The following is a 144,179-nucleotide window of genomic DNA, read 5'->3' as shown; positions in this document are numbered from 1 at the left end:
ACCAGGGGCGGACTGACACCTCACAGGGCCCTCGGGCAGTGGGTGATCAAGGGCCCGCCCTCCTGGTCCTGGTACAAGGTTTTCTGGCTCCCTGCTATTCTTCTCCCCCTTCTTTCTGGTGCTTTTACACATAATTGTGTAGGCTGCCCAGCACACAGAATGGATGTGTGAGAGCCTCACATCCCTGACTCCCACATCCCTGAGTGCCCCCCAAAATGGCCAGATTTACTTTTAAGGGGTTAATCCAACCAAAACCAGTGTTTTAATAAACACTGTTTTTAGATGGAGTAACCCTTGCTGGCGTGCCTCCCCAGCAATTAAAATAAAGCAAATTTAATTACACACTTCTACTAATTTTGCTTAGAACATCACAAGCAGCATCCCCCACATGTACAACATTACAACTAGCCACATGTGTTTGGAGTCTACTTGTGGGGTTGCATGTGTGGGGATGTGGCTAGTGATGTTGTGTTCTTGTATGTCAAAGTGTTGTGTTAGATTAATCCTTTATCTTGTTTTACCTATTGTACAGCGCTGCAGAATATGTTGGCGCTTTATAAGAGATTGTAAAAGTTGTGTGTGTGAAGGTTGTGTGCAGTATTGCAATGGTGGGTATGCTGTTTGTGATGTGTATGTGAAGGGAGGCTGCATGTAATTCTGTATGTGTGGGGATGCTGCTTGTGGTGTGTCTGTACAGTGAGGCTCCTTGTGGGTTTTTGCGTGTGTGAATGGGGCTATTTGCAGTGCATTATGTGAGTAGAGAGGGCTGGCTGTGTTGCAGTGTGTGTGGGATAGAATCTGTAGTAGGCATCTGGTGGTTACTGGGGCTGTAGTGTGTGCGTGTTTGGATAATAGAGGCTCTACTGTGTATAAGTTGGATAGTGGCTGTAGTGTGTGTGTGTGTGTGTAGGGGGATAAATGCTGAAATAGGTGCAGGGAGGCACAGGGGCTGTGGTGGGCACTGTGAGGCGCGTGAACTGAGGTGGGCGCAGGGAGGCACGGGGACTGAAGTGGGGGTGGGGCTGGACAGAGTATGAGGTGGGACATAGATGTTGTGGTGAGCTCAGGAAGGGACATACGGGCTGTGGTGGGTACTGAAAGGGATAGGAGCTATGGTAGTTGGAGGTGGCATAAGGGATGTGGTGGGAGCATAGGGGCTTGGGTGGAAACATGGATAGGTAGATCCTGGGGTGAGTGTTGGGAGGAATGGTGGCTGAGGTGAGCGCAGGGGGGCTGAGGTGGGTGCAGGAGCAGCTGTGGTGGATGCAGACAGGGCTGAGGTGGGTGCAGGGGAAGCTGTGGTTGGTGCAGGGAGACAGGAGGCTAAGGTGGGTAAAGGGAGAGCTGAGGTGGGTGCAGGGGGAGATGTGGTGTGTGCAGAAGGAGCTGTGGTGGGTGCGGATAGACAAGGGGCTGTTGTGGGCACAGGATGGGACATAGAGGCTGTAGTGGGCACAGGGAGGGACATAGTGGCTGTGGTGGGTACTGGAATGCATAGGAGCTATGGTAGGTGGAGGTGGCATAGGGGCTGTGGTTGGTGCATAGGGGATTAGGTGGGTACAGGGATAGGTAGATCCTGGGGTAAGTGTAAGGAGGAATGGTGGCTGAGGTAGGTGCAGGGGAACTGGGGCAGGTGCAGGGGGAGCTGTGGTTAGTACAGGGGGGCTGAGGTGGGTGCAGGTGGAGCTGTGTTTAGTACAGGGGGGCGAGGTGGGTATAGGGAGAAAGGGGGCTGAGGTGGGTGCAAGGGGAGATGTGGTGTGTGGAGGAGGAGCTTAGGTGGGTATTGGGGGCTAAGTTGGGTACTGGGGGCTGAGGTGGGTACAGGGGGGCTGAGGTGGGAGCAGAGGTGGGTACTGGGGGCTGAGGTGGGAGCAGAAGTGGGTACTAGGGGCTAAGGTGGGTAAAGGAGCTTGAGGTGGGTAATGAGGGGTAGAGGTGGGAGCAGAGATGGGTACTGAGGTGGGTACAGGGGGGCTGAGGTGGGAGCAGAGCTGGGTACTGGGGGCTGAGGTGGGAGCAGAAGTGGGTACTAGGGGCTAAGGTGGGTAAAGGAGCTTGAGGTGGGTAATGAGGGGTAGAGGTGGGAGCAGAGATGGGTACTGAGGTGGGTACAGGGGGGCTGAGGTGGGAGCAGAAGTGGGTACTGGGGGCTGAGGTGGGAGCAGAAGTGGGTACTGGGGGCTGAGGTGGGAGCAGAAGTGGGTACTGGGGGCTGAGGTGGGTAAAGGAGGTTGAGGTGGGTAATGTGGGGTAGAGGTGGGAGCAGAGATGGGTACTGGAGGCTGAGGTGGGTACAGGGGGCTGAGCTAGGAGCAGGGGGGCTGTGGTGGGTACAGAGGGGCTGAGGTGGGAGCAGAGGTGGGTACAGGGGGGCTGAGGTGGGAGCAGAGGTGGGTACAGGGGGGCTGAGGTGGGAGCAGAGGTGGGTACTGGGGGGCTGAGGTGGGTACTGGGGGATGATGTGGGTACTGGGGGCTGAGGTTGGTACAGGGGGGCTGAGGTGGGAGCAGAGGTGGGTACTGGGAGCTAAGGTGGGTACAGGGGTGCTGAGGTGGGTAGAGGGGTGCAGAGGTGGGTAGAGGGGTGCAGAGGTGGGTAGAGGGGGGCTGAGGTGGGTAGAGGGGGGGCTGAGGTGGGTACAGGGGGGGCTGAGGTGGGTACAGGGGGGCTGAGGTGGGTACAGGGGGGCTGAGGTGGATACAGGGCGGCTGAGGTGGATACAGGGCGGCTGAGGTGGGAGCAGAGGTGGGTACTGGGGGCTAAGGTGTGTACAGGGGTGCTGATGTGGGTAGAGGGGTGCTGATGTGGGTAGAGGGGTGCTGATGTGGGTACTGGGGGGGCTGATGTGGGTACTGGGGGGGCTGACGTGGGTACTGGGGGGCTGATGTGGGTACGGGGGGGCTGAGGTGGGTACTGGGGGGGCTGAGGTGGGTACTGGGGGGGCTGAGGTGGGTACTGGGGGGGCTGAGGTGGGTACAGGGGGCTGAGGTGGGAGCAGAGGTGGGTACTGGGGGCTGAGGTGGGTACAGGGGTGCTGAGGTGGGTACAGGGGTGCTGAGGTGGGTACTGGGGGGCTGATGTGGGTACTGGGGGGCTGATGTGGGTACTGGGGGGGCTGATGTGGGTACTGGGGGGGTTTAATGTTGGTACGGGGGGGGCTGATTTGGGTACTGGGGGGGCTGATTTGGGTACTGGCGGGGGCTGATTTTGGTTACTGGGGGGGCTGATTTGGGTACTTGGGGGGCTGATTTGGGTACTGGGGGGCTGAGGTGGGTACTGGGGGGCTGAGGTGGGTACTGGGGGGCTGAGGTGGGTACAAGGGGCTGAGGTGGGTGCAGAGGTGGGTACTGGGGGCTGAGGTGGGTACAGGGGTGCTGAGGTGGGTACTGGGGGGGGCTGATGTGGGTACTGGGGGGGCTGATGTGGGTAGGGGGGGCTGATTTGGGTACTGGCGGGGGCTGATTTTGGTTACTGGGGGGGCTGATTTGGGTACTTGGGGGGCTGATTTGGGTACTTGGGGGGCTGATTTGGGTACTTGGGGGGCTGATTTGGGTACAGGGGGGCTGATTTGGGTACAGGGGGGGCTGATTTGGGTACTAGGGGGGCTGATTTGGGTACTGGGAGGGGCTGATTTGGGTACTGGGGGGGCTGATTTGGGTACGGGGGGGCTGATTTGGGTACTAGGGGGGCTGATTTGGGTACTGGGAGGGGCTGATTTGGGTACTGGGGGGGCTGATGTGGGTACTGGGGGGGCTGATTTGGGTACAGGGGGGCTGATTTGGGTACTGGGGGGGCTGAGGTGGGTACAGGGGGGCTGAGGTGGGTACAGGGGGGCTGAGGTGGGTACAGGGGGGCTGAGGTGGGTACAGGGGGGCTGAGGTGGATACAGGGCGGCTGAGGTGGGAGCAGAGGTGGGTAGAGGGGTGCTGATGTGGGTAGAGGGGTGCTGATGTGGGTAGAGGGGTGCTGATGTGGGTACTGGGGGGGCTGATGTGGGTACGGGGGGGCTGAGGTGGGTACTGGGGGGGCTGAGGTGGGTACTGGGGGGGCTGAGGTGGGTACAGGGGGCTGAGGTGGGAGCAGAGGTGGGTACTGGGGGCTGAGGTGGGTACAGGGGTGCTGAGGTGGGTACTGGGGGGCTGATGTGGGTACTGGGGGGCTGATGTGGGTACTGGGGGGCTGATGTGGGTACTGGGGGGGCTGATGTGGGTACTGGGGGGGTTTGATGTTGGTACGGGGGGGCTGATTTGGGTACTGGGGGGGCTGATTTGGGTACTGGCGGGGGCTGATTTTGGTTACTGGGGGGGCTGATTTGGGTACTTGGGGGGCTGATTTGGGTACTGGGGGGCTGAGGTGGGTACTGGGGGGCTGAGGTGGGTACTGGGGGGCTGAGGTGGGTACTGGGGGGCTGAGGTGGGTACAGAGGTGGGTACTGGGGGCTGAGGTGGGTACAGGGGTGCTGAGGTGGGTACTGGGGGGGGCTGATGTGGGTACTGGGGGGGCTGATGTGGGTGGGGGGGCTGATGTGGGTGGGGGGGCTGATGTGGGTGGGGGGGCTGATGTGGGTAGGGGGGGCTGATTTGGGTACTGGCGGGGGCTGATTTTGGTTACTGGGGGGGCTGATTTGGGTACTTGGGGGGCTGATTTGGGTACTTGGGGGGCTGATTTGGGTACTGGGGGCTGATTTGGGTACTGGGGGCTGATTTGGGTACAGGGGGGGCTGATTTGGGTACAGGGGGGGCTGATTTGGGTACTGGGAGGGGCTGATTTGGGTACTGGGGGGGCTGATTTGGGTACTAGGGGGGCTGATTTGGGTACTGGGAGGGGCTGATTTGGGTACTGGGGGGGCTGATGTGGGTACTGGGGGGGCTGATTTGGGTACAGGGGGGCTGATTTGGGTACTGGGGGGGCTGATATGGGTACTGGGGGGCTGATATGGGTACTGGGGGGCTGATGTGGGTACAGGGGGGCTGAGGTGGGAGCAGAGGTGGGTACAGGGGGGCTGAGGTGGGAGCAGAGGTGGGTACAGGGGGGCTGAGGTGGGAGCAGAGGTGGGTACTGGGGGGCTGAGGTGGGTACTGGGGGATGATGTGGGTACTGGGGGCTGAGGTGGGTACAGGGGGGCTGAGGTGGGAGCAGAGGTGGGTACTGGGAGCTAAGGTGGGTACAGGGGTGCTGAGGTGGGTAGAGGGGTGCAGAGGTGGGTAGAGGGGTGCAGAGGTGGGTAGAGGGTGCAGAGGTGGGTACAGGGGGGGCTGAGGTGGGTACAGGGGTGCACAGGTGGGTACAGGGGGGCAGAGGTGGATACAGGGCGGCTGAGGTGGGTACTGGGGGCTAAGGTGGGTAGAGGGGTGCTGATGTGGGTACTGGTGGGGTTGATGTGGGTACTGGGGGGGTTGATGTGGGTACTCGGGGGGCTGATGTGGGTACTGGGGGGGCTGATGTGGGTACTGGGGGGGCTGATTTGGGTACTGGCGGGGGCTGATTTGGGTACTGGCGGGGGCTGATTTGGGTACTGGCGGGGGCTGATTTTGGTTACTGGGGGGGGCTGATTTGGGTACTTGGGGGGCTGATTTGGGTACAGGGGGGCTGATTTGGGTACAGGGGGGCTGAGGTGGGTACTGGGGGGCTGAGGTGGGAGCAGAGGTGGGTACTGGGGGCTGAGGTGGGTACTGGGGGGGCTGATGTGGGTACTGGGGGGGCTGATGTGGGTACTGGGGGGGGGCTGATGTGGGTACAGGGGGGCTGATGTGGGTACAGGGGGGCTGATGTGGGTACTGGGGGGGGTTTGATGTTGGTACTGGGGGGGGCTGATTTGGGTACTTGGGGGGCTGATTTGGGTACAGGGGGGCTGATTTGGGTACAGGGGGGCTGATTTGGGTACAGGGGGGGCTGATTTGGGTACTAGGGGGGCTGATTTGGGTACTGGGAGGGGCTGATTTGGGTACTGGGGAGGCTGATTTGGGTACGGGGGGGCTGATTTGGGTACTAGGGGGGCTGATTTGGGTACTAGGGGGGCTGATTTGGGTACTGGGAGGGGCTGATTTGGGTACTGGGGGGGCTGATTTGGGTACTAGGGGGGCTGATTTGGGTACTGGGAGGGGCTGATTTGGGTACTGGGGGGGCTGATTTGGGTACTGGGGGGGCTGATATGGGTACTGGGGGGCTGATATGGGTACTGGGGGGGCTGATGTGGGTACTGGGGGGGCTGATTTGGGTACTGGGAGGGGCTGATGTGGGTACTGGGGGGGCTGATGTGGGTACTGGGAGGGCTGATTTGGGTACTGGGGGGGGGCTGATGTGGGTACTGGGGGGGGCTGATGTGGGTACTGGGGGGGGCTGATGTGGGTACTGGGGGGGGCTGATTTGGGTACTGGGGGGGCTGATTTGGGTACTGGGGGGGCCGATGTGGATACTGGGGGGGCCGATGTGGATACTGGGGGGGGCTGATTTGGGTACTGGGAGGGGCTGATTTGGGTACTGGGAGGGGCTGATTTGGGTACTGGGGGGGTTGATGTGGGTACTGGGGGGGGCTGATTTGGGTACTGGGGGGGGCTGATTTGGGTACTGGGGGGGGATGACGTGGGTACTGGGGGGGGGGCTGATGTGGGTACAGGGAGACAGGGGGGTGCTGAGCTGAATTAAAATTAGAAGAAGCTTACCTGTGCTGTCTGCCCGGCTGCTGCAGCTCCATATCTTCCGGCTGCTCTTCAGGCAGGGCAGGAAGTGATGTCACTTCCTAGCCCCGCCTCTTCCTCCTCACACAGCACCGCATGGCTGGAGACCTGGCAGAAAGAAGTGAATACTCACTGCCAGGTCTCCCTGAGAGAGGGGAAACAGGTGAGGGGGGAAGAGGGTTAACTACAGAGTGATATGCTGCAGGGGTCCTCCATGTGATTAGGAGAATCCACACAGAGATCTGTGAGTTTCATGCGCAAAATAGGTCATTTGTTTGTACTTACTCCTAAGGCCAAAAGTTGCCAGACCTCTTTTGCTTACGCCGACTGTTTCTCTAGAATTTCCTAGTGTCGGGATAATGTATGACCCAACACGCAAAATTACGTAAAACCAAAAATAAAAGTAAAACTAAATAAATGTATTACCGGGACTTAGAATGGTCAGACCTAACGTAAAAGAGATCCGAGCCGAGGTCAGGAATACAGAAAGAGACACGAAAGAAAATACAAGTCAAAAGGTCAAGGATACAAGAAACAGGGATAGTCAAAAGCAAGACAAAGTCAAAATACCAAAAGAATTACAATAAGAATGCGCTCTCTGACAACCAACAAGTTGAAGCCACGACAGGGATAAAAAGCAGTTTTAAGTTTAAATAACCCTTAAAAGACTAGGCTTGGTTAGAATGAAACCCAAAACGTGCATATGACGCAATTAAGCACGCATGTTCGCACCATTTTTAATATGGTTAGAGGCGCAGCTATAAGACAGCGTGGGAATACAGTGGCCAGCGTCCTTTAGAACGCCACACTGGTCGAGGGCTGCAGCACAGGTGATTCAGGCGGCGGTCCGCCATGAGTCAGGTAAGTACCTTTCAATATTTACAGCCTGACTGCACCAATCGGGTGCGGTAATGTGACTGCGCCTGCCGGAGCCATGACACCTAGCAGTTCAGTAAGAACAATCAGATCTGTTGGGTGAGCTCTGTAACATGCAGAAGCCAGCCTGCGAGCTGGTATGGTAAATATCAGAGATATCTCTAAACTGATTACAAAGCGTAACTGAATTCAACAGAAACGCGGATACATGACTCCTAGTAAAACAAACTGCATTACTCGTTACTCGGTGCTGGTGGAAGAATAAAAAAAACAGAACACCCCCAGCAATACACCATGCTAACATACTCAGAACAGACCCTGAATCTGGAAAATCCAGGGGAAATCTCCCTGAAAATCTGCCCTTTAATTGTAATCCTGATATTTAGTAGCAATTCAGGGACTAATCTGGGACATTGCACCAAGTGTACTCATTCATTATAGAGGCAATCGGTGTTGACAAATTAGAGGACAAACTGTTCAAATGGCATACAAAGCAGAGCATTCTGACATTTATCCAATTGGGATAATTTGCTAAATTGTTTTCAAACTGATAAAGTTGGAGACACATTTGAAGATTTTTGTTCAATTGCTTTTTGCAGGGAAAACCGCTATATCTTCTCTCTGGCTGTTAAAACAAATGTGGGGAAGGAGAAGATCATAGAGCGAACTGTCCTCTTAGGTAAAGACAGTCCACTTGCCACCTTTACCAGCAAAAAACTTTACCAGCCACCACTTGAAAACTTTACCAGCCACCACTTAAAGCCATGTAAGTCACTGATATGGCCGTGTCTGTTTTATGGAGAAGTGTGTATAAAGTGTTTCTTTATATTGTATCACATCTTTTGTTCTCTCTGTCCATACCTGTGGGTAGTATTATTATTTCTATTTCTCATGTCAATTGTATTGCTATCTACCTCCATCCCCTACAATATTTCTGTATAATTGATGACTATTGCACCCTTTATCCCCAACTCTTACTTTGTTAAATTCTTGGGTTTTTTTAATGTTAGTTTGTGCACTCAAAGCCTTGTTAATTTATGATATTCACTATTTATGACTTTAACCATTTCCTCATATCTTTAAATCTCAAATCTTTCTCATATGCTGTTTCCTTGATTTGTTTTTAGCACCTTAATGCTTGCTTACCCACAATATCTGTCCTATCTAACCCCAGATTTTATCTTCCAGCCTGGGCCCCATACAGCGTTTAAAAAAGCTACTCACAGGAATCACAAATACCATATCCTGCGGGAAAAGCCATAAGCAGAGAGGTAGCATTTCTGGAAAAATTGGATTTCAGCATTCCCATTAGTCCACCCTTAACCTCAGCAGCCCCCAAACTCCTTTCTATTACCTCTTCCCTTGGGCTATCACATTGGGCTAATACTTCCATTGTAGCTGGCCATACCATCGACCTTATTTTTCCTAATGCATGCATGCTATCTAAGCTCCATAACACTCCATTTCCTCTCTCAGTTCACCACTTCTCATCATTTGTTCTTGAGAGCACCCTCACCCAACACCCCTCAACTCAGAAGGAACTTAAACTCTATTGACCTCGGCTGATGTCAGTTCTGAGCTCTAATCCATCCCCACCTTCTTATGTCCCTCTCTGGCTATCTCCTTTTATAATGCTACCATCACCTCTGCACTGGACGCTGCAGCCCCTCTCCAAACATGCACCTCAATGAAGATGCACCTCCAACTGTGGCACACTAAGTTTAAATGCTACCTGCAGAGATCCTCCCGTTCAGCTGAACGCTGCTGGAGGAAGTCCCACGCATTGTCAGACTTTCTCCATTATGAATTAATCTCGCATTCATACAGCCCTCACTCTTACTAAACAATGATTATTTTTTTTATCCTTAGTGCATTATCTAACTGATGCAAAAAAGACAAGAACATGTACACCTTGCAATGTCCCTTTAAACTACAATTTCCATAGTGATGTTTTTTTTCTTCAGTTCCTCATATGGCCACAGGGGGCACATGCAGTCAATTTAATGGTTTTACCATCGATTCTACATTTGTGCTTCCTCCTTTCAGTTCTAGCATAGATCTGTCCAAGCTATGCATTTAAATGTTGGTGGAGAGGGGGCTACAATGTGACTGTATTGTTTGTCTGTACCCCATGCGGTTGGTATGGTTGTGAATTCATTTTATTTACAGATTGCCAACATGTTTTGTAGAGCTGTACAACGGGTTATCGAAGAGATCCTAGCACAGTACAGTTCAGCTTTAGAACAGTTTGTGTTTCTCTGGTTGACCTAAAATTATAAACTTATAATTTTCCATAAATCCAGTTTAGTTCATAATTGTTTATGCATTTGCTATAACACTTGAAATGTTTGTAAAAATATGTTTATACAAAAAGGGTAAATTTTGCATCTATTTATTCTTACATCTTAGCACTTTGTACTGTACGGAGTAAGATGGAGGAAAAAATGGAGAGTAAAAGTGAACTAAAATTATGCACTTCTTTTTTTAAATGAAGTCTGCAAAAAAAAATGATTTAACCATTTGATTACATATTTAGTTAGACTTTGTTTTTGCACTGGGACTTTTGTCTACTTGTACAAGTGACATGCAGATGCTAAGGGCCAAACCTTGAGGGACAAATTTGTCTGGGCAAATTTTATATCACTCAACTAAAACAAACAAAACTCTTATGGAAACACTAGAATCACTAGAATCACTACAGCTTAAAGGGACACTGTAGGCACCCAGACCACTTCAGCTCATTGAAGTAGTCTGGGTGCTGTGTCCCTTTTGCACTTAGTGCTGCAATGCAAAACATTGCCTTTCCAGAGAAACTGTAATATTTACATTACAGCTCTAAGTCTGCCCTCAGTGGCTGCCTCAGTGGCAGAGTCTGACCCTGCTCCGAGGGACATCGGCGTTGGATTCCGGATAACTGACTGAAGGGGTTTTAATCCCTTCAGCACCACAAGACGGGGGACGTAAGGGAGGGGCATACTGTAAGGACCTATAGTGCCAGGAAACTATAGGATCCTTTTAACGTAATTGTTTGGTTTCTATAGCATGTCCCTGCAGGCTTTTTATGTAAATGCTGCCTTTTCAGAGAATTGATTCAATGCCTCTCTATGTGGAAATGCTGACTGGCGCAGCGCGGAGTCTTGTCTCACATGCAATAGCCTCCCAATGCATTCCTATGGGAAGGCATTGGATTGGCTGAGATAATCAAAACTGATCATCCCAGCCATGGAGGCAAAGCCAACCGCGGCACGCAGTGAGAGAGAAAAGTTAAAGAACCACTATAGTGCCAGGAAAACAAACTCATTTTCCTGTCACTATAGGGTCTTTAGGTCGCCCCCCACCCTCAGGGCCTCACTCTCGCCGGGCTGAAGGGGTTAAACTCTTACCTTTCTCCACTGCCGGGCTCCCTCGGTGCTGTGAACTCCTCCCTCTTCCGACGTCAGCGCCAAATGCGCATGCGCGGCAAGAGCATTCAATCAGTCCATCGGAAAGCATGTGCACGCATTCAATCAGTCCATTTCTCAATGCTTTCCTATGGACGTCAGTGTCTGATAACTGTGATTTTCACAGTGAGAAGTGCGGAAGCGCCTCTAGCGGCTGTCAATGAGACAGCCACTAGAGGCTGAATTAACCCTCAGTGAAACATAGCAGTTTCTCTGAAACTGCTATGTTTTCAGCTGCAGGGAAAAACTAGAGGGACCTGGCACCCAGACCACTTCATTGAGCTGAAGTGGTCTGGGTGCCTATAGTGGTCCTTTAAGTAAACAGCTACTCCAGGACTATAGTTTTAGGAATACAGCTGTCAGTGAAGCCTGTCTGAGGTTTGGTAGTATCTTAACCACTAGGGATAGGTGTTTACAGTGTGGGGTACAGCAGTGTACCCCCGTGTCATTATAATCAACTCTATAAAGAGGCTGCAGTATCTTGACTGCTACAATATTATAGCATTACTATAATGATGTCAACAAGTTATTCACTAAACCGTGAATTTTTGAAAATTGGCAAAATTAAAATTTTCAAATTTCAAACATAACTAAAAATCGGCAAAGTGTAGAATTTTTAGAATTTTAAGTTTCCTGATCAATTCTCAGCTTAGTGTAGTCTAATGAATAACCCTCTTAATATTAAACATATCTCCATTATTTCTAGATTATGAACAAAACTAAAAAAAAAAATTTGTATTGCTTCCTGTCTACGTAGTCTTGTGTTTACGCAATAATATTAACAAGCAGTCAGTCTTCCCCTGCCAAATCAAAATTAAACAGCTTGCTCATATATAATCACGATAATTTTATTTACTGCCCCTGGGATCTCCAATGCCATCACATGTAACTCTTCCCTTCCTGGAACTGAGATCAGAATAGTTATCTACCGCACTTTGAACAGACACAGTTCTGGTATGAAAATGGTTAAGGATCTACGTAAAATGGCCCTTAATGAAAAGGTTACGCTGAAGCTAATGATTGTGATTTTGTGTTGCGGGGTTCTTTAATCACAGGAAGTATTACACGTTCACATCTGTGCCTTGGCAGCTATAATTTAAAAATAAATATGGGTGTTCAATACCAAGGGGGGAGTTTGATCACTATTACGATATTGAAATTAAGAAAAATGTTTGCTAAATGCTACAGTGTATTATTTTGATAAGACATAATTTTGTTTATTTGACATGATCAGCTGTCATGGGACAAGCCTTTTCTGTAGAATAGAAATCTTGTAGTGACACGGAGTCTGCCCTAGAGGTATGAACGCAATTTGATTTAGTTTTCATTTGACCTCAGCCTTGCCATACTGTACAGCAATTCATTCCTAGCAGAGAGCATAGCATTTATAGTGCTATAAAGAGGTCCCCTATGGCAGTCATATTATTGAATATAACAATGAGCCCTTACCCAGCGGCCTGCGCTGCCACTTGTGTTTAACTCCGGCGGTACGCATGTGGGAGATGTCTCTTTGGCTCACATGTCTCGAAGACGCCAGATTCCTTGCAACGCTCGGGGGGCTGAATAACATAGTAATCCATTACTCCGAGTAGTCTCCATTACTTGAAAATATGCCAAATTATTCCTATGACTAGAAACTGTCCTTCAGCTTCGTGACCAGAGGCAAATCAGTCTTAATGGCCGAGGAATCAGGCCATCTGTACGCACGTCTATATATAATAACACTGGAAAAATGATTTCCAGAGACACTTCCCCGCAGGGCAGTCACATTGTAGCAAGTCACATGGATTTCCACAGAACCACACCTTGCAAGGAAAAATGTCTTGCTGACCAGATACAAAGCAATAGCATGACCGATTTCATCCCAAGCAAATGCTGTATACATTAAACAGTGACGTGAGCTGGGCACTCATCAAGGCATCAAGAGTATCTTCGAAACATTTGGGGTGTCTCTACATTCACAATTTAGGGCCCATGTCTGGCTGTCTCAGGTGTTTTTTCCAATGTCCTGTTTATGGAGACACCAAAAAAAACATGTATGAAGTACAGCTCACGTTGATTGCTAAACATGCCAATAGTGATATCAGGTTTCTCTGCTCGCGCACAAGAGTTTCACAAGTGCTATGCACAAGGTCATCCTAGTTGGCCAACTTGCTGGACAGCCAGTCACCATGGCGCACACTTATGTCAAAACCACACACGTCTTTACAGTTGTAAACTGATGCCAATCGCATCACTGGTGCATTACCACTCCACTCCCATCACATTCACTACCCTCCTGTCCAAGCTACATACCAGCCAATGTTTTAACAGGTGAGATAAAATAATAATATATCATTTTTTAAGTTCACACTCACTCAGCCTCGGTGTTGATAAAGCTCTAGCTTCTTTTTTTATTTTTATTAAATTCGCAATTAATATAATATTTGAGAAAATTTCCATCTTGGGTGTTTGGCCAAAAAGTTGCAGTTCTTTTGTTAACTAACCACAATACATGTCAGGGGTCCGCGGGCGGCTAGTAGGGGAGGCTGCTCGCAGCTCGCAGCACTCACCCTCAGTCCATCGCCGCCCGCGGTCTCCCCTCCTCCTACCTGTCGGCGAGCGGCGTCTCCTCTCCGCCGCTCGCATCCGTCACGCCTCCCAGCGGCAGCATGTATAACGCTGCACGCTGGAAGGTCGTTGATTTATGCAAACGCCGGGGTCACGTGAGTGACCCGGCGTTAAAGCAACAGTACCACAATCACAGTGGGAGGCTTAGATATCTCCCACGTGTGATTGTTAATTCTGATTGGAAGTTATCCAATCAGAATTTAACCTAGGGTATTTATACTCACCTTTCCTGTTCCTCCCTGCCCTGTTGTGGTCTTTGCTGTATAGTATTGATTCTGAACTTGTGATTTCTGGTTACGTACTCTCTGGCTTGTTAATCTGACTTTGTGACTTTCTCCTACCCTTTGACCTCGGCTTGTTTATCGTTATCCTGTTTTCTGGTTCCCCTGACTCGGCTTGTCTCCTGACTATTCTGTGTGTGCTTAGCCCGGCCACTCTAAGGTCCGGTACGGCACCTTTTCTGTGTGTGTGTGTGTCTGTTAGCGTGTTGGGTTCCCGGAATCGTGACAATACAGAGTACAGTGAATTAACCCATGAAAGGGACACTCCAGACCCCCAAAGCAGTTCAGCTTGCTAATGCGCTTTATAGGTGAAGAACAGGCCCGGACTGCCCGATGGGCAGCGATAGCCATGGATCGAGGCCGACTGGGGACATCAGAGGATCTCCCCTGCCGGCACATGCAGAGCCTGCACTATACAAGCGCTGGCCCTGCTGTGTGCCATGAGGGCCGGTCGGGAGATTAAAGATCTCCCTCAAAGGCCCTCTGGCACATTACCGCGACCGTCGGGTAAGGAGGGAGAAAGGGAAGGAGACCCGGGAGCTCTAACCAGCATCTTCGCCATGTTCAACGCTCTGATCTTGAGAGAGTGAATTCTTACCCCAGGAGCTGCAGGCTAGAGTTCACTCACCACTAGGACCACCAGGGCTTCAAAAGCAATGTCACACCTCTAGGCAAAGGTCAGAAAGAAGTGCGGATTAAAGTATATTTTTTTTATTAAAAAAATGCATATATTTCTATATATCTGCTTTAATCTGCCCCTGCACAATACCCCACACACACACTGCGCCCTATACACGCACTGTGCCCCCACACACACATTGCACCCTACACACACAGTGCACCCCACGCACTCACTGTGCCCCTATACGCACACTGTGCCCCCGCGCACACCAAACCCCTCACACACACTGCCCCTCCCCCACACACACTGTGCCCTTCACACACACATTGCACCCTCTTACACACTGTACCCCTACACACATTACATTCCAGACACACAAACACAAGAATCCCTACTCACACATACACAAACTAGAACCCCTAGACAGCTAAACTCAAGAGGCAGCAATTGCCCAGAGCACCGGCCTTGCACAGACTTCTCAATGAGTTGCAATGGGAACTCTGTGATTGGATAGTCAAAGAAAGTCTTGGCGGGGTTAGGAGGGGAGGGCTTGTAAAGGTTGCAGACAAGAGATCTGCAATATTTGCAAGTTGTTTTTAGATACAATCCCCCAACAGAAAAAAATGCATAATTAAATACATGTATGCTTTCACTGTGGGTATATCTACAAAATAGTGATTATTTTTTTTTATTTTGACAGTGGAGTGTCCCAAACAGACCCGGACTGGCCATCAGGCATACCGGGCAAATGCCCGGTGGGCTGCGATGGCCGTGGCCCGAGGCCGGCAGGGGAGATCACAGGATCTCCCCAGCTGGCCCATGCAGAGCCAACGCTATCAGTGTGCCGGCCCTGCTGTGTGCCTTCATGGGCCGGTGGGGAGATAAAAGATCTCCCTCACCGGCCCAGAGGCACTGATGTGCAGCTGGAGGGAGACAGGAGAGGGCCCGGGGAGCTCTAGCCAGCAGCTCCGCCAGGTTCCTCTCGCTGGATTCTGAGCGTTGCAGCGGTTACCTTGACAACGCTCAGATCTCGCGAGAGTGAACTCTAGCCCTGAAGGCTAGAGTTCACTCACCACTGGACCACCAGGAAAGGCAACATGGCTCCCCACTCCATGGCAGCACGGCTCCCCCTCCCTCCCAGCCTAAAGGTAAGAAGGGAGGGGGGGGGGAGGGAATATAACGTTTTAGTTTTTTTAATAAAGTTAAAAAAAATACATATATTTAAATAGACATTCACTCACAGTACACTCAGACACTCCTAGCACCCCCCTTGGCCTAGCACCCCCCTTGGCCTTTTTCGAATGCTAGAGCTCTTCAGCGGGGCTCTGCGTATTGAACTAACATGCTCACTTTGAGAGGGGGCGTGCTTGTCATTAGTCATGACTAAACACACCCTCTCTGGCTACCCCCCTTCTCAGGCGGGCCGCTGTGATTAAAAAATGCCCAGTCCAGCCCTGCTCCCAACAGTCCAGGAACAGTGGCAATTTTGGGGTCCTTTCCCCAAAGAGAACAAGACAGGATGTCAGCCAGACAGCCAGTCAGACTGACATACCTTCTTTAGGTGCCTCGTCCCCTTTGTGGGCAAGACCCAGAAAGAATAAACCCCAAATTCTTTATGAGGGCACACTCATGCTCATTACACAGGGTATGTAAATAAAATGTTAATTAATTGGGTTAAAATGTGGTTTATTTGTTAATGTAATGTTGATTTTTAAACAACATATGATGCAGAGTGCTTAGAGGGTAAAATATTCAATTTAGATGTATCCTGATTTTTTTTTACATAATTAATTTCCATACCAAGTGTTTTTTAACTCGAAGGTCTGCCCCATTTTCTGTCTGTTGAGAATAGGATTTTTATAGCTATTTATAAAAACATCTAAGCCTTTCGGTACAGCTCAACACCCAATCAAGATTGCAAAAATGCATTTGCTTATTCATTAGCAATCTAGAATTTGTCCTTTATTATAGGACTGTTACACAAAAGAATATACCGTACTTATTGCAGGAGTCTGTACTTAGTAAAATTAGGCTTTTTTTTTTTTTTTTTTTTGGACATGGTTTAAAACATTAGCGCCTTAAAATAACTTTGTCAATTTGAAGGTTTTGTTTTTGAATTCATTTTTTTTGTCCCTCTTTTTTTTGTTTTATGTTTCTGAACTTTTTCGAACTTTTCTTTTTAGTTATACATGAGAAAAAGTAAGGACTGATTTTTCTTATGGTGAGCGTGATCTTTGGCAAATTTTTGGCGACAGGCGGAGCCTAAAGTGGCGCTGTAGGCACTTTGCCTGCTTTATCTCATTAAACTAGTTATGGTCTATGGAGTCCCCTGTTACCGTCATTTCATCCAGCATTAAACAGTTTTTAATGTTTTAAAGCCAAATGAGAGTCCCCAGCATACTTTCTGTACTGCTTTGGCTATGAGGAAGTATTAGCAGTCACCAAATCTGTGGCCAAGAGATGCAGGCCTACACACCAGCCTGGGGCGAGAAGGACCCCCTCACGAGTACCTGTGCAGCAGCAGCGTCCCGCGGACCACCAGTGGGTGCCGACCGTCCCCCATCAGAAGGCATTGGATAAAAGAGACACTATCTCAAGCCCACAGAGCTCTCATCATTATATTATTGAGCAGCTATTTCAGCCAGGTCATTAAGACAACTAGAATTCTACAGCTTCGGGAGCAGAATGTTTTATCACCGTTGTATCAATGTTTTATTACTGTTTTCTCACTGCAGCTCCAGACTACAGTGACCTATATGCCCAAGGGTAGCCTGCTCAGACCCATTATACAAAAGTGTGTAGTGTACAGCAGGGTATTAGGCTACTCATGCAAGCATGATAGATTCTTGTTTATAATGAAAAATTGTGCACGTTGCCAATGTTACCCAATTGTAAAGCATGATATTACATCAGAGGATTGCCGTTGTGGTACCTCAGGTCTGCCTGTTTTATCCCTATCCACTGCAAAAATACAAATACATTTAAAAAAAAATTATAATAATAAATCCCTACCACAACCCCAATAAAATAAATCCCTACCTAACCCCTCACCCTAAAATAGGGAGGGGGGAGCAGTAAACGAACAACCTGTAAATGAAAAAAAAAATACTTACCATTGGATGGTTTATTTTTTCAGCCTTCAAAATAAAAAAAAAATACCAGATTGCAAACATTTTTTTACAAAATTAAAAACCGCTGAGAAAAAAAATCCCAACAGTGGAGGTCATTTAAGGCCCCCCACCCGCCACTCATGAGTGTGGGCTGAGTAGAAGATCGTAGATCCCCCCCACTTTTGTAATTTAAGGGCCCCCACCTGTCACCCATGGACGGTATCATGAGTAGGGGCATTCGGGAGATTTTAATCCCGCCCTATTGCAAATATCGGGGTCATATTAACCCCCATAAAATGACAGGGGCACAGGGGGATTAGGAAGTGGCGGGGAGCACTGTTCCCTGAGGCTTCTATTTTCACATATTACAAGAAGCCGGTAGCTCCCTCCTTGTAATAAACTAAAACAAACAAACGTATACTGAAATTCTGTTTTCATTCCTTCATGTGAATTTCTATTCATTCATTTGTCTTTCTGACGAATGAACAAATAGCTAAAAATCCCGTCCGACTTTTGGACAGTAGCGAATGCCCAAGTGTTTAACTAGGCATGAGTGGGAATTTCACAGCATTATCTGGTGTGGGCAGATGACGTGTCCCGCAGGGCCTTCATCTGCCCAAAGATGGCGGCGCCCAGGACCAGGTATGTTTTTGCACATTGCGCAAGATAAGCAGGTAAGGAGGAGAACTTCAGGCAAGTCCCCCCTGACTACTGCAAATATGCAAAGACCCTAGAAGCTGAAAGAGATGAAAAAATGCAGTTTGTGAGAATTCCATTTATGCCTGATGTATACACTGTATACCTAAACACAGAATCTTTGTGAGTTTAATATCTTAAGCGTTAGCCATTACAAAAGAAAAAAAAATGGTTTTAAGTAAGCAATTGGAATTTATTCCAAACAATGGAACAGACACAGGAACTAACAGTGCAGCAAAGGTAAACAGAGTTCAGATTCCCTGCATTTAAGTAATTTTTTTTTTTTTTTGTGCACAACTGAGATGAGTTGTTCCTCTCTTGAAACACCAGCTTTATTAAGAGGGCAAACCATGTACAAATCTCAGGAAAAGCTCCAAAGCCTACTGTCCATTGTGTAATACATACAGTAAACACCAAAGAAAAAGGTACCTGCGCTCTCTCCTAAGTCCATATGCATATTTAAACAAATGGAGGTCATTTAGTTACTCCAATGCTCATTGGAGGGAATGCTTGTCTGCCAAAGTCAAGGCAGACCCCCTCAGGTGGGTTCCTACACTGACCTTTCACCTAGCTTCCGTGAGCTTCTGGCAAAGATATCTCTAATGAGACAGAGAGGGGTATTTTTTACAGGGCCGGCGCGTCCATAAGGCAGCACAGGCGGCCGCCTTAGGGCGCACCGGCCCTGGGGGCGCCAGATTTCAGTGACCGGCAGGAGGGAAGCGCTCCCTCCTGCCAGGTCACCTTCTGGACCCCCGGCAGACGGCAGCGTTCTAATGAGAGGCGGCGAGGGAGCTCTAACCTGTCTGCTCTGCTCCCTCGCGCGCCGTTTGCTGATTCTGCGGGAGCCGGAATATGACGTCATATTCCGGCTCCCGGCATCAGTAGATAGCCCGCGAGGGAGCAGAGCAGACAGGTTAGAGCTCCCTCGCCGCCTCTCATTAGAACGCTGCCGCCCGCCGCACTGAAGCCCCACTGGACCCCAGGGACAGATCCACGCCAGCTCTCCAGGTAGGGAGGCTGGGTGGATATTATTAATAATTTGTGTGTGTCTGAAAGTGTATGTGTGAGTGTTTGTCTGTGAGTGTGTGTCTGTGTATGTGTTTGTGAGTGTTTGTGTCTGTGTATGTGTTTGTCTGTGAGTGTGTGTATGTGTGAGTGTGTCTGTGTGTGTATGTGTTTGACTGTGTATGTGTTTGTCTGTGAGTGTGTGTGTCTGTGTTTGTCTGAGTGTGTGTATGTGTTTGTCTGTGAGTGTGTGTATGTGTTTGTGTTTGTCTGTGAGTGTGTGTCTGTGTATGTGTTTGTCTGTGAGTGTGTGAGTCTGTGTTTGTCTGTGAGTGTGAGTGTGTGTATGTGTGAGTGTGTGTATGTGTGAGTGTGTGTATGTGTTTGTCTGTGAGTGTGTGTCTGTGTGTGTGTGTGTGTGTGTGTATGTGTTTGTCTGTGAGTGTGTGTCTGTAAGTGTGTGTGTTTATGCATTTGTGAGTGAGTGGTTGTGTGTCTGTGAATGATTGTATGAATGTGTGTGTCTGTCAGTGTATGAGTGTGTTTTGTCAGTGTGAGTGTGTCTATCAGTGTGTGTTTGTGAGTGTCTGTCAAATCAGTGAGAGTATGTTTGCGATTGAGTGTGTGTCTGTCAATGAATGAGTCTGTGTCAGATCAGTGAGTCTGTGTCTGTCAGTGACGTCTGTGTGTTTGTCATTGGGTGTGTGTGGCTGTTAGTGTGTATACACCACTGAGTGTAGCGTGGCGGAGCGCAGTACAGGAGCTTCTGTTTCCTGTACCCGGCCAGACTGACAGGAAGTGCTCACTGAGAGAGCACTTCCTGTCAGTCCAGCCAGGTACAGAAAACTGAATCTCCTGTAGAGGATCTGCTCCGCAACGCTACAAGACAGGTAGGAGGCACACCAGGAAGGGGAGTGTGACCGCTAAGAGGGTGGGGGGTGCACCAAGGGACAGAGAGGGGAGGGGAGAGAAACACCAAGGGACAGGGAAAAGAGGGTGGGGGGGAGAGGAACACTAAGGGACAGGGAAGAGGGAGGTGCTGGTTAGGAGGCACATAGGTGAAGATGTTAATTTTAGAGGGGGGGGGGGGGTGGAAAAATGCATCTTCGCCTATGTACCCAAAAATCCTTGCACCGGCCCTGATTTTTTATATACATTTTCTAAATGACCTCCATTTGTTTAAATATACATAGGGATTTAGGAGAGAGCGCAGGTAACTTTTTCTTTGTTTTTTACTGTATGTATTGGGGCTGATGTGTACTTTGGTCGTTGCTGCCACCCAGGAGTGATGGGAGTGAGCGCAAGACTTGTTTCTTTTGTATTTGTGTAATACATAGCTATCAAACCAGCAATGTTTTAGTGGTGGGAGTATACCGGTAGAAACAAATAAATATTAGTCTATCCAATAGCACCTGATGTGCGGTTACAGAGATTAGTATATTTTTTCTTAAAAGTTTCTTAAATGTACACATCTTTAAAGGAACACTATAGTGTCAGGAATACAAAAGTGTATTCCTGACACTATTGTGGGTAAAAATAAATTTTAGGTGTACAGCCCCCCTTCATTCCCTTTAAAAAGATATAAAACTCATCTTTATTCCAGCGCCGTGCAGGTCCCAATGCGTCTGGTCACGCCCTCCTCACTTTGCCTGCTTGGCTGAGTTCATCAAAATTGACAATCTCAACCAATCCAGTGCTTTCCCACAGGATAACACTGGAAGGATAGCGCACATGTCCAGCAAAACGCAGTGCTGCGCCAATCTGATGCTCTCTCTGAGACCATCTGTCACTAATCAGATAGCTTTACTACACTTTTTTGCTTCTCCATATATATGGTGATATATTATGCCACTGCAGTCTCTCTCTGTTCAATTCTTGGGCATTTAGGTGTTAAATCACTTTTGTTTGTACAGGCTGCATAAACAAAGTGATATAACTCCTAAATGGCAGAAAATTTAGCAATGAGACTGCCAGAGCATGTTATATACACCAAAACTACTTCATTAAGTTGAAGTGGTTTAGGTGCTTATAGTATCCCTTCAAATTATTTACTTTAGTAGCACTGCTTTCCATTGTGCAGTGGAGCCCCATCTGACGAGTCTAATGAAAGTGTTTATATTATATTGTAATTTTTTTGAATGAGTCACTGAACCAATTCTGTAAATAAAGAAAATAATAAGTTACCGAGCTAATGCCAGGCAAGTACAATGGGTCCCTGCCCCAAAAGGTCAAGGACCAGTTAGGGCACCATAACAACTTCATGGAAGTTAAGTTGTTATAGTGCCAGGAGATCCCTGGTGCTGGCTCACCTTTAGGGGTAAACTTTTCTCGAACAGTTTAACCCCAAAGTCTGTGTTCCAGCACCGGATCACTCTGCCCCTGTACTTGCCCAAATGCTGGAAAGAAGGAGACTCGATCAGCATCTCCACTAATTGGCTGAGAAATGGTCTTAATTTCCATGAAATTGATATGGTGCCCAGAGTATTCCTTTAAGACCTGATTTCCTTGTAGGTAAAATGACATTCTGGCATTGGCTGTAGCACAAGAAATGTTATGTAAAGCAAGCAGATATTGTGTCCTATTGTACATGCCCAGTCATTAAATGGTACAGCCAGTATCCTCTTAAAATTAGATACATTTTTACCACAAAATTGATAATGTTTTTCTTATGAAAATGGAAAATGGAGTCTGTTCCTTTAAATGGTGATTTGATTGATTTTTGCATATATGTATATATTTTTGTATTTTTGATTATTATTTTGATTAATTATTTATGTTGTGTTGCCTAACTATTATATATTTGTTCTTTTAAAGATGTTCTATCTATAAGATATTTTTTTTTTTATACATACATACATATAGACTCTTGTTATTTTGTTGATTGTATTTGATGATTTTTCCTAGTTTAAGGTGTTTCCCCTTTACGTGCCTTAAATACTTCCTTATTCTGGGGTATTTAAACCAGGTCTTTTTGGCAGCTATCCAGTCTTGATAAAGTCCTGTGGGCGGGACGAAACGCGTAGACGCTGCTGCACTTTATTGCCGGACCCGCTGTTTTTTTGCTGCCTATTTTGTTTCTGCTTTTATTTTTATTTTATTTATTTATTATTTTTTGTGAGTGAGAGTTCTCTATGGTATCTCACTTCTGACCCCTGGAAAGTGTGGACTTTCGTTTATATTGACTGCTGCTTCATCCATCCTTACCGCGGTCTTTTTTGAAGACACCGACCCCGGTCTAAGTTTACAGCTCACTTATATCCTATCAGCTGTACCTGTGGGCGGTGTGCTTTTACTACACCGCGGTCTTTTTTGAAGATTCCGACCGCGGTGTATTATTCCATCTGCATCTGACGGATCCCCCTTTGGAGTGGGTTAGAGGTCCGCTGTTTAGAACTTCCACTCACCTATATATTTTTTACTTTTTTTTTTTTTTTTTTTTTGAGTGCTGATTTCCATACATATATACCTCGGTGGGGGGCCCACACCGAGGCAAGGTACAATATTCTTTTATTTATATTTTATCTTTTATTTTTATTTATTTTGTGTTGTCTTTTTTGCTACATATATTGTGTTACTTTTTAGGCAGCTATTAGACATTTCACTTTATACCATGTATCAATAATATATTTCATTTGTCTATTTTTGAGAACAGCGGGGTTATGTTTTTATTTTTGGCTTGATTCATTTCATTTATATTAATTTGATATAAGTTTTACCTCAATAAATATATTATATATTTTCTAGAGTATCTATTTTGAGCGCACATACTTATTTTTGACTTTTGAGCTAACACTCATTTCTAGATGCTTGTGTGCGTATGTAGCTGCCAGTTTTAACATTTGTTATCCATTACACCTTGTATCTATTTTCTTATTATGAAAAAGGAACCACTTTTCCCTCTGGTTAGGAAGCATTATGTTCCTTCCCCTTTAGAACACAATCTGTTGAACTTTGCCCTGTCTCAGATGAAATGTTTAACTACACAATGGGAGCTTTAACCTCTTTGTGACTGAGTCTTTTCTGAAATTCTGTGTATTCGAGACTGAGACCTTTTCAAACTTCTACTTGTTTGGTCCACAGTAATTTGATACCTTCTCTTTAAGTACACCCATAGATATTAATCATATTATATATCTTTTTTGTAAAGGACAGATACATTTTCTCCTGATACCCTTAATGTATAAATAGCACAACAACATAAAATATTGCAAAATGAAAAAAAAAAAAAAAACATCCATTTATTGGCCCTGGTTGTTAAAAGGCCTCCTATTTCCAGGATTTCAATTATTTATTTAAAGTTTAAGGGCAAATTTTAAAAAGAGTGAATAATGGTTTAACCCCTTAAGGACCAAACTTCTGGAATAAAAGGGAATCATGACGTGTCACACATGTCATGTGTCCTTAAGGGGTAAAAAAGGTAAAAATTTAAATTCTCTCTGCTGAGACTACAACATTACTAGCAGTTACATAATCCAATACTGCCAATAAGTATGTTTTTTTTAGAAAGAAGACATTCTAGGGTATTTAACTATAAGCATGTTGCCTCTTTTTTATTTAAAGGGACACTATAAGCACTCAGACCACTTCAGCTCATTGAAGTGGTCTAGGTGCAGTGTCTCAGGCCCCTTAAACCTGCAATTGTAATTCTTGCAGTTTTTGATAAACTGCAATAATTACCTTGCAGTGTCAACTCCCCTTCTATGGCTGTCTTCCAGACAGTCACTAGAGGGACATCAGAGTGGTTAGGCTGGACATCTTCATGCTTTGCATTAAGGTCATCCAGCTTCACCCAAACCCCCATAGGAAAGCATTGGGAAGTCCTAAATCGATCACCGTGCATGTGCAAGCGCCGTCCCCCCACCGGCTGACATCTTCGGAGGAGCGGAGGTAGAGCCTATACCTAGTGCTGAGGGACATCGGCACTGGAATCAGGTAAGTGAAAACACTTACACTGACAAGTAAGTTACACTTCACTCGGTGTAACACTCTGGGAGTGTTTGTTACTTGTTTACTGGCACAGTTAGAGCCTGCCGCTGTTTCCCAGTGAGCATGTTATGCGCCAACACTGCATTCTACACAAAAAAATCTCCTTTGGTTGATATTGCTTTTTTTAAGGATAGCCTAAAATATTTCTGTTTGAGGGCCATGAACAGGGCTGCAGGGAGAATCTGCTCTGTGTTACAAATACATGGCTGCAGAAGAGACATGTTTGCTTATGAGAAGAAAATGTTTATAAGATTCCATTACGTGCAAAACTGTATCTATTTACTCCAGGTTATGTTATCAAGCAAGAAGCAGAGTCGCAGGCTGGATCGAGAACTTTAAAACTTGACATTTTTAACTTTTCTTTGGCAAAATCTGACTATACAATGTGACTATACTATACAAAATCTGACTATACAATGTGATGGCATAAATATAAAGCTACTAATGTGAAGAAAACGGCATTAATATATGTAATGATTTAACCCCTTAAGGACTGAGCCAAATGTACACGTTGTGAACAAAACAAAACGTAAACAAAACCTGGCATTAGCGCTATGTGTCTGTCCAACCGTAATTCACCTCTTTCATATTAAATGCACCCCCCCTTATTATATATCATTGTATTCAGGGGAAACAGGGCTTTCATTTAATATCAAATATTTAGCTATGAAACATAATTTAATATGAAAAAAATTGCCGAAAATAAGAAATTTTGTCATTTTTTAGTTCTACATGACATTTTAACTGTCAATGTCATAATACTGTTTGCTTTTACTGCAATGAAATACACATATTTGTATTCAGCAAAGTCTCACGTGTAAAACAGTACCCCCTATGTACAGGTTTTATGGTGTTTTGGGAAGTTACAGGGTCAAATATAGCACGTTACATTTGAAATTGAAATTCGCCAGATTGGTTACGTTGCCTTTGAGACTGTAGTAGCCCAGGAAATAAATTTACACCCATAATGGCATACCATTTGCAATAGTAGACAACCCAAGGTATTGCAAATGGGGTATGTCCAGTCTTTTTTAGTAGCCATTTGGTCACAAACACTGGCCAAAGTTAGCGTTGGTATTTGTTTGTGTGTGAAAAATGCAAAAAACACCAATTTTGGCCAGTGTTTGTGACTAAGTGGCTACTAAAAAAGACTGGAGATACCCCGTTTGCAATACCTTGGGTTGTCTACTATTACAAATAGTATGCCATCATAGGGGTAATTTTCATTCTTGGGTTACCATAGGGTATCAAAGGCAACGTAACCAATCTGGCAAATTTTAATGTCTTATATTTGACGCTGTAACTTTTGAAAACACCATAAAACCTGTACATGAGGGCTACTGTTGTACTCAGGAGACTTCGCTGAACACAAATATTTGTGTTCAAAACAGTAAAAAGTATTGCAGCAATATCGTCCATGCAAGTGCTGTTTGTGCGTGATAAATGCAAAAAACTTCACTTTTACTGGCGATATCATTGTTGTAATACATTTTACTGTTTTGAAACACTAATATTTGTGTTCAGCGAAGTCTCCCGAGTAGAACAGTACCCCCCATGTACAGGTTTTATGGTGTCTTGGAAAGTTATAGAGTTAAATATAGTGCTAGCAAATTAAATTCCCTTTACTTTCGGCATGGGTTGTCAGGCAGGTCCCGCTAATTGTAATTAATTAAGATACCTAATTATGTAAAAATATTACATAAATATATGTATGTGTATATATATGTATATGTATATGTATATATATATATATATATATATAATTTTTTTAAATATTTTTATTTATATATAGGTATATATATATAGTGATATATACGTATGTATTTATGTATATAGATATATATATTATTTTGTTCTACGTGTATTTTTATATAATATATATATCACTATCACAATACAGTTAGAATGAAATAACACACATCTATATATTTTGTAATTATTTATTTTTAATTATTTTTTTAATTTTATTTTTTAACGTATTTACATATTTTTTTATTATATATAAATATATATATAACAATAAGTATATATATATATTTAATCAGTATCAGTCTATGTGTAATTTGATATTAATATATATATATATATATATATTAATAGTAAAATACACCTAGACAGTGTATGTGTGTGTGTGTGTGTGTGTGTGTGTGTGTATATATATATACTTAGATCATATACATATAATATATATATATATATATATATATATATGATCTAAGTATATTATCTATTTATTTTTACACTTATTAATTTAATTTTGATTTATTTCCAGCCAGCAGGGGGACTACCTGTCGTTACAGTTAGTCTCCCTGCTGGCAATGCCTGAGCCAGCTAATCCGGCCATGTGATTGTGAGGTCCTCGCAAGGACCTCACTCTCACATAGCCCGGGGGGGCCTGAAGGAGGATCGCCGGCGACCGGGTAAGTAACAAAAGACCGGAGGGCATACTATTACGCCCGGCGGCGTTTAGAGCCGCTTAAAATAGGGCGTAATAGTACGCCCTCCGGTCTTAAAGGGTTAAATGAAATATAAAATATCCTCCACATCAAAAAGACACTATAGGCACCTTAATGAAGAAGTCTGTGTGCCATGCCATAACAACATTGTTTTCTTTGTAAGGTTAACCAGCTGCTAATCGCCACAAAAAGCGCTCCTTCAAAATAATGTAGTAAAACGGTTCTAGCTTTCCAATTATTTCCTATGGGAAAGCACTAGATTGGCTGATATAATTGATCTCAATGATCTCAGCCAAAGAGGTGGGACCAGCCGCAGACACAGCAGCGTGGTGTGGGATAAAGGTAAGTTAACTCTCGAGGGGATATCTTTTTAACCATCATGGGTAGAAGGGGTGACTAGGGCACTATAGCTGGGGGGATCACAAGAGACATAGAGGGGCTGAGGAAGGGGTCAAAGTAAAAGTCAGTGTCTGAGATAGGGTAAAGAGACACAGAAAGGCTGGGTAAGGGCAAAATAGATAGGCAGGGGCTGGGGGAAGAGGCAAAAGAGACATATAAGGGGGGGGGGGGGAGACACCCAGAGAGGCTGAGGGGACACAAAGAGGCGAAAGGGAGAAAGAGACACACGAAAGGTGCTGTGGTGAGAAAGATACACAGATGGGTTGGGGTGTTCTGGACCAAACCAAGTGTTTGTTTGTTTGAATATCTGCCCCTGTCCAGATTGTGTAAAATAAGATGCGTGCACGTGGAAGTAAATCACACTGAGACACAAGTTTCAGGTTAATGAAACAGGGCTGCTGCTCGAAACTTTGCGGCATTAACTTTGTCCGCAAATAAATTGTGGTAGCACCTGGGTGTGCACACCTATACTGGATGCGCAGGACTCTTGTTTGTTTTTTGGTTGTATATACACAGGGCCTAGGGCGCAACTTAGCAGGGGGCGCCGGATCCCTGTGCCCTGTGTCGCTCCTCATGCTGCGCAGCCTTACAGGGACAGGGAGAGGGGGCCAAGGGAGAGCACTAAGGGACAGAAGGGGAGAACATGGAGGGACAGAAGGGAAGGGGAAATCAATAATTGACCGGAGGGGAGAGCACTATGAATTTTTTTAAAAAAAAATAAAGAGCTGCTCCCCTCTCAGTCCCTATCCTACCCCACAAACCCTCTCTTTTACACTACACACATACACAATGCATCCCCCCCCCCACACACACACAGAAACATACAATGCATTCCTACTCACACACAGACACACCCGAAACACACAATGCATCCCTTACGTTCACACAAACACTCATTCTCTTACACACAGAAACTACATTACATACACAGAAACAAACCTTGCACCCCTTACACACACACACACACACAAAGAAACATACAATGCATTCCTTATTCGCAAACACACACTGCATCCCCTATAAACACACTACATCCCTTACACAAATTGCACACATAAAACATCCCCAACTCATGGATGGGCCATGTAGGTGGATTTATGGGTGGGCATTGTAGGCATACTCACGGTCAAGCCCTGGGGGCCCAGACCTTGAGCTGTGTAAGGGGCCCTAAAAAATGGAGCTGCTTCCTGTTCGTTAATTGTTGTGAGCACTGTTAAAAACAGTCTCCAGAGAGCCTCTTCTACACCAGACCTGTGGAGCCAGACTGAGCCCATCATCAGCCTCTTGTCCTCATCTGGTGGTAAGTAGGCAATCCAATATATTATTAGTGGCACTAATCTCTAATTTACCTCACATTAAATGGATACTATAGTCACCAGAAGCACTACAGCATAATGTAGTGGTTCTGGTGTCTATAGCCTGTACCTGTAGGCTTTTTAATGTAAACACACTGTCTTTTCAGATAAAAGACACTTTGTGAAGACTGGTGTTGGCCCATATGGCAGAGCATATGGGCGGAGCATTGTGATGTCACATGGTGGGCAGGACATATGGGGGGGGGGGCGGCAAAAATGTTTTTGCCTAGGGCGGCAAAAATACTTGCACCGGCCCTGTATATACACTGTTGGGACTTCAGTGTGGTGTATCTGCAGCACAGGTCTAATTTTTTCTTAATTTAGATTTTGCTCTAACAACCATTTTGAGTAAATATTGAATACAGGTATACATAGTAAAAAGACATTTTACCTAAGTGTTAGTTTCTATCCATAACAGGGGGAGGGGACAAAGAGAGACAAAGAGTCTGGGGAAGGGGCGAAATGCATCTTTGTCTGTGTAGCCCAACAATATGGAGCTCCTAGAAAAGAGGGACATATGGATTTCGGCCTAAATAAAGACTGTCCCTGAGTCCCTCCTAAATAGCGACAGTTAAGAGTTATGTATTCTGGGATTATTGTGAACTGTATATCTATATATATATTTCATAAAACATATTCATGTTCTATATTACATTTTAGTTGCACAAATTGTTGAGATAGTAAGTCACACTGAGGCCTATGGAGGATCCCACGAGATGTCCATAGATCACACTTCATTTGCGACGGTTGCTAGGGTTGTACATAAGTTGATGGCGGAACTCAACTGTGACAAACTCCCCTTTTTTTTTTTTTTTTTTTTTTTTTTTTGTCAATCTTTCTTTTATTAAAGGCATGTAATACGGGGTACAGAAGAGAAATTGGAGGAAACGTTTGAGTGAATTACAGTATAGGGTTGATACATACATACACAAAATTAAATTACATTTCCAGAGTTGCAATGCCTCATTTTTTAAAATTTTTTGTTTTGTCGTTAAACTTTCGTAGATAACACAAGTTATGGACCATAAGATCCTGTTGGTAACTTGCTAAATAATGATAATCCGCCATCTGGTGACACATGGGTAGGTAGCAAGCTAACAAATTAAAGTAACATAAGAGACAAAAAACGAATAAAATATTAGGCAAACATGTTAGTTCAAGTAAGATTAAATGGGAACAGGCGATCTGTCCACATGCCTACGGAGTGCTGCAGAGGAATAAAAAGCATAAACGTACATTATAAAGTATTCCTACTGGGTCTGGGTGAAGAGCCTAGTTTTTGTTTTAACTTGATAATAACTAAGAGTAAACAGGCTATGGGACATCTGCCACTTGGTGGCATGGTTAGGTGTGCTGCCCTGTTAGTTATGATAGTTTCGTGTCTCGCTGTGTTAAGTACGTGTGCTACGTTAAGTCCTGCTGCTATGTGGACGCTAGTGGTGTGTTGCAAAATGATTAAGCAAGGGCCATGCTGGCTGACTATTTGAGGGTGAGCCTTAGGAATGAGACTATCTGGTAATGTGTATGTTTGACATATGATTTAGGAAATAGACATACCAGCTGACTGAGTGCTATACAAGTTTCACGAACGTCCGGTTACTAAGAAGGACGTGTGTCGCTTTTATGCTAGGGCTAGTTAGGGCATTGTGGAGACGGTATGTGAAATAAAGCTATTCCTTGCATCCCTAATGCTCTGCTCTGTATCCGCAGAGCTACCTTCTGCACCTTCAAAGCAGAACTGTGTGTAAAGAGTATACTTGAGAACACAGAAGCAAAAAGTTATGCAGGTGAGGCTGTGCAGGGTTCCGAACTAGGAACGAGTAACGCAGTTGGTTAGCTTAACAAGCATGGCATGAGAGGAACCTTCAGGTGTGAGCAGAGACAGGCATGCCCATATAGCACCATTCAAGTTATACATGCTGCCTAAAACAATGTAAGTCGGGGCCAATTTACAGGTTGGTGTAAGTTGCCTAAACCAAGTAGCTATGTGCGTCCCGCCGTTATATAATTACAGTCGGACTGAGCATTACAGGTCAGGGCTGGCCTGAGAAAATAGACAAGAATGGGTCACAAAATGAAAGTGTGTACTGTCGGTATTTTAGCTTGCTTAGTGAATTAGTGTTAGATACTACATGTTGTTAGGTCGTGTCTACATAACGCACAGAACGCTTAGCTAGCCTAAGAGCGGATCTAGACAGTTAATACAGAAGTATAAACGTTAAACCAAGAGACTAAAACCGGCTGAGTGGTCCTAGTGCCGTCTACAGGTGATAGCTGGTGTCTCTAGCTAGCCTGAGTCCGGCTAGGTAGCATGCTGAGTGGGCCAGAAGACTGACGCACATAAAATTAGCGATTGCCTGCTCAGGGTGTGTAGGAGCGTATCCTGCCAGGTTCAGGGCACCCATCCCAGGGGGCCCAGGGCATCCGTAACTAGGCTGACTTTCTCAAGTGATTGGTGGTGTTGCTTAGGTGAATTGTCAGGGCAGTCAATTAATGGTATAAGGTGTAGTGTATTAGCCAATAGATGTCTTAGCGTGGGTGTAACTGGAAGTCAAACGGAAAGCGTGACTTACTGTGTGTAGGGTGATTTTAACGCAAAGCATAGAAATAAGCTTGCTTTGCGCCATGTGGTAAACTATGTTATCGCATCTGCTCTAGTGCCGGATTGGCCGAATTCCCCCAATGCATGTCAGTGTCACAGAAGGCGCTCGAAACAAAACAAAAACACAACAAAACAAAACTTAACTTATGTAGCTGAACAACTCTCTCGCATGGCAGCGTTTTGGGGTCTGGCTATTGCTTGACCAGTAATAACTGAGGATACCTGAAAACATGTCCTTAACATTAGCAGTCCTAATAAAAGTCCAACTCAGAGACGATGTCCCAGGGTTGCGCGTTTAGATAGTGCGGCCAGAACATCGGTGGGTAGCGTAAGTCCCTGCGAGTGCACCCCGCCGTCGGCCGATGCCTTCCTCGGTGGTCTAGTATGCCAATTTGATGTCGGGACGTCGTTGCAGGCGAACGTTGTCAGGAGCAGGAGCAGTCGATCTGTGTGCATAGTGCGCTTCCGAGTTGTCGCTGTCAGGGGATAAGGGAAAACTGTTTGTGGAGTTGGAGTTCACTGGTTTTCGGGTAAGCTGCGTTGTTCCGTGGAGGCCGATGCCCACATAAAAAAAAAGGTGTTGCTTGTAGGTCGGTGGACAGAGGATCAGGTCTCCGCAACTGGATATTGGACAAGTGGTGCGTCCGAGAGTGTTGAGCTCTGGAAGGTAGTTCACTGTTCTATGCAGGCGAGTGGGATAGCCCATGCCTCTCCATTCAAGTGGTGATCGAGGCGTAGGCGTCTGGTGTATTATTTCTCGGCACAAATGCGGGGATTCGTGCCGGGTCCCAGCTGCGGTTTGGGGAGGTAGGCTCTTGGGAACTCACCTGGGTATGTGTAACCTGTGGTAGGCCCAGGGTTTGTAGGAGGTTGGCTGCTTCTTGAGCATCGTGGATTTGGTGTGTTTTGTCCCCTTGTTGAACGAGGAGTGTTTGGGAGGGTCGCCAGCGGTACCTTATATTATTGCGTTGAAGCAAGGTTGTGAAGGGACGGAGTGACCTGCGCCATGCCAGTGTTGCCCCGGACAGGTCGGCGTAGAATGTCAGGCTCATGCCTTCAAACTGTAGTGGGGTCTTGCCTCGGAGTGTGGCGAGGATCGCCGTTTTGTCCTTCCTGTTTCGGAAGGTGAGGATGGTATCTTTGGTGGCTGTGGCCGGGGCCCCGGAAGGTTTGGGGACTCTGAAAAAGTCCGTGGGAGTGATGGGTTTGGCCTGGCTGGCGGGTTGTATGGCCGTCAGCATTTTTTTCAAAGTTTGAGGTAACTCCGTCTCTGGCAGGTCATCAGGGACCCCTCTGACCTTTAGATTACAGCTCCTTCTGCTATCCTCTTGGGCAGCAAAGCGCCTTTCATATGATAAGTTTTGGCGTTGTAGGTCTTGTACGGCCATCTGGAGGGAGGATATATGCTGCTGGTGATCTTGGGAGGAGGCCTCCAGTGTTGTTATGCGGCCTGTCAGGCCCTGCAGCTCTCCCCTCAGTGCGGTGACGTCCGTGAGGATATTCCTCTGTAGGTCGGCTAGCAGTGCCTTCAGTACGCCGGTAGTAACTAGGTCAGCATCTTTGTCCGCTGTGGGTTTATTAGGTTTCGCCGGCTGTTTAGGGGCTGGTGGTGGGAGGAAATCCTCCTCTGCGCCTTCAGAGTAGTCGTCTGAGTAGAAATCCGAGCAGCCTCCGTGGAGGGCCGCCATATTGGATTCTCCCGTGTTGCGTGCTTGCCGCCACATGTCTCCTATCGTCAGCCCTGGAGCAGGTTTGTCCGCCCCTAGTTTTTTATTTTTTCGTCCCATGAGGACAGGATAGTTCCCCTGGTTGTGTGGTTGTCTTTAGGAGTGAAATATTCCGTTTTTAGAGGGTTTTTTCTCGATTGTCGATCGGAGCTTCTGCAGTGTGCGTCCGTTCGTTTCAGCGGTTAGGCTCCGCCCCAAAATATTTTTTTTTTTTAGCGTTCAGGTTTTCTTTCCTTATTCCTCTTGTATCTTTATGATACTTCCCACTCCCCCTTGCCTTTTTAAAAAAAAATATATATATATATATATATATTTATTATCTTCTTTTCTGGCTGTTGTATCTCAATATCCCAGTGCTGCCATTTTGTTCTCGTCCCTCCATGATTGCCTGCCGATTGCCCTTCTGTTGTGGCATTCTTTTCACTGGAAGATTGTCCAAACTCCCCTTTTTACATGAGTTTGCTACGAGCTGCTGGAGGAGCCTGCTTGCCAGCCTCCTGCCCACAGACTATGGATCCTGTGAAATTGCAGGATAAAACTTACCAGGAAAGGTTAAAGGATCTTAACATGTATAGCTTGGAGGAAAGACGAGACGTGGGGATATGATAGAAACATTTAAATACATAAAGGGAATCAACACAGTAAAGGAGGAGACCATATTTAAAAGAAGAAACTACCACAACAAGAGGACATAGTCTTAAATTAGAGGGACAAAGGTTTAAAAAGAAGTTTTACTTTACTAAGAGGGTAGTGGATGCATGGAATAGCCTTCCAGCTGAAGTGGTAGAGGTTAACACAGTAAAGGAGTTTAAGCATGCGTGGGATAGGCATAAGGCTATCCTAACTATAAGATAAGGCCAGGGACTAATGAAAGTATTCAGAAAATTGGGCAGACTAGATGGGCCGAATGGTTCTTATCTGCCATCACATTCTATGTTTCTATATAAAGTTAAAGTCTCCGTTCGTGCAATTGGGATTATATGGAACAGTTACCGAAACCAGAGACCACCCTGAAGCTTTTTAACACCTATTAACAACTTGGAACGTTTCTCACCGCAGTGTTCTAATTGTTCATCTGGTTGGCCGCAATTCCTATGGACAACCACGAGGTGGTGGCCATCTTGTTCGCATGAACGCAGGCAGCAGTGTTTGGGCATGACTCTAATGAAACTAAAATTAGATACAGAAACTCCCGAACACCACTGGACTTCCATCATTGCCTGCGTTCGGTTCTATACAATTTAGAAGGGCACTGTTTAGGGAAATCATTCGTCTGGATGAGGGGAACAAGCTCCAGGGTAAGACTATTGACTCTGTTCGGTAGTTTGTTCGTTTTCAAACTACCGAACTATACCAACCGCAAGTCCTGATTCTGTGGAACTGTTTTGGGCATGGGACCATGCCTACGGTCAGTGAAATAAATGGACTTCCAGGAAATTCCTGAACCCCTGAACTGATCTTGGTGATTTTTTGATATGTTGGTCACCCAGATCAGGGCTATCAGGGAATGTAACATTTGTGGGGATCTTATGTGTTTGGGGGGTACATTGGGGTTTTTATAAAAATATGTTTATTTTTCTGCCTGGAGATAATTGAGTAATACAGTATCTGACTCAATTATCTCCCAGGCAGAGAGGAGGGATTGTATGTTTGTATATGGGAGTGGCGTGCATTTAAACTCTATTGTCATTGGTTTGTGACTTTGTATCGTAGTTCCCCACAAGGTCCATGTGGGAGTGCCCCTTGCATGGGGACTTGCATAAAAGGTCGGTGTGGCTACCAATAAATCAGTTCCTCTTCACGCTCAACATAGAGCCTCGTCTCATGTGTGGAGGGGACAGCTCTATTCACTCTGGGGATTGCTATACTCATTATACTCCATTGGATTATAATTGCTAGGTCTCATAAGAGCTGTTCCTGCTATACTCTCTGGAGTAGGTGAGGTTCACCCACTGGAAGCTGGATTCTGGTCTTGGGTCCAGGGTGGGTGGAGGACAGCGAGTTCCCAGCCAAGCTGTAACGCTGGACGTGGGGACTACGGTGCTGATGGTGTCTGGTGGAGTGCTTAGAGTCCTCTGTGAGCACTAGGAGCATCAACTGGCGGAGGCCCGTCACATAAACCTTTGTCAAATTTGTCAAAGTGTTCCCTTTTTTGACTTATGGTATATTAAGATTGCTTTGGAAGCGACTTAGTCTCTTAAAGGGACACTGCTCTGCCCAAATACAAAATGAATAAAATCACTGTTTAGTAGATATATCCCAAATTAAAATGTGCATGTATTTAATTATACATTTTTTGATTGGGGGTATACCTAAAAACAGCTTGGAAAAGCTGTAGATCTCTTGTCGGCAGCCTTTGCAAGCCCTCCTCTTCTAACCCCGCCCAGACTTTCTGTGGCTGTCCAATCACAGACTTCCCAATGCAGCTCTATGAGAAGTGTTTGCAAGGGAGGTGCTCTGGGCAATTGCTGCTTCTTGAGTCCAGTGCAAATAAGCCAACAAAACAAGGAACTAACAGATCTGTTGGCAGCTTGAAATCCAAATTTTTAACATAATTTCTATAAAAATGTACACTTTTTTTTTTTTTTAATGACACACTCTTTGCACATAAAACTTTTTAACAGGTTAAAGTTATTTAGGAGTCTGGATAGTCCCTTTAAAGGAGCACTATAGGGTCAGGAACACAAACATGTATTCCTGACCCTTTAGTTTTTTTTTTAAATGTGTATATACCGGAGTTTAGGGTTAAGGGGTCTCCAGATTATGGGGTATGTGCCCTCAAGATGGTGTGGACTGTAACTCCCACGATTCTGTGCCATTATATCAATATTCAATTTTTTCTTTTACCAATTATTGACACACTCCACACACACAGCCATTCACACAATATGTAACATATAAAATATATATCTGTTGAGGTTTCAGGGTGCATAGAATTAGGAGCCTGGATCAACAAATACACACAAAATATCTGTTTCATGCCTCGTCTATCCTCTCTGGCTGGGCGTGCTGGGAGTCGCATGCTTTAAATTACCAAGCTTTCTGGTCGAGCTGGGAGTTGTATGAGGTGTATTACCATGCTTGCTGGCTGGCCGTACTGGGAGTTGTATGAGGTGTATTACCATGCTGGCTGGCTGGCCGTGCTGGGAGTTGTATGAGGTGTATTACCATGCTGGCTGGCTGGCTGTCCTGGGAGTTGTATGAGGTGTATTACCAGGCTGGCTGGCTGGCTGTGCTGGGAGTTGTATGAGGTGTACTACCATGCTGGATGGCTGGCCGTGCTGGGAGTTGTATGAGGTGTATTACCATGTTGGCTGGCTGGCCGGCCGTGCTGGGAGTTGTATGAGGTGAATTACCATGCTGGCTGGCTAGCCGTGCTGGGAGTTGTATGAGGTGTATTACCATGCTGGCTGGCTGGCCGTGCTGGGAGTTGTATGAGGTGTATTACCATGCTGGCTGGTTGTGCTGGGAGTTGTATGAGGTGTAGTACCTGGCTGGCTGGCTGGCCGTGCTGGGAGTTGTATGAGGTGTATTACCATGCTGGCTGGCTGGCTGTGCTGGGAGTTGTATGAGGTGTATTACCATGCTGGCTGGCTGGCCGTGCTGGGAGTTGTATGAGGTGTATTACCATGCTGGCTGGCTGGCCGTGCTGGGAGTTGTATGAGGTGTATTTCCATGCTGGCTGGCTGTGCTGGGAGTTGTATGAGGTGTATTACCATGCTGGCTGGCTGGCTGGCCGTGCTGGGAGTTGTATGAGGTGTATTACCATGCTGGCTGTGCTGGGAGTTGTATGAGGTGTAGTACCATGCTGGCTGGCTGACCGTGCTGGGAGTTGTATGAGGTGTATTACCATGCTGGCTGGCCGCACTGGGAGTTGGATGAGGTGTATTACCATGCTGGCTGGCTGTGCTGGGAGTTGTATGAGGTGTATTACCATGCTGGCTGGCTGGCCGTGCTGGGAGTTGTATGAGGTGTATTACCATGCTGGCTGGCCGTGCTGGGAGTTGTATGAGGTGTAGTACCATGCTGGCTGGCTGGCCGTGCTGGGAGTTGTATGAGGTGTATTACCATGCTGGCTAGCTGGCTGTGCTGGGAGTTGTATGAGGTGTATTACCATGCTGGCTAGCTGGCTGTGCTGGGAGTTGTATGAGGTGTAGTACCATGCTGGCTGGCTGGCCGTGCTGGGAGTTGTTATCCAGCCTTGCTTTGACTTGGAACCCCGCCCCCACAGTGATTGGGCGTGGCCCAGGAGGTGTCTGTTAACGTCACGATTCTTCCCAGCATTCCCAGCGCGCACTGCCTTAGCAACCGCGGAGTGAGACCGAGGCGCGGCCGGGTGAGAGGTCAGTGGAGTGACACCGGCAGCTGGGACTGTGCTGCGGCTCGGACTCACCGGCTACAGGTAGGAACCGGCCTCTGTGACCCCCGAACCCCAACACTGAGCGCCCTCCATATAACCCAGTGTGCCCCCCCCCCTCCATATAACCCAGTGTGCCCCCCTCCATATAACACAGTGTGCCCACCCCTCCATAACACAGTGTGCCCACCCCTCCATAACACAGTGTGCCCCCTCCATATAACACAGTGTGCCCACCCCTCCATATAACACAGTGTGCCCACCCCTCCATAACACAGTGTGCCCCCTCCATATAACAGTGTGCCCACCCCTCCATATAACACAGTGTGCCCACCCCTCCATATAACACAGTGTGCCCACCCCTCCATATAACACAGTGTGCCCCCCTCCATATAACACAGTGTGCCCGCCCCTCCATAAAACAGTGTGCCCACCCCTCCATAAAACAGTGTGCCCACCCCTCCATATAACACAGTGTGCCCACCCCTCCATATAACACAGTGTGCCCCCTCCATATAACACAGTGTGCCCCCTCCATATAACACAGTGTGCCCCCCTCCATATAACAGTGTGCCCCCCTCCATATAACACAGTGTGCCCACCCCTCCATAAAACAGTGTGCCCCCTCCATATAACACAGTGTGCCCCCCTCCATATAACACAGTGTGCCCCCTCCATATAACACAGTGTGCCCCCCTCCATATAACAGTGTGCCCCCCTCCATATAACACAGTGTGCCCACCCCTCCATAAAACAGTGTGCCCCCTCCATATAACACAGTGTGCCCCCCTCCATATAACACAGTGTGCCCCCCTCCATATAACACAGTGTGCCCCCCTCCATATAACCCATTGTGCCCCCCTCCATATAACCCATTGTGCCCCCCTCCATATAACCCAGTGTGCCCCCCCTCCATGTAACCCAGTGTGCCCCCCCCTTCCATGTAACCCAGTGTGCCCCCCCCTCCATGTAACCCAGTGTGCCCCCCCCCTCCATGTAACCCAGGGTGCCCCCCCTCCATGTAACGCAGGGTGCCATCAGTGTGCCCCCTCCATGTAACGCAGGGTGCCATCAGTGTGCCCCCTCCATGTAACACAGGGTGCCATCAGTGTGCCCCCTCCATGTAACGCAGGGTGCCATCAGTGTGCCCCCTCCATGTAACGCAGGGTGCCATCAGTGTGCCCCCTCCATGTAACGCAGGGTACCATCAGTGTGCCCCCTCCATGTAACACAGGGTACCAGTAAGGTGTCCTCCCCAAATAACACAGGTTACCTGTAAGATGTCCTCCCCATATAATACAGGGTACCAGTAAGGTGTCCCCCACATATAATACAGGGTGCCAGCAGAGTTCCCCCTCCATATAACACGGGGTACTGCACCATTTCACAACAGGTGTAGGTTCTCCTAACCCCAATATGATAAATAGGCTGTACCATAAGTACCCCTATCCCTTATGACATTGGGTGACAGCAGTATGCCACCAATCATGTTCATGGTGTACTTCTATTAATATAAATTATGCTTTATATTGGTTTATAAATAAGATCATCTATCCAATAGTGTAGAAGTGGGGCCTTACACCTCTGACACTAAGGACAGGCAATGACAGGCACATTTTGCACTGTTCCATATAGACACTGGGTAGAACTACCACCATCAGCTAACTCTATTCATAAACCATCAGGTCTGTTCACTAAAGTGTGGTTACACTTACTTTACACATGTAGTCATTGTCCAAACGCTGTAAATTTGATTATCTGTCTGCTGACTTCTCATATAGAGACTAGCACTACTGTGCTGTAAATATGGCCTGATAGCTCCCGTATTCTAAAAAGACTAGCACGACTGTGCCATTCTGTTGGAATCCCTCACTGCACACAGTATCTATTTTACAACAAACTGCATTCTAAACAACTGTAATTTTATACAAGTAATACCTAAATGGCAGATGGTTTATGTCTATGTATATAGCCTGGTTTTCCCAGGTTAACCTCAAACCATCTTTTTATTTTTTTTAATAATATCATTTTGTTTCGTTAATACTGCACTGTTTTGATCTATAATCCTGCTATAAGGCATTGGGTAAATATTTTTTTGTATTTGTCCACCTAGTTTATATTCATGTGTTTGTTTAATGCTACTTTTTTCTTTAAGATTGAAAGTTTTGTTTTTGCCCAGTGAATTTTTTTTTGCCAGGTTCCTGCAGAGGAAGGCAGGAACTACAGTCTGTCTGTGTTTGTTTGCTTTACAGTATTTACTTCCTACATCGTGTCTCGCTAGGAACATCAGCCCTTGGATGTGAGGATTTTAACCTTGAATAATCTTGTAGCAGCCTTATCTCTCTAGTTTTGAGAGCATGGCATTTTTTTATTTATCCCCTATTTTTTTGTGAAATCTTTTGCTAAATGCCAAATTTATCAGACTTTACATTTGTAGGCTGTAATGTGTCACTCACAAATAGATAAGATGTATTTATCCAAGCTGCATATTTTGACCGTACCATCTAAACTAAGGGTTATAAGGTGTTCGTCATAAATAAAAAGCTAACTCTTAGTTGGCTACTAGGTTTTATTAAAGTCTCACTTGTGACACTTCTGCTTTAACCCCTTAAGAACAGAGTCAATTGTCCAACTCCTGAACCAAAACAATCTCAAATTAGTTTTGTTTTCACCCTAAGTTACTATAACCATTTTGAGAGGGGGGTCTTCCTGGTGTAATATGTCCTATTAGGCAGTAAGGAGAAGGAACCCCCCCTCTAAATTCGCTGTAAAAAAGAAAGGGTTTTTATTTACCTTAAGTCCAGTGCCAGGTAAAGCTGCCAGCATTGCTTTTCCATGCCCTTTCCTGATGTCACGGTGGCTGCGCACTGTCCATTCACAGACCTATTTGCCAGATCAGAGGGCATGGAACGCTCTGGGCCGATGAGGAGAGGGCCCACAGGGAGGGTGGAAGGGGAGAGCTAGTGGAAGATTTTAACATCTGTTGTCGTTGTGTGGTGGCAACAGATGTAATTTATGCACAGAATTGACATCCAATGTCACATGTGCAAAGGGTGGAATTATTCCCCAGCACAAAATTACTAATATTACTAAGCTGAAACACTGCACATACTGATTCCTACCACCATGACACCTTCATATCACTAAAGTGGTCATGGTGATTGGAATAACACTTTCAGGATTTCTATAGTCACCAGAACCACTATAGCTTAACCCCTTAACGCCGTTACGGCGTGCTATGCCGTCACGGGTTAAGTGGGCTTTAAAGCCGTTATGACGGCATAGCACGCCGTAGCGGCTTGCAGCCCCAAGAGGTAAGATGTACTTACCTCCGCCGCGATCCGCTTCGGGAGGACTGCCTCACAGCCCAGGCAGCCCTCCCACGGCAAATGAGGCCCCCGGGGGCCATGTGATCGCTCTCAAAGAGCGATCACATGGCCCCCTATAGCTGGCTGTGGATCTGCCAGCAGGGGGACTGTTTGAAATATCAGACAGTCCCCCTGCTGGTGGGAAGAATTAAAAAAAAATAAGTCAAGTGTAAAAATAAATTAAATATATTTTTATATATATATAATATGTATATATATTATATATATAATATATATACATATTATATATATGTAACGTCATACAAAGTGTATTTTAATATTAATATAAGTATATATATTAATATTAAAATACACTTAGAATGACGTTACATATATAATATGTATATATATTATATATATAATAGATGTACATATATATATTATATATAAATACGTATAATTAAAATAATAAATAAATAAAATAATAAAATAAATAAATAAAATATTGAAACAAAATTTAATATAAATTATATATGCATATGTAATTTCATTCTAACTGTATTTTGTTATTAATATATATATATATATATATATATATATATCGGTAACAAAATACACTTAGAATGACATTCTATATATATCTATATATATATAAAATACAAATAACCGCAAATATATATATATAGATAAATACATATTACATAAAAGATTACATTAGTATACACGTAGAATTTAAATACCTATAAATGCATATATATTAAAATTCTACATGTATATTTAAATAATCTTTTAACGTAATTATGTGATTTGATTAATTAAAATTTGATTGACATGCCTGACAACACAGGGAGAAAGTGCAGAGAATTTAATTTGCAAGCACTATATTTGACCCTGTAACTCTCCAAGACACCATAAAACCTGTACATAGGGGGTACTGTTTTACTCGGGAGACTTCGCTGAACTCAAATATTCGTGTTTCAAACTGGTAAATTGTATTACAACGATGATATTTTAAGTAAAAGTGACGTTTTTTGCATTTTTTACAAGCGAACTGCACTTTTATGGTCTATATTATTGTTGTAATATGTTTTACTGTTTTAAAACACTAATATTTGTGTTTAGTGAAGTCTCCCGAGAATAACAGTACCCCCCATGTACAGGTTTTATGGTGTTTTGGAAAGTTAGAGAGTCACATATAAGGCTTGCATTTCATTTTTTTCACATTGAAATTTGCCAGATTGGTTATGTTGCCTTTGAGAGCGTACGGTAGCCCAGGAATGAGAATTACCCCCATGATGGCATACCATTTGCAAAAGTAGACAACCCGAGGTATTGCAAGTGGGGTATGTCCAGTCTTTCTTAGTAGCCACTTAGTCACAAACACTGGCCAAATATTCGTTTTTTGCTTTTTTCACACAAAAACAAATATGAACGCTAACTTTGGCCAGTGTTTGTGACTAAGTGGCTACTAAAAAAGACTAAACATACCCCACTTTCAATACCTTGGCTTGTCTACTTTTTCAAATGGTATGCCATTATGGGCGTAATTCTCATTCCTGGGCTACCACACCGTCTCAAAGGTAACATTACCAATCTGGCAAATTTCAATTTGAAAATGTAATGTTCTATATTTGACACTGTAACTTTCCAAAACAACATAAAACCTGTTAATGGGGGGTACTGTTGTACTCGTGAGACATCGCTGATTACAAATATGTGCATTTTTTTTTATGTATTATGACATTCACAGTTAAAATGTCAGACGGAAATGCAAATTTAAAAAAAAATCTTATTTTCTCACATTTTTTTTACTTTTATTCATAATAAATGATGTTCCATATATGAATAGTTAATGATAGATTAAAGCCCTGTTTCTCCTGAACAAAATGATATATAATAAGTGTGGGTGCATATAATTTGAAAGAGGGTAACTACGGGTGAACAGACATTTAGCGCAAATTCTAGTTTTTGTTTACGTTTTGTTTTGATCAGAACGTGCACTATTGACTCCGTCCTGAAGGGGTTAATGAGGTGGTTCTGGTTTCTATAGCCTGTCCGTGCAGGCTTTTAATTGTTAAAAACTGCTTTTCAGAGAAAAGAAGATGCTGATTGGCACAGTGTGACAATAGCTTCCCAATGGCAGAGCATCTGGGGAGATGTAGTAGACAAAACAGTAGACAATGGCTAATTACCACCCTGAGTATGCCCTCAACAGAACAGCCAATAAAGGTCTGAAGAGACGACAGAATTGGCAAACAGAAGAGAGAATAGAGGAAGAGTGAGAACCTAACTAGGTGTGCAGGTGTTACCCACTTTAATGTGAACGTTTTGTCCCTGTTGAGCAAACATCTCCCTCCTGGGATTCCATATATATTATTTTTTAAAGAACAGAAATGTCTTTTAATCTGATGTTCCCAACACTATAGTGTATTAGTCATCATTTAGGTTCTTCTCCCATCCTACAAAGATTAAAAAGTTAATTCACACACCTTTTCTCTGACATTAATATCAGCCAATCAAATGTATTCCCTTGGAAAAGTATTAAAGGAACACTATAGTCCCCTAAATTACTTTAGCTAAATAAAGCAGTTTTAGTGTATAGATCATTCCCCTGCAATTTCACTGCTCAATTCACTGTCATTTAGGAGTTAAATCACTTTGTTTCTGTTTATGCAGCCCTAACCACACCTCCCCTGGCTATGATTGACAGAGCCTGCATGAAAAAAAAAACTGGTTTCACTTTCAAACAGATGTAATTTACCTTAAATAATTGTATCTCCATCTCTAAATTGAACTTTAATCACATACAGGAGGCTCTTGCAGGGTCTAGCAAGCTATTAACATAGCAGGGGATAAGAAAATCTTAATTAAACAGAACTTGAAATAAAGAGAGCCTAAATAGGGCTCTCTTTACAGGAAGTGTTTATGGAAGGCTGTGCAAGTCACATGCAGGGAGGTGTGACTAGGGTTCATAAACAAAGGGATTTAACTCCTAAATGGCAGGATTGAGCAGTGAGGCTGCAGGGGCATGTTCTATACACCAAAACTGCTTCATTAAGCTAAAGTTGTTCAGGTGACTATAGTGTCCCTTTAAGAGGTTATTGCACATGTGCAGCAAAATGCTTCACTGCACCAATCAGATGGTCTATATAAGACCATCTGATTGAAATAAAGTTTTACTCTGCTATTTCTTACAGCCAGTAGAGGCATTTAAACCTTGCCATTCCTGCAGATCTGCCACGTTTTTATTTACCACGTTAAAACTGGTAGGACGTGACAATCCGACCCCTTCATTGAGATTAAGTGGTCTGGGTGCCTATAGAGTTCCTTTTAAATATGAATCCCTGTTAGACCCTGGAGGCCTCCCTATATATGGGGAATTAACGCGGCTGAATGTATTCGCTCACCCGTGATGATTTAAAGAACATACAGATCTACAGTCAGTCTCTGGCCTCTCAATATGGTCCCATCTGATGAAGGGAAGTCCTATATACTGATACCTAGATCTCCCCAGTGCAGCAGAGAATTATCCTTGCTCATATGGGAACTACATGACGTTCCATGCCATCCTAACCCTGTTAACTGTTTTTTAGGCTTGCATTGAACATCTTGATCTTGTCCTTAATGGGCTAAACTCTAGGCATGTGTAAAATGAGATATAAAAGGACTCTGCTTGATATCTGACAGGGTCAAGAAAATGGGGGGCATCCAAATACAAGTTATGGGGGATAGGGAGTTAATACACGTTTTAATAGTTTTTTTTAGTCCAAGTGGCTGAATACAAAAGGGGGGGGCACACAATTTGGCTATATTAAAGATCGGCGATTCTTGCCTTAAAAAATCCCTTTTCATATATCTAGAGGCAAATAAGCTGGTGGTATAGATAATTCCTTTGCTTACATCCTTAAAATTAAGTTACTGGTCAACTTTTATATGTTTTTTTTTTTTTGTTAAGCAGTTTAAATTCCAAAAAGCATTTCTACGAAGTCAGAATTTTCCTATCTATTTAGAATCTGGATTGCGTAATGAGTGACCATTGATTTACCTGTAGTTAATTCAAAAGTAGCTTGGTTTACAAAATTATCCATGTGAATTGCTCATCAAGCCGGGATTACACTGCAGAGAACGTGGCTTTTAAATCCACTATGCACATATTAAACCAATTACCAATTGCTTTAATCAGATGCTTAGCTGTCAAAACATATTCATTTGCTGCAGTTTCCTGCCAAGCTTCACATGAGTGAGAGAAACTATACAACATGAACGGCTGCTCTTCTAGCTAGTGTCACCGAACATCTCGGTATTTACATTTCCTTTTTGGCATCAGATCTGCAAATCTGTTAAAAATTGTGCAGACGTTTTTGATTTTGTAATTCTTTAAAATTAGTTTTGGAATTTTTAAATGACCGTTGTTACGGAGCCATTTTATTTCATCCTAGTTTATAATCATATCATATGTTACAGCAGTATTAAGTTTTTTTTTGTTTTTTTTTTATATATCTAAAAATTCTTCTTGAATATTGGTATATATAGTGCTTGTGTTTTATGTTCTCTTGCTTTCAGTATACAGTGGGATGCCTGGGTCTATTCTGCTGTATTTCAATAGTAGTGATTTTATATTATAAAGATCAATTTTGGGACAGAGTTCTAACAGTGGTACAATCACCATGGAAAGTAAGACAATGTCCCTATGGAATTAGCACTTACAATTCTACAGAGCTACCTTTTTTTTAATAAGCAGGACTCGGTTTATAAATGAGGCCTCTGAACACCAAAACGTATATTGATTATGGTGCCAGGATTCCCCTGGTGCCTTCCCCCTGAATCAATGCATCTCAATGGGGAACATTCAGCACCTCCACGCTGGGAGTGGAGAAGCTAAAACTATGTACTGTGCAGCACTGACCCAGGATGCACTCCATAGGCCATCTGAATGACTGTCACTAGAGGTGTTACTAGGCACCAAGGTAAACCCTGCCTTTTCTCTGAAAAGGCAGGGTTTACATTGAAAAGTGTGCAGGAACAGACTAGACATGAGAACAACTACATTAACCCCTTAAGGACACATGACATGTGTGACAGGTCATGATTCCATTTTATTCCAGAAGTTTGGTCCTTAAGGGGTTAAGCTGTAGTGGTTTTGGTGACTATAGTGTCCCTTTAAGAATTGTATTTTTGACATTGAAAAACCTGGCTCCTAACTTTTTTTGCTGGCTCCTAAATTCCATGGAAATTTGTCAAGCCCTGCTATAGTTTCTTTTTTAAAGGAACAGTGCAAGCACCATAACCACTATAGTGCATTGTAGTACTTATAGTGCCAGAAGTGTTGTGGTGGACCCCAGGTAAGAAATTAAACGATTCTAAAACAGAGTTGTTATGGTGCTTTAAATTACCTTTTTAAGCTGGATTATTATTTTTTAAGATTAGTGTGCTGTTGTAGAATGAGGAGTATAATCGCAACACTTTTAAATTTAAAATGAAACAAAACACTACCCTTCTTCTCCTGAATATTAACATGCACAGACATGATTTTATTTTATTTTTTTTCTCTTCTTTTCTTTAATGATTGCATCACTTTAAAATGACAGTAATTTATCATGGGAAATTTGTCTTTTATTACATTACACTAGTACTGTGTAAACTGACTGTAATACGTAGAAAGAATGCTAGTGAATGTATGTACCCGCTTACTTGGATGCAGTAGGGACAGCGAGCGCTTCCGTTAAAACTTCTTCTTTAAACTTGTCCACAGCAGTCTCAAACCAAGCTTCTGTTCAAACTCACCTGCTCAACAGGAAGGATAGTGTGGAATTCTGTCTGGCTTCTTGGTAGCCAGACAATAATTGGTCTTAATAATTGGCAAAGCATTTCACATCTAAAGCAGCTATATCAAGGAAGCACTGATTTTTTTTCAGGAGTTTTCTAGTTGTTGTCTTGCTGCTTCTTCTCTCTCACATGCCAAAATGTCAAGTCATTTAATTGACTTAAATGAATGGTCACTTGGTGGTATTTGCCAAGGTCTTCCATCGTATCTCATTTCTGCAAAGTTCCTAGTGCCAAGGACAAACATCAGTAGCCAAACAACATTGAAACTTTTAAGTTCCCCACACCCAGTGACAGTACTAATGTAGAGAGGGCCCTGGTACAAGAAATTGTTTTGGGCCCCCCTCTAGTTCAGAGGTGGCCAAAAGGTAGACCCCCATCTATCGTACAACTCCCACGATGCTGTGCCAGCTGATAATCTATTTGCCCATCCTTGATCCTTGCAGGATTTTTTGTAATTTTTTTTTGTGAGCATTGTTTGTGCATTGGTAAATAAGCATGTTTTGTAAGTGTGTGTGTGTGTGTGTGTGTATGTAGAGTTGTAGTTGTATTTACTGTTGCCATTAGAATGCAATGGTGTGCAGGTTTATGTTTGAATGCATGGGTGTGTTTGTTTTTGAATGAATGGGTGCTTGTATATAATTTTGGCATTTTAATACAGGGTGTGTTTGTAATGTTTGCAGGGGTCTGTTTGCATGTACTGTTGGTGTTTGCTGTGATGTATGCAAATACATACATACTCTGCCACATATATATGTACACAGATATACATTTACAGACACAGAAATATAAAAAAACTGACATACACACACACGTGTAATAATTTGTATCTAATGGGATTGTGGATCTGGATCGAGGTCCCCCTCCTTTGGTGATATTTCCTCCCGCGCGGCTGTTCCTGTAGCTGAGAGGAAGTAATCTGAACTCACTTCCTCCCAGCCAGCCATTGTAAAAAGGGTCCGGTCAGGCTGTTAAAGGCCCCTTTTCAGCAATACCTACCGGGTGGCCTGAAGTACATGGGCCACCCGATGGGTCCCCTCAATGTGCGTGCCCCGGTGCAGCTGTCCCAGCAATAATTCTGCCAGTGCCAACACGGTGACTTTTCAGTGACAAAATTGCTGCACTCTTCCTCCAGCACCAGTGAATGTCACGCAGGCATTTTCCCACAGTGGACATTATGAAAGGAAAGTGTGCAGTTCTGACATTATTTTTTTGGCAACTTTATTTGTTAAAGGGCCATTCTGTGTACTACAGCGTCATCATCACAATGAAGTTCTTATGGTTCAAGGAGGCCCTGGGTACTATCTTACTTTAACCCCTTAAGGACCAAGCTTCTGGAATAAAAGGGAATTGTGACATGTCACACATGTCATGTGTCCTTAAGGGTTTTAATCATTAACAAACGGTTTAACTCCAAAGTATGGAACACTGCATCCTATTGCACTGCCTCTCTACTTCCTCTTTAGGTTCAAGGCTTCAACCAGGAAGCCTCAGACTAGGTGCCGCTGATAGCCTGGCAGTGTCAGCTGAGGCTCTCAGCCTATCACTAGCTCCCCATTCTGAAAATTGAGTCGGGGAAAAAAAATGTATATCTTTTTTTTTTTATTTTAACAATAGAAAATGTTTTTACAGCATAACCTTGTACCTTTAACCATACTCCCTCTTTTCACAATGCAAATTTTTATGACCTATATTCCAGGTATGTATTTGGTTCAGCCAATGAGAGATCAGTATATGCTAAGCTGCTGAATTGACTCCAACCCACAGCCAATCACTCAACTCGTTTTATCTGTATAGTGTTTCAGTACCTTACTCTGATTGGTTATGAAGCTAATGTCATCAGCTCGGTTCCTGAGTACATACTCAAAATAAAGAAATTGCTATCAAATGCACTTAAATTATGTTGGTGCCCAGAGTAGGACTGGAGTGTTTTGAAATAATGATGAGAACTGTATTCCTTGCACTATAGTTCCCTCTGGGGTTTTTTGAAAAGCAGGGGAAAATGTGAAACTTGGCCTTTACAGGTGTTTTTGTTTTATATAGGAACTTATGTCTCGTACTCTTGTATAGCACGTGACCATTAGTGGGGACACAGTGTATTTTTTAATGAGGATGTAACAGGCCTAATTAAAAATTTAAACAAAATGTATATTTCGGCAGACGAGATGAAATGTCAATAATAGGTATTTAATGGATCTATTTTTGCATGTTGCTACATATCCTGTTTATACCCTTTCAATGAAGGGCTGTTCTTTTCCCTTTTATTTTTTTTATATATAGTTCCTTTGTTCCTATATATATTTATTTGCCATTGTTCATTGTGGCAAAAGTTCTGTCTCTGAATGCATGCAGCTAAGTAGTCTAGTTGCTTTTTTAACTATTTGAGCACAAGACCCGCAATGACCAAAACCCTCTGCCTGTCAATTATCAAATAAAACATTAGATTTTGCCCCTTCACAGGTTAATCACTCATACCCTTGGGGTTTTTGTTCTATAAAGTCCATGCTCACTTGATAAGACAAATACTGCCTCCCTATGAAAGTAAAACGTTTAGCCGTACTAGAAGGGACGGCTTTACTGACTGTTTTTAACAAACACGTTGTGTTGTATTTTTGTTTTATTGCTCAAAAACTGTTATTTACATCTTGTAGCAAGTTTCGTGCTGTGCTCTCTTTTACTTATTAGAAATGTTTCACTGTTGTCTTACTTGCTGAAATGTATGGAGTCCATAATAATCAAAACTTGCTCTGCTTCCTAAAATGTATGCTGTCTCTCTGCTCTTTTCTCTTTGAGCCTTACATTGTTTGTCTGTCTCTGAATCTCTTTCTCCTAGTGTCTCTGCATCCCCCCCCCCCCCCCCCCGTGTCTCTCTTGTCCTTTCGCTCCTTCATTAAAGTGCAGACTTTTTTAAGTCCTCACAAATTCTCATAGAACGCTAACCCCACCTTGACACCTTGGCTTAGTGAATATCTCTTTGCTGCAGATGTACAACAAAACTACCATAGAATGCCAAACCGATTGAATAAACCAAATGGACTCCGGCCCTCCAGATGTTGCTGAACCACAACTCCCATGATTCTCAGCCTATCTATTTAATTCATAGCATCACGGGCGTTGTAGTTCAGCAACATCTGGAGGGCTGAAGTTTGGGGAAGCCTGCCATAATTGGACAAGATAAATAAACAACCTTTTCTTTTTCCAGTATGAGTTTGTGTCCAGTGTGGCACATTAAAACTTTGAGCTGAGTAGCCTTTATTTTGTGCATCTCTGTAATGTGTGGGGAAAGGGGGGGAGGAGAGGGGGGGGGAGTGTGGAATCATGAATATCCTAGCCCGTGGTGCCTCTTTTTATGTAATAAAAGCAAATATGTTTAAAAAGGAAAATAAATAAATACAAGTAACTGCTATTTTTTTACATTCTGGATTAAGCAAAACTCTCATTTTAAATGTGTCAGATCTGCAGTAACTAGGTTTAGTTGCTTTTGTAAGATTCAAATGTGCTTTTTAAATTGAAAATACAGTGTTGGGATCTGTCTTTTATTTGGACTTGACCGTTAGGATTTTGCAATACAACGCCCTATGGCAAGTAAGATAACTGATGGGTGGGGGGGAGCGGGAGGAGAAACAGGGGATTACACAGGAATTTTACAGAGAAAAATCTGAATACTAACATAGTGATTTGCACAGAATTCAACTCTGGAGAACCACTGCCAACAGCATCAATGTAGGTAAGGGATTGCTTTTAACTCCTATTTGAGTTTTGTTTTTTAATCTATTTGTTGGTTGTTTTTTTTTTTTTTTTTTTTTTTTTTTTTTTTTTCTGGTAACATGCCTGTGGATCAAGGATATTGATCTTTGCATAACCATATTGCTAAATGTAAACTCAGTTTGTTTTTAGTGTGGCAACAAATCGCTCTCCACAGGGTCATTTTTATCCTAAAACAGATGGGAAAGAAGGAATAATCTCTCAGCAATGTCAGTAGCTTTTAATAGAAAACAATGCATACATTTTGGCTAAATCTTGGCTCACGGGCAGGGCCTTCTTTACCTTTTGTATTGGTCTGTGCATATTGTATGTTCTACCCTAATTGTACAGCGATGCAGAATATGTTGACGCTTTATAAATGCCAGTAATAAATACATTTTGCAAATATTAATGGAAACCAGCAAACAAATGGATCCATATTAAAATCACACTTTTTAAACCGTAGCCCTCTTCCTAAGCTTTTACTGTGACACACACTAAGTAAGAGGACAGTGGGATATATGATGTGAACAATTGCTATTCATTTGTGATTAGGCAATCTGTACAATGTTAAGATCGCTAGTGCAGTGAAAGGCAGACTTGGCATCATGGGACTTGTAGTTCGCATTGCTGCCAAGGTGCACAATCAAATTCAGTGTGCATTTCTACCTTTTTTTTTGTATTGTTTCAATATGATTTTGAAACACAGGCTAGAGCAAAAACAAGTTGACAGTTTCTTACGTTTTACTCTGCATTCTTTTTAGGTGTTTTATGTTGGCATTGTCACTGTGCCTGTTGCTCAATGTAGCTTCCCTTACTTTCTTGTATTTTAATTTTATTGGCTTTCATGTTTCCCCCCCTCCCCTCAGTATTAAAATGTTTTATATAACATTAGTGGAACATTCTGAGTGGATAACTTTGCACAGCCAAATCGCTGGCAGATGTTCTTGCAACATTTTAGCTATGAAGGGTTACTCCAAGCATCATAAACACTGCAGAGTGCAGAATGGCTCAGCCCGTTTAGAGCTGCTGAAGCCGGATGCTGATCCTGCTGGCCATTCATTGGCAGAGAGGGTTGGCGGACTGCTAACAGCCAATTAATGCAGATCTGTTCATGGAAATATGCACAGAATTTACATTAATAGAATTTACTGTAATGACTCCACCATGGTGCTGCTGGAGGTAGAGTTACACCTCTGGCAGCGAAGGGGTTAAACTCCATATATGCAGCTTTTCATAGCCAAATATGCATAGTCTCCAGGCACCACAACCACTTCAAAGCACTGACGGTCAAGGTGCTTGGAGTAACCCTCTAACTTTAAGATTGTAGTTTTTACTTTTTACCGACACCATTGGCATAAACTAAAATAGTTACAGCTGCTGTCTAATCTTCTGAGTCCCTTTTGAAGGGCTGTGGATCCATTGTGGGATTGTACATGCAAGCCACAGCGCAAACCCAGATCATAATTTCAGACTAGAAATCCCATGATGTTTGTTACCCAAGCATCATGGGAGTGTTGTTGTTGTTGAAGCTCTTTTTTTTCTCCTTACCTTCTTTTCTTTTATGTTGTGTGGTTAGGGAATAACGTGTCGACTAACCCTGTTCTTAAACAATATTTATGGTGATTGACAGCTCGATGTATAACTTAAGTCTTTAGTTTTAGCTGAAGTGAACAGGTTTCTCTCTTTGCAGAGGGTGATGTGAGTTGTAGTCAGGAGGTTTGCTGGTACCCTGCTACATGTCTGTCAATTCTCAATATTGGATTCTTACAGTGTTTGTATCTGCTGTCCAGCTTACTTCCTGCGCTTAGTTCATTCCAAAAGAGAAATTGACTTTTTTTTCTTCTTCTTCTTCTACATAATTCCCAATTATTGACTTGTAGTGTTTTCTGTGCTCTCCGTAATGCTGATAAGATGTTTCCTGCCATTTCGTTGTCTGATGTTTAATATTAGCCCCTCTCTTGTTCTTTTAGATGTTACAGTGTGTGTTTTGGCTGCAGACTCAATGATCGCTGATTACTTCCTAATCCCATCTGTTAAATTGGTGATTTTTGTTGGTTTTATTTTTGTCATTTCCGTCATTTGTATTTTTAATATGTCTTTCCAGGCTGAAAACATTGTTTTGTAAATGGGTAAGGAATATAATAATCTTACTGTTTGGACTGCATTCTGTGTCAAAATGGAAAGTGTCAAGAAATCTTTAATTTTATTTATTTTTTAATTTTAAATAATTGTCAACTATAAAACCAATAGATCATGTAGGTTTTTTTTTTGGGGGGGGGGGTGTATTTTTTTTTTTTAATATATATTTTTTTTTTAATCAATTCTATCCAATTTATTGCATAGTTACATAGTTACATAGTTAGATAGCTGAAAAGAGACTTGCGTCCATCAAGTTCAGCCTTCCTCACACCTGTTTTTTGCTGTTGATCCAAAAGAAAAGGAAAAAAAAAAAAAAAAAAAAAAAGACAAAAACCCAGTTTGAAGCACAATTTTGCAACAAGCTAGGACAAAAAATTCCTTCTTGACCCCAGAATGGCAGTCAGATTTATCCTTGAATCAAGCAGTTATTACCCTACATTGAAAGATTATATCCTTGAATATTCTGTCTTTGCAAGTATGCATCTAGTAGCTGTTTGAACATCTGTATGGACTCTGATAAAACCACTTCTTCAGGCAGAGAATTCCACATCCTGATTGTTCTTACAGTAAAAAAACCTTTCCTTTGCCTTAGACGAAATCTTCTTTCTTCCAGTCTAAACGCATGGCCTCGTGTCCTATGTAAAGTCCGGTTTGTGAATAGATTTCCACACAATGGTTTGTATTGGCCCCGAATATATTTGTATAATGTTATCATATCCCCTCTCAGGCGACGTTTTTCTAAACTAAATAGGTTTAAATTTGTTAACCTTTCTTCATAGCTGATATGTTCCATTCCTTTTATTAATTTTGTAGCCCGCCTCTGCACTTTTTCTAGTGCCATGATATCCTTCTTTAGAACAGGTGCCCAAAATTGCACAGCATATTCAATATGTGGTCTTACCAGTGATTTATAGAGAGGCAAAATGATATTCTCGTCCCGAGAATGAATGCCCTTTTTCATGCATGACAATACCTTACTGGCCTTGGCCACTGCTGATTGACATTGCACATTGTTGCATAGTTTGTTGTCTATAACAATTCCCAAGTCCTTTTCGTGTGTTGTTATCCCTAATTCGCTTCCATTAAGGGTATACGTTGCTTGTGTATTCTTTACGCCGAAGTGCATAACTTTGCATTTTTCAACATTAAATTTCATCTGCCATTTGAGTGCCCAGTCCCCCAGTCTATCTAAATCCTTCTGCAGCAAAGTAATATCTTGCTCACATTGTATTATTTTACAAAGTTTTGTGTCCTCTGCAAACACTGAAACATGACTTTCAATGCTGTCTTCAAGATCATTTATAAAAATGTTAAATAGAAGGGGTCCCAGAACAGACCCCTGAGGGACACCACTTGCCACCTCTGTCCAGCTTGAAAATTTACCATTAACGACAACTCTTTGTATTCTGTTTTTAAGCCAATGTTCTACCCAAGAACAAGCATTTTCATCGAGACCGATTTCCTTGAGTTTGAACACTAATCTTTTGTGTGGAACTGTATCAAATGCCTTGGCAAAATCCAAATAGATCACATCCACTGCAACACCCTGATCTATACTTCTACTTACTTCTTCGTAGAAAGCAATCAAGTTAGTTTGACATGACCTGTGCTTCATAAAACCGTGCTGATTTTTGCTGATAACCATATTCTTCTCAAGGAATTCTTGAATATTATCCCTTAATAACCTTTCAAATATTTTACCAGCCACAGAAGTTAAGCTCACAGGTCTATAATTTCCAGGCAAGGATTTTGAACCCTTTTTGAATATAGGAACCACATCTGCCTTCCTCCAATCCTCCGGAACACTTCCTGAAAGAAAAGAATCTTGAAAGATTAAAAACAGAGGTTCACTTATTTCTACACTTAGTTCCTTAAGTACACGTGGATGGATACCGTCAGGCCCTGGAGCTTTGTTTATATTAACTTTCTTTAGTTGCTGCAGCACATTGTCTTGAGTTAACCAATTACAATTATTCTGCAAGTTTTTAGTAGCAATCATTTGCACATCTATTGCCATGGGTTCTTCTTTAATATATACGGAGGAGAAATAGTTATTTAGAATTCCTGCCTTTTCTTGGTCTTCATTAACTAACACCCCCGTTTCAGTTTTAAGTGTACCTATACTTTCATTTTTGGGTTTTTTGGAATTTATGTACTTAAAAAATGCTTTGGGGTTGGTTTTGCTCTCTTTAGCTATCATTTTTTCATTTTGAAGTTTAGCAAGTTTAATTGCCTTTTTGCACGCATTATTTGCTTTCTTATATCTTTTATAAGATGCATCTGATTTGTCTGATTTAAATGCTTTAAATGCCCTTTTCTTATTTTTAATCTCTTGTTTTACTTCTCTACTAAGCCACATTGGTTTTAATTTGTTTCTTTTATACTTATTTCCCAATGGTACATACTGAGAAATGTACCTTTCTAATATTTGTTGGAAGATGATCCATTTATCCTCAGTGTTCTTTTCACTAAAGAGTTTATGCCAGTCAATATATTGTAAAGCTTCCCTTATCTTATTGAATGATATAATTGAGAACTATTGGTGGGTGAGAAACTTACATTACATTACATCATATAGATACTTTCTCTCTCTAATGCAAGTACATATTTGCTTTATATTCTTCTGCTGAGTTAAAAGCAGCAGAGGTTCGTTACCTGGTTGGGTGTATTTATGTCTGAAAATAAGTCCCCAATTGCTTGTAAGCTATGCCATAAAATGCTTTTTTATTTTTTCCTTTGGGCTTCATATGAATTTTGCACCCAGCAAAATCAGGATTTAATATCATAAAATGTTGATCGCTACTGGCAGAAATATTTTATGAAACTAATGGTTTGAATGTTATTTTTAAAGGGGTACTATACTCGCCAAAATAACTTTTAGCTTAATGAAGTTTTGGTATATAGATCATGCCCCTGCAGTATCACTGCTTAATTATCTGTCATTTAAGAGTTAAATCACTGTTTATACAGTGCTAGTCCCACCTCCCTGCATGTGACTTACACAGCCTTTCCTAAAGACTTCCTGTAAAGAGAGAGCTGATGTTTAAACTTCCTTTATTGCAAACTCTATTTCAATTAGAATGTCTTATCTCCTGCTCTTTTAATAGCTTGCTAGACCCAGCATGAGCCTCCTGTATGTCATTAAAGTTCAATTCACTGAGCAGGAGATAAAGTTTACAATTAGTTAACATCTGATTGAAAATTTAGCAATTGTGTTAGTATGCAGGCTGTGTCAGTCACAGCCAGGGGAGGTGTATCAAGGGCTGCATGGACAGAAACAAAAGGGGTGAAACTCCTAAACGGGCAAATAATTGAGCAGTGAAACTTCAGAGGCATGATCTATACACAATAACTGCTTAATTAAGCCAACGTTGTTTTGGCGACTATAGTGTCCCTTTGATGTTAAATAGAACATTAATCTATTAGGACAACTTATCACAGTAATCACAATATATTTAGCATACAGATACAAAAGACTGTGTGTATACCCATTAAGTGTGTGTGTTTGTGAGTACACATTACATGTACAAACAGAGTTCTGGCAGCCTCCACCTGCCCTCTGCTCTCTTAAAGACCTTGCTGGTTCCAGCTGGTAAAATGCCAACAGCCTTTGGCATGAATAGTGTATCTGCCTATACCAGCCTGATGGGTCCTGTGTTTACCTAGCGCAGGTCTTTAGTGCTGCGCTGGGAGTTTGAGATGTGGGCTGCTCAGTTTCCCAATTGGCAGACTTATTTCTTGTCCTTCAAGTTGTCTGCAATGCTTGTTCTCATCCAGGTATTATCGGATTACATGCTGTGCACATGATCCCCTATTCAGTACTGAGAGGCATACTTCTCTTGCAAGCTTTCAGCTTCACACATCACATGGGTGCCTTAATGTTTCCTTTCTATCAGGGAACATTTAACCATTTGAGAGCCTAGAATTAAGAACTAGCCTTTATTGCGAGTTGATAATTGTGCCACATTTGTCATGATTATTTACCATTTTGGAAATTCTTAACCATTCGTCATTTTAGAAACGAACAGGGTCATTCACTAAGACAGGAATTGTAGGGAATGGTATAATTCAAGGCAAAATAGCTGATTTGGAAACATTCACCGACACGGCTAGATCGGCTTTAACGTTTTAACTCCTTTATTAATTCCCATTAAATGAATATTAGTAAATACAGATGGATGTAGAGATTAAATAGAGATTTGTTCGAAAGTCCTGGAAACGTATTAAATAAGATTATAAGAGATTTGTACATATGTATTGTCAGTAATGAAAAAACATATGAACCGTCGTCGTCGTATTGTGTGGGAATCATCAAAAGATAAAGCATAATAAAGTCCTTGTAAATGTAAGGCGTCTGGGCAGGAAGAGTCATGTCACACTGACACAAAACTTCCTTGAGAGAAGGAGCACGAAGAAAACCTGTAATAATATAAGTACAGTGCACATAATCAACAGGCATTGTACACCTTACCAAGCAAGATCCCTGACTGTATGATGAAATGTGTTTTCATTTAATTCACAGCACTTTTACAACAATGGCAGACAGCCTAAATCAGTTCTTTCATGGGACATACTACAAACATATAGACACATACTTGGGATTTATTAATGCATCATTCGAGGAAAAATATGAATCACAAAATAACTTTTTAAAGTTCTTAACCCCTTGATGACGAATCTTAATGTGTTTGCTTTTCACTTAAGGACCAAAACAATTTTTGCTCTGTGTTCAGCCGCAATTTCGTCTTTCTAGTTTACTGCACCAAAACATATGAATACATACAGTTTGTTTGTTTTTAAAGGGCAAAAAGGGCTATAGTTTGATGTAACATAAACATATACGGTAATAATACTCATGACTGTTTCAGTTTTTATAATAAGAATTTTCATTGATAAATTTAATGGGCCTAATCTGCATTTTATCTGTTTCACAGTTCAAATTGCCTTAAAAATAACATTTGTAAAAGTAGACACCGCAGAGCATGTCTTATGGTATATTTTGAGCTTTATTATACAGCCATTTGAGCACCAATTTCTTTCAAATTTTGTTATTTGGGGTTGGGGGGGGCATGCACATTGTAATTTAGCGGTTTATTTTGTAATCTTCTTGATGTATGCTACTATAAAAATAATCACTAGATTGTGCTCAGTTATAGAATGCTTTTTTTAATAATGAAAGATTGGTCCATGATGCATTTTGGGGCATTTTAGTAGCCACTACATTTTATTGTCCCTCTAGTCACCCCTAAATTCCTCTAGGCCCCACTTTCACCTTTTTATTTTTTTTAAATTTCTATTCTTGAGCTATGTCCTAGGTGCTGCCATCTTATTGTTTCCAGTTGATGTGTCCCTCATCTGCCCACATTAGCTCACGCTGTGAAATTCCTGCACATGCCCAGTTGCAAACTTGGACATTCGCTTTTGTCTGAAATTCGGGGAGGAATTTCAGCTATTCGTTCATCTGTCAGTCTTCCGAATGAAATTACAAACTGAAAATACCGAATTTCATCACAACATGAATGGGTAAACCGACATTTAGGTACCCTAGTCAACATGGCAGGTTGTGCGGAAATTGCAAATGGCGGCAATGTAAGAAAACACGGATGAGAGCGAGTATTGTGGGGAAACTTTCTTTGACACAGGAAATGGAGCTGACTTAAGCTCCTCCTTGTGTCAAAGTCTAGCGTAGGAAGAATACATAAGACAAAGTAGTACTTTGTGTTATGTTTTGAAAAGAATTAGATCAGAAATAAAGGAAATAAGAACAGATTCTGAGAGGAAGTGAAGAGAAAGCAGGTGACAATGCAGCTTTAACATTAACTATAGTGTGGCCAATGTATTGCAATCAGTGCTGGGCAACTGGCAAAGCCCAGCACTGATCAAAATTCCATTGGGGAATGGAGGGAGACACTGCAGGGTCTGTTTAGATCCTGGGGATTCTCAATCACCAGATCCAGTGAAAGAAATACTGCCTGAGCTTTATCACCCAGCTGCAAAAAAAATGTCTAAATGACTAAAATGTCCCCAGCTGATAGAGAGAACCTCAGGTATTGACTGATACCTGGGTTTCCTGGTGTGAGCAGGGATTGCAGTCACCATTGAAAGAGCTGCATGCTGATTTTTCACTCTGAGCTCTGCATGCAGGAGACCTGTCAGTTTGGGGCCACCTAAAATAGCCAACCAAACCAGGAAGTACAAGACCTGTTGTCTGCTTGATAGGTCAGGGGGGGTGTAACCAGTATCATTTATAAAAGTATACATTTCTATTGAAATCTGCACTTTTTCTGAAATGAAAAAAATAGGACACATTCTTCACACATAAAGCTTTTCAGCAAACTAAAGTGCTTTAGGGGTCTGGAGTGTCCCATTAAGTGGTTAAAATTGTGTATTTGCATATGTTAGTAGCTGACAGATGCATCCCTGACCACAAAGAGGCTTCACTAGGCAGGATGCTCTGATTTTGGACTGTTGGTGTGACTTCATCCCATTAATCCATGTATAGCAGACATTTGTAGGATAACAGCCGCCTTGTGGCTGTGGAATAGTTTAGATTTTTGCAAGCTCTGCTTTATGCAATTGGATTGATTTTTTTTTTTTTTTTTTTTTTTTTTTTTTTAAATCATCTTAATAGGGAATTTTAAACTTCTAATTCAATCATTTTGGTAATTTGCTACAGGCATATACTATACTGGGGAAGTAGAGTGCAGCGTACCCAGGGCCTTATTAAGAGCCCATTTGGTGTTGACAATTATGATGGCCTTAATTATAGAATCGTATTGACTAAAAAAACACAGTTCTACCTCCCAATCTTCATGTATCTGGCAGAGATGGTGCTGGAGGGTAACTCACGGAATATAGCTTTATGAAAACACATAACCTATGCTAATGTCTCCCTAATGTCCCTACCTTTCAAGTAAATCCATACCCCCTAACAGCAGTGTCCGGTGAAGTAGGATTTCGGTGGGCGGAAATCCCATACCAGAGCCGTCCAAAGGGGCAATAATGCCCAAAAAAATCTGACTGAGGAATTGGGTTATTACGTCGTGAATGCATGCCAGGCTGCCTGCCATTCATGGAGGCTGGCCAACTAATGGCATACTGTGCAGACAGCACCCTGAGCTTGGCAATGATCCTATTCCATGGGCCTGGAGCTACAACTCCAAAAGCCCCTATGTTAATCCGGCCCTGAGTGTACCCTACACTATAACTGTCATAATAATGGTTATGGAGTGAGCTGTGACTGTGCGTTGGGCTGAAATTACAGGATGGTCTACATTCACGGTTGGTCATACTATATTCTGGAATACTGATAGCTCCATGATGAATGAGTACTAATCAGTGATACTCCCACGCAATGTGAACATTTCACAAGGTATGATCTCCATCGAAAGTCTGTTCTTAGTTTTAAGGGTGGTTTTTGAGGGGGGAGTTTTGCTTGCCCCATCTCCAAGTCGCCATGGGTAGCACAATAAGCAATGCAAAGCACTAGGGCCATTAAAGTGGAAATCTTACTTTTTATGGCTGGGTCGGCAAGAGAAAAAAAAAGACTATTATTATTATTATTATTATTGCCATTTTTATAGTGCCAACAGATTCCGTAACGCTTTATAAAGAAGGTAGGTTCTTCCAAGTTGAATGAATATTTGTTTTTGTGCAGAAACTTGTCTGGTGTCTGGAGCCATTACTGCCTAGCATAAAATGAAGGATCCTTTGTAACTGGGTATAGCTGGGTATAGCTTTCAGAGCACTGTATGCAAATTAAATAGCAGAGACTGGTGTCTATGATTGTGCTCTATAGATTCTGCCAACCAATTCCCTTACCATGTAGCAAACTGCAACAGTCTTATCAGCTTCCTTAACATGCCATGCAGGCGAGATCAAGAGTAACAATATAGACTTTTCTAAAGGGAATATTTGTACAAAATGATAAATAGGTGTGACCGTTTCCATATTTTTCTTATACAGTGTGTAAGGTGTTGAACGCGATGACAAGCATTGGTGCAGTTTGTGTGTGTGTGTGTGTGTGTATGTATATAACCAGAGTATTGCATTACGCAATGATGCCTTATATTGATGCATTATATTGGGCTAACATAATATTTCAAAGTCAAGATTCCGAGACAATGGGTTTTTCATGCCGTCCCAGAATGGATTATGAGGGGTCAGAAGGGCATGACATGCGTGTTATAGCTGATAAAATCCCTCCACACAAGTCCACATTACATTTTATTTAATCATAGAAGGCACAGGAGTGCTATAGTGTGTGTGTTTTTTTATTTTGTGGGGGAACCACATTTTGCACTGGGAACCACATATATTAGTCTTTGAGTGCAAATTGTTTTGTGTGTGTGTGTGTGTGTGTGTGTGTGTGTGTGTTTTTGTTTTTAATAAAAATGTGTAATATGTTATACATATTTTTTATGATGTCCCATAGTAGGATTTAAGGTCTTTTAGACAGCTTTGAACGTGATGGTGATCTGAGGTGAGTAGGGTTAGATCCAATAGGAAAGCATTGGGAGGCTTTTGCGCATGCACAGCAATACGCCATGCTGCACCAACGAGCATCTCCTAATAAAGAACCGTTAAATCAATCCATTTCTATGGGGAACTTTTCAGCGTCAGTGAAATTCCAACACCGTCAAGATGAGCATGTCATTAAGATTCTATCTTTCTGAAATACTAATTTTTCAGGGGGGCGGTGCTGCTTTAAGTGTGTGTGTGTGCGCGCGCGCATTTATAAGCTGAGGAAGTTAAACAAAAAATAAAGTAGTTGTGCCTTAAATTATTCTTATTAACGTGTACATTTGTCCAAAAAATGTTGAGAGCCACGGGTATAGATCCGTGAAACGGTTTGTGATAAATGGGTGCTGCGTGTATTTTGTGGGAGTTTGGTAATGCACCATTCCATTTATAATCCCCCAGAGAGCTTAACATGTTTACTAAATTGTGAATTCAGTTTCTTTCTGCCCCTAAATTGGGGGGGTCACTTTTATTTAGAACACTCTCAGTTGTTCCCTTTGTCTCAACAAAAGAACTTCTAATTTACAAGCTGTTCTGATAGCTTTTGAAGAGCTTTGGATCTCTTTCAATTGTTTCGTGTTTATGCTAACTGATTGGAATTAAACAAAACAGGCAAAGGATTGGACAGTCTGTTTTTCTTCTTGATATAGTTCCCCCAGAGCTTGCCACCTGTCTAATGTCATGCAGCCTAATGTAAAGATCTGGAATTAATTCTGGTTTTGTTGCCCATCCTGTAAGGGGAGGGGGGGGGAAGGGGGAAATAAAACCGATATTATTCCCCAAAATACCTTGACAGGCTTGTGTGGGCGCAAGATGACTTGATGTGGCTGGCAGTGCTCAATACATTGTCTGTCAGTTTACTGTTCATACTCCCAGCATGTTAGAATTTCAAGAAAGTGTCCAAGTACATTTAAAAGTGCCACTTTATTCTTTCCATTTACATAGCGCCAACAGATTCCGTAACGCTTTACAATATTATAAGGTGGGGGATGTAACTATAAATAGGACAATTACAAGAAAACTTACAGGAACAATAGGTTAAAAAGACTGCTCAAACAAGCTTACAGTCTATAGGAGGGGGGGAATAAAACACATTAGGACAGATCTCAAGTAAGTGGTCTTGGTGCCATGTGCCCCCTGTTAATCCTGCATCTGAAAACATTGCTATACATGACATTTTCCAGACGGGAATAATAGTTGGAATGAAGACACTTTACACTACCTTTAAAAAAAATAAATAAAACCTTTAACAATAAACATTTTAAGATCTTATTCAAGCTCTTTCAACCCTGAAATCCATGTGTTTGTGAAACACTTGAAGTTGGCTTGTTACACACCAGTGTGTCCTGGCACACTGCTTGAAAACCTTCTCTAAGCAACTAATTGTAGTTGTTATGATGCAACATCGTTTTTTTTTGTTTTGTTTTGTTTTTTGTCAAACGGGTTTTGAGTGGTTTGGCAAGAAAGAAAAACCTGGACTGTCTCAGTCCCTCTGCTTCCTCCAAGATAATCAGCCTGTGTTTCGACAGCAGTGATCTGTTGCAAGAGCTGAATGTTAATTAGCATCTGGAAGTGTAGCCACACAGTCGAAAAGGTTAGGGCCAGCAGCTAAATAGTGACACCAGAAGCAAAACCATATTTAGGAAAAGCTGGAAGAGACTTTGAAGTCTTATTTCAGCTTTTCCAGAGCAACAATTAAGTCTCCGATGCTGATGTTTTTAGAGGAAATGAACCCTGGGTGCACACTGGTGTATCTTGGGGTCAGTGTAAATCGTGTGTTCCGGCGTACTTGAACCCAAATATACCAGATGCCATGGCCTGGTGGTGGGCTCTGTGAATGTGACAGTCCACTTTTATTTTAGTTTTGGAGCAATAATTTAATAAAACTGACTGCTAAAACATCCATATTATTATTACTGGCACTTATATAGAGACAACATATTCCACAGCGCTTTACAATATTATTAAAGGGGAAATGTAACAATAAATGAGAGAATTACAAATTCTTACAGGAATAATAGGTTGATAAGAACCATGCTCCAATGATCTTATAATCTAGACTTTCTTAAAGTGAATCAGTCAATTCTATATTGCTTCCTGTGTCTCAAACCTTTAATTTTTTGTTTTGTTTATTTTATTCCTTAGTGCTTACCTTTTCATAAAATATATAAAGAAAATTGGCAACTCTTTTTTTCTCATGTTTAGCAGTCAAGTTAACAATGCCGCAAAAACCCCTGATGGGTGACATTGCCACTAAGGGTGGAGGTCTGTTCTACTTACCTGAACCAGTGTCTAGAAAAGTCAATCCAGTCCTCATGGACCACCAACATTCCAGGTTTTGTCAGTATCTCCATTGGAATAAAACCGGGAAATACATAAATCCTGGACTGTTGGTCTGGACTGGGTTCAGGAACACTAGTCTAGAAGTGTCAGGCGTAGGAAATATACAGAGACAAAGTAGTCCCTAATTTTGTCTTAAGTATATCTCTTGACTGGGTTGGAATTTCAGTAAACATGCCAACAGTCAATATGAGTATTTCATAAAGTTTCTATTTTTATGAAATGCTTATTTTTCAGGGGGGGTGACAGTGCTGCTTCAGAGCAAGGTTCTTTGTTGGTTGCCAATCAAATTTACCCACAGTCAATCAGTGAAGTCAACCTACAGACTTGCTTACAATCAGCAGACCTCATGAGCAGAGGAGAACAATAAATACATAGATATAAATGAATTAAAGTGGCAAAGGAGAGAGCATAATTATCAAGATACAGAGGGCTTATGGAAAGGAAAACTAAAAGAAAAAAATGAATTTACAGTGTCTCTGTAAATCACAAGTGCATGAATGCATACAAATTGTGCTAGTGAAATATCCTAGTAATGTAGGATATACAGAACTGCGTGTGTGCAATTCTCCCATAATGCTATGCGCAGAGCTGCACTCCTGTTATATGGGTATGGAGCACGTTCTCTGACTAGAATACCTGTAGTTTATACATAAACAGCGTCATGTGATACTGCTGTAAATATTATACACAAGACAATAGTCATTATGTATAGCGAACAGTTGTTGGAAAAATGCCATGGAAACCAAGACTGTTCCTGCGAACTGCTTCGCTTCCCAAACGTTAACCGACGTAGAGCAAAAAAAAAAAACCCTCTATCATAGAAAGCTTACTTGATCTCTAAAAACTTACTTTAAACTAAAAAAACAAACACATACTTGAAATCTATTTATGAAGCGATAGGGAGGGGGTGATGTGAAGAATAGTGCCCAGTAGGGCATTATTTATTATTATTATTTATTATTATTTGTTTCGTATATATTATAAGGTTGGGAGTATATCTTTCACACAGATTAACCCCTTAAGGATCAAACTTCTGGAATAAAAGGGAATCATGACATGTCACACATGTCCTTTGACAAAGTTTAAAGTCCAACATTAAAACTGCAACACCAACCTGAAATTTAAGTGTTGACGTGTACCGTATATGAATGAATCGGGCCTTACTTTAGAATATCAAATTTCTACCTATATAGTCACCCAGACACTTTATCTCAATGAAGAGGTCTGGGTGCCATGTCTCTCCCGGCTTAACCCTTCAGGTGGGGGTCAGTCACCTACTCTGACTAGGGCACTATAGCATTAGGAATACACATTTGCATTACAAACGCGTTTAAACAAAAAAAAAAAAACACTTATTTAAAATAATGCTCTCATCCCCTTAACAACTTGAAGGATTTCTACAACCAAAAAGGATTTATTTTGTAATCTTTTTTTTTTTTTTTCAGAAGAAAATAGTTTCTGGATGGAGAATTAGTGGCATGTTTCTCCACCCCTAACAAACCCACCTAATAAAATAGGACCAAACTAGCCTCTGATCCAGGACGGAGGCCAATTTCCAACTGGACTTTTTAAACCATAAGCACCTAGTTACAATGTCTCTGTAGGAAGAGAATAGACATCCTGTGCGTTTTATTGATTGTGTTATGTTTTAATCAGATTACTTTCGAAGATAATTCTTAAAAACCTTATGATTCACCAGATATTTTTAATTTGCATAATTGAAGCAAGCGGTGGAATTATCCCAGTACTCTGTTCCACAGGGTTTTATTCCTTAATATTTATGCTGTGGGAAGGGGAGCCTGCCTACATTTGCGTAATAGGGCAAGGTGTTACAGTTTAAAACCACCTGCAAAAAAAAGAAATTGTGGACATTTGCCACTTTTAGGGCAAAATATCCCAATTAGAAACCTTTGCTCTAAGGTTGTAAATCGTGAAAGGGTTTATTCAGCAATTTTTGTAAGAACATTTCTCCAGCTGTGTTCGAATTTGGCCATTGTAACTTCAGTTTTGAAATTCTGTTGTCTAATCACTAAACCGTGAATCTTGGTGAAATAAGGACCACCAAATGCACCCAGACCACTTCATCTCAATGTCCACTGTCCTTGAAACCATGCAATGTAAAACACTTTTGTAAAGAAAAGATCTGTGCTGGAGGCTCACTTTGGGGTTAAACTGTTTGAGAACAGTTTAAAACTTCAAGGTAAGAGTGCACCCGGGGCCTCCTGGTACCATAACTTAATTTCGATAAATTTGATTTGGTGCCTGGAGTGCCCCTTTAAGGAAGAATAGTTTTGTTATTTTAAAGTTTTTATTTCATAAAGGTGTTTGTGGGGATTTTTGTTTTTTGTGTTTGGTTTTTAGGGGTGGGAGAGTGCAGAACTGGTGCAATAGCAATTCTATCAGGAAACAAGTTAAAGGGCCACAAAGCAACATAATAACTTTGATAAAACCCGGGCTGTTTATGGCACCTTGAGACTGTCCCCTCCTCAGCTGCATTGATAATGGTAAACTAACACTACTTTACAGATGTCAATTCTATCCTTCTACAGATGTCAATTCTAGCTGTCTTCCTGACAGCTGCTAGAGGCGCTTCTGTGACGCTGGATGTGAAATTCGCATCCAGCGTGCAGAATGTCCATAGTAAAGCATTGAGAAATGCTTTCCTATGGACTGTTAGAATGCGTTGGCGGGAGCTGACGTCGACGGGGAGGAGAGGTCACTAGTGCCAAGGGAGCCCGGCGCTGGATTAAGGTAAGCTGCTGAAGGGTGAGGGTCCCCCAAGCATGACAGTGTCAGGAAAACGGGTTTGTTTTCTGACACTATAGTGATCCTTTCAGATATTTCTAATGTCTTATTGAGAAATTTCCAAAACGTCTGTAGTGCCAAGGTTTAGTTTCAGTGGTGTAGAAAGGATCATGTAGTGAGGCAAGAAACTCCATTGAAGCTCCTATTTTATATTAAATTATATTTATATTAAATAAAATAAGCAGAAATGCTTACAGATACTGCACACACAACGTTGTTAAAATTCTGTAAACAAACAATCTGAAATTACTGTACTTGTTTGGTATAGCAAAGAAACACACACTCTCTGTAAATTGTCACCATAGCAATCACAAATTGCTGGTAAAAAGGCTCACTCTGAGCATGTATACGTCACCCTGTGATTGGCCTTAGCAGGAGATAGTGACCGTGTATACAATGTTCACTACTCAACCACAACATTAAAACCTGCCTGTTGTCGTGTGTCCTCCTCATACTGACAAAACCGCTCTGATGCGTCGACTCCATGGACTCCACAAGACCTCTGAACAGGTCCTGTGGTATCTGGCACGAAGTCATTAGCAGCAGATTTGTTAATTCCTGCAAATTGTGAGGTGGGGCCTCCATGGTTTGGATTTGCTGTTCCAGCACATCCCACAAATGCTGAAAATGAGATCTGGGGAATTTGGGGGCCAAGACAACACATTTAACTTTTTTTATTTTTTTTTTATTTTTTTGTGTGTGTTCCTCAGACCATTCTTGAACAACATTTGCAGTGTGGTAGGGTGCATTATCCTACTGTCATCAGGGAACACCATTGCCATGAAGGGGTGTACGTGGTCTGCAAAAATCTCTAGGTATGTGATACGTGGCAAAGTAACATCCACATGAATGCAAGGACCCAAGGTTTCCAAGGAGAACATTAGCCAGAGCACAACACTGCCTCCTTCCCCTAGTGTAGTGTTTCCCAATCCAGCCCTCAAGTACCCCCTAACAGTCCAGGATTTAGGGATTACCCAGTTGTGTCTAAGGTGTTGTTTTTTTTAGAAAGGAACAAAAAAACAAACAAAAACACTTTAGATACAATAGGGTAATCCCTAAATGCTGGACTGGGTTGGGAATCGTTGTTCAAATGCATCCTGCTGCCAGCTCTTCCCCAGGTAAATGAGAGCAAGAGTCTGCGTAGCGAAAGGGTTGGAAACTAGTCCGGATCCGTTGCTAACTAGCAGTTAGCTGTTTTACTATCCCATAATGGGAGTTGTTACTGGTAACATTTGCGGCTGGTAAACGGCGACTACTTGTTTAATGTAATGACACACACTTCAGTGGCTCAGTAGAAAGTGGCAACATTGCAAATAAGCCTGAAGATTCCAGCTGGCTCATTCACATGCGCTAGAGAAAACACTTGGATTTTAAAAAAGGGGGGGGGGGGGGGGGGGCTTGTCCAAATGTGTAAGATGTGACTCTTCTGCTTTGATATCAATTTAAAAAGTTGGTTATTATTTTTTTTTCTTAAAGATGATTCTTCTTTATTTCCTTTATTTTCACTGTGTCCCAGTTCTGAATCCCCCATTTATACAGCTGTTGATGTACACATTGCCTTTGTTAAATAGTCAAGCGGAATGTGCCTTATGAAGAAGCCCTGTGACTGTCTCTAAATCTAGGCAGAAAGTACCATTATGCCTTCCAGCAGTTGGCATTAACAATTGGTCCTTTTTATCCCAAAGACTGTCCGTACGTTCTGGGCCAGGATGACTTAACACGTCCTTTGCTGGTCACATCCCAGCCATCTCCTCTTATTGCAGAAATGATTAACATTATTTGGAAACAATGCCTGTTCTGTACGTTCCCTAGAGCTCTCACATTGACTGCTAAAATAGGATAGCTCTTTAACCCCCTAAGGGCCATTGATGTCTAGACTTGTCACAATATAAGGAGGTTTTCCTAAACTTTGTCCATTAAGAGGTTACAACTAAGGTGTTCTGTTTGATAAGCTTTTTTTTGTGTGTGTGTGTTCATTGCACATTGTGGGCATTCGTTTGTTTTTGTTTTTTTCTGATGAGCCATATTGTGAGGATTGCATTGTTTAATATAGGCCCATAGCGAATGTGCAACCGTAATTTACTGACCCTGCCAGATACCAAGCATCTCTTCTTCAGGTCTTCCCATAAGGCATCTGAGCTACCTATGCTCATTACATGCTATGGTATAATGCACTGCCTTTGTGCTCTGTCATAGCTGTAGTCATTTTGCAAAAACTAAAGATGTAAGCTCACCATGCCTCCCACACGCACACAACATGTGAATCATCATTGGGGGATGCAGACCATACAAGATCTTGTATGATACTGGCATTCATAGAATATCAGCTTGCTATTGAATTCCATGAGAGAGATTGTACATTCGTCCCATAAACATGTAGCTTAATTTTAATAAAACCATAAATAGTCGGGGGCGGGGCCTGACCGCCGATCGGATCAGACGCATCTCGTCTGAGCTCCTGCACCAGAACCGGAATATCGGCGCTAACGGCGATCCGACGACAGCTACGGCCCTAATTTCGGACTCACAACATTCACGGGTTGATGCTGAACATGGGGATACCCCTCAAGTCCCTACACGGGATCAAAGTAACCCGATTGAGGTCTGCGGCCTAGGAAGGCTTGAGCTGGGGTGAGACGGCCGCTCTCCCAGTTCTCCGATCGGCGCTCTGCTGCCCCGTTCCCCCCCCTTTGGACCGGTGGGGGTTATCCCGGTCCCCATGGCAATCCGCCGCTATACCCGACCAAACTCACTCACCCGGCGGAGAAACGCGGCCTGGACACGGTACCCCAAGATGGCTGCCGATCAACTACCTCGTGTACTAGGTAGCGTGGATCAGAAGCGACACAGCAGAACTGGGGCAGTTGACAGCCGATGGAACTGGCTTCTGGCACACCCGGCGGCATCACCAACACCTCATAATAAAAACCAGTGGCTGAACAGGAGGCAGAGACGGACCGGGACCTCCCGGACGCCCTTCTCACCACGGACCTACTCACCAGGCCACCGTAGACGCAATCCCGGAGCACCGGCCACTACTGCTACAGACCGGACACCGCTGGCGGCGACAAAGCGCCGGGAACAAGAGAAAGAGAAAGCCGCAACCTCCTGCTCGAGGTCCCAGGTACAAAGCCAAGAGGAGCAGGCCTAACAGTCAGCCCGGGACTCTGGGGGGGGAAACTGCTTGGACGCTGCCCCCAGCCCTCACATCATCCCCTGAGCCTGCAGCACACTGGCACAGACAGCCATAGTACTCTGGACTAAATACCCACCAACGCCAATCTGGCCTTCGCTCCAGCCCTGCACATGGCTACGCTCCCAGCGAACTCTGACACCAAATTTAAAAAAAAAAAAAAAGACTGGCAGCCCCACGGAAGCAGTACAGGCGACTCTTCTGCAGCAGATCCAAACAGCATCAACCACACGGAACCTGCTGGGATACCTACTACGACTCCCTTCAGGCCTACTGCTCACCAGATAAGACTGTCAACCAGTTTACTATGAGCGATGACTTAGTTCGTGTTATTCATGTGATAATCTCTCAGAGCCTAAGCATAATGAATACAACAGCATGGAGCAAACATTAGGTTTATATGTTTTACTGCAACATAAACAGCTGCACTATTAGCGAGACATACTAACATGTTATTCACACCAAAGCGAAGTCTTCAAGAATATGGCGGCTATGTTAATTTTGCTTATTAACCGCATATCTACGCTAACGCATATTAAGCGACGTTCTTACCGTTACTTATTATACTTTAAACATCACACCAAAGAATAGGCCAAATTTAGCAAAAGCTTCTTACAACTCCCATCACTCGCAGCCAACATGGAGGTCTGCATATTAAGCTAAGATGCTAATGTAGCTAGGGGGCTTTACTTTAACTTTAGCTGGAACCACTGTCTCAGCCACAACCATGCCACTAGTTTATCCAGAATAAATAGCCCTCTATTGAAATAGCATGGTATAAAGGCGATGCAACTAAACGTGTGTCAATCATCTATGTTTTCAACGTTAATATCTATATCTCCTTTCTTATAAAGCATTGTTCTGCGCCCTTGAAACCTCGCATATTTTTCTGTAAAATGCTGATGTCAAGCGTAAAATTTATCATTTAATTTACTTTATCACCTTGAGCGCAGCTAGCTATATCTCAAAGCATGTTATACCATAAAAGCGATGCCTAATAGTTTGATACCTTCATGTAATTTGTACTCAATCTACGTTTAAGCCTGTTTACTATGTAATCTCAAACAAAAAAGTGCTTTGTCTATCTACTACCCACTGTAACAAATGTTTAGCAATCAACGTATGGAATGCCGTTGGGGTACCATATGTAAGCCTGTAACCATTATAAGCACTGCAAAAATAAAGAATTAAAAAAAAAAAAAAACATAGTCTTGGAAAATGGAACTTGTTCTATGGCTTCTATTCGCTTATCCTGCCGTTTCATTAGTGTGTTAACAGGCGTGAAACAACTCCAGGCTCCATGTGAAACCAGATGTATAATTTTTGGGGGATGGGGGCAATATAAGTTAATTGCCGTTACAATGATGTCTGTCCTCAACATTTTGTTTCCAGCATCAAGATAAAGTTGTTGCATCCTTCCGCTCCACCTCCATCTTCTGTCTTCTTGTCCAGTCCAATGTTTCTCATAGATGGCATGCTCCTCCAACCAAATGCTCTCTTTTAGAAGCCTTGATTGAAGAACCTTTTAACTCCGTTATTGTAATGGCCTTTTAGCCCTGCAATGAATTGCCGTATCTACAAAATGGCAATGTTTTACTTTGCAAGACTAAAACAGGGCCACTACACTTAGAGCACTTCTTTAAGATGACGTGGTGGTCTTGTAATGAGGGCGACCCTTACAAATGCAGGGAGAGTAGTTAAGAAGGACCCGTTTTAAATACATGTTGGGATTTATTTGAGAGAAAAAAAAAACTCAAAGTGTTTAGTGGGATGAATACACTATAACACATTAAAACATAGCTATATTGCTTCCTCTTTAATCTCTTTTCGCTTTGGAGTTTTCTTTAGAGATGGCTTGGGTCATGTCTCAATGTACTGTTGCACCTTGAAAAACAAGTCTTATGAGCAGTGAGTCTTCGCTGTGTGTCAGACCTCCCTGGCAGAGCTTGTTTTGGTATAAGCTCAGTCATGTTTGCTTTAATTGACTTTTCTGTGGAGCGTTTGAACTTTCAGTTTAGAATACTGGGAGTCTCTCCCTCCCCTCCCTTTTAAACAGTGAGTTCCAGGGTGCATTGGTCTGTGGTTTGCAAGTCTTTGTACAGAAATACTTGTCGTCATGCTGATAATTGCATTTTCTGTTTGCATATTTGTGTGGAATTGGCCAGCTTTCCTCTGAATATGCGGTTTTCTTTTTTTTTCCTCATATTAATTTTGTTTGATCTCTGTTTTGCCATATTAAGCAATTGTTCTTTTCTGCATTTCATATCCCGCCTTCCTACCATCATTCTGAATTTTCGGTGGGGAAAAAATAGCTTCTAAGAATTTGTCCTACACTCAGGAGAGGTTTTACTCGATTTGGTTGGATGCAGAACTTGGTTAACTTGTGTTTTCATTGCATGTCTTTCTTTTATAATGTGGTTCGGTATACATGTACTCGTCAAATTGTTTCATTATTATCTTTACATTTTTAAAGGGACACTATAGTCACCAGGACAACTACAGCTTATTGAATTTGTTCTGGTGAGTAGAATCATTACCTTCAGGCTTTTTGCTGTAAACACTGTCTTTTCAGAGAAAATGCAGTGTTTACATTTCAGCCTAGTGATAACTTCACTGGTCACTCCTCAGATAGCTGTTAGAGATCCTTCCTGGGTCATGGCTTCCTAAAATGCATCCAAACATTCAGTATCTCCTCCCTCTGCATGCAGACACTGAACTTTCCTCATAGAGATTCATTAATTTAATTCATCTGTATGAGGAGATGCTGATTGGCCAGGGCTGTGTTTGAATCATGCTGGCTCTGCCCCTGATCTGCCTCCTTGTCAGTCTCAGCCAATCCTATGGGGAAGCATTGTGATTGGATCAGGCTACCACTTCTAATGATGTCAGCAGACTGCATGCTGTTTGCCTCAGAAAAACAAGCAGAGTTACAGCTTCAGGCTTGAATACAGTAAGATTTTGCAATATCTATCGAGGCATCAGGGGCCCAGGGGAGCTAGATGGTAGTTTTAACTCTATAGGGTCAGGAATACATGTTTGTGTTCCTGACCCTATAGTGATCCTTTAACGTGACGCTGTAGGTGCTATAGCCATTAATCTCATCAACTTGGATATACTGCTTGGAGTCCCCATGCACTGTTTTTTCATTTAATGGGAAAAACAGGACAGGGGAGTGGGGCTACTGGGGACTTTCATTTAGTATTAAAACAGGAAGAGTGGAAAAGCGTAATTAAAGAGACACTATAGTCACCAAATCAACTTTAGTTTAATGAACCGGTTTTGGTGTATAAATTTTGCCCCTGCAGTCTCACTGCTTGGTTCTCAGCCATTTATGAGTTAAACCACTTCATGTTCATTTAGTCCTAGTCACACCTCCCTGCATGTGGCTTACACAGCCTTCCAAAACACTTCCTGTATAGATTCATCTAAAGTTTACATTTCCTTTATTGAAAATTACGTTTAATTTAGAATTTCTTATCTCCTGCATTGTTAATAACTTGCTAGGCCCTGCAGGAGCCGACTGTATGTTAATGTTCAGATTATAGAATAGAAGATAAAAACTTTTAAAGTAAGTTAACATCTGATTGAAAATCAAACCATTTTGTTTTCATGCAGGCTGTGTCAATCACAGCCAGGGGAGGTGTGGCCAGGGCCTTAAAGGCATTTCAGACGCATGATCTATACACCCAAACTGCTTCATTAAGCTAAAGTTGTTTTGGGGACTAGAGTGTCCCTTTAACACTAAATAGAAGGGCAGTGCCAGGGTCTCTCCAGACACTATATCCACTTAAAATGAGATGAAGCAAATGCCTTCAATGTCCCTTTAAGGCACTTAAGCACCATAACCACTACACTACATTAGCGAGTGTGCTGCTTTTAAGTCTATGAGCAGTGTCCCCTGATTTTCTGTTTCAACACTTGGGTGTAGCCCACTTTTCAGTCGCACTGATAATGCGGAAACGCACTTCTGCGTTATCCAGTGTGATTCCACCGATCCTTGGCGTCTATGATAGCCTGGGAGTGCTTAGGCTGCGTGTTTGAACTTATTCATAATTTCAATTAAATGTATAGAAACCACAGGAAAACTGAAGTAAAAGAGGCTTACAGACTTCTCTCAACCAATCCTGGTCCTCCATAAGCTGTCAGTGGAGGTTCTCAGCATACCTCGTAAAACTCTGCACTAGGCAACAGTGTCTTTCATGAAAAGGCATGGAGGAAACGGCAAAGCTTACCTTATTGCTAAATGGTCCATGTGGTGGTTATGTATTTGCATTTTTCCTTTTTTTTGTACTTCTGTGGTTTTACTTATTACTAGGTATTTGCTTTAAAACACTGAGCAAAACAAAACCTTAGTGTCTCTCCAAGTTGTTGGAGGTGATGAATTTCAAATTGCTGTGTTCTAGGTTGAGGTACCTGGGCCAGAATGCCTGGTTTAACCTGCTTGTGAAGGGCAAGCTTACATTAGAAGATAGAAGTAGGGACTGCATGAGGAAACCCTACCAAAGAAGCTCATTTTCAAAGGATGGCCAAAAGGTAGTGTCCCCCCTTACCACATATGTTGTATTACAACTTCCATTATGTTTTGACACTCATAAGGCTGGCAGAGCTTCATGGGATTTGTAGTCCTTCAAATGCTGAGTATCTACATGTTGGCTAATATTGTTGTTATTTCTTATCTAACCTGCATGGATAGTGTTTAGTGTTTTGAACTTTTTTGGCATATTGGCAAGCTCCAAATTCCAGGCTGCTTTGCAAAAGATTGAAATAGATAGACAGGCCTTGTGAACAGTTATATTGTTAGAAGCTGCTAACAGATTAGATTTTGAGCTGGCAACACAAATCCTGGATCATGATTAGTAGATTAGATAATAGGACTTCTGTAGAAATTAAAGCCCTGAAACCGAGTTATCTGATCACTTGAAATCACTTTTCCAGGGAGTAAAGGGGTGTTGCACTAGTTCTCATTTGTGCCTTAGAGTTTCCAGGGAAAGTAATTTAATTAATCAAAAAAAAAATGTGCTTTTTGATAGCTAGTTCATGGTGTATTACCCTTAGCTGGAAATGGACTTCAAACATGGAAAGAGCATTATGGTAAAAATGTTGTACATACGGGAGGAAAAATATCTATTTTTTTTCTTTATACAGAAAAATCCGACCAGGTCTGTAATGGTGTTTTGCATATCTGTTGCTTCCTGCTCTTCAATAAATTCTTGAGAGAAGTTCCTTTTAGGCAAAATAAAACAAAAAAAATGACCTGCCCTGTTGCTGAAATGAGTGACCTATTCACTATTTAATAGATCAGCTCAGTTAACCCTATCATTAAAGGGCCACTCCAAGCTCTACAGCCACAGCCCACTCCTTGCAACCTTGATCAAAAGACAATTTTTAACTGCCGACGTATAAAGCATGTCTACTTCTGTCTACAGTCACAAAGTAGCAATCATATGAAAGGTGTGGGTTTTTTCCCATTGTCACTAGTTGGACAATGGGTTACATCCTTTGTTAATGCTCTGGCCAGGTAGTCCTTTATATCTTTAAGAGAACACTCTAATGTTATAAATACTATTTAAATTTTTTTCTGTCCCCCATTAGATTAACACATGCCCCCTCATTAGGATAAACTCTAATCCAGCATTCCAGTCTCACTCAGGCCTCTTCTTAACCCCTTAACCCCTTAAGGACCAAACTTCTGGAATAAAAGGGAATCATGACGTGTCACACATGTCATGTGTCCTTAAGGGGTTAAGGACCAAACTTCTGGAATAAAAGGGAATCATGACATGCCACACATGTCATGTGTCCTTAAGGGGTTAAAGCGACACTATAGTCACCAAAACAACTTTAGCTTAATGAAACTGATTTGGTGTATAGGGCACGCCCCTGCAGTCTCACTGCTCAATTATCTGCCATTTAGGAGTTAAATCACTTTGTTTATGAACCCTAAGTCACAACTCCCTGCATGTTACTTGCACAGCCTTCCTTGACACTTCCTGTAAAGTGTCATCTAATGTTTTTTTTTTTTTTGTCAATCTTTCTTTTATTGAAGCATTTTTGATGGGGTACAGAAGAGAAGGAGGGAAACGCATAGTTTGATTACAGTAGAGGTTTTAAACATTGTCAGCTTTAAACTATTAAATTTCTGGGATAGCGATGCTTCGTTTTTTAAAATTTTTATCTCGTCGTTCAGGAACAACATGGTATATTCATGAGCACTGTATGACGTGTTAGAAAGTCAAAGGATTAGCAAAATACAACATTATTTCTATGACATGCAGTTAGTAAATATAGCACGGTTCAGGCTGGATTCGCTCCAAAAACTACCGAACAGATCACAACAGAATATAACCACTGTAGCGTAGCAGATAATCACATAAAGTAAGCGGATATAACCTGCGTATGGACTAAGTGAACTGTACCACAGCTTCCATTGGTGTTTAGCGCCTCCTGTCCCTTAGTATCACCCAGGTAGACTTAACGCTTAAACGGTTTGGTTTTGGACATGTAAACAATATTAATGTACCCCTATGCACCGGTCCCTGTCTGTACAGTGTAATGCTCATATATGGAACAAGTTACATGGTCTCCAATGTACATATATGCATCCTGGTTGTAAATCAATTGCATGTGAGCGTGTGCCCTCTAGTGTGTGTAAGGTCAGGTGGCAGGTATGTGTCGGTGTTGCATAACTGTCTAAGCTCTAAGATGCTTTTGCTGGCAGCATATAAAGTGTATCTGAACCTGCCACTGTTAACCTACATAGCAAGGTATAAGACAAGATTGTTGTAAATCATATTGTCCAAAAGTATGTCCAACCGTCCGGTCGGTTCTACAAATCCGCTGTTAGAGCATGTCTGCGCCCAAAGTATGCAGGGCTAGCAGTGCGACAGTGTCCCGTACCAGCGCTTACATGCAGCCTCCATCCGGTTCTCTATCACCTGATGCCGGCTCTGTATAGGCGATGATTGTCCGACTCTGGGTAGTTGTGGTTCGCTGCAATACCTGTGTCTGAGAGGGTGTCCCCCCGGCCCCAGGCTGGAGTGCAGGCCTGCATCTTCGTTCCACAAACTCGGTTGCCCCTGGGGTCCGGGTTTACTCCACTTGTGGGAGAGACGGAAGAGCGGGTCGTTGTCTGTCGCTTGAATCTCTGTTTCCTCCGCCGATGTGGATGATGCTTACGGGTTCTATGCCCTACGGCCTGCTGCCCGGGTGGGTAAGGTTGCGCATGGATGGGTAGGTGAGATGGGTTTTTACCCGGGGTTATTCCCCTCCTTCCCCGGCATTCACGGTTCCGTTTGCCGTTCATCTTTGGTGGAGGCGTTTTGGGTCGGGTTGCCTGTTGTCTCCCCCTAGGTGAGTCCCAGGGTTGGGACCGGATCGCCTCAGGAGTGCGGTCGGTGGCTGCAACATCTTCACCATGCGGGATAGTGTGCCGTCCGCCATTTTAGTTGATCTCGTTGGGGGCCTGCTGATTAGTGCGCCCGTGCCATGCTTGTGTGGTCTGCTCGGCAGCGTGTCCTTGGAGCAGATTGCGGACCGGGATAACCCCCACCGGTTCAGGGGGGGGGCGGAATAGAAATGTGCTTGAAAGGGTCGATATCTGGCATTACCATCCAGGAGAGCAGCCGTCTCTCCCTGGCTCCGGCACAGATAGGCCCCATACACGGATTTCGGGTTTCCGGGCGATTTACGTCTCGTTTGTGGCATCATTCGACGCCCCATGGTAACCCTGATTCGATGGGTGCACTCCGGCTCCAGAACGTGTCCGTTAGCGGGGTTTAAACCCCCGTTTTCATCGTTTTGTGTGGGAGCTGATTTACAGCACGTCTGGTCGGCTCGGTGGTTAGGCTCCGCCCTGTGTCATCTAATGTTTATCCTTCCTTTATTGCAAGTTCTGTTTAATTTACATTTTCTTATCCCCTGCTATGTTAATAGCTTGCTAGTCTCCTGTATGTCATTAAAGTTCAATTTACAGAGCAAGAGATACAATTGTTTAAGGTAAATTACATCTGATTGAAAGTGAAACCAGTTTGGTTTATTTTTTCCATGCAGGCTGTGTCAATCAGAGTCAGGGGAGATGTGGCAAGCGCTTTATAAACAGAAACAAAGTGATTCAACTCCTAAATGGCAGTGAATTGAGCAGTGTAACCTGAGAGGCATGATCTATACACTAAAACTGCTTCATTAAACTAAAGTTGTTTAGATGACTATAGTGTTCCTTTAAGTCTTCAACGGGGAAAGGCCTCTCTCTAGGTGCTGTCTGAGTGAAGACCAATCTCTGAAACAGCAATGTTTACATTTATTAGAAGGAAAACCACTACAATAACATGTAGTGGTTTTGGTGCTTAGTGTTCCCATAATAGCTCCTAGACCAGTGATGCCCTGGTACCCTCCCAATGTAATTTATCGAACAGTTTTTCCGATCAGTTTAACAACTGTCTAGAGTCCCCGAGTAACCCACCTCAGACATCCAGTCTTCTCCTACAGGGGAAGCAGACTGCCTAAATAGAACTAAGCCTGTCCAATCCAGGACCACGCTCATTGGCTGAAAGTGCTCAGCTGATACCCCATGAGCAGTGAGCATGGCCTTGCTTAGCTCAGTGAAGCTAACTGGTGAGCTGTATTGTTTATTTTAATGATTGTCAAAACTGCATTACTTGTAATGTCAAGCAAACTATCTCAAACCTTTTACCAGTGTATTCTTCATAGAAACGTCACTGTTTCTGATGTCTTCCAGTTTTAAATGATCAATACATTCCTGCTTTCTTTTCATTCATTTTGATGTCTTACCAAAGATTTATAGAGAAAATATTACATTTGAATTGCCTGCCCTTTTCCTCCTCGAGCATGGTTTCCAGTTTGGAGCATTTAAAGACGTAACCTTTTCACAGTGACCACAGGCCCTGTATGTAAAGTCAGTCTGCTTATAATTCTTGCTCTCTGCTGGGTTTGCTGTGCGACAAGTGTTTACTTATTCTAGAAACTCCAGTTTCTAATGTGGTTTCCCTTTTACAACATGTCTTCTTCCATCAGGAAACAGATGTGGGATATAAATATATATAACATTTGTCATTCACGCTTTATATGGATGACCTGTTCAAATTCGGGAAGCTATAGATATATACACTGTACTGGCAACTTTTTCCAGCAGTTGTATAAACAAAACATCATGCTGACTTGAAGATTGCTGCCTGCAGATTCCAATCACACGCAACATGATACCCTAGACTGGATGGAGTGACTGGCATGCACCACTGGGTGAAACTCTCGTCGCTGCTTGGCACAACCCCATCTAACATAACAGGAGCCCTGCGGAGGTCCTGTCAAAGGCTTCTTATAGAGAAGCGTTTGGACAGTTTAAGCAGCCCGAAGCGCGTGGGCACAATCTAAGCTGGCAAAGGGGAGGGTGGAGAAGGGCCAGAGCGGGTGTAAACAAAAATTATTGGATGGGATAGAGATGAAGAAGGGAAGACACCAGCATCAGGCTCTGCCGAGGTTGTAGTTTACCATAGGAAGGCATTTATGATTTGCTCTAAAACCATTAGGGTCTGTCTGTAATGATCTCTTAAACGATGATTAAAGACTGCTCCAGGATATCATGGCTCATGTCTGATTAATTCTTGAAATATAATCGTTCTGTTCTGGTGTATTTTAGGCCTTTAACCTGACTGAAAGGAATGTAGACATCGCATTTGTACATTTCCCATAAATCCACATCATTACATAGGTTTACGTGTAATTTTGCAGGGAACATTTTTATAGTTGTTGAATGATTTGAAGAGCATATTGCTATAAATCCCTGTGATAAAACTGCAAATCCTTCTAGAAATGATCTTAAAGTAAACTATTTCTTGATACTGTTCCTTGGTAACGGAAGCGGTTGTGCGTTTTACTTCCAGAAATATTCAGGCAAAATAATCATTCCTTTACTGTAAAAATAAACACTTTCTAACAAATGCTCTGGACAGGATCTTTGACACATCGTTAAAGATGATTCATAAAAACGTTTCTAAGATGGATATATAGTAATCTGTATTGTATGGTTACACTGACATTGTCTGTTGGACAGGTGATCTGTATAAGGGACTTCACATGGTAAATAGTGTGTTTGTGCTATGTAAATTGTGTACATGGCAAGTTCATTTTCAGATGAATTCATACACTGTCCGCGATATCGCCAGGAAGTGTACAGAATAGAGTAAAAATATACATTGTTGAAATTTGTTTCCTCTGCGCAGAACTGCTTATCCCCTGAATGATCCAATGACTTGGAGACAGCACAGCTATCTTTAAGCAGTACGGTTACTGTCTGGGGACATCGCTGGCGCCGCGGTGGGTCTGGTGGGTAGGGGTCAGTCAGATAAAGGTGAGATTTACTTACCTGAACCGTTCCTCGTGGATGTGGCCATCCTTCTCCATCTGGTCCTCTCCAGCTTCTGGCACTTCAGCAACAGGAGCAGCGATAACATTGTACTGTTGAGCATGCACAAGAGTACAGCATTGAGGTTTATGGGGGATCCCACCGGATCTTCCATAGACAGAGCCAATTCCCTTAAGTCGTTATTGCTCATAGTCCTTTAAATGCCGGTGTAGCCCAGTTGCCGACCCCTCTGAAAATTCCCTGCTTTCCCCCTGTATCTGGATCGATGCTGGACTCTGCCAGCTGTCCGGCACCAATCACTGAGTGCTGCAGCGTGAGCTCTCCATTAACAAGTTGTAGATGATTTTCAATGTTTGTTTCTGTGGTAGAATATTGCACTTTTAGATTAAAAAGAAAAAAAGTGCCAAATTAATGCACATATTGTGGATTTTACAAGAAATTGTGATATTATACATCACTACTTCCATAAGCACACACCTCAAACTGGAAAACAAATTATCATACACCATGACCTGCTGTGTTGCTGTAACTTATCTGCTGAGTGCTAGTGGAGAGTTATAAAAAAAAATAGCCCTCCTACCCCCACCTCACAAAATTATAAAGTCTCCCATTCACTATATGGCCAAACAAAAATGATGTCCAAATTCCTATTCCTTATGTTACTAGCCCTAGCAAATGATGTGGAGTCTAACCCTGGTCCCCCAGCTAATTCTAATCCTAATCTCCCCACTCAAAAAGGCCTCTCTTTTGTGCACTGCAACATCCGTAGTTTACTCCCTAAACTGGATGCACTGCAAGCCTGGTGTTCCCATTACAAACCAAAAATCATTGTCCTCTTAGAATCATGGCTAACACTAAAATACCAGACTCCGCCATTGCAATACAGGGTTTTTCATGTTTTAGAAATGACAGAGCAAAGCAAGGAAGAGGCACTGTTATTCATGTTGTCAAGTCCATAAAATGTACTCCTTTAAAAAACTATAACTCCCCTTCTACCTTTGCTTTCCTTTCTGCACAATTGAGATCCCTTTCACTAAAACTATCATTGTTGCTGAAATCTACCGCCCACCTAACTCTCTGGTGCACTCCCTTTCTGACATAGCCCAACTACTAAGTGGAAACTGTAACTCAAAACCAAAAAAGTGAACTGTTGTGTTTTTTTTTTTTTTGGAGATTTAAATATTGATTGGCTGAATCCTAAAAATAATAAATCATGTACGCTGTTTAAGACTTTGCAGCTAACACCATTAATTTCCTCCCCAACCCGTAACCATACCTTGTCCTGACAGAATCCAGGAGGCAGGCGTTCTCACCCTAACAGTTTCAGTGACCACTGCCTAGTAGTGTATTGCATATGCAAAATAAAGGCCACTAAATACCCTCCCAAGATTATAATTCCCAGGTCTTTCAAAAAAATTGATTCTTGAATCCTTTTTAAATGATCTCAAGAACATACCATGGCAGAGATTAGGTCTAATACCAGATCTAGACTCTGCAATTGCATTTTTTCAGTCCGAGCTCTTGCTTGTTTGAAATTTGCATGCCCCTCTGCATAAAGTGCGACTAAAAGGGACACACCTGCCCTGGGTTACAGCTGACCTCATTCAAATGTACCAGTCTAGAGATTCACTGTGGTCAAAGTTCAAGCGTACAGGCTCCATGAACGATCATTGTACTTGCAGAAAATGGTGAAATGCATGCACAAAACAAACAAAAATGGTAAAGGCCCAATATTTCAGTGAAAATTTGAACAATTTCCTATCAAACCCAAGAAACTTTTGGAAAATTATAAATATCATACAAACCCCCACAATCCACTCCCAACCCTCCACTGTCAAAATAGACAACCAAACACTGCAACACCCCCTAGATGTTGCAAATGCCTTTAATAATAATTATGTTGGATGTGCTTCCACCCTGGTTGCTAAAATAACAAATAACACTCATTTTCAGACCGCAAATAAAGATTGGTCCCTGCCAAATCTTCAAAATCCTCATATAGAGAAATTCAATTAGACCTGTGCCTGTTAGTGTCGTTAATAAACATCTTAATAATTTAAAAATGAAAAATCAGTGTTGACCAGATCAAATCCCAGCAATGTTGCTGAAGCTCAGTGCGCCAGCAATTGCTAAACCTGACACTACCCCTATCAATGAATCCCTGGTGTCCAGATACATACCCAAACTTTGGAAGACTGCAAAAGTTGTACCTATCCATAAACGTGCTGACAATGCTTTGGTATCTTATCGCCCAATATCATGGCTTTCCGTATTGTCAAAAATCTTGAAAAAAGGCGTCCGCACGCAACTTTGTGAATATTATCAACGATCAATTTATCTGACCCCTGATCAATCAGGCTTTCGTCCAAATCACTCAACTTTGACTGCCCTCTTAAAAGTTTGCAATGACATCCAAATTGGCATGGAACAAGGAGACTTAACTTGACTTGAATTTTCCTTGATTTTGCCAAGGCCTTTGACACAGTAGACCATGGCATTCTTTTGCAAAAAAATCAGGCATTGGTTATCGTTTAGATCGTATCTTTCAGACCGATTGCAATATGTGGCCATTTCTGATGGTGCTTCCCTCCCTCTTCCAGTCACGTGTAGTGTTCCCCAAGGCTCCATGCTCGGCCCCCTGCTATTCACATTATTTATAAATGATCTGCTAACGTCTGCAAATCCTCAACTGTACACATGGATGCAGATGACACTGTAATCTACGTTCGTAAACCCAAGTTACCGCAGCTTGAGGCTGTGCTCCAAAACCAATTCACAGAGGTAGAAAAGTGGATAGCGGATAACAAATGCTTCCTAAACACCGACAAAACCGTTACAAAAATCTTTGGAACTGTACCTAAATTACGTAAACTACAAAATCAACAACTGTGTATCAGAACAAATTCAAATGGTACACTGACAGCAGTCTGCTCTTTTGAATTTAGGTATGTTGCTAGACCCCAATCTATCCTTTGGCCTTCACATTGAAAAAAATCTCTTCAAAACTTTACCCAAAACTAGGTGCCCTGTACAGAAACAAATCCTGCCTAAGGAAACAGGTGCAGCAAATGCCTATGCCGGTCATTGATTAAGGGGATGTAGTGTATGCACCCGCACTGCAAACCCACCTTAATAAACGTAACACATTATATAATTTGTTCTGCCGCTTTGTACTAGAATGTAATTACTTTACCCACCACTGTGACATGTTAAAAGAGCTAAACTGGGTGTCACTGGAATCCCGACGCACTCTTCATCTTCATCTTCATGCCAGCCTTGTGCATAACCGCATTTCTGGGAAGCCCCCACCCTACCTGAGTAGAATGCTCTCCCCAGCTGTTCCCACTTCTTATAACCTCCGATCCAGTCTTAGCATGATATTTAGCATACTGCAATACAAAAATAAAGTGGCTCGATCCTCCTTTTCCTACAGAGCACCCCAGTTATGGAATAAGCTCAGGGACACAGTCAAATCTTCATTCAATCTAAAATCTTTTAAGAGATCTATGGCAACATACCTCAGCACAGAATGCACCTGTCATGGTTGAATATATTTAATTTATTACCTGTTATGTATTAAATTAAATTAATGTGTGTGTGTGTGTGTGTATATATATATATATAGTTTGTATATTGCATCCTATTGTAACAATGCAATGTTTTGTGGACCCAGGACATACTTGAAAACGAGAGAAATCTCAATGTACCATCGTGGTGAAATATTTTATAAATAAATATCCGCTCAGTTTTACATAACACTGATAGTAGATGCAAAATTGAAGCAGAGCAGAATTGATGGGAATAACGCAAATTTTGTGCCATTTACCTTTAATAGTAAATTGACCAGATTATTTGGTGAAAATATATCTGTAATAACACTGGGGTTTTATATTTTGTAACATATTTAAATATTTTTCTCAATTTAACTCAGTTGAAACTGTATACTTAAAATCCTGGTGCCTGAGAGTACTTTCTCAATGTTGGCATTTGGTGCTGCCCTCCAGTGGTAGCATGTGATATTTACAAACAAGCCTCTATCAGTGCATTTCTCCCTGAACACAGAGGTGAAAAGTTGGTGAGTGTCAAATGACATCATATCCAAGGGCAGCAGGCGTCTGGGGATTAAAAGCAGATTTACATTTGTATCTTTCATGCATTATTAAATGTCTGTTTGTATCTGTATGGAGTGAACAGTCTATGGAAATATAAAAGTTCACAGTTGCTGGTGGCATTAAGCATGTCTTTCTTTTTGTAGTCGCGTGATGATCAATGGATCATAGGGCTTTGTTAACGTAGAGCTGTGGACCTCATGCTGTGTTAGTACCGTTGTTCCATACCTCCCGCCATGACCGATTTTTATAAACCCTAGTTTGGCTGTATTGTATCAGTATATTACTGTGTAGTAGTGCTGCAGAAGTTGATTTATACCAGCTGTGCTTATTTGTAGTCTCCCACGCCATTCTGAGATATTCATAGAATGATAATTTAAGGTAATTGGCTAGTCTGTTTTTTAACGCCAACTTGCAAACCTAATTCTGTAAAACAACTGGTTTGTTTTAGTGTTGATAAAGGCCATGCTAGTCATTATTGGACAGGCTAGTGGATGCAACAGACTTGATTATTTATTTATAAAATATTTTACCAGGAAAGATACATTGAGATTTCTCTCGTTTTCAAGTATGTCCTGGGTCCACAAAACATTGCATTGTTACAGTTAGTGTACAATAAAATACAAAAACAATATTAATATACAAAATGTAACATAGAACAGGTAGGAAATATATAATAAACCATGACAGGTGCATTCTGTTTTGAGGATTATAAAGTCAATACTTTTCAATGTCGGCATTTGCTGTTATTCTTAATATATACCCAACATTTAATTTTATTAATTCTCAAACAATGCATGGATTATGAGTACCTAAGGGACAATTGCTTTCATTTTAAATGTTTCCTAACAAATGTCCAAATGGTTTTCACACAAGCTATGGATCAGAACACGTACCTGAAGGGAACCTCATTATTATCAATAGGGATTAACCTCTAAACGGTCAATTGAAAACCAAACTGCAAAATGACTGACGCTCAACTTTAGATTATTATTTTTTTTCCAGATCTACGTTTTTGGCCTGTTTTTTATTTGTTTTCAGTTCAATACAATCCACAATTTAATGAACACATCTCAATGTGTTACATGAATGACAGAATTCCTCATTTGTTACCTCATTCATGGTAGTAAATGTTAAACATATGTTGCAGTTGCTATAGGGATACAAATACATATACAGTTTTAGATCAGCATTTGTGCCCTGTCTCCATGCCACAGTTACATTGGTTACACTGGCATGTTTAGAGTGGACCCTAACTTTACCCTATTCACACCTCTCCTGGCTGTGACTTACACAGGCTCTCTATACATTTCATGAAAGAAGGGTCTAATTTGTAAACTTTCATTATCGTACAGTAGGTTTCATTTAGAACTTATCTCCTGCTCTGCCTGCTAGAGCCTGCAGCACTGTCCTGTATGTTATTAATGCTCAATTAACAACGCAGGTGACAAACTTCTAAAGTAAACACACTGTGGTGTAAGGTCAATTAAAATACTTAACTTTTTTTACATTTTTAAAACCTTTTTAGTACCCCCCTCCAAACTGAAATTGAAAGCTATGTGTTTTACCCTCCTAAGTCTCATAAATTTTGAAAAGATCTACATATGTGCTATTGGGGGTAAGGGGAGATAGCGGAATACTAATCTCTTTAAGTCAGTGTGGTAAAAAGTCTGTGAAATTCCATACAAAAATATAAAGTGAAAAAGCAACCTTAAATTATTTCAACCAACCTGTAAATCAACTCTTTATTTATCTGTAATCCAGCCCTGAGACCGCCTCTTCCTGTCCGCCTTCGCAAAAGTCATCAGGTTTGTCCAATCAAATGCTCCTCTGAGAGAAGCATAGTGAACTTGGTGCGCATGAGTGGCAATCCATGAGAAGCATTGATTGAACGTTCAATGTCCTCCTGCAATGCATGAGGACCATGAAGGTCAAGAACAGATTTGGACTCTGTTCTCATTGCAGAAGTTTTCTTTTGTGGTTGTCAGTGTAACCATCACTAGAGGTGTGTTTAACCCCACAATGTAAACATTGCTATACCCCCAAAACGATTATATTCTTCATTTCAGGGGCACCGCACACAGACTACTTTGGTGCCTAGTGTCCCTTTATTGGGGAAAAAGATGAAGTACAATGGAACAAACATATATAGCACAAGTGCTAAATAAGGCTCTGATAACCTTAGCTGTGAACATAATCAGTAATGCACAGTATGTTATAAATAATACAGCTTTCAATACTTTAGCATGAAGAAAATTGTAAATAAAGTTTAAAAAAATACATGTGAAAAAACTGATCATCAAGTGTTTTGTCATTATTTTTAAATTATTACAGGTATATATTTAAACAGTCACCAAGACATGTATTTTTGTGTATATTTAATGGTAGATTTTGTTTTTCTGTTTTTTTACTCTTGTTTATATTTCTAAGCTTTGAATATCTGCAAATTCTGCTCATTCTTGCAAACATGAAAATAGGTTTTAAACTGTACATTTGAGAGAGAATTTTGCATGGGGAAAAACACTGTTTTTTATTTATTTTTCAGATTTGCAGCATAAAAAAGGAGCTTTCAAACTGGTACAAGGAAGCGTAAACTTTATTTTTTATTTTTCTCTAGGTAAGTGACCCTCTTATTTAATTTGGTTTGCCAGCTGTTATTTGTTTAATTGAAACTTTGCTAAACGTATTAAACTTTTCAAAGACAGACATAGCGTGCACCGTACAATTCTCCTTCACGTCTGACACATGTAAAAAGTCCTTTAAGAGAAAAAATATATTTTCTGTACATTCTGAACCAATTCGGCTGAAAACGTGCAGATGGAACTTTGATTCAGGTCATTACTTTTTCTCCGGGCCCATGCACACTTATGGCTAAAAGCACTGGCCGTTTGAGTGAAGAAAACAAGGCTCGTATGTGGCTGTTTATATAGACTTTATTAATTCCACAGTAACCGTTATTTTTAGAGAGCAATGTACTTTCTTTTTCCCCATTTTTCTTTTTTCGTGTACCATTTGCAATGAATTCTCTTGCCAGACATGGCCAATTCATTTTTTTTTGCCTTGCAGACTATTGGAACAATACAGATCACAGCTGTTCTCCTAGTGAAGCTAATCATTAGCAATGACAGACAATAATGGAAAAGTCTGTAGTCGTGGACTTGGCAGTCTACATCATTTCTTAATAATTATATAAAATAGAAAAAAAACTTAGGAAAACAACTAATAATTCTTGTAATGATCTGGCAAAGCAGCTGTAGCATATAGTCTGAATGTTCAATCCTGATCTAATTCAATCAGTCTCTATCCAGCAAGCAATGTCTTGTGTTCTTCCTCTACCACATAATTACTGTGTATTGACATTCTCTGCTCCTTACATTGTACCCTGCAAACTAGAGGGATGTTTGCCAGTTGTTTGAGAGTTTAGTCACTGGCAAGCTGGGTAATTTTAGCGTTAAAGAGGCAGTACTACAGCTCTCGGCACTATATCTACTGTCACGCATATATTCACAAAACTCTACATTTTCTCCAATTTAATTCGGAATCGCAAAAGCCAGGCAGATGTATATCGCCTAATTGCAACTGTGTGAGATAAATTTCCTGATCTGCTATTTTTGCGTCCGTTTAGAGGTTAGCCGTAACAGTCATCTAAACATTATGTGAAGTTGCGGGTAGCGATCTTATTGGCTTTCTAATCAAGGCATAGGGGTGGGATATGATACGAGATATGAGAAATTTAAGAGTCTTGCCCTCACAATCTTACAATCTAAATGGAAATGGCATAGGTGCGGCAGGAGGGGAGACTGTTTAAAAATACAATACGCCCTAAGCAAAATAGGAGACTTGGAGTGGCCGATTGTGTATTGTGTGGGAAGATGAGGGTAGCTGTCAGTATATATAGTCAGTCAGTATAATACAAAAATAAATCAGCTGGACCTTCCTTGTCGGAATAGGTTCTTTAAAACTAGTTTGTGATGACATTTTTTTCATAAAGCCCCACTTCTGGTCAGTCCATGGCACATGAAGGTGTTTTATATTTTAAAGAGGCACTTGAAGCATCACAAACCTTGCATATGTTACGTTGCAACAAGTTTCCTAACCAGATCATTCATCATTTTATTATTTAGAATATTATATGTAACAAGCAGATGATATTTAATAAATTAGTTGCACATGTGTGTATCCTGCCCTGTGACACCAGATGTATGTTATAAGAGATTAGCTTTCTATGACAGACTGTACAGCAGTTGTGTGCATTCGCTAATACTAATAGGGGTCTTACAACTACATTATTGAATAGTCTAATTCACGATTTTACCAATTAATGGCTGAACTAAATGTCCTCTGGTCCTGGTTTACGGGATACACTGCTCTGTCACTGTAAGCAGTGCGGGCCAGGACTGGCAGAGATTTCTCAGCCACTTCCTGATTCCTATAGAAGCTGCAGATTCTCACCATTTCTCTGATTCAGAGGTGGGCAAATGTATTATTTTAAACATACGTTGTATTGAAAAATGTTTAAAGTGTTGTATTTGTTGTATTACAAATATAATGCATTAAAAACATTTTTATTTTTTTTTATTTTAAAGGCTCAAAGGACTCTGAGTAAGACACAGGAAGTTATTGAATACCTGTGGAAACCTAGATAATGTGGCTTTGTCAGTCTATGATCTACGTTCAATGACTTGTGATTTTTCAGGCGTGTTTTTTTTTTTTTTGTTTGGTTTTAGACCTGGTGTATTGTGGGTAATAGGTGAGTGATTTGTCAGTTTGAGCAGGAGCAGAACTCATAAAAAATTTTTTAATGAAGGATTGGCATATAAACCGGGCACTCCCAAGGAGCGTCTCTCCATTGTTTACACTCACAGGAGACGAGACACACACCTTCTTGCATTTTAGAAATTCTACTTTTTAGGTTGCCTTTTTTTTTTTTTTTAATATATATATATATTTTCTTCTCAAAGATTGAATTTAGGTATTCGTTTGATTTGTGGTTTTTTTTTTTTTTTTTTTTTTACGGGATGTTTGTATTATTTGTATCTGTTTCAGCCACTTCTCATATCTGCAAGGGCACTGTTCTAACCTGAAGCATTTACTGATACAACAGGATCATCTAATCCTGTCTGGAAACTATTCCACATTGCTACAAAATTTGGTTACACCATCGAAAGGTGTGAGAGAGAGATTCATGCCGCCCTCTGAAGTCCTGAGCACACTACTGCGCATGCACGCGGTGTGCGCGGCTGCGAGCTGACTGACAGCTCAGCTCGCGGTCTTTGCCCGCCCCCTCTCCTCTCTGACAGGCTGGAGAGAGAAGGCGCGCACACAGTGCCTTCTCTCTCCTGCACACGTCAGACGTATTTTAATACGTCTGACGTATACAGGGCCTTTTTAGGGCCCTGCATGATAGGAAGTCTGAGTGACGGCCACTGGAGGTATTCCTATCAATCAATGTAAACACTGTATTTTCTATGAAAATACAGTGTTTACATTAGATTGCCTGCAGGGAGCTATAGATCATACCTGAACAACGACATTAAGTTGTAGTTGTTCAGGTGACTATAGTGTCCCTTTAATAAGGGCTAGAAGTGAGGATTCTGTATTATTACTTCTAGTAGAATCCCAATTTTTATAAAACATTAAAAAAATAAACCTTTTGTACACAATGTATCTAATTTCAAATGTAGGTTTTGCACAATAAATATCCATATACTATTTGAGAACTACAGACTTGATTTTAATATTTTTAAATAAGCTTTTCAAATTATGTTTTTTTTTTTTTTTTGGGATAAACTTTTAAATAAAATTCAAATTATAAAAAAATCAATGTATGAAAATATTAGAACATATACAAAATACAAAATCATTTGAAAAGATTATCCAAAAATATGAAATGCTGGAAAGACCTAGGAAACTACAAATACCGGTCAACCTTTAATAGAACCCACAGAAATATCCCCCATGCGACACGTAGCCCAATCACATTACACAAAGAAACCACTCCAGTCAAATTTGCAAAACACCAGCTAGATTTGTGGTTGTGTGTATGTGACGCATTGTTTTGAAAAATATATTTCCCCCTCTAATGGCCAATGGCATTTTATGCCATGGTATAATTGATTTTATATAGATGCTTGCGAGGAAGGTGTTAATTGTGTATTTGACCCATTTAATAATAAATATTGTATATCTGTACTTGCTTAATGCCAAACTTTTAGCTTCTGGGGACTTTGCATTATATGCAAAGACCTCCGACTGTGACATCGCCACGGCAGGCAGGCAAAGGTGAGTTTAACTTACCTGAACCTCTCTCTCCCATGCTGCCAACGTCACTGTTGTGCGCGAAAGTACAGCATTAAGGTTTATGGAGTATCCCACAAGAGATCGGGATCCTCCATAGATGAGGCCAATTCCCTTAAGACGTCACTGGTGATGGCTGGGGGATTGACGCTTCTTGACAGCAGTAGGTCCTCCAAGTGCCAACTTTTTGAATACATTTTTTAGTATTTAACCCCTTAAGGACACATGACGTGTGACATGTCATGATTCCCTTTTATTCCAGAAGTTTGGTCCTTAAGGGGTTAAATCGCTTGCTATATCTTATCCACTAGGTGTCACTAAAATCACAGGAACTCTTATTTCAGACACTTGTGGCAACAGAACAGTCTCACAAATGCATAATTAAAAGTGCACCAGTAACAATGATTCATATATCAATTGTTCTCGTAGCAGGACACTATAAACCTTAAAGGAGCACTATAGTGTTAAGAATACAAATACCGTATCTATTTCTAAACCTATAGGAATCCTCTGCCCCCTCCCCCAAACATCACTTTAAACCCTTTCCTGAGGGACGTCGGCGCTGGGTAGATCTACTCTCCCGTCAATTTCAGCCTATAGGGGGATACGAACACGCTCATTATGCCTATCTCACAGGAAAGCATTGTCTCAATGCTTTCGTAAGGGAATTCTGAAAAAGCTGGACATACTCATGCAAAGCGTGAAGATATCCAACTCTGTGAAATTGCAGAAAGCTTCTCTTGTGGCTGTCTGTTTTACATTGCAGTGTTAAAGGAACAGGGACCGTGCACCCAGACCACTTCAATGAGATGAAGTGTTCTGGGTGCCTATAGAGTCCACTGAACACTTTACAGTGTTATACAAAGATTTAAAGGGACTCTCCACTGCCCAAATACAAAATAAATAAAAATAACTGTTTAATTCTGCATTTTTTCCATTGGTGTTATATCTAAATACCTTTCGCAAAACCTGCAGATCTCGTCTGCTGCCTTTGCAAGTCCTCCCCTGCTAACCCTGTCCAGACTTTCTGTGGCTGTCCAATCACAGACTTCCCAATGCAGCTCATTGAGAAGTGTTTGCAAGGCAAGTGATCTGGGTAATTCCTGCCTCTTGAATTTAGCTCTACTGATCTATGCAAACCAGGCAGTAACAGGACCTGTTGTGTGCTTGACAGCCAGGGGGGTGTAACCAGGTCAATTTATAAAAGTGTGAATTTCTATTGAAACCTGCACTTTTTGTGAAACCATAAAAGGACATACTCTTCACAAACAACGTGTTTCAGCAAGCTAAAGTGCTTTAAGGGGCTGTCCCTTCAAGTGAAGTAGGTAATATAAAAATAATTCTTCACAAATTTCACACTTCATATATTTTGGTGTTCGTGTGTCTAACTGAAAAACCATTGGGCCTAAAGTATGTGAAATGTAAATTGATAGCACAAACCATTTCTACATTATTTGTAAAATATATTATAATTTTTAAATTCGTTATATTTGACAAATGCCCACAGAGCTTTCCTGTAAATTCCATGGCATCTAAGGCTGGAAAGCTTTGGAGAGAAGGAATTCTTCCAATGCTTGCACAAGGTTTGTGCTGTGGGTGCTGATGAGAGCCACATTTATTGTTAAAACTTTCCAAAATTGTTTTAACAAAAAACATAAGACCACATCGAAAGACCTAGCACGTTAGTGTAGTGGCAGTGGTGCTTAGAGTGGTGATCCATTCTTTACAATGCTTGCATTAAATGGATTAGACTGCTGTATGTCTTCCTTGGGTAAGTCATTTCTAGCAGCAAACAAACACCATTTTTTAAAATAAATACGTCTCAATATTTATTTTCTCTCTCTCAAAGATATAAACAGTACAAAATCTAATGAAAGCACTAGACTGGCTAATGCTGCATTCTGCAGATTATCCACTAGATGGAGGCAAATGCCTTTTCCCACCATTGTAACTCTTGGATTGACAGCAGAGCCGACACAAGTAATAAATGCCTTTTGTACCACTGGACCACCAGAGAATATTGTGGTCCCACTACTTGGACATAAGTAAGAAGCAGTGCGGGGGATAACCTTAAATGGAGCAAAAAAATAACACTAATAATACTAATTTTAAAAACTGCTCTCCTGTCATCCCCACACTGAACAAATTGTTGTTAATAATTATTATTGGCATTTATGTAGTGCCAATTTATTCCGCAGCACTTTACAATATTACAAAAGAGGGGCATTTCACAAAAATGTAGGCAATTACAAACTGTTTTGCAACAAAAACCTGAAGGGGTATCTGCTACACCTCGCTGACAAGACCCAAAAAGGGCCGAAATGATCATCCGGAGTTGCTGTATCTCTTGTGCAGATAGAACTTGCTGGCACTCCAGTTCTGGACTGCTCTTGTGGGTTGGATCAGTCTTATGTGCAAATGGGTGATTTTAATGTTGGTCAGTGTATGGGCAATTTATTGGAAGTATGGGGAAAAGTACTCGCCTTTTAATGTATTTCTAACACTTTTTAGTGCTCTCGGTCCCTAGAAAGATGGGTGTGTGTTCCTCGCCCATTTTGTGATAAATTAAAGATTATTTTTTCTTCTCTCGATGATTCTTATCTCCATAATTGTCCAATCCAATGCTCCTCACAGTGGAGCTGTGGAAGCGTCTCTAGTGTTGGTCAGTATGGCCTCGATGATTTGAATGGTTCATGCAACTTGTACACATCCACAGGGAAGCAGCAGTAGTGAGCTCTGCACAGACCAGGAAGGGATTCTGTCAGTCAAGAACCTCTCATTCTCATCTCTGGGGTCTAAACTATATAGCAGAGGTTTATAATGTTGTTATTCTGTGCCTATGAGCAGTTCTAATGATCAAAATAGAGAGGAACTGTTGAAAAAGTTGGTAGTGGCCATAAATTACTAATGCTATCCTCCTATTTGAGGGCTCCATTCATAAATCTGTGAACTACACCTCGGGCTCTCACAGAATCTTTCTGTTATGTGCAATGGAAGAACCCCTCTGCTATGTAGACCAGTCATTTGAGGCCTCATGTCTGTTGTTGAATACTAAAAACCTGCAAAAACAATTTCCTAAAATGTTGCCTTTTTAATCTGGCTTGGTTTATTCTTGCCTGTTGGTGCACTTGGCACCTGTATGTATGAGGATTCTAAATGTAGTGTGCATCTAATTACATTGAGGGCATTGTGTAAATAGTTTCTAGGGCACAAGTTTAACATTGTCAGATTGACAGGGCTGTTTGCTATGCTTAGACTAAATTGGCCAAACTGACTGAGTGGCCAAGTGCTAAATGTGCAGCTATCACTTTGGGAATTGATGAATCCCTCTACCGTTTGCTCCACTATTATATATTCCACTAAAATTGCTTTACTTTTCTCATGATCGCACTTTGAACTTTTACCTCCAACAATGTTGAAACATACATAATAGAAACAAGAGGTTTTGTTTATATGAATATGGAGTGTCAAAAAGGTTTATTCTCCAGCCAAATCACTTGGCAAACACAAATAATTACAATCGCCTAAATATAATGCTAACAGTATATTAATATTAGAGTAAATGTATAGCCCAGCAGTGGGTTGCAGTACGGCAAGTAAGCTTAAAGGGACACTCCAAGCATCAAAACCACTACCAATTATTGTATTGTTTATGGTAGCACCCTTCCCTCCCTCCCAGTTTTTGAGCTAAGCTTTCCCACCACTTTCTGCCTATTATGCCTACCAGAATTGTTATTGATAATGAAGTGAAAATTATTTTGGTGGCCACAGAGTTCTTTGGTGCCAGGTGAGCTCCAAATCTGGCCATACTGCTGAACCTGTTTTGACAAAAAATTGAAGCAACTACACCTATGGTTAGTTATGGTGTGATGTTTTTGTGGAATGTAATCTTAGAACAGATACTTGTATGTTAGTGCCAGATTTGTTCTTCGAACGTTTAAAGATAGAATAAAGGGACATGTTTGTGGAATGTTCATTAACTTGCCTGATCACCCACTGGCAAAGCATATTTTAGGGTCATGCTTTGATTTTTAACCTGAAAGGTGTGAAATTCCACACAAACTCTTTTACTGCTATGTTTATCCCCCACTATTCAAACACAGATGTTTTGCGTGTTATGGGTTTGTTGGTGGTTTCCCTTGGCCTGTACTACGCTTGCATTCAATCTGTTTTTTTTCACAAAACGTTGTGTTGGCTCAAATGGAAAAACCTTCCTAACTGCCGCTTTCAGATTGGCTATTTTGGGCTAAAATGTATCATAAATGTAGAAACACTATCCTCTACCTCCCACCCTGAGTTCATTTACATTAGTAGTTTTTAATCACAGGGTCGGGACACAGTTTTGTATCCTAGTCCCATTTTGTTGTTTTTTTTTGTCCCCCCTGGTTGCTGTGGACATTTGGGGTACAATAACCATTAAGTACCTTTTGAAGTGTTTCCTTCAGCCGTTCAATGGAGACCTTTATTTGATACTTTGTTTACTTTCAGGATATAATAGATTACCTATGAAGGTTCGTTAGTGAGCTAATTTTCCAGTTGAAGTCTCCATGCTGCTAATACCATGTATTTGATCTCTCTCAAAAAAGGTTGTAATCACGAATTTAGGGCTAATGGACCCCAGCTTCTCTTCAGCAACTTAATTGTGAGCAAATTGTCTGCATAATATGTTGATCTTTAGATGATAGATTTCATCTGTACATGGTGCTGGTGAAATTCCAGCAAATGTATAGATTGAGACGTTTTTGGATAAAGATTACTCCCTCCTTCTTTAACATAGGGTATGTCTGGCGAGGGCAGAGATCACACCAAAAATACTGTCAGTTGACTCCAAAATAGGGAGGAATGGTTCAGTACTTTAAAACATCCTATACTGCATGCCACTTCTTATGGGTCATAGAATGCGCTAAACAAGATCTTGGTAAATTATAGAAATCCATTTACGGATTTGTGGTGGAGCTTCTGCTCTCTGCTTCCTTGTAGCTACCACTGGTGGAGGACAGGAGACTAGGGCGTGCGAGTCTGTTTATGGAAGCCAATTTGCAAATCTGTTTCACTAATTCCCCTGACACATAATCCAGAGATCCTCCCTGACCTGGATCCCAAAGCATTGTCCCATATGATGGACCACCCAATACCATTAATCCAACAAGTTATATTCTCCAAGGAACTCAAACCACTTCACTGAATACGGGGAGTTTCCCCCTCCAGGGCTATATAACCAACATACCAGAGCAACACTTACTGAATATAGACTTATTAACACCCTTCAAACAGACATGTATAGAGTCATCCCCATTAGAAAATATGATATCTGCCGACCCAGCACCTTCATTTATGGACCAGTGGGAGACATTTACTGAGGAAATCTATACTGAGACAGAATGGGGAAAATGCGATCTTCTACACCATGGCTCTATCTCCATCAAAATGCATGAGACTTCTTACAAATGATCTTATTTGTATTGTCACAATTAGACCTGCTGGCAGTGCTCTCAATGCCAGAATATTCCAATACACCTGTGATGGGACTGCCCCATCATCCAACCCTTCTAGAGTTGCGCACACACACTGTTGGAGAGGTTTCATATTGCTCCAACACACGGCCACAGCAACCTCAAGCTATAAGAAGTCTCCATTAGGATACTAAATGTAGCAAAACAGTTGGTCCCACCATTTTGGAAGCAACCAGTTTGCCCATCATTGAGGTTGTAGTTTGCCTACCATTAAGGTTGTAGTTTGCCCAGATAGAGGAGGTGTGCTCTATAGAGGAACTTCACTTTAGTGCTGCTGACAAAATGCCCACATACAGTAAGAAGCTAGTGTAACCAAATCCTCCTACGAACACACAAGGTCTTGATCCTCTCCCTGGACAATCACTTCCCCTACCTCTCCCTGCATACCTTTTTATTCACCCAGTTCTTACATATCCAATTTATCTCTGCACACTGATACTGTTTATACTCCCTTATTGACCAGTGTATTCCTATAATGAAACTTATGGAAACACTGTTATAATTATTTACCAGTTTGGGACCTGCAAGTCCATTCTCCTGCTGTTGTTTCTTCCCTAGTGTCCCGTGAGGCCCTATATATGTCTTTGTCTTTGGGACCTGCGTGTCCTGCTGTTTTAATGACGCATTAGGCATCACACATTTCCTTGTGTATTTTGGCATTTGAGTTAAAATATACTTGTCAGTACTCCTCAGCTCTGGATTTATTGTGTAAAGCGCATACTTAATGTATCCAAATTTGTACGCACTGATTTAATGCCTCTTTCCCCTTTCACCTCCAATATTGAAGAAATCCCCCCCACACACACACACTTCTGAATACACTATTCCCTGCTGATTTGCATACAAGTATTTCAAACGTTATTGCTGGACAGACTTGTTTTCGCTGTCATATCTTTCTTCTCAGTGTTTTGTAACCCACCCACTTTTATAAGCTCTCCCCGCATTGTGTTTCACTGTCTGCTGTCTGTGTATCTGGGGCTGGCATGATGTAAAATGTATGTCAGAGAAAGCAATCTCACCCCTCCTGGTTATATTGCTGCTCTGTGTGCTAGTTCTGTCAACCTTTGTTCAGCTGCAAGTCACGTGAAGCATGTGACCTTGTGTAAGAAATCGGATCTGATTGAGAATATGTGATGCAAGTGTCGGAAAGCAGGCTGTGTCTCAGGGAAGAATGCTCGGCATTTAATAGAATGAATTTAATTTGCTGTAATATGGAGTGCACGTTGCTGCTTCTCTCTCGCTCTTCGTAGATTGTGGTCTGTTTGCTCATGTATAGGAATGATTTAAAGAGGAAACTGACTTTTCAGTTGGGCCCTATCCATGCCAGGCTGATATGTATTTATTTGTAGTAACAGAGACCTCCACTCATGGGTCCCCAATACACAGATACCGCATGGTAAAGCCCACTTGTGGGGCGAAATGTTGCAAAGAGTGACTGAATAAAGTCACTTTGCTTTACCAAGGGGTTTGTAGGTTTCTACCAAAGCCTGATGTATGCAGGTGGCGTGGAATCCTCCTCTGGAGTGATGGGAGGAATTACGTGGTGCCAATCCCATAATTTTTCAGTGTGGTGGGTTCAAGCATTGCTGATCCTTCCAGTGGAGGACTCCTCCTTTAGGTGTGTGTGTGTGTGTGTGTGTGTGTGTGTGTGTGTATATATATATATATATATATATATATATATATATGTATATATGCGCACTTGTATAGCGCCAACATATTCCATAGCGCTTGACAATTATAAAATGGGGATATTTGACAGGTAATTAAGATATAGAATATAACAGACCATAGATGGAGGCCCTGCTCAGACAAGTTTACAATCTATCATGTAATGTAATGTACACATTTGCTGTCAATTTTACCAGCGTGAAGTAGAGATTCTCACACACACACAAACACACACACACACAATTAGTATATGACTTTTTAAATGTCTGAGCCACATAATATGCAAAGTATACAACATTTTTTAAATAATGCCTCAGCATAAAGCTGTTAAGGCATTAGATCCTTACTCCCCTCCTATTGCCTGATGTCGGCAGATGAGGAGCCCAACCCAGTGCCGAGGGTCGTTGGAGTTAGAATCCATCCGGTAAATGAAAGGAAGTGTTTTTTAACCCTTCCATGGACATGGGAGGGCGGGGACAGGAGGACACATTAGTAATGCATCTTTGTATTCCTAACACTAAAGTGTGTCCTTAAAGTGGAATTGTAACTACTGGAATTTACGTCATTAAAAAATCACCTGTAATAGGTGTTTACCTTCTTTTTGTTTTTTCGTGTGATGCTGTATTTTTTTTTTTAAACATATTAATGCTAGCAAATTACATCATCTTGTAAAGAGAAGCCCAACCCAGTTCAAAGATTTCTAATGAAGAGGAGAAACCGATATATTGTTTCATTTCTCTCTTTCTCTGAATGCTTTTTATGCTGACTGCAGGTGCAAATAAAGATTAAAGGGACACGATAGTGTCCAGAACAACTACAGCTTAATGTATTTGTTCTGGTGAGGATAATCATTCTTTTCAGGCATTTTCATGCAAACGCTGCCTTTTCAGTGTTTACATTGCCCCTAGGGACACCTCCAAGTGGCCACTCCTCAGATGGCCACTGGAGGGGCTTCCTGGATCAGTGGTGCACAGTAGGCAGCTCTGCCGTTCAGCGTCTCCATGATTCAATGCATCTCTATGAGGAGGTCCTGATTGGCCAGACCCCTCCCCTTGCCGTTTTAGCCATTTTCCCATGGCAAAGCATTGGATTGGCTAAAAAGAATTCTGATGATGTCACCAAGGGGGGCAGGGCCAGCGCAACGCTAGAAATAAGGTGAGTTTCATTAACTTTAATGGGGGGGCAAGCCACCTAAATAATGGATTTAGCACTATATGGTCAGGGATACATGTTTGTGTTCCATACCCTATAGTGATCCTTTAATGATGGGGCGCTAAAATTGCAGACAGAATAAAGAAGTGTCATTTCTACATCTAATCTTATTTTTCACACCTGACAAATACCTATTAGTTCAGTATAGGGAGAAGTAAACAATATTCATGAAAATCATGAAAAGTGGGGGCGTGGCCAACTTCTTCACGAGGAGGATGCGTTTCTGTGGAGCTCTATATCAGAGACTGGCAAAAAAAAACCAAAAAAACGAAAACTGCTCCATCAAACAGCAGTACACGAGCCTCCCACACAGAGACTGTAATGGGGTGCAAGAATAAGAAATTTCACCTTCCGGAGCCACCTGAAACACCCAATATTAGGCTCTCGTTTGTGTGGCCTACTCCACTAGCACCTGCCAAGATGGCGCCCGAGGCACTCACTGAGGAGGAGGCTTCGGAACACTCCCATGAGGACAGAGAAAGCCTTACCTCGCCTTTGGCAGCAGATAGGGCCCAATACCAAGCTTCTGACTCCAGTGACGAAGAGGGACATAAGAGACTTCCTAGAAGAAATGAGGGAGGCCTGGAGTGCAGACCTGCGGAACACAAGGCAAGAAGTGAGAGTTATCCAGAAGAGGCTTACAGAGGTGGAAGCCAGAGAGAGCGCAATAGACAACCAGCTGCAGCACTCCAGAGTCGCTATGCAGGACCTTAGCTCACAGGTCCAGAAACTCATCCGGACTCTCATGTCGTTGGAGGCCCGACATAGGAGATGGAATATCCGCATCAGAGGTATACCAGAGACTATTGACAGAGAATCCCTAATGACCTACATATACCACCTACTAACGGTATTGGGCATAAGAGAGAGCAACGAACCCGACATGATAATGTCGGGGTTTAGGATCTGCGAAGCCGCAACAGCACCAGCGGACAAACCCAGAGACTCCATAGAAGTCATGAGAGACCAGCTCCAGAACCTTAGGCAATGTGCAGTTTGAGGGTAGCACAGTGGCCTCATATGGGGACCTCCCGTTTGCAGCCCTTGTACAAAGGAGACAACTGGCACCAACAGCCAGAAGGCTAAGAGATGCTGCAGTCAGATAACAGTGGGGTGCAGACGGACCCCTGGCGTTGCCACGGGGAGACCGGACACTCACCCTGACCACCTCCGACGACCAAGAGAAATTCCTCCAACAAAGGAGAAACCGGAGAGGAAGACGACCCCAGACGCAGCAACAACCAAAGGGTAATCAAGGACAGAAAAAAAAATAAGCTACTACGTGCCGGTCATGACGAAGAGACAACGCTGCACTTAAGCAAGTAGCCACTGCACTCATCTTGAGTGACTTTCACAGCCTCCCACAGCCGCAAGACACAGCGAAAAAGAGAACTGACTTAAAGCACTTGCCCTAAATGCTGACCACCACAGCCCCACAAAGCCACTGTATTTTACTATGGGCACAGCTTACAGGCTCCAGTAGACCGTCCAAATTGTTTATTGTCTCCACTATCATAGACCCATGATAACCCCTATTAATCGCTTGCTACATAGAAAGAGACCCAATGGCACCCGTACCAGTCGTTTATTAAGTGATGTTACTGTGTAATTGTTATTATTGCTATTCTCATACCATGAAAAAGTTGTATTCGGAGTTTCTAAACTACAATAAAATACAAATTTAAAAATCATGGAAAGTGACCTTTCTTTAGACGACAACAAGATTTTTGTGGAGTTGTAAAAATAAACTATTTCTTCCTATGTTTTTCTTATATATATTTTATTTATATATACATACATACATACATACATACATACATACATACATACATACATTTTTGTACAAATGTGCAGTTTCACATATCCTGTAACTGGGCTCTGTCATTCTTGGCTCTGTCATTTTTGATCCTGGCAGTCCGCATAGAATAAGCGTACAAAGAGGAGAAATTAAACAGTTTCTATCTCTGTTCCTCATTAGCATTGTGTGCCCTGGACTGAACCGGATTGCGAGGTCATTGAAATCTTTCATAATAAGTGTAAGGATGCATAGTATTCCAAAAGGAAGGTTAATATGTGGTATAGGTCATTTTCAATGCTGCGATTTCCAGACGTACCTGTTACCATTTCAGGACGTTCTTGTGTAACGCTTCCTTATTACGGTATTCTTTTCATCACATACATATTTTGTTTTTATTGTAAATTTGTTTAGGCATAGTCTTCGCCACCTACTATTCCAGTATGTCCATGATTTGTTAGAATTAAGTGTTTACCTTGTTTGTTTTTTGTTTTGTTTTTTTATATAATTCTTTCTTTTAATTAACATTGCAGACAAAGGTAAGGTGGAGGTGCATCACAATACATTACAGCGTATTATAGAATAATAAAGATGGATGCGAGTACAGTGAAGAATTGAGTAATACTACCTTTTTTCTTATATATATTTTTGTAGGAATAATAAAATAGAGTAGCAAAAGCTATAATGTGTTTACCTATTGTACAGCGCTGCAGAATATGTTGGCGCTGTATAAATAACTGTAATTGCAGACTATTGACTCCTGTTGTTGAAGCTGGGGTACTTTCAGTTTTATTCTTCCAAGTTGAACAAATAGATTGACAGGACAGAGTGGCAGTCCCAAGGCACACAAAAAACAGATGTAGGCAGTGATAGAATTCAGTGTAGTCCCATCCTGTAGAGTTAATGTTGGTGACCTTTGACCTTATTGCTCTCACTTTTTGTTATCTTAAAGGAATATTCCCAGCACCTTAACAGCCTGTGCTTATTGCATAGATTATAGTACACAGAGGTGCCTAGTCCCTGTCCTGCATATTATTAGCAGTAGTAGTTACATAGCACCAACCTATTGTGTAGCTCTTTGCATTTATTTAGATGGGATATGAAAAAGGCCCTGCTTACAATATATGAGGATATTGTTGGGTATCTTACCCAGAGACATGTAATGGCTATGCTGTCTCTATAGAGGACCCTCTCCTCACAGTTTGGTTTTCAGAGAAGGTGGCATGTCACCAGTTTCTTTCACTGATTTGTGTGGAATGTTATTGTGTTTTGTGTTTGTTTTTTGTTGTTGGGAACAAACGAAGGCACTTGGAATGTGTAAAATGATTGCCATTCTGTGGAATCATTTGATAGTTTCCCTGACCACAAGTCAAACACCCTCAATGTGCACCCAACTGCATAGAAAGACACCTGTACGTCACCTGTCTATCAAACCAGCAATTCTGTTTTACTCCATTGGTATGTCCTACACCATCAGAAGCTGGACCACAAACACATTGATTTGGGGTTTGGGACAGGATGAATGCGGTCTTTAAATCCCTTAGTGTGTTTTTAATAAGTGTCCGTATTAAAATTAATAAATGATGTGCCTTGAAATTTTGTTTGTTTCTTGTTGAATTGTGACTTGGTCCGGGAATGTTTGGGAACCTCTGCCTTACTGGCTACTAGTTCTACCAATTTCCAGATTCCTTTGAAATGTCCCCTTTCTATGACCAATTCTGCTGTGAAATAAGTATTTTTATTTTTTTTATATGGCTCCTACTTATCCCGCAGTGCTTTACAGTTCTATACATTTTAGGGGATATTTAGGGGTGACGTTTACAATCTGAGGATTTGAGGCAGGCAGAGAGATAGGATTAGTAATCTTGTCAGCCTGTGTTTCCCAGTTGTAAGGAAGTGATGTTTACACAAATTTCTCAAATGATCGAGAGGTTTCCAAAAATGCAACTTGCAGTAAGTAACCGATCAGTCAGAGAAAGTATCGTACAAATGCCATGGCTTCCTTTATGTGGTGAATGTGGGCTAGTAGAGGGCTTTGCCGCACGTTTTGGAACGTTTGCTTGCCTTCATTATATGCACAATATAGCTGTGTAGAAAAAATGTTAAAAGGGGTTTTAACCCTTAATTGTTGCAGAGGGACACTGTAGTGTTAGGAATACAGTTGTGTTCCTTTAAATGTTACTTGCCACTTCAAACTTGGAGACTATATGGCACACTCCTCAGATGTTCATTTCTACTCACAAGGGCTAAGTTTTTACTCACCAAAGACTAGTGGTGAAAGGAAACTTTGATCCCTGCATCCCATGATGCTTTGCCATCCTTAATGCTGGCAATAATGATTTATTTATTTTTTATTTACTTATTTTTTTTAATAATACCACTTGGTATTGAAAAATATGGAACTGTTGTATAAAGAAAAAAATAAAATAAAACTGGAGAATAACCCCTACCCATAGTCTGTCCTAACTAGTCAGAATGGTCCATTTGTGTCCATAAAGCGTAGGCCATGTTTGCTCTGATTGCAGCTGGTTACTGCATTGTTACACTGAGACTTTCTGGGGACAAGAGATAAGGGACTGTGAGCTTCCTGGCTTTCTCTGTTATGGGACTTCTCCGACATGTAATCAATGCATCTGCCTTGGTTTCTATAGCCTCGTCAGGGCTGACACCGTTCTTAGTCTGGACAGGGTTGCTTGACATGAATCTTGGGAGTTTATTGGCCTTTGTCTTTAAAACAATAAAATGCCAATTTAATTATAAAGGGATGCGACAAGCGCTCTAGCTGCCTGTGAGAATTGCCTCGTAGTTTATGTTGCTAAGAATTCCCCTGGCTCCCTGTAAATATTTGCATATAACTGCTGCAATTTCCAAAAATCTCTGCAGCTGTAAACCAGCTCCTTCAATGTCTGACATCAGATACATTGGTGCTCAGATCTATGTACAGCATGTAAGAGGTTCTGGAATCCATTGTATAGCCCCATCAGTAATACTGTGAATCCGTAGTCTGGCTGCATCCATGTTAGACTGCTATCGGCTTGTTTAGAAGTTTAACTCCTCCGATCTGGATGTAGTTGCTGCATGAGGCTGAGCTATGCTTTCCAGTAATAAAAGCAGGGCAGGAGATTATGGAATAAGGTCAAATATCCCTGCATTTTGCTTTAGCCATATTCTAACTAATGTATGGCTTCTTGCAGCATTGAAAAGTAGAGAAGGCAATTCAATATTTTCTGCAGCATTGTACATTTATGTAATAGAATAATTTCCTACAGAAGATTGAATAATAATTAAGAACTGTGGAACCTTAATTGCAGTTAGTGGGAAGCACAGTATGTGTAAAAGGGGAAAAAAATAAATCCTCAAACGTGCACAGATGTGTGCTAAAGATCTATCTGATACGCAAGCCTTTTACTCACTAACTTAGGGTCAAGATTTGTCCAGTGAATTATAGCAGCCTGCAGTATGTCCAGCTTGCATAAATCCTAAAAGCTGCGTCTATAGTGACGTCAGTGTCCCCTCTGTGTGCAGGCTTTGCAGATAGTTGGGGCCTCGCAGAACATAGGAAATATAATTTAAAACATGCTCACGTGACTCGTGGGAAAGAGGCAATCGTCTAGGGAGCAGGGGAAAAAAATTATACACAAGCCAGTTCTGAGCAACTCAACATGTAGTCATATTAATATCTAAAACATGTGCTAATATTACTGGAAATACCCACTCACTCGTACTCCTTAGCAGGCCAAAGCTGCATGTATGACGCTTCTACAGTACAAATATTACTGAAAGCAGCCACGGCTGGCTTCCCCAGAGAAACAGTCTGCAGAATTGTCTATCAGCAGCGATGAACCTTGTATTGATCTTTATCAGCTCACAATGGGGTCAGTGACTCAGTCAGATGAACGCATCATATTAAGTGTTTGTAAAGGACCCTGGTCATGTATGGGAAACCTGGTTATTCGATGCCTGTTTATTGTTTGGTTTCGAACTGTATGGTTAGAATGATTACATGTACTATTGTATTTTTCGACTCTCTCTGAAAACGTGGAACATATCCTGTTTGAGATCATCTAATATTCGTATACCTCTGTTCCCTCGACTTCTTCCCAGGGGTATGCCTTTTTAAATAGATAACAAAAAAAATTAGCAGGAAACCTATTTGGCATTGCTAAATGCTGTTCATGAAGCCGCAAAAATTACTTTAAAAAGCTTCAGGGGCGGAGCTTGACCGCTGAGCCGTGCAGACACATCTGCCATGAGCTCCGATCCGGCGGGCAGAAACCGGGGTATCAGCGACTATTAATAAGCCCAAAAGCATCGGAGGGTGCACTACCCACGTTGGGGGTGCCCCACTGAGCATACAGACACCACCCCGGTACCTGTCAATGCTGGGAAAGCAAAGTTCCACATGCGGCCTACTGGGGCTGAAGCAGGGGGAGGCGGCCGCTCCCCTCAGCGCAAGAACCCACAAGCTACTACACCTCAGCATACCTCCCCCCCCCCCCCCCCACCCCCCCATGGACCGGTGGGGGACATCCCGGTCTCCAAAGCACATACGGATCAGCATGGAACAAGACCACACCAACCACAAGAAATGGCGGGGCAACAGACCACAGAGGTACAGCCAAAATGGCTGACCAACCCGAGCTGAGCAGGCAGAATACCTGCTCAGGGACACACACATTTCCCCTATGACAATATTTGACCGAACCTGCGCTGGTCTCAGGGCAGCACTGCGAAACCGTGGAGCAACTCACCGCCAAGCTGATCAGATGGTGTCCTCATGGTTGCGACCAACAACGCGATGCAGGCACTACATACAGGTACCCCACGCATCCAAGATGACAGTCAGACACAATAGATACCGAAGGGCAATCGAGACGGGACCCAGCGCCAGGCCTCTCGGACACACTCTCTCACCCACATACAAACAAAGCCGAGACCTCCAATCCAACAACGGTGCACACTACTAAGATACCTGACCTGAATCCCGGCTTCCAACACCGTAACGAGCGCCACCCCTCAACCAACACTGTGATACAAGTGAAGGGGAAACTGCTCACCATGAAGCGACGTCCTGGAGCTAACCCCCCCAAATGGAGACACTGGGCCCTGCGACCGCTATGACAAGAAGAACAGCAACAGCCTGTGCATCCTACCAGCGCTGGGCATAGGATGAAGTGCCTACCACACTGCTTCACACAGGTGAAAGATTGCTAGACTGTTCAGAGCACACGATCCAGTGGAGTACCCGGACCCTGAAGCATAACTCAAGCCACGAATGGACTATGCTCATACATCCTCATGGACTGGTGGTAATAACACTAATTCCGAAGACAACCGTTCCTGATGGTCCTATGGACACTGAAAATTGACAAAGCATTTAATACCCATGCCTGGAAAGCTATTTTGAGTGACAGGCTGGACATAGCAAAGTGCCACATGGCAATCATATCTAGAAAGAATAGTGATGTTAAGGCATATTATAGGCAAGTTATTAGCAATGTTAATTATAATAAGAAGTCTCATCAGCTAAATACCCATAGCATAACGTTACTTTGCACCATTTCAGAATTAGCTACTGCTTTGCTGCAAAACATGCTCGCACTCTATCTACTCTAGCATAGGCAAACTAGCAATGTTAAACGTCTTTATCTTACCTAATCTTATTCAAACCTACTCTGAAGTAACGACTGTTTAGTTAAGCATGCAGAAAATATATAAAATGTGCGAATTATCATGCCACTGTTTATTTTTATGAAGCTTGAAATACGCTGTTGTGGCATCCGTTGAAAGCCGGTAACCATCTGCACAACCTAAAATAAAGAATAATAAAAAAAAAAAAGCAAGTTTCAGTTTTCCAGTACATTTTAGCAGAAACACTGGTTTGTTCTTAGACCTTGAGGAACAAATTGTTAAGAAATGCATGAGTATTATTCATCCAAGCAGGGTGGTTATGCCCCATACAAAGTTATTCTGTGAGTTTCTGGAATGTGCTGCATTTGTCATCTTTTATTAAGAAGGTATATGTGGGTCGTATTGTCACAGCAGAGTTTAAAGCACTGGTAGTATTTGTGTGTGAATGATGTTTAACACTCAGCAAGCGTGTATGCTGGCTGAGCATTGTGGGTAATGTAATTAAAGTAACACTAAAGGCACCCAGACCACTGCATCTCAATGAAGTAGTCCTGGTGCAGAGGCCCTTTAGTTTTTCCCCATGTCAGCCACTAGTGGCGCTTCTGTGTGAGAAGCCGGTCAAACTCTGTTCTCAATAAAATGCTTCTAGAACAGGATTTGATTGGCATGGTGCGGTTCTTTGCCACTATGGGGATTCATTTGATTAGCCAAGATTATCAATCTTGATGATCAGAGCCAGGGAGGCGGAGCAGCTGCGATGAGGCCAGTCCAATGAAGGAAGAAAGGCAAGTCAAAGTAACCTTTCAAATCCTTAGCATTAGGAATTCATGTTTGTATAACTAGTGGTATAGTGTCCATTTAAGGCTCTAGAGTGCACATGTAACCCATCGCTGGTTTAGAGCCCCTGGATTCCTTAGTCTTTCAACAGGTGGTTTATTCACAAAACAGTGAGTGGTGAGATGTTAACATTTGCAAAATTAAGCCAATATACCGGTAATAATGGAAATTTAAAAAAAATACATTGTTGAACCAGTAGTTTGTTCACTAAACTGTGAATTATGGTAAATGGACAATGGAATACCAAACATTAGGCCAAAATAACTGACTGGAAAAATAACTTGGTAGGTTTTTTTGGGGGGGGGGGTTGTTCCATTTTAGCTATTGTAGTCTAAAGTGTTCCGTTCCCGTATTAGTTTTCTGCAAATCCACGACTGTTTAGTGACCGGATCCCTAAGTGATTAAGTGTGTTGGTAATCCCATTAACTGCTTCAAAGTCTGTTAGCCTGTTGTGCAATATGCAAGTTGCCACCACCCTTTGCAGCTTTGCTTTCTGAGCACATTGCAGACAGAGCCATGAATAGTTTTAACGACCGGCCGTCCTCTAAATGGGCAGTAATTGCTTTTTATGGACACGTGAAAATTCTGACTTGTAATGTCTGCACTCATACCATTCTGCTCACTCACAGCTGTGTCTGCAGATAAACCCGTCTTGTGCAGAGCCCTCTGCTTTCCTTCAATTCGCTGGGAGTCAGCATGACCCCCACATCATAAGTTTTTTGCATTCATCTGTAAATCTGAACGTATTGCTGCACCAGATGTGCTTTAATGCATTTCTGATTTCCAAATAATATTATTATTTGGGTGTTTTGAGTTTGCAATTAGGGATTTACTTCTGCCAAACACGGTTTTATTTCTTCTTCTGAGTTTTAACATATCACACGTAATAATTCCTTCCTCTTCACCAATTCTCACATCCTTCAAACACCTTTTTTCTTTTCTTTTTTTTTTTTTCTTTTTTAACATTCATCACTCAAGAAATACCTTTTCCATCAGCCATTTAGAGTGATGGCTGGTGGAAAATGCTGAGTCAGCCCCTTGTCTGCGTTATGTATATCTTTTGATTGCTTTGGACTTTCAGTACATAGTGTATTCAAACGGTCGACCACTCTTGTATTTGGTCACTTCGTGTGACTTTTAAATTTGTAGTTGTCATGCCTAAATTAATGAAGAAAAAAAATATAACTAATAAAAACCCACTGGCTGTATAATTGTTCAGTCTAATTAATAACCTACAATAAAGCAAAATGCAAATCTGCATTTTTGCAATCTGTGTGAAATAGCGATAATAATAATGGGTTGAAACCACACTCACATTACAAAGATGTGTACCAGGCTCTGTCCAGATCACCCAAAATGATGCCTATTCAGGCCTTAGGTTCTCTTCCCAGAGTATTTATGGAACAGGAAATCCTGGAAAGTGTTAAAAATATACCGTATTTATTTTATAACACACACAAAGAAATGAAAAGATGATAAAATACTCAAAACTACACCGTGTGTATGGTGTGAAAAACGCCAGATATTGCGATATGAGCATAAGCCAAATGGCTATCCTGTAAAGGTTACCGCTGGTGTCTCACCTGAAGTACCACAAAGCAAACGCGTTTCGACTATAAACTAGTCTTCTTCCTGTGCTAGTGCTTGATATAAGATCCATCATATTTCTGTGTACAGACCCGTTTCTTCACTAATCTTGTCCATGTGTGCGTTGCCGTCCTAGATCACTTCTGGACTCACAGATCCAGATGTAATTCAGGTCCCTTCTGTCCTCCTTGGGTGAAGTCTATCTCTGCTTTATCCTAGGGTACCAGATTCAGTGTGTTGGGGATATTCATATCCTACACAGCGTACTTCATATTAGACTGCCCCGTTATGTACAAAAATCTAGAATGTATTAGTGGAAATATTTAGCAATGCATCTGAATTTGCATTCTTTGTTTCATAGACAAAACACATTTTTACACAAATTACAGCTTTTGCAAGATGTTTGTTTTCTCGGTCTATGGAAAGAGAATGAAAATGTGGGGATGGAAGAGTTAATGTGTCACACTTTAAACCTGTTTGGGGGGGTGGGTGTCAGAGTTTACTAATTCAGCCTTTTCCTGGGATCGAATAAGACACCTCTGAAATGTAGGTTGCAATGTTACATGGAAGCATTAGCGTAAGTGATACAGGGGAACGTTTGTGTAAATAGACTGTAGGACATGCCTTTTTATGCTCCGAAAAAAAAAACCAGACACCTTTGTTGAATCTGCTGTTTTGTAGCCCTGCTCACGTGGAGCGGCACACAGAGGAGTTATATTGAGAGGATCAGTTACACGGGCTTTTAATCTACATGATTATATTTACTCTTATGTGTACACCCATGGAACTTGTCAAAGTCACCCAGATCTTTTCGCTTGCCCATTTTTCTTGCTTCCAACACTTGAAATTCAAGAACTGACTGTTCACTTTCTGCCTAAAATATCCCTTTGACAGGTGCATCTGTAACAACATAATCAATGTTCACTTCACCTGTCGGTGGTTTTAATGTTATGACTGATCAGTGTGTATATTTTATATTAAAAAGGTTTTGAAAAGTGTGTGTTGCACCAACACACACAGAAGCGCTGTACATCAGATAAAATCCTATGTTTCCCCTATAGTAAGTTTGTAGTGGGACTGATTATTAAAGAGTCATGTCTGCAGTTTACGTTGGAGATGAACCTTTGCCTCTAGTCTGTCAGCGCAGCTTCATCGATTCTGTGGAATCCTGGTATTTTCTGCATGCCTGGATGTCCTCTTCAGCTGAGATGGGTTTCCCATCCAAGTGCTAATTGGTTTTTGTGTATTTTTTCCCTCTCAGGTTTTGATGTTTTCTCCACCCCTGTAACTAACTCAGTCACAGAGCAGTTAACCATTTAATTGGCATAGCAGGGGGTCGGCTGCCTCGAATATTTCTCATTGATTGCATTAAAAGCCCCCATTCTGAGTGACCGTCTCCACCGACCCACTGTAATGGGAATAAAACCATGAAAGCCAGGTGTGAATAATGAACTAGTTTACAAGAAGTGAGCAGAATTCTGATTTAGAGTAGTAGGAGTAAGTCTGTTTCTGAATGTTTCCTTTCTTTAAGCAATTACTGAAGGAAAGGTTTTTCAAATTCTGACACATTTTCAGTTTTCTTTATTTTCTATCTTACAGCTATCCTTTTTCACACACTGGGGATACCCTGCTTTTAAAGCATTACAATGGCACTTGAAGAGCTAAATGCTGTGTGTTCTACATCGCGTACTGTTATTGTTAATATAGTCAAACTATAACTAACCAAGTTGGGGAAATTGTTGATGCACTCCATTTTGGACTGAATTTAGCAGTTTGGTTTTCTGAAGCTTTATCTCATTAAAGTGGTTATAGTAACTGGAGTCCCCTGGCACCATAATTTTGTTAAAGGACCAATATAGTGGCAGGAAAACACACTCGTTTTCCTGGCACTATAATGACCTGAGGGTGCCTCCACCCTCAGGGCCCCCCCTCCCACCGGACTCTTTCTCCAGCGCCGGGCGGGGGACTCTCCTCCTTGGCTGAAGGCGCAGCATGAGCCGCACGCTCATTCAGCCAGTCCATAGGAAATCATTCACAATGCTTTCCTATGGACGCTGGCGTCTTCTCACTGTGAAAATCACAGTGAGAAGCGCGGAAGCGCCTCTAGCAGCCGTCAATGAGACAGCCACTAGAGGCTGGATTAACCCTATTATAGTTTCTCTGAAACTGCTATGTTTATAGAAAAAAGGGTTAAACCTAGCTGGACCTGGCACCCAGACCACTTCATTAAGTGGTCTGGGTGCCTATAGTGGTCCTTTAACCCCTTAAGGACCGAGGACGGTTCAGGACCGTCATCGGCATTTTTGCATTGCCGACCGAGGACGGTCCTGAACCGTCCTAACGGTCCAATGTACTTACCCGATCGCCGTCGTTCCCCCGGCGGCGATCGGCGGTGCTCCCGGTGTGGGGAGACTGCCTGCAGCCCAGACAGTCTCCCCATGGCGGATTAGGACCCCTGTGACCATGTGATCGCCCAACAGGGCGACCACATGGTCACAATAGGTGTCCATGTCTCTGCCTGCAGGGGGACTGTCTGTGCTGACAGGCAGTCTCCCTGCTTAGTGTAAAATCATAAAAAAAATAAAGTTTAAAGTTAATAAATAAAAATTATAATTATATATGTGTGTATATATATGATATATAGACGTATATTATATATATATATAATATACGTCTAAATATCATATATATAATGTCATACGAAGTGTATTTTTATATTAATATGTACATATATTAATATAAAAATACACTTATAATTAAATTACACACGTGTATATATATAATATATATAATAACTATATATATTGTGTATATATTATTATAAACTACAAATAATAAGTAATTTAAATTAAACTAAAAAAATTAAAAATAATAATAAAAATTTAAAAAAAAATTATATATCTATACGAAATTTTATTCTAACTGTATTTTGATATTAATACATATATATTTATATCAAAATACACTTAGAATGAAATTGTATATATATCTATGTATATATAAATAAATAAAAAGAATACGAACTATTCATATGTCCATATACAAAATTACATAAATAATTATATAAATATACACGTAGACTTCAAATATATAAATATGCATATATATTTAAATTCTACGTGCGTATTTATGTAATATTTTTACATAATTAAGTTATTTTATTGATTGCAATTTAAGGGACCTGCCTGCCAACCCAGGCCGAGAGTACAGAGAATTTAATTTGCTATCACTGTATTTTACCCTGTAACGTTCTACGACACCCTAAAACCTGTACATGGGGGGTACTGTTTTACTCGGGAGACTTGGCTGAACACAAATATTAGTTATTCAAAACAGTAAAACATATCACAGCGATGATATTGTCAGTGAAAGTGACTTTTTTTGCATTTTTCACACACAAACAGCACTTTTACTGATGATATAATTGTTGTGATACATTTTCCAGTTTTGAAACACTAATATTTGAGTTCAGCAAAGTCTCCTGAGTAGAACAGTACCCCCCATGTACAGGTTTTATAGCGTTTTTGAAAGTTACAGGGTCAAATATATGGGTCATATTTTTACATTGAAAATGGCCAGGTTGGTTACGTTGCCTTTGAGAGCGTATGGTAGCCCAGGAATGAGAATTACCCCCATGATGGCATACCATTTGCAAAAGTAGACAACCCAAGGTATTGCAAATGGGGTATGTCCAGTCTTTTTTAGTAACCACTTAGTCACAAACACTGGCCAAAATTAGCGTTCAATTTAGTTTTTTACTTTTTTCACACACAAACAAATATGAACGCTAACTTTGGCCAGTGTTTGCGACTAAGTGGCTACTAAAAAAGTCTGGACATACCCCATATTGAATACCCTGGGTTGTCTACTTTAAAAAAAATATGTACATGTGGGGTGTTATTTAGCGATTTATGACAGATAATAGTGTTACAATGTCACTATTGATACATTTTAAAAATATAGGTTTTGAAACCTCAATATCCTACTTGTACCTATAGCCCTATAACATGCAAAAAAATAGCAAAAAGCATGTAAACACTGGGTATTTTTAAACTCAGGACAAAATTTTGAATCTATTTAGCAGTTTTTTTCATTCGCTTTTGTAGATGAGTAAAAGATTTTTTACATAAAAGTCAAAAAACATGTATTTTTTTCAATTTTTCATCATATTTTTTCATTTTTAAAAAATTAAATTACATGAGATTATATAAATAATGGTATGTAAAGAAAGCCCATTTTGTCCTGAAAAAAACAATATATAATTTGTATGGGAACAGTAAATGAGAGAGCGGAAAATTACAGCTAAACACAACCACCACAAAAGTGTCAAAAAGATGCCTGGTCGCAAATGTACAACATCGCAAAAAAAGTCCGGTCCTTAAGGGGTTAAGTATTAGAACATTTTTGAATGCATTGACCTGAGCAGCAATGGGCTGCCGTGATTGACTGAGAGTGTCAGCTGACCAACGAGTGTAATCTCTGCCTTAGCCATACCTTCAGTGGGGCTCAGCTGTGGGTGGCCAGGGATCCTCATTCAGTGTTAAGCCATTTGAATATGATTGGATGAACTCCAGGCACTATAACCAAATCAATAAGAGGAAATGGTAAAAGGTCGTAGAATATCCCTTTTAAAGTTTGTGCTGATCCCCATAGGCCTCATTGTAGCTTGTTACCCTTACTCACTGTACTGGTTTCTTTATGGTAAAGTTTATCGAATTCCTTCATTTTCTGAGTAATTTAAGGAACCCTTTTAACCATAACCATTTTCAGATGTTTTGACCTGCGCCCAGGGCCCCCCAGGTAGGTAGTCAAACTATTTGTAAATGATTTGACTACTTATCCAGTGAGGGCACAGGGGCACTGTAGTGATTATGAGGCTTGGAGTGTTTATTTTTAACCTTGTTCATGAAACGATCTTGGTTCTGTCTGTAATGAAATGTCTTTCCCCTACTCACCATTAATTTAGTGAATAAGCTCCAGTGAGTTCTGCACACTGTGTGATATGAAGCTCTTGGCTCTGGCAGTCTGGGTCAGAGCTGTGTGACCTGATCCAGTGCTGTTCTCTCAGGTCAGGACTTAAAAAACCTGTAGAATTGAGAGGAAGAACAATTTGTCAGGATTCTTGCACCTGCACAGATTCAATACAAACTGCATGGGAACATTTAACCCCTTAAGGACACAACTTCAGAAGCTTGTCTTGCACTTAAAGGGCTACTATATCCCTATTGTGAGGGGGGAACTTTTTGGCATAATGTGCCATACTGGACACTGTGTGGAAAGAACCCTCTCTCAATTACCAGCAAAACCTGAAATAAAAAGGTTTTACTTACCTTCACACCAGCGCAAAGCTCTTCCGTGCCCCCCTTCGACATCACCAGGGGCTGCAAGCGGTCCAATAACAGGCTTCTCTCAGATTGGACCGATGCTGGTTTGGTATGCACGCGTGCTCCGGGCCGGCAAGGGAAGGACAGCAGAAGGGAGGGGTGCGTTTGTTTTTTTTAAACAAAAACAAAACACCAGTGCATATGGGGGAAGGTGGAAGGGGAGAGTATGCTTTACCTTGCAGGGGGAAAGTTGTCCCTATATAAATGCCATTAAAATAATAATAAAAAATTCTGTTCGATCATGTCCCTCCTTCATCTTCTGTTAATGTTTATTAAGACATATGTAATTTAAATACCTCTCGTTTGTTCTGCCCATAGATAAACATTAATAATGTTTTTGCTTGTGTAATCATGGTTGTTGTGATTTGCGTTGAAATGTTAATTGCTGAGTTTTAGATTCCGCAGCAAACATTCACCTGATTTAACCTCAAGCCCTGTGACATTCGGCAGTAATTTGCTCACCTCTCACTGGTGAATTACTCATCTGGAGACCACTTAATTAGTCGCATAAACCCAGAATCCATACCAGGTAACATTGTTTAACGTGCAATAAACACTTCGACATCTACAGATGGCAGGAATGAGATTACTCACACAGGAGAATACTCTTGGTTCTTGGGAAGGTTTGTAACCTTTCCTAAAAATCCTAATCACTGGGGGTTACAGTCCTCATCTGTCCACAATAGGATCTCCACTAACTGACTAGAAAAGACCTAATAATATCTGTCAGCCGAGGCCATGTCAGTTAAACCACTTACGCAGGTTGCACTGTTGCAGGATGATTTGTGAACTTGCCACAATAGGTCAGTAGTTTTATAGGTCATGTTTAATAAGCCGATTACCTAGTCTAGTAATGTCATCTCTCCGTCTCCTCCTCGGGTGGATTGTGCCAGCACCTGCAACCAAGTGTCAGCCCTGGAACCTGATCCTGCTTCCAAGCTGTGATACAAAACCCACTGTGATTGGGACAGTAACAGACAAGATGGCTATCTATAGATACCCTCTGTTCTAGAGAGGTAACAACTAAAGGATAGTGCTGGAAGGCTGATAAAAATAGGATTTGTTTTTCTTATTAATTTCTAGTAATGCAGAGATAATGGGTAACAATATACTTTACATACATAAAGAACAGTCAGGTGTGCAATAACGAGATGACAACCCAGAAGTTTTAGATGTTGGGGAGCAGTCCCACCATGTCATTGGTTGCTATCTACCACGTAGCCCTTCCTTATAGTGTTTTTATACCTCACCTCCTTTAGATTGTAAGCTCTACTAAGCAGGTTCTTCATCGACTTATTGTTACTGTAACAATTTTTATTGGTTTCATTCATTTTAAATGAATGAATGCTAAATTTCCCCCTTTATAATATTGTAAAGCGTTGCAGAATAAATTGGCGCTATATAACTGCCAATAACAATGAGAACCAGAAGTTTTGTTTTCCATCAGGAACAATGGAAAATTAGAGAAGAAAGAGGTGCAGGGAAAAAATGACATTGGGAAGTAGCTCCTACCTCCAAAAACAAACCTCACAAAGTTAAGTGTTTCGGAGGGAAAGCCAAAGTTCCCAATTTTTTATTTTTTTTTCTTGTTTCCCCCTCAAAAGTCTGATTGTATGACGCAGCATGTTGACTTATTTATACATTATAGGGGCCAAATATAAAGACAGTTTACCAAATGAAGACATGCATGCATGTTTTCATTGCATACTTTGGTTCTCATTCGTATTTTTTTGGTTTGGTAGATAAATCTACTGAACACAGACCAGCCCACTGGCTCATTAAGTTCAAAGAAAACCACAGGAATTAGCGCTCTCCCTATGTGGCCGCAGTTCGTGTAACCGAACAACACGTGTTGGAGAAAACTGTGGCTATATTGGCGCACGAAAAGAGGCAGCGGCACTTGGTCATCGAGTGTCTGGAACTCCAAATCGGACACTCGACTTCCCGAACACTTGCTTCATTTCCCCGACCAGCCAGGAGAGCGCTGTTCGGTAGGTTTGTTCTCACAAACCCAGGGAACAAACGCTACCTATGAGCCAGGGGCACCGTTCATGGATTTGCTCGGTTTTGGACTCGCGAAATTGACTGACCGCTACCCATGAAACTGGAAATTTTTTGGGCAAGCACGTTGTATTTTTTATATTTTATATCGAGTCATTGTGACTCAGGAATGTAAGGGGAGTGTTATGGGAGTTTCTGTGGCTGTGTATACTGTACTCTTGTCTTGCATAAAAGCCAGCCATTTGGCCTGAATAAATTCATTCCAGTTGTACCCTTCATCTAGTTCAGGCTGATGTTTGGGTATACGTCTGATTATTTGGTTGATTTACTGGTATGCTGTCCGAGCTGTGAGCTATAATCACTCAGCCTCTAGCAGTTCGGGAGAAAGCAAACGAACGGGTATCTGAAATACCAGGGCCATTGCAAACGAACGGGTATCTGAAATACCAGGGCCATTGCAAGTTTTTTTTGGATACACAGACAAAGAATAATTTTGCCACTCTCCCTGCATCTTCACCTGTGTCTTTTAATCCCTTTTTGAATTTATTTCCCCCTTTTGTGTTTCTTATCCCATCTTTTCTGGGGGGGTGGGATTATCTCTTTCACTCCCCTCCTGCCTGGATCTTGCTCCCCCCCAGGGCTGGTTGCCTTTAGTTTTTACCTTGTGTTAAGGATGTACGAGAGTTTTATGCCACTGAAATATAATTTTGTATTATTGCTCCAGGTATCTTCACACCTGGAGGATCTGGGGTAGACTACCATATATCCATGGACGTTTAGCTATTTACTCATTAGATGGATGAGCAGTACCCAAATGGCCACCCTGCCAATTAAACATTTAGTGTAATTATGACCGGTTAAGACATTACAGAGGATCCAGTCTGCATATGATTTTATTCATGCAAAATAAGAAATGCTTAGTTTTTACATTTGTTTTTTTTTTTTGTGTGTGTTTTTTAATGCTCCACAAATAATGGAGTTCCCAGCAAGCTGGTTCCAAAACACGTGGAAAGTGACAACAATCATGTAGGAAGGAAGTACCGAACCACTGGGTGTATGTAGCGTGTTTCCTCCTTTTCACACTGCAGTCAAACAATGTCATGTGAGGGCTTTCTCTGGGGGCCAAACAAAATCCCTAACCTGGTGTTTGCAACCCTTCTCCTGGTGTCCGTGACTGGAAGAAATGGTCACCCAAACACTGTTCATTTATACACTTTGCGAATAGCTCTGTATTCACATCTGTCATTTTTTGTACTATTATTATACTTAGCAGTGCTGTACAGTATGGGCAAACAAGGTATAGGTGGCATTGGTGCCAGCTGTCCTGACAAACGAGACCTTTAATATGGTTTGTGTTGCTTCTCTTATAATGTATTAACAATCTGAAAGCCCTCTTTAAATCCCAGTTTGTACAAATGTGCGCACAGCACCCAGCGGACGTAGACGCTGTAGTTGGCTTCAGGTATTGATTGCAATGCCAGCTATATACTCCATTTACAGGCACGCAAGATGGTGAAATATCTGAGTAAGGAAAAAAATATCTTGTGTAAAGTTCACTGGTTTCTTGGCACCTCTTCCTGACACAGGAACATTTTGTAATCCACCCACTATTTAAACTGTCTAGCGAGGTGTGCAGAGTAGTCGTATATGAAGCAGGTAAGGGTGTACCCTCTGCGCTGTAACGCTGAATTGTATAACGTGAGCAGGGGTTATGTAAGGTCAGAGTCCAGCTGCTCTATTCTAACTCCCAAAAATCTAAGCCAACATCAGCTTGATCATTGTACATACTTTGAATGCTTGTTTATCTGCCATTTTCTGTCCCATAAAAAAAAATAATGTTCTTTTGTTGCCAAATGCAGAATACAGATCATGTCCTCAAATCCCACAGAAATTGGAAATATAAGTTTCTGTTCTGCTGGGAATTGTGGTTACTAAGTGTATGTATTTGCTCTTGACAAGTGTATGGATAATACGATCAGATTATGTTATATCACATCTCTATTTAGTACTAATCAAAAGGATAGCAGATGTTATCCTGATTGTCATTAACTGTTGCATTTGGGCCAATCGTATTGGGTGTGCTCACTGCTGCAATACAAAGTCAACATATTCTGTTATTGGTTGGTGCGCTTGTCGTTGTGGGAGTTTGCAATTGTGTTGACCGGCACCATACTTTATACCTCTGTTAAAGACTAGCGAGTGAAGGCAAAAACCTTATGTAACATCTATCTCTATACATTTGCTAGCAATTTGGCTGGAATGTATAAAACATTGTAATTGCTCCTTAAAGCGGGTGCCCCTGAAGCCAGAATGACCAGGTTAGTTGTGTTTCTGTCTCAAAGTATTATTTCCTCTGTTAGGGGATGTTTTTTGTTTTGTTTTTTTACTTCTACCCAAGACGTGTTCTCACAGCCAGACACTCAGCTTGTGAGCCCTGTTACAGTTACTCCTCCACTATCTTGGTAAACTGCCAGGGTCACTTCCCGAAACCTGCAGATTCTAATTAATCTTCTTAGTGTACTGGTTAGTAGAGCCCAATGTATTTAAATGATTGCACAACAGGAAATAAAGGAGGGATTTTTTTTATTTATGTTTTTCCTCTGGCTTTTGCATCACAGGAATGCTAAAATACAGCCTGGAGCATGTGATATTGCTGTACCCTGAAACATTGTGAGCACATTCTAGTGTCCAATAACTCTGACACAGTGGGAGTAATGCCAAGTCCTCATTTTAAAACAATTTGGTGGAATTAATCATAGCAGCGTGTGTCCTGTGCTCCGTAAGGGACTACTGTTATAAGTTAATAACTTTCTAGATCTTCATCTGGCTTGCCCTTTCTTAGTAGGGGCAGTCTCCTTTAATCTGAAACACAGTTTATCTACAGAGACCATGCACATTGTGAACGGAGACTGTCCAATACTGCATTTATCATAAAGAATACATTCCAATTATCCTACTCTCTAAATATATTTATTTTTTGTGTGTCTTACATCTTCAGATATATTGAAACCTATTTGTTCTTTGCTTTCTTAGCCATATGCCAGGTGTTTCTTGTTCCCTCTGAAATGTAGGTATAGTTGCCAAATTCACAGTGGGTATAATACACATCTTAATGCTGAATGATGGTGCAGGAAAAGTGCAGTGTGTAGCAATCATATGCTGCAGAAGGAAAATCCGTAAATCAAAGAGGAAACCCATAGGAATAGTTAATTACTGCATTATTTTTTAGGCCAGAAGGGACAAGGGTATGTCCAAAAGCTAGCTGGCCATTCTTCCACCTATCTGGCTCACTGTGTTTTGGCTACTGCTAACATAGTCCTTGATTAATATATTTTTTAATGAGCTTTTACTTTTTTTCTTCTTCACAATATTGAAAAATAATCAGTATATCAAAATATTGTTCATCCAAAAATAACAAATTAATTTGAAAAACGTATCCAAAAATATTAAGGGACACTGTATTCACCAGAACTACTACAGCCTAATATAGTGGTTCTGGTGTCTATAGCATGTCCCTACAGTCGTAGCTCTGTAAACACTGTCTTTTCAGAGAAATGGCAGTGTTTACATTGCTGCCTAGGATCACCTCTAGTGGCAGTGAGTCAGATAACTACTAGAGGTGCTACCTACGTTCAGCGTCTCCGTGCTCCGCAAAATAGTTCCTGTTTTGTCTGGTATCTCATGATTGCTTTGGAATTTCAGTTATCTTTATAAAATAGTCAGAAGTGACATTGCTGCTTTAAAGTTAGCCTAACCCACTCGTAAAGAACCTCCAGCGCTCCAGATGTTGTGGACAACACATGCCCTGATGCTTTGCCAGCATGCTGCAAGCATTATGGGAGATGTAGTCTACAACATCTATAGTGATAAAGGTTGTCGGCTCTAGCATGTGCTGGTGCAAATGGGGGGAGAGGGGTTAAGGTAAAACACAGAATAACATACAAGAACTAAATATAAAATGTTCAGAATACTAGGATTTACCATTGTATCATTTGGGGTTTCCATATTAAAGTAAGCTAGAAGGAAAAATGCTTTTTAATTACTTGAATTTCAAAGGGGATATACCATCCAAGAATTAGAACTTCTATGGAAACAGTAAATAAACCTTAACAGGTGCACCTATAATTACTTTTTGATCTCTCCCATTGTATCACCAGAAAAATGCTCTCTGTGTACACATGCTGGCCTGGATGTTTATGCATTTCAGAGCCTTAACAACTGATCTGAGTCATTTAGTTTGTGTGCATTAGCTGTGTCTGTTGGTAAACACTTTGTTGCCACAAGCCTTGCTAAGTTTATTGTGACAACTCCTTTTAAACCTGCAGTCCTATGCCATGATGAATCTTTGCTGGAGCCAAATATATTGCTTCTCTATTATTATTATTATTATTATTATTATTACTATTATTATTGACATTTATATAGCGCCAACAGAATCCATAGCGCCTTACAATATTATAAGAGGGTAATTTAAATATAAATAGGACAATTACAAAAAAACTTACAGAAACAATGGTGTATTCCTTGCACACAGCGCTCATTAGCTGCCTCCATATAAACCGTGATCTGATGGGCTTTAAGTGACATGCTCGCATGAAGATTAGTGCTTGTAGATTTGTTATAGTTTAGGTCTAAAAGCGATTTATTGGAATTGCCTCAAAATTCCTAAATTACTTGGTGTTATTTTTAAATCCGTAAATATCACTAAGCCAACGCTATCCGCAGCACTATACAGTTATAGTAATTGACATAAATAATATTGGGAAAGACGAGGTGAAGATGGCGGTGCTCAAACATGCTTCCATTTCGGCAGCCAATCAGTCTGTCATATGCAGAGTAGTTCCCAGCTTTCCTCAGTGCAGGAAACCGGAGTTGTTCTCTATGTTGTCCAAATTGTATTTGTTAATTTTAATTAAATATATATTATTTTTTTTACACCGATCAAAAAACAAAAGGTCTGTAGACCGGTATAAGCATGCTCCCTGGTGCATAGACTCTTTCTGTGTTAATTTAGTTGGAGCCCAGGCTCCTGTGAAGATATTCCATAGCAAACATTGTGCTAGAATCTCAAGACAATTATTGTGCAAAAATAACTTTTCATATGTTGTGCCATATTTTTAAATATGCTACTTTGCGTCTCCATGCTCAGCATAGATACTTTCTTTCTGGAATTCATCTTGTATTGTAATGCATTATGTAAATAATGCTTTAAAAATATACCAAAACAAAAATTAAGGTCTTCAATACGTTTGTATTCCTAATGGTATAGTGTTCTTTTAATGTGTTGGTTGTTTACAAATAAATTTGGCTGGATTCTCTCTAATCAAATGCATTGTATAGTTTGAAAAGAATATTACACATCAAATAATAAGCTTTCAATACCACTCATTCTCCTCAGCAGAAACCGGGATGGGGCAAATGGAGATACAATTAAATCCGTGTGAGAGGCATATCGGCCCTGAAGTGCAATGAATGTCCACAGTATGTGAGCCGGTAGATGCCTAGTATCGTAGAAGTGTGATTCGAACAGTTTAAACATTTCATATAAGCTTGAAACAGTATGCACGGGTTCACTGATTTGAGTTGTTTGTTTTCTTTAGAAGTGTTTGTTTTCTTCTATATTTTTATTTAGAGTTTTAGAAACAGGAATGTTTGGGATTTTTTGTTTTGTTTAGTTTCTCTCTTTCCAGCAGGGATTTGTTGTGAGCTTAGTCCCCAATCACAGATCTACTTGTCACCATGTTATGGCTGGTATCTCCCTGTTCACAGCCTAGATTATGGCTGTGTGCAGCTATCTCTAGTGCAGGAACTGGTAACCACTATCTCCAGATCAACTGCAACAGCCATTGCACTCAGCCACCGGAAAATAGCAGCAGGAACCCTGTTCTCATTCAGCTGGCTTGCAAGGGTTAAAGTGCTACTGTTGACAGAGCTTAAATACCTTTACGTTCCGGGTTGAGTCGCTATTACGTCTTTTCAAACAGGTGGAACTACCTTTTTTATTTTTATTTTTTTTCCATTTGCTAGTTTCATTGTGGAATCTGTCAGCAATATTAGTGCGTAATGCATGCTCTTTATTAGTAAATGGAGTGACATTAAACAGTGGAGCTTCCCCAGGCTAGTGGTTAACACTCTGTGTTCTGCACACAGCTTATAACTCCGAAAAATCTAAAAGTTTACAAATAGCTCTCTGATTCTTCATATTTGTACTTAGAAAAACAAAGCAGAGGCAACAGGAATGAAGAGAAGAGTTACCTGATGAGAAATCAAGAGACATGGATCCCAAATTTAAAGGTGTCCAGTGACCCTAATCATTCAAATATGTTTATGTATTTTGATGCAGTTTATAGTGTCTATTGAAGCCATTCAATCAGTTTTCCACTACAGTGTGAATTTTCAAGAATTCAAAGTGAATTTCATATTTTTCAATAAAATAGTCAAATTGAAAACTTGGCCAAACTGAGATTTCAAAGAACCAGGACTGGTTTAATTTGAACTAAAACAAGTTACCTGTGCATTATCTCCAATTCCTAGTGGGGACCCAGGTAAGAGGGCAAACCAGATTGAGGTTAAATTTGCCGAGCAGAGGAAATGTTCCAGAAATATCTGCCCGATGGGAGTATCTTTCTTCAGATTGGTGATTGTGGCATACATTTGGCAATTCTGTTCTTAAATCTTCTCAGTTGGCTGTTTAATGATTAAACCATGACCGTGTAGAATTAGTTTGTCACGGCCAACCTTTGGTACTCTCACCGCTGCGGACTACATTTCCGATGATGCTGAACCAGCTGTTGTGGCAGAGTTTCTCACAATGCACAGGTAGCTCTAGTGGACATTTCACATGAGCATCTGACATACCAATTGTTAATCCTTGCTGTAATAGAGCCCTAAGCTTGGTAGCATTACTATGGCGTGTTTACATACACCCACGGCATATGAAACTGCCTTTGTTCACAAAATGTCAGGATTACTATAGCATTGAAAAACCTCTAAAAGCTGACTTCCAGGAAGCAAACATACTGCTTTTACACCAGATTTCATAAGTCGTATAATTTGAGAAAGCTGAGTGATCTAGAGGTGTAAAATCACTGATTTCAATATGAGTAAGGGGACAGCAAAATAAAATTCCTGTAATCTGCTAAACGTGAAGACTGTGGAAAGTTTTACCTTCCACTCTGTATATTCATTGTTTTTATTTACTTCTTTTTATTCATTCATTTTATTTTACCAATGTGTCGTAAAAACACTTGACTTGGTGCCAAGAAATGCTTTAAACTGGATAAAGCAAGGGTCTCTGAAAGCTTGTTCTCCCGAATTTTAGTCCAATAAAGTTATTATTACTGTGTTCTTCACTAGTAGATGTATACATCTACGAAGCATGATTTTCAGTATCGGTATACATGTGTGTGGGTGTCTTTTTATGAGTGACTGATTTTGAATGAGGCAATAGACAACCCATTAGGCAACCCTTCAATGTCATTTGCTTTTAGATTATCTTTAGAATAATTGTAGTTTATTTTTGCATGCTGTTTTGGATTCCTGCGTTTTATTGACGGGGTCTTTGTGTGGATCCTGTTGAGTTTAGCAGGTTCACAAGCGTGCACATCTCACACGCCTCCTTCTTCAGGACATAACCATCCTTATTAACAAAGTAGTTTGTTTATCTGAATAATTGACAGAAACCTGTATTTTGTACGCTTTGTGACAGTCAGAATACCAGTAGCATGTGCCAGATATGTTTTACATTCCAATATGGCCATACTTCATATGTGCAATTTGAAGTAATACAAATATATGAAATGTTTGCAAATTTGTTGCCCATCCTAACACACCCATGCACACGTTTCTGATCTCTTCTGTAACATATAAGAATATCCTTGCTTTGAAACTTTTCCCAAGTGAGACACTGTATAATGTTGACAAATAATAAACTTATGTAAAATATATACTTTTGTGTGTGTGTGTATGTTTGAAAAGTATCGTGGGAAACGTAGCACCACTGTCAGGGCAGAGATACTCATTGATTATCTAAACCTGTTTATACTATGGTTCTTTACTGATTTATAGTTCTAGAATCAAACTATTTAAGGGTTTTAGTTGCCTTGGCCACAATAACACTGTGTCACTATATGCTGCTTCTCAATGGTGCCTGGTGTGTGTAGTTGCTTGCCTTAACCCCTCTTTTTGATCAATTTAGAATGTGAAGTGCCTTTTGCTGCCGTGTGACCGTTCGTTCTGCTTTCGGTGTATTGCTAAAGCAGCAGTGATTCTAGCAGGATCGTGGCATAGCCAGGGCTTTCATCCAAAACAATGCTCTGACTGCTTCATATGCAAGTCCTTTCCAGCACTGGTTTTATACGATTAGGAACATAGGGGGCATGTAGCCTAGTGTACGAACATGCCATGTTGGTTTCCGTAACATTCTATATTTTTACCTTACATTCTATTCCAATAAAGGCTAAACTTGCATTGTGTTTTTACTGAAAACACATTTCCCTTGATGCTCTTCATACATTGGGACAAACAGTACCAAGATTTGTGGTATATCACACTGATAAATGGGGAAGCATTACTGCCTCATTGAGTCAATGAAGTGTTTATATACCATGAGCACACACAGCATCTGTGCTGAGACTGTGCACAGAATGGCTCAAAATGTTGTGCACTCTGCGTAAAGTGGTGTTTGTGTACGCACGGAGCGCATGTATTGAGATTAAAGGAGACAGACTTGTGCATGGAGGGTCCGTTTGATGTATGTAAGTGTGATGTGTACATTTTTTTACAGTGCCGGTTTCTGTTAATGTATCTTACAATTCTGTGTCTAATTTACTGAAAATGCAAGTTATTTTGCATGACAAAAAATATTATTCCGTATACCTGATATTTTACATCAATCCTGTATCTCTCTAGAAGGGTTTAGTGTAGATTTTGCAGGTGATGCACAATATGAGGTGGGAGTTTATTTTAATGCATGCCTTCTCCTCTGTAATGCTCGTAGAAACATGCTTTCCTCTCTTTTGTCCTCAGAATTCACCAAAGATGTCTGCCAAAACTACCAGCACGAATAACATCGCTCAGGCACGGCGAACTGTTCAGCAACTTAAAGTGGAGGCCTCTATAGAAAGAATAAAGGTAAACTGGACTCTTCTAACAGGAGAGGCTGTTGCAGAACTAAAACTGCCATCTCTAGCATGTAAGCTCATCGAGCAGGGCCCTCAACCCCCTCTGTTCCTGTACGTCCAGTGGTCTGATCTAAATTATGTGTCTGTTAGTCCACCCATTGTACAGCGCTACGGAATTTGTTGGCGCTATATAAATAATAAAATTATAATAATATTTAGGTATCAGCTGTAATGCAAAGCATCATGGGAGTTGTATTTCTGCAACACATGGATATCTTCTTCGTGGCCACTCTTGTTTTATAGCAGGAATCGCAAATGCGGCCAGCCCCTTCTGATGTTGGTGAACTATAATTATCAGAATTCTTTGTATGGCCATAAATCGTGGGCTTTGTAATTCGTCAACATCTAGAGGACAAGTGTTTGAGATGCCTGCTCTATAGGAACAGAACTGATATAGGTTTTGTATATAGTTTTAAAAACGCCTGTTTGTGTGGATATGGTTTAAAAGAAGGCTGATGTACACAACCCAGTCACTTCCTTTATTAGATGTAATGTTGAAGCATATCTGTTATTAATCGTTTTGTTTAATCTTCTTTTTTTTTTTTCTCATTTTAGGTTTCCAAAGCATCAGCTGATCTAATGCGCTATTGCGATGAACATGCCAAGAATGACCCCCTGCTTGTGGGAATCCCTGCTTCAGAAAACCCTTTCAAGGATAAAAAGCCGTGCATTATATTGTAGGGGCCCCTACTAGCGAACACCTTCTCTCCAATCTCCCTCCATCAGATCCTTACTACGATTATTTCAAGGGTTTCTGCTTTCCACTAAAGAGAAAAAAAGGAAAAAATTTAGGGAAAAAAAACAAACTTTTAATCTGTAACAATGATTCTTTTTCTATTTTATTTTCTTTATAACTTTCTTACTCATGGGAACAGTCTTTTTATTACTTATGAAAAAAAGATACTAAGGTATTGAGGATGTTATATGTATTATTATTTTTTAATGTGCAGTGTCTACTCATCCAGTCAAAGTATTTTTAGTGAAAATCAAGACCAAAGTTGCCTCTCCTTGGCCTCCAAGCATGGCATTGTTAGTGCAATTAGAAAACCCGTACCCCAATTTAATGATCCATTGTCTCCCCCAATGCCCTTCATAATTCATTCCAGACCGATTTGGCCCTGTAGGTTTTATTGTACATATTTTTCTCTATTAACCAGTGTTGGGGCCATATATCGCTGAATAACACTACAGGTCGCCTTGTAAGCCACGGCCAGAATTTTGATTGAGCTGTCCTAATCTCACGCAGCGATACAGGATTGTGTAACACCTTTGCACTACAAACTCACATCACATATTACATGGCAACATATGGCACATCTCTATGGCACTTGTCTTTCCTAACCCATATTGCACATTCTGTATATTACTCTTGGGCTAGACAAAACCCACAGGATGGTGTCTGGCCATTGATGTAACTCCAGACTACAACTGAAACAAGGACCATCCCAGAGGTTTTATTTTGTGGGTTTTGAGGTAAAATCAGATCAGGCTGTGTTTTGGTCAAGGAGCCTATCCCTAAGGTCCGAGGATATTCCAGTGCAGATGGAATGTAGCCTAGTCATCAGGCTTTTTAAACACCATAGGCCCAGACTATAAGAGTTGTTGGCATCCATATACACGATTCTGACATTCCCTGATCTATAACTGTATAAACGTTATGGTACAAATTTCCACTTAATGACCAAGCAGTGTAATTCATCTTCTAATGTGCTTGGACTTAAGGTCTCAGCAGATGAGTAGTTTTCCTGTAAGCTATATATTGGGGATAGCAGGCAAATGGCTCTACTACAAGCTGTATATTGGGTATAGCAGACAGATAGCCCTACTACAAGCTGTATATTGGGTATAGCAGACAGATAGCCCTACTACAAGCTGTATATTGGGGATAGCAGACAGATAGCCCTACTACAAGCTGTATATTGGGTATAGCAGGCGGGTGGCTCTACTACAAGCTGTATATTGAGTATAGCAGACAGCCCTACTACAAGCTGTATATTGGGTATAGCAGACAGCCCTACTACAAGCTGTATATTGGGTATAGCAGACAGATAGCCCTACAACAAGCTGTATATTGGGGATAGCAGGCGGGTGGCTCTACTACAAGCTGTATATTGGGTATAGCAGACAGATAGCCCTACTACAAGCTGTATATTGGGTATAGCAGACAGATAGCCCTACTACAAGCTGTATATTGGGTATAGCAGACAGCCCTACTACAAGCTGTATATTGGGTATAGCAGACAGCCCTACTACAAGCTGTATATTGGGTATAGCAGACAGCCCTACTACAAGCTGTATATTTGGGGATAGCAGGCGGGTGGCTCTACTACAAGCTGTATATTGGGGATAGCAGGCGGGTGGCTCTACTACAAGCTGTATATTGGGTATAGCAGACAGCCCTACTACAAGCTGTATATTGGGTATAGCAGGCGGGTGGCTCTACTACAAGCTGTATATTGAGTATAGCAGACAGCCCTACTACAAGCTGTATATTGGGTATAGCAGACAGATAGCCCTACAACAAGCTGTATATTGGGGATAGCAGACAGATAGCCCTACAACAAGCTGTATATTGGGGATAGCAGGCGGGTGGCTCTACTACAAGCTGTATATTGGGTATAGCAGACAGCCCTACTACAAGCTGTATATTGGGGATAGCAGACAGATAGCCCTACTACAAGCTGTATATTTGGGGATAGCAGGCGGGTGGCTCTACTACAAGCTGTATATTGGGGATAGCAGGCAAATGGCTCTACTACAAGCTGTATATTGGGGATAGCCCTACTACAAGCTGTATATTGGGTATAGCAGGCAAATGGCTTTACTACAAGCTGTATATTGGGTATAGCAGGCGGGTAGCCCTACTACAAGCTGTATATTGGGTATAGCAGGCGGGTAGCCCTACTACAAGCTGTATATTGGGTATAGCAGGCGGGTAGCCCTACTACAAGCTGTATATTGGGTATAGCAGGCGGGTAGCCCTACTACAAGTTGTATATTGGGTATAGCAGGCGGGTAGCCCTACTACAAGTTGTATATTGGGTATAGCAGGCGGGTAGCCCTACTACAAGCTGTATATTGGGTATAGCAGGCGGGTAGCTCTTCTGAAAGCTGTGTAGCAGACTGGTAGCTCCCCTGAAAGCTGTGTATTGACTACCCCTTGATTATAGTATTCTTGAATAAATGAAGTATTTTTAATGAATATTGCCTAAAGAGACCAGCAACACTTAACAATTACTTGTCCTCAAACAAAATACTAAGTTTGATGGAATTGATTTTAAGATTGTTATGCATGATCTGTGATGTATTTGTTTTCCGTCCAAAACTTGCCATTCCAAACCACTTTTGAACATGTTTGTAAAGTTTTGTTCTCTGGATGTAACATTGTCCTTTGTTTTGTGACCAGAGTCGCTGTCATGCAGTCTGTGGCAGAACTTGGTTTTGTGATTTTTGCACCAAAGAAATCTGATTTGCTTGATTTTATTAATGTTTTACATTTTGTTCTGCACTCCTAGTGTAAGTCAATGAGAGGATACTGCTGGTGATTTAATAATTTCTAGATAAATCGAATTGATTTTTGTATTTTTTTTTTTGTCCTGTATAAAGAGAAACCAATAAATCAGGCCTGCCGTTTGTAACGAGGTATTCAAAGGATATCTCCCATGTAGTTTCTGTATACACTCTTTATACATAAAACATGTACTTTGCATCCATATAGGTAGTTCCAGAACACATACCATACACTTTTTAAATCAGTGTGTTTCGGACATGCCCAAGCAGATATTTTTTGTAGTTAAATTGGTGAGGAGTTTGGGTCTGCTTCCCCGCATCTTGAATGTAAGATCACTTACGTTTTTAACGAATGCCAAGTTTAGTCCTTTAGTGTGATAGTCTAGTGACTAGTCCGGTTTCAAAGGCCCCTTAAATTAACTTGTAAACTCTCAGCAACCCTAATTTTGAGATCCTTTTGGGGGGGGGGGGGGGGGGAATAAAACAAACAGTAGACTAGTCACTTCACAGAAAGGAAAATGTGTTATTTGTGGAATGAACATAGAACATTCTATGTTGAGTTATTTGTCATTCTATGTTGAGACTGTGAGATTCACATTCTGTTTGTATTGGGGTTTGTTAGTTTTTTGTTTGTTTTTTTTTAACCCCTTAAGGTGTGACATGTGTGACATGTCATGAGTCCCTTTTATTCCAGAAGTTTGGTCCTTAAGGGGTTAAGTAAAGGATCCTGATTTTATGTAGTTGTAGACCTCTTGAATTTTGAAACCTGCCAAGAAAACCTTTTCAGAATTTAAAGTTTTGGCAATAAATTTCTCTGCTCGAATACTGTTAAACCGCGTTTACGAGGAAACCTGGTGCTTTGACACAATGCCATATTTTTTTTCCAATGATATCCCCTGTCTGTGATCCAAGCGTCATTCAAATTTTATTTTTTATTTGTAAAAACTGAGGGGGGAAATGTTTATACTTCATATCAATTACTGAACAGTAGTATTTTATAAAAAATAGCAAAATAATGTCACTGGGCTGTACATTTTTCCAGTAAGTGGCTTTTCAAAACTCCTATTTGCTAGGTGTTATTTTGAATACCATGATATTTTTTGCATACACTCCTCATGTGCCATAGCGAGGTTGCGCTTGGTCTCTGAACTTCATTGCATATCCAGCTGTCAAAGTGTTAATGTACTCCAGTCGGCATGTTTGGATGCAATAGAAACTAAAATTGTCTTTGTCGTTATAACCAGGACCTCTTGCTTCCTTTGTACTAGAGTCAACTAGTTCCGTTGCAAAGGCCGGGTTTGTAAAAGACTGCAGCCGCGTCATTATCCGTATTGTAATTACTAGTGTTACTGTCAAAATTGGCTGGCCAAAAAAAGGCACTTTGCACGCTTTGTAACCTCATAAATAATCCCACAAACCAGTAAACTGCATAACTTGGGATCAAACCATTAAACCTCATAAAAGCAGTACTACTCCAACAGATCAATGGATAACTGAGGATCTAAAGGCACTGTTTCTGTAGATAAGGGTTTCATGCCGCTGTTTAAATTCAGTGAGAGGGTTGATTATATGGGTAGTTATCTCCACTTGCTTTCCCATGTGATAGCTTCAATAAACTTCTTCTTTGTGGATATCCTGCTTGTTGGCATTGCACCTTCATGCATACTTGTAGTGTACGGTTCTGGAGATAGGATCTATCCCTATTTTGTGCTAGAATGAGGGGCAAGGGGGAGGTGTTGGTTGTAGGCTGGTGTCTGGATTTTCAGTGATTAACTGTTATTCCCAGTAATTCAGGAAAAAGTTTGTAGAGGGGTTTTTTTGGGGTGTATTTATGTAGTATTGGATAATCTTGAGGAATTGGTTATTTTATGTCACCAGGAAGCGCAACGAGAATCCCACATGAGCAATGCCACTTGCTGTACAGTCACGTGGACACTAATTAACTGTACTCACTGGAAGTAGCAAGGCTTGGCTTAAACCCCTGCCTGGAGTGCCAAGGGGGAAAGCAATGCATTTTTGCAGTCCTCCCCTCTGGGGGGCACAAAGGTTTAAGATTGTTGTGTGCCAAATGGTACCTGCCACTTGCACAATGTGCCACCCGACAGACTAATGCATATTGTTAGCCTGATCCCAGTGTGCATTAGACCCGTGCCTGGGGATAGTGTGAATTGATGTACTCACTCTCCTTTTGCACTGTAACACCGTACGCTCCGTAACACGCAACACTTATTCCACAGTAAGATTTCAAAATCTGATAACCTCGTTTAAAGAAATCATGTAAAAGGGAAGTTGTACCAAAATCATGCAAAATCATTGGGGCTTTAATTGTCTTTATAATACGTGTGTGGTGTTTCCTACCACCAATGTCTGAGTGCATGCAGTTTGCTACGTTGGGTTGTTTTGAAATCTGCAAACATATACCTGCAAAATCAGACTCCTTTATTTGTTTTTATTACCAGACCTTGTTTGGAACTCTTCTAACATTGAGCAAATTTATCTCAAAGTAGATTCACATGTTGTGATATCAATCTGTTTTTTACGGAGGTTTGAGAAACACACAGGCAACCATGGCTGTAGTCTGCTAAATAAGCGATATGCCTGTTCCTTGTGATGTGCATTACTGACGTTTAGTAATGATCAGATGAATGATACTGCATTGCAAATATCAGGAATGGTGTCTGGAAACACTTAACCGTCTATAAGTGATTTAACAGATTTTAACCCATTACAAGACTGCTTTGGCAACAGGAGCCATCATAATTACACAGAGGTTTGCCCAATCATGGTTCTGATGGGATTACAATTATTTCCTTGCAATGCCCATAAGTACCTAAGGGTTTTATTCCCTTAACAGGGAGCTGTTGGGGAGTTGACAACCAACTTGAGCTGTTTTGTTTTTGTTTCTCCACCCCTCCTCCCGCTTTGTAGAGTCTTGGTCTAAATTTGATCATTTGGAAACTGTAACTCTCTGCTTAGTAATTACTGCTTGATATGGCAGTCCAGTAGTATAGTATTGGATTGGCTCCTTCTCAGCCTATCATATTGTCTATATATGAGTTATCATCTGTCTTAAAAAAATAAATAAATCTAAATAAAATTCTTATTACTAGGTTCCATTTTTATAGTATAATCATTAAATTGTATATATGTCTTTTAACATAATGCCATTTTAACTACCATAGTGGTTTCAATGTCACGTATTAAACTTTTGTTGAAACGTTGAATGTTCTTTTCTAAATACGAATGTGTTACTTTACCCTGACTGTCTGAAAAAGTGTAAAAAGATGGATTTAAAGCCAACAGTATTCGGAGTTGTTGGTAATGGGGTGCAGTGGTAATATAGTGGTCACCCCCATTAAAGTTTAAGGAAACATCCTGTTCTATCCATTACATTTAGCAAGTATTTTTGGAGTAACTATATAAATCTGCTGATCTTCTAGAGACCATTTGGGTGTTTTTTGTTTTTATTCTGCAACTATTTTTGTAATCTATATTTTTCTAAACTGACAATTTCGCAAACTTAAAAAAAATTAAAAAAAAATAATGGGATTTTTATCTTGCATATTTTGTCTCTTCTGATGCTTAACCCTTTACATGCTCCACAAACCTGCTATGAACTGTAAAGTAAGAGTTTGACGAGAAATAACCACTTTGGTTGCTCTAGTTGCTGTGGACTATGGTTGAACGAGCATCATGGGAGCTGTAGTCTGCAGTAGCTGGAGTGCTGGAAGTCCCCTATGCTTGCTTATTTTTCTTGCCAGAAAAGTTGTGCATAGGGTAGCTGTACATTGCTTACCACTCTGGTGCTTAATGGGTTAAACAGTCTATTTTTCTTTGCCAAACCAAGGGGTGTTTTCACGTGATACTACGATGAACTGATATGACTTGCAAAATCTAGGCCAAGCTATCAAAACTGAAAGTTTGGGGTTTTTTTGTTTGTTTTTTTAACCTAAATTTTGCAAGCCTGTTTTCCACTCACTGTTAAGTGAAAACACCCCTAGAATCACACTGAATTAGGCTTTTAAAAAGGGTCTTGGTTTAACCACTTCATTGCTGTTGGATGTGTGTGTCACTCAGACCTATCAGCGGTGATTATAAAATATATGTGAAATATTCCTGCATTGTGGGTGATATATGTTTGGGTATTTTATTTTTTTTTGTATGATTTTGTCAGTGTATGTTTTTGTTAACCGGATTAAGCAATGTTCAGGCTTAAAAGAAAAACCAGCAGATCATCCTAGATTGTGAATCTGTAAAACGTTTTATCATGCAAATACATTGATGTTGTAGCCATTTACAATGTGTCTGGTTTTCATTTATTGTGTGTGTTTGGAGTTTGTTTTTTTAATTGGTCAGTAATGTGGTGAATAGTAGATCGCACATGACAGAGGGTTTAATACAGTAAACAGATCTGGCTATCTTTCATTGAATCCCATATCCAGAAAGGTCACTATGTGCATTTATCATACTTTTGTTTAGAGCCCTGTTCATATCTCCCATTCCCTTTTTACAGATAGATTTATAGATAGATCGAGATCTCTCTCTCCCCTAGTTCTTGTACTACCCACTTACCTTTACCTGTGTTCATGTAGTAGCCTTTTCCCAATCTCCTGTAGCACTCTGCCTCCCCAACTTCTGTATTACCCCCAACCACCAGTTACCCTCTTACCTGTACTCTTTTTTTTTTTTTTTTTTTTTTTTTTTATATCTACCCCAGTTCTGTCCCTCATCCCATACATATATTGATTTCCAAATCCCCAACAGTTGCTTTGTGAATCTTCCAAACACCCACTGCTCTTGTGAGTACTCACTTTCTGTTCCTGGGGGGAAGAAAACCTCTACCCCCTTCTCTAGACTCCTGTGATTCCATCCTGCCCATTCGTATAATAGGAGTAATGTGAAAGTGTCTGAGAGCTGGGTTAGGCACATGGATCTGAGACAGACATAGTAACATCCCCATGCTTGAAAACACATGAGCCACCTTCATATTAAAGTACATACTGTACTTATCAGTATTGGTATACACACAGTACGCTGCCCTATATTGCCCTGTGTGTAGCATTCATCTAAATTACATAATGGCTCAGACATGCGTCTGTATTACTAGGAAAGAAAAAAACGTTTTCAAGAAACCTACAAGTTCTCAAGTTTTAGAATGTTTGATTGTATCACATAACATCACAGCTTCTCTGTAATAAACTCCGTGATGAGTATAACAGAGCTCTTTGACAATAAACTCCCAGTTAGGTAAGTCACAGAGCTCCACATAAAACAACTCACTGTGAGTCTGTGTATAGTTATCACAGAGCTCCACAAAAACAGAACTCTAATGTGCAGTGTGCATGAGCATTCTAAAACTCAATGGCAAGAAAATCCACTAGAACACATGGTGTATGAATGAATCACAGTGCTCCAAAACAACAACACAATGTATGGTGTGTGTATAGGAGTATGCCAAATTCCACAACAATTACACTCATTTAATAACAACTCCACCACAGTAGCACACGCTAATGTAGAGTGAGGACGAGTAGATTACAAATAAGTTTTAGGATTATTGTACTCTGGTATTTTTCATTTGTGTAAATGCTTGCACGGTTTGTGAAGTCACCTTAAAAAAAATAATCCTGAAAATTCTCATGGCAAAAGTGTCCTTTACCATGAGAATTTCCGGAGGTATGATATATGGCTTCTCATGACTTTAATACGAATAAATGCTACTCATGCAACTACTAGGGTCCACAGAGTGGGTGTTCTTCCTGTATTTTCCTGCCAAACTAGTATTTCAGCATTTTGAGTTTCTAATTCCCGCCTCTTGGCCACCCTGTATAAGTTACTATGACAATTTCCAGTATCCTATTCTCTCCTCGCCCTCCCCTGAAGTCACAAAACTCATGACCGTTACGCCATAAAACTAAGAAAAACTAAAGTTTATAAAAGCCCGAATTCCCATTCTGTCAGTTGTGATGAGCCTTCATATTCTCTTTTTTATAAAGTTTCTGGGCGAGATCAATCCGAAATGGCAGCCAGATAATCAAACTTTATCAAAATAAGCCATCGATATTAATTCCTAAAGCACCTGCATTCAAGGACCATTATAGGCAACCAGACCACTTCAGCTTAATGAAGTGGTCTGGGTGCCAGGTCCATCTAGGATTAACCCTGCCTGCTGTAAACATAGCAGTTCCAGAGAAACTGCTATGTTTACATATGGATTAATCCAGCCTCTAGTGGCCGTCTCATTGACAGCCGCTAGAGGTGCTTCCGCGCTTCTCACTGTGATTTTCATAGTGAGAAGACGCCAGCATCCATAGGAAAGCATTGAGAATGCTTTCCTATGGACTGAATGAATGTGCGCGCGGCTCGTGCCACGCATGCGCATTCAGCCGTTGACAGGGAAAGGAGGCGGAGAGTCCCCACCGCTGAGGGAGCCCAGCGGTGGAGAAAAGGTATGTGTTTAACCCCTTCCTCACCCTAGAGCCTGGCGGAGGGGGGACCTAGAGACCCTATAGTGCCAGGAAAACAGGTATGTTTTCCTGGCACTATAGTGGTCCTTTCACTTCAGTTTATGTGCAGCTCACACACCCCTCGCTGAATGAAAACCCATTCTGAACGCTATTAAAATTTGAGCGATAATAATCCTACTTCAGCATCCTCAGGCATTAATAGCACCATATTGTATACCTATAAAAAAAAAAAATGTGCAGTCTAACCCGGTCATGATACTGTTTTCTTCACTATGTCTGTTACTGCTATTGTGGCACTGCAGTCTTGTATGTAATCTTTTTTTTTTTTTATATATATATATAATCTTTATTGTAAAGGTTTACCATTTCTTTTCTCCATTTTTTTTTCAATACAGAAAGACAATACAATACGTTACATTACAGTACAATACATTACAGTAATTACAAAGAAAGAAAAAAAGAATAAACAATACTTAAACTTACAGAATTACATTGACAAGACATTGCAGCGAGAGAGAGGGGAAAAAAAACATATCGGGTGAGAGTATATATCTTATCATCTATACTGTCCAAAGTATATACAATCAACCATATTTTAGCTTTTACTTTTAGTTTGTTTAGAAACCAACTTTAATAAACCAAGTGTTTATTAGGAGCTCTATTTATTTATCAACTCCCAACATTTCTCCCAAACAGTTGTTTTTCTACTTAGTTTTTGTGTACTCAACATGAGTTCCATTTTTATTTGAAACTCAAGCTGAGCTTTAACTTGATCCCAGAGTACGTCTCTATCAATTTTCCATCCTCTTGCGATTACAATTTTAACTGCTAAAAAAAAAGATGAATAAGGATGATTTTTAAATCCTGTGCCATTACTGGCCAATTTAAATGTAGTAGGACGACTTCTGGAGAGAGCATCAGATTGAGATTCAAATCTAGGGGCACAAACCTTTGTATGTTACACCACAGATTGTTCAATTTACTGCACTCCCACCAAATATGTTTAAAAGTACCTGTAGCTATACCACATCTCCAACATAGGTGACTTATTGAGGGGTACATTTTATTTAATTTATCTGGTACTAAGTACCATCTGTTTAGGACCTTAAAGTGAGTTTCTAATAGATTTAACGAATGATTGTTCTTTGAAACTGCGGCCCAGCGGTGGAGAAAAGTTATGTGTTTAACCCCTTCCTCACCCTAGAGCCTGGCGGAGGGGGGACCTAGAGACCCTATAGTGCCAGGAAAACAAGTATGTTTTCCTGGCACTATAGTGGTCCTTTCACTTCAGTTTATGTGCAGCTCACACACCCCTCGCTGAATGAAAACCCATTCTGAATGCTATTAAAATTTGAGCAATAATAATCCTACTTCGGCATCCTCAGGCATTAATAGCACCATATTGTATACCTATAAAAAAAAAAAATGTGCAGTCTAACCCGGTCATGATACTGTTTTCTTCACTATGTCTGTTACTGCTATCGTGGCACTGCAGTCTTGTATGTAATCTTTATTGCACACATTTTTTTTTTTAAATAAAAATTTTGAGCAGTAAACTGTTGTAGCTTAAAGAGACACTGTAGAGGCACCCAGTCCACTTCAGCTCCTTGAAGTGGCCTGGGTGCAATGTGCCATAACCTCTAACCCTAAACAGGTAAATATTGCAGTTTTTTTTTATTTATTTATTAACGGCAATAATTACCTGCTAGGGTTAACTTTCTCTAGTGGCTGTGTACCAGACAGCCAATAAAGGGACTTACGGTCAACTAAATGACGCTGGATTTCCTCGCACTATGCATGAGGACTTCCAGTGTCATCGGAATCCCCTAATGCACGTGCATTAGGTCTTCCCCGCCACGGAGGAGCGTGGGCTGAGCGACGTCGGGGCTGGACCCAGGTAAGTGAGAAAAAAATGGGGAAGCTATAGTGCCAGCAAAATGAGTTTGTTTTCCTGGCACTATAGATTCCCTTTAAGGAAATGTATTTGACCAATTATGTAAATGTGCTTGTTTTAAAAGGGCCCTTTCCACCTACCATCTGTCATAAATGTTCTGTTTGAAAAAGGCCTTTTATTCTATTGCACAGCACTGCTGACTATGTTGGCGCTATGTAATGTAAATATTTAGCAAATGACAATGTAATCCGTTTAGACAAGGCAAAACACTCAAAGAGGAGAAATCGAAACATTCGGCTGCTGAGTGCCAGGACATGACTTGTAACAATGATTGACGGGAAGCCCAGATGGAGTCACCCAGTTGCAGGTTGAAGTAGTGTGGGATTTTACATTTAAGACAAAATACATATTTCTTAATTATTGGGATAAGATTTTTTTTTAGACCGTTCAAAAAGGACAAGCAAGATTTTCACGATATTTCCACTACTTCAGTGTTATATTCACTATAGCAAGGGCAGGCAAGCATTGGCAGATGTAGTACACAACAGTCGGAGTGCTGAAAGTTGCCTACCACTATCCTGAAGAAATAAAAAAATTTCTGTTGGAATTATTTTCCAGAATAAGTTTCTTCTGTCAGTCAATTCCTTGGCATTGACTGACAAGGGGGGAAGCACAAAAAAGACCACCAACAGAAGGGCCCTCTCCTCTTCCTGAGAAGCGTAGGACGGCCAGGTGGTGGGTGTTAAGCGAAGAGTAACACCCATGAAGCCGCACTGGAACATGGTAAAAGGGAGTACATTTTCATTTAATTCACCATATTCCTTTGTGACATATGGTGTATTCAATGCATATGGGAGTGATTTCAGGCAATTTTTTTTTTTTTTTTTTTTTAAATATATAAAAACAGGTTCAATTTAAAGTGTCTATTTAGTCACCAGAACAACATGTTGAAATGCTTCTGGGGTCAACAAACCGGTCTCTGCAGACTTTTTAATGTAATCACCACCAGGTTTTACTTTGCTGGCTAGTAACACCTCTAGTGACAGTCACTCGGACTGCCATTAGAGTTGCTTCCTGTGTCAGTACTGCACAGTATGCAACACTGGTGGTTAGAGTCTCCATGCTCTGCATGGAGGCACTGAACATTCCCTATAGAGATGCATTGATGCACTGCATCTCTAGGAGATTTTGATTGGCACAACACAGCATTTTGCCAGACATGCTCAGTACCCTCCCACTGCTCTCTTACAGGAAAAGATTGGATTTGCTGCATTCATCAGGTTTGATCTTAGTCATGGAGGAGGAGCACGCTGCAGCATGGGAGAAAAGGAGTTTAAAAACCCCTTTTTACCGCTCTACCAGGTGAGCCAGAGACCTAAATAGTGGTTTTAACACTGTTGGGAATAAGTGTTTGTGTTCCTTTAAGATATGTTGTTCTACACAGGAAGTTTCAAACAGATTCCTCCAGCCCAAAAAAAACCCAAACACACACAGAAACCGCAAATACTTTAAATAGTTTATTCAAGAGTTCATTTTAAATAGAACATGGAATTTCATCCATATTAGTCTACATGAAAAAAGTAGAATTGTACCAATCCGTTAAAGGCATACAATAGAATAGCAATATTATAAATAAAACTTGGTGAAATAAATTAACATCTTAAAGACAAAACTGCATCAACCCATCTTTAAAAAAACGGCAGTATTGCCAAGATAAAAGTCTGCAGAACAGACAGCTTTTTTTTTTTCCCCCTGTTAATTTCATATTTTATAATGTATTTTTTTTTGTTGACCCTTAAGCTCCACAACAAAAACTCTGTACAGTCTCTTTCAAGCATATGTTCGGCGTAATCCAGTCGCCATCAGTGATCGTCGTAACTCCTGAGTTGCTCTCAATACATAGTGAATTCTCCCAGACTCCTTTGCTCATTAGTCCATGTTTTAAAACACTCTGTAAACCTCCACTGTAGAAGTTTCTCCCGGAGAGTCATTTTTTCTTTTCTTCCAATATTTTATTTTAACCTCCGTAAAGTATTTTTTTTTTGTTTTGTTTTGAAACATTAATAAAGAAATGTCCTTGGGATTCCATAAGGCAAATCATCGTTCGGGAAGATTGATCACAGGAACCCATTGATCCAGGTACCGGCTCTCTTTGCAAAAGCAGATCACTTCCTGCATTGCAGTATCCTTGCACGGAGGTGGGTGCAGACTCTGAAAGAGGGAAACCAAAAAAAGTCTCATTAGCATTGCATTCTAGAAGCAGACATTGTATACATTTACACAGACAAACAACTTGCTGTTTAGCAGATAGACCCCCAGTAATTGAGGGTGCTTGTAAAATCTGTTTAATTGCACCCAAAGAGGAAACGTATGCACAGTACGGAACAAACATGTTGGAACAAGTCAGAAACCGGAAAACCCCAGACAGCAATTCAGGGAAGCAGTTGGTTAAAGTCCATTTACAAATAGAGAAAAAAAAAAAAAGGCACTAGAGAGCAAAGTCACTGATCTTGCATTACCGAAACTCATGGTGTGCGAGGGGGGGCAAGGAGCGGAGGAATGTGAAAGTGAGTCAGCCTAAGAGAAGCTTGGGAACTACACAGCGCTGGCAATAGAAACCAGGGAAGGGCAACATTACAATGCCCTCTAAACATTAATTGTTCCATGGCTGGAGGCTTTAAGAGGGATTTGTTAGCAGGAGACGTTGCCATACGGGTGTGGTAAGGGGGATTACCTAACCGGTAGAGTGGGTGTACAGTATTCCTACAACATCCACAGGTGCAGCCAGACATGTAAGAAAATCCATGTGACATAATAAGGGACTGGATTTGTAGTCCTTGTTACATTGGAGGGGAGAATCATAAAATAAGTATATATATTCATGTCAGAACAGCTGATCTAGACAGGGCCTCCATAAATTGCCATTTGGATTTAAAAATCACTACAATCCACACTTTAGTAAATAAGTCCCGTTTAATAAAAGCTTTGTCTAATCCATTTGGAGCAGCAACGTGTCAGAATATACAAGATGTTTAACTCGGATTATGAAGGGGTTAAAAATCCATCAGGCAGAAAATATGTCCATTCCACCCAGTTACATTTCTATAGGAAAGTATCACCTACGCTGATTAGAATGCAATGCAGATCGGCAGGTTCCCCAGGCTTGTCAGAGGTTCCCAGGATCTCAGCCAGCCGGCTCACATTGCTCACTCTCAGGATGTTGATGTCATTCTCACAGCAAAACGCCTGGATCAGGGTGAAGTGGATTTGTAAAGCAACATCCTGATCGTCCGTTTCATCCGCAGCCAACAGACAAAGCACCACATTGTCTGGGTCTCTGTACAAAATAAAAAGTGAGAAATAAGGGGTTTAGTTTAGAAAACAAGTCATGCTCTGCACTTATTAAACACTTGTAGTAGCAGCGACTTACTGAACAGGGCAATAAAGCACGCAATCAGTTCAAATAAAATTAAATTAAACTGAACTACTAATAGGAGTTTCATCGCGGTCAAGGTTTACCTATACCTTTACGTGTATTAAAAGCATCATCCCCAGCTGTTGCAGAACTACAACTCCCATGACTCTTTGCCAGCTTAAAGCTGGCCAAGCATAATGGGAATTGTATTTCTACAACTGGTTCACAGGTTGGCGATTTTTGATGGCTAATATAGCGAATACTTGCAGTTAAAAACTGGCACGAAATAGATGTAAATGTTGGAATGCCAACAATGCCTTTAAAAGGTCTAAATTTTTATTTAAAAGTCCTTACACATTCAGTAGCTTGGCAGCTTCATACACTCCAATTGTGATGGTTCGCTGGTGCTTGGCCTTGTTCAGCACTTCTTGTAATGCATTTCCAACAGTATCCATTCTGCAAATAACAAGAGGCATGTGTTAATACATAAAGCCTGCACAGATATTTCCAACAAACATGTTACTCACCCATGTTACAGGGTTACAGATAGAAAATACCAAAACAAACAAAAAAGGTCTGTGTCATCCATTAACCCTTCCCAGCACTGCAGAGAACAATGCACATTACAAGAATACTATGGACATAGATTAAAGGGGGCTTTGTGTGCACAGGACAACAAGGGAAGGTTTGTTAAAATCCCCTTACTAACAGAAACAACTAGAGACATGCATGTTTAACAAGGGCAGTAAGAATCCATTAGCACCTCAAAATTAAGGTAGCAACCAAATAACTGAGATGGCACATTACATGCAGAGCCAGGTGGGGGGGCAATCTCAGATACTCTCGGTAGAGGGCAATGCTTGGTCCTGGGGCAGTTGTTAGAGGGCAATGCTTGGTCCTGGGGCAGTTAGTGATCCCCCTGGTAAGAGGGCATTGCTTGGTCTTGGGGCAGTTAGTGATCCCCCTGGTAAGAGGGCAATGCTTGGTCCTGGGGCAGTTAGTGACCCCCCTGGTAAGAGGGCAATGCTTGGTCCTGGAGCAGTTGTTAGAGGGCAATGCTTGGTCCTGGAGCAGTTAGTGATCCCCCTGGTAAGAGGGCAATGCTTGGTCCTGGAGCAGTTGTTAGAGGGCAATGCTTGGTCTTAGGGGAGTTAGTGATCCCCCTGGTAGAGGGCAATGCTTGGTCTAGGGGCAGTTAGTGATCCCCCTGGTAAGAGGGCAATGCCTGGTCCTGGGGCAGTTGTTAGAGGGCAATGCCCGATCCTGGGGCAGTTGTTAGAGGGCAATGCCTGATCCTGGGGCAGTTGTGAGAGGGCAATGCCCGGTCCTGGGGCAGTTGTGAGAGGGCAATGCCTGGTCCCCCTGGTAGCAGTGTGTAGGTATCCGTCCTTACTTTCCCATGCTGTGTTCTCCAGTGAGTTCCTCCAGGGTCATGTTGTATTGGCCGCTGCCCGTTGCTGTGTATAGATGAGTGCTAAGTATCTCCTCAGTTACAAGTCTCACTCCGATCCTTCCTCTCCCTCAGCTCCACAAACTCTGCTACCCGCCTCGCGCTGCCGGGATTCTTGGTCCCGCGCTCAGCCAATCGGCGCGCACCTCATCTGCATACTGCGCCGCTCATTGGCTCATGCAAATCAGGTCGCCGATCATTGACCCGAGCGCCTTTACAACCTGGGAAACGGCGAGACTCGCAGCGGGGACGCTGATTGGATGAGTGTAAGGCGAGGGGGCGTGGGTATCCGAGGCATAGCGTTGCTAAGGGACGTAACCCCTTCAGCGCTGCCGTGTTAAAGTTGTGTATTAACCCATTGAGATCTGGATATGGAGCCTCACACTGAGTTTAATCAGTCACTATATTCAATGTTAATAAACCATATACTGTGTGTAAATATTAATATTAATATAAAATATACTGTGTGTAAATATTAACACAACATATAATGAGTATAAATATTAACACAACATATAATGTGTATAAATATTGATATAAAATATAATGTGTACAAATATTAACACAACATATACTGTGTATAAATATTAATATAAAATACACTGTGTATAAATATTAACACAACATAGAATGTGTATAAACATTAACACAACATATACTGTCTGTGTACCACAATTATCAGCCATGTACCCCTATGGCATAACCAGTACCTCCTAACTCCTAGATACCAGCTCAGTATACCCAAAATATACCTTGTGTACCCTCATAATATACCACACATCCTCTTCAACCCACACATACCCTCTCAATATACTCTAAATATAACTACACATGTACTCAATCAACATACCTCACATCCTCTCTAACCCTTAGATAACCTCTCAGTATATCCCAAATATAAACTACCTGTATGCTGAATTAATATACCCCACATCCACAGTAGCCCTCTTAGTATAACCCAAATATAACTACAAGTGTACCCTCATAATATACCACACATCCGCTGTAAACCTCTCAGTATAACCTAAATATAACTACCTGTGTACTCAATCAATGTACCTCACATCCTCTCTAACCCTTAGATAACCTCTCAGTATATCCCAAATATAAACTAACTGTGTACCCTCATAATATACCACACATCCACAGTAACCCTCTCAGTATAACCCAAATATAACTACCCGTGTACCCTCATAATATACCACAGATCCTCTTCAGCCCACACATACCCTCTCAGTAAACACAGAATATAACTACACATGTACTCAATCAATATACCTCCTCTATAACCCTTAGATAACCTCTCAGTATATCCCATACATATCTACCTGTGTACCCTCATAATATACCACACATCCTCCTCAGCCCTCTCAGTATAACCCAAATATAACTGTGTGCTCAATTAATATACCCCACACCCTCTCAGTCGATCCCAAATATAACTACCTGTGTACCCTCATAAGATACCACACATCATATGTAACCATAGATCCCCATCAATATACACCCAAACAAATACTCCATATGTATCTCCATAACATAACCCATATCTTCTATAACCCTTACATACCCTCTCCATATACCCCAAATATTAATCCCTGTGTACCCTCATAATATACCCCACATCATCTCTAACTTTCACATCCCCTCAATGTACACACAAATATGAATCTCTGCGTACCCTCATAATATACTCCCCACATCATCTCTAACCTTGACATCCCCTCAATGTACACACAAATATGAATCTCTGCGTACCCTCATAATATACCCCACATCATCTCTAACCTTTACATCCCCTCAATACACACACAAATATGAATCTCTGCGTAACCTCATAATATACCCCACATCATCTCTAACCTTTACATACCCTCAATGTACACACAAATATGAATCTCTGCGTACCCTTATAATATACCTCACATCCCTCTAACCTTTTAATACTCTCACTGTATGTCCAATATATGTATCCTTTGTACCCTCATAATATACCCCACACCCTCCCTAACCTTTAGATACATTGCTTTCTACTTCAGATATTATTCTGTGTACACTCGTAACTTCTTACATCTTTATATACCTCAATATCAGTCCCTTTATTACATATCCCCAACCCCTTATCCGTCTGATACCCAAACAAATAATGCACAGGGTAACAGCTACTATTCACCTAACACTGCACCATAAATACAAATTGTATTAAATACCCAGTCTGGGGCAATACTCACAGTGCTCTATTTTATTAGATGCCCAGTCTGGGGTAAATACTAACCATGCTCAATCTTATTAAATACCCAGTCGATGGCAATACCCACCATGCTCCATTTTATTAAATACCCAGTCAGGGGCAATACCCACCATACTCCATTTTATTAGATACCCAGTCTGGGGCAATACTCACGATGCACCATTTTATTAGATACCCAGTCTGGGGCAATACTCACGATGCTCCATTTTATTAGATACCCAGTCTGAGGCTATAATTGCCATGTTCCATTTTATTAAGCACCCGAACTAAGGCAATACTCACCATGTTTATTTATATATATATATATATATATATATATATATATACACATATATATATATATATGCACTTATCAATTGAACTGAATTGTAGTAAATGTAGGGTCTAGAATTAAAGGTTCACTTCAAGCCCCATAACTACTACAACTTTTTGTAAGGGTTATGGTTCAAGAAATATGTGGGCACTGTCTCTCCAGTATTTGTCAAGACCTTATTCTCTAAATGGGGGGGGGCACC

The 144,179-nt window shown here is 41.5% G+C and overlaps 2 protein-coding genes across 4 annotated transcripts; one reads left to right on the top strand and one right to left on the bottom strand.

Moving 5' to 3' along the window:
- The first annotated feature begins 37,128 nt into the window (after positions 1-37,128).
- On the top strand, positions 37,129-126,903 carry GNG12 (G protein subunit gamma 12). 3 transcript variants are annotated; one of them, XM_063427902.1, is made up of 4 exons: positions 37,129-37,247; positions 86,113-86,184; positions 124,523-124,627; positions 125,233-126,903. In XM_063427902.1, the coding sequence occupies exons 3-4, from the start codon at positions 124,535-124,537 to the stop codon at positions 125,356-125,358; spliced, it is 219 nt and encodes a 72-aa protein (XP_063283972.1). In that variant the 5' UTR covers positions 37,129-37,247; positions 86,113-86,184; positions 124,523-124,534; the 3' UTR covers positions 125,359-126,903. The 3 variants fall into 3 exon arrangements, with proteins under 3 accessions (XP_063283972.1, XP_063283971.1, XP_063283973.1); XM_063427901.1 differs by lacking the exon at positions 86,113-86,184 and having other exon boundaries at positions 125,233-126,902; XM_063427903.1 differs by lacking the exons at positions 37,129-37,247; positions 86,113-86,184 and adding an exon at positions 50,019-50,060.
- An 11,206-nt stretch (positions 126,904-138,109) lies between these two features.
- On the bottom strand, positions 138,110-141,498 carry GADD45A (growth arrest and DNA damage inducible alpha). Its single transcript, XM_063427218.1, has 4 exons — positions 141,357-141,498; positions 140,318-140,419; positions 139,672-139,885; positions 138,110-138,759 (listed from the first exon to the last, which is right to left on the bottom strand). The coding sequence occupies exons 1-4, from the start codon at positions 141,395-141,397 to the stop codon at positions 138,646-138,648; spliced, it is 471 nt and encodes a 156-aa protein (XP_063283288.1). The 5' UTR covers positions 141,398-141,498; the 3' UTR covers positions 138,110-138,645.
- Positions 141,499-144,179: the final 2,681 nt, after the last annotated feature.

This window comes from Pelobates fuscus, chromosome 7 (genome assembly GCF_036172605.1).
Source record: "Pelobates fuscus isolate aPelFus1 chromosome 7, aPelFus1.pri, whole genome shotgun sequence".
In the NCBI taxonomy this organism is placed as follows: domain Eukaryota; kingdom Metazoa; phylum Chordata; class Amphibia; order Anura; family Pelobatidae; genus Pelobates; species Pelobates fuscus.
This window is presented reverse-complemented; position numbering and strand designations above follow the sequence as displayed.

Bases quoted from the DNA above. Each gene is read 5' to 3' on its own strand.
- GNG12 (XM_063427902.1), top strand. From the start codon at position 124,535: ATGTCTGCCAAAACTACCAGCACGAATAACATCGCTCAGGCACGGCGA. The intron at 124,628-125,232 runs GTAAACTGGACT...TTCTCATTTTAG, and splicing joins CCTCTATAGAAAGAATAAAG to GTTTCCAAAGCATCAGCTGA.
- GADD45A (XM_063427218.1), bottom strand. From the start codon at position 141,397: ATGACCCTGGAGGAACTCACTGGAGAACACAGCATGGGAAA. The intron at 140,420-141,356 runs GTAAGGACGGAT...TGTTATTTGCAG, and splicing joins GGAGAACACAGCATGGGAAA to AATGGATACTGTTGGAAATG. The intron at 139,886-140,317 runs GTAAGGACTTTT...TATTTTGTACAG, and splicing joins GCTGCCAAGCTACTGAATGT to AGACCCAGACAATGTGGTGC.